The sequence below is a fragment of the Neofelis nebulosa genome, chromosome 10 (assembly GCF_028018385.1).
Source record: "Neofelis nebulosa isolate mNeoNeb1 chromosome 10, mNeoNeb1.pri, whole genome shotgun sequence".
Lineage (NCBI taxonomy): Eukaryota > Metazoa > Chordata > Mammalia > Carnivora > Felidae > Neofelis > Neofelis nebulosa.
Genome location: NC_080791.1, coordinates 908881 through 1040000, shown reverse-complemented (window position 1 = coordinate 1040000; position 131120 = coordinate 908881). Strand labels below are relative to the sequence as shown.

General features: G+C 46.4%; 3 protein-coding genes and 1 long non-coding RNA gene across 4 annotated transcripts in view; all 4 read left to right on the top strand.

Annotated features, from left to right (window-relative positions):
- MMP8 (matrix metallopeptidase 8) overlaps window positions 1-3339 on the top strand; it is a 13767-nt gene extending 10428 nt beyond the window's left edge. Inside the window, exons 8-10 of the mRNA XM_058686481.1 lie at window positions 466-619; window positions 1516-1619; window positions 1774-3339. Of these exons, the coding sequence (XP_058542464.1) occupies window positions 466-619; window positions 1516-1619; window positions 1774-1877 (362 nt within the window). The 3' untranslated portion in view covers window positions 1878-3339. The remainder of the gene's footprint in view (window positions 1-465; window positions 620-1515; window positions 1620-1773) is intronic.
- A 1725-nt stretch (window positions 3340-5064) lies between these two features.
- Window positions 5065-18674, top strand: MMP27 (matrix metallopeptidase 27). Its single transcript, XM_058686479.1, has 10 exons — window positions 5065-7282; window positions 8085-8323; window positions 9421-9569; window positions 9659-9787; window positions 12727-12888; window positions 13064-13184; window positions 14471-14601; window positions 15651-15810; window positions 16813-16916; window positions 18134-18674. The coding sequence occupies exons 1-10, from the start codon at window positions 7181-7183 to the stop codon at window positions 18397-18399; spliced, it is 1563 nt and encodes a 520-aa protein (XP_058542462.1). The 5' UTR covers window positions 5065-7180; the 3' UTR covers window positions 18400-18674.
- An 8223-nt stretch (window positions 18675-26897) lies between these two features.
- Window positions 26898-30851, top strand: LOC131486555 (uncharacterized). Its single transcript, XR_009249395.1, has 2 exons — window positions 26898-27283; window positions 29394-30851. It is a non-coding gene; the product is annotated as an uncharacterized LOC131486555 (long non-coding RNA).
- A 26956-nt stretch (window positions 30852-57807) lies between these two features.
- On the top strand, window positions 57808-109666 carry MMP20 (matrix metallopeptidase 20). The gene is made up of 10 exons (XM_058690364.1): window positions 57808-58034; window positions 66098-66345; window positions 70350-70498; window positions 71914-72039; window positions 72806-72967; window positions 75582-75723; window positions 86760-86896; window positions 88108-88264; window positions 107939-108042; window positions 108952-109666. The coding sequence occupies exons 1-10, from the start codon at window positions 57909-57911 to the stop codon at window positions 109050-109052; spliced, it is 1452 nt and encodes a 483-aa protein (XP_058546347.1). The 5' UTR covers window positions 57808-57908; the 3' UTR covers window positions 109053-109666.
- Window positions 109667-131120: the final 21454 nt, after the last annotated feature.

The following is a 131120-nucleotide window of genomic DNA, read 5'->3' as shown; positions in this document are numbered from 1 at the left end:
ATGACAGCAGGTTATGCTGGCCAGACTTGTATCAGGAGACCCGGGTTGGGTCCAGTTCCTGCCGATAACCACTGTGTGCACTTGAGCAGCTGTTCCCTCCTCAGGCCTCAGTTTCCCCATCGACAAACTGAGGAAACCTTACTAGACCCCCTGAGTGCTCTGTCAGCCCCATCCCCAGTATAATGTTCTCAGAGTCCCCAAGGCTCTAATACAGTCTCTGCATAGGAGTGTCAGGACGTAGGAAAGACCCAGCTGTGAGGCCCTGAATGTCAGGCTGAGATGCTGGAAATTTTGTAGGTGCTGGGGAACCACTGAGGCTATTACAGCCCAATGAACTTGACCACCTTTGTCCATTAAAGACTATTGTTCCCTTGCTGTTTCTATGATGATTTTACACCAAGAGGTGGTATCGATTTTAGAGGAATGGAAGAACCCTATCTAACATAAAACCTGAATCATTGGCAGGCAGCCAGTACTGGGCTCTGAGTGGCTATGACATTAAGCCAGGTTATCCCAAGGACATCTCAAACTACGGCTTCCCAAGCAGTGTCCGCGCAATTGATGCCGCTGTTTACTACAGGGGAGAAATCTTCTTCTTTGTAAACAACCAGTTATGGAGGTAAGGTAAACTATTTTTTTTGGTTAGAGGTTGAAATCTGTATTTACCTTGTCTACAACCACTAACAACCAGCGATCTGAGGGTTTAAAAAAAAACCCAGGTGATCTTTCATAGGCATTTTATTTTCATAAAATCATCAGTGTTGCCATGGCCTTTGAAAATGTCATTTTTATAAAGTCAAAAAGCTTCTCAATGGTATTGAGGATTCTATGTCAGGGAACAGAGCAAACCTTAATATGGTTCCAGGAAGGGATCCAAAGAAAAAGGCTAATTCTGTTATGAGTTAAATTCTAACACACTCAAGAAAATGCTGTTTGGATGGCCTGAAAAATGTGCTGTCCACATTGGACTTATCACCTCACTACTGGGGGGAAGGGGGGAGGAGGAAGAGGAGGAGGGAAGGGAGGAAGGCTGGTTATGCACCAATTAAGTAAATCCACAGGGAATACAAGCTTTTCTTTTTGAAAATCAGGTCGTGATCTCACAGTTTCTGAGTTCGAGCCCCACGTCGGGTGCTGTGCTGACAGCTCAGAGCCTGGAGCCTGCTTCAGATTCTGTGTCTCCCTCTCTCTAGCCCTTCCCCCAGTCACACTCTGTCTGTCTGTCTCTCTTGAAAATAAACAAACATTAAAAAAATAAAAATAAGTAAAAAAGAAAATAACATTGTGCTAGCAATCAAAACCCTGTTTTAGAATTAATGCAACCCACCTATTTCCTAAATAGGAATGTGCCCTTAGGTAGAAAAAAGTTAACCATTCTTAGGCCCAGGAAATAAGACATAACAAAGACTGAATGAGAAAACATGTGTGAAGGCACTTTGTAAAGTATCTGTACTTTAAATAAAACTGTTATCATTATATACTATATTGATACATGGGACATTTTTGTTTCATCAGATACGATAACCAAAGAGAATCCATGCAAACGGGTTATCCCAAAAACATAGCAAGCATCTTTCCAGGAATAGAAAGTAGAGTTGATGCAGTTTTCCAGCAGAATCGTAAGTAGAAAAAAAACCCTGATAATAAATTTGTTTACAGTCGTAAAATAGCACGTTTACGTTTCAATGTTGTATCGGAACAATTTTAATTGAAAATGTCTAAGACCTTCTACAAGCTAATTCAACCCTTGATCTTTTTTTGCTTTTTGGGCAGACGTCTTCCTCTTCTTCATCGGACCCGCATATTATGCGTTTGATCTTAGCGCTCACAGGATTACTAGGGTTCAAAGAAGCAATAGATGGCTTAACTGCAGATAACGCTGAAGCAAAGTCACACGTGTCTGCATCAGTTTCCTGCAAATGGAAGGAAAGTCTAGTTTGCAAATTCATTTTACTGTGTCCTATTTATACTTTTCTCACCCATAAGTAATGTCTGCTGTCACTGTCCTCACTGGGCCTGTCTTCCATGAAAATGCATTTGGAGTAGTCCAGCGTCTACAGGGCTGATTTAGTTCTCACCTATTCCAGCTCAGGAGAAGAGATGAAGCCTTCCTGGTCACCTCATTGCTCACTATGTTGTTACTTATCTGACTTCTAGAATGCTCGTGTATACCTGAGGCTCCTTAAACATGTCTTAATTATATCTGCTATGTACCGTTCAGCACTGGGTTCCAGTGAGACATAGAGCTCATGAACAACGTAAACAGAACCTCTTGCCTTTACTGAAAACGTGGTGCTATTTTCCAGTCTTGGAAAAAAATCCTGTTGACCCATGTGGTGGGTTGAATTGTGTCCCTCCAAGAAAGAGATATTGAAGTCCTAGTCCTAGGTGCCTATGAATGTACCCTGTTTGAAACTAGAGTCTTTGGAGATGCAGTTAGTTAAAATGAAGTTATCCTGGAGCAGGGGGGGTCCCGGAAGAAGAGGGTCCCCGCACACACTGAGGGGGACGGTCACGTGAAGGTAATACAGGGCCTGGAATGATGCATCTACATGCCAACAACGGCCAGCACCCATCACAGGCCAGCAAGAGGCAAGGAAGGATCCTTCTCAGAGCCTTCAGAGAAAAGAATTTTATCCTCCTAACACCTCAATTTTAGACTCGTAGCTTCCAGAACTGTGATAGAATAAACTGTTTTTTAAGCAACCAAGTTTGTGATGCTTCCTTCTGGCAGCCCTAGTCCGTCCAGCAGCCAGGACAGAATATCTGCACTTGAGAAAATGAGTCAACACAAAATGACAAAGTTGATTATTGTCACCTTCCCCCGGAAGGGAGCAAGAAGGGCAGTACCACTTCCTCCTCCGCCTCCTCCCTGCTCTGTCCTTTTAGATTCCAAGCAAAAGGGCTAGTAGTTGGATTTCTTCTTCCCCATTTCTTTTTTTCCAGGGATACTCTGGGGGGCACCTGCTACCAGTAAGTGGGATTTACTGCCCCAACACAACAGTGCTGGGCACAAAATACTGTGAAGCTCACTAAATTAAACTGAGCTTGGATGCATACATTTGATAATGGTTCTTTCCCACCGAGAACTGTAGGACTTCAGGGACCATACTGGCCAACCAAGACATCAAGATCATTATAACACCATATCGGCAGTTGTTAGAACGTAATGCAGATTATCACACAATAAATGAGTGCACTGTAAACTATATTTATTACCAGCACATTCTATTTTCTTATTCTGCTAGTTTTTAAATCCCGCAGGTAATTAGTAGAATTTGGTATCTTATTCTGGTTCAAAAATTATTAAATGCATTTAAAATAAATATATTAAATGACTGACTTGTGATCCATAATTTCTTAAGATGCTACCACATGGTTCATATAAAGTATAAAAAGGAATAGCCGATTTTATATTTGCAGGCACTTACTGTCTTACCAGAATTATTACATTGACATTAATCTTTCAGATACCCTTTTCATTTACAAAATATTTTGTAAAGATCCGATTTTCTTTACAAATTGCCTCAAATATGTCAGCACATTTTTCTCAACTTACTTTCCGAGATGAGAAAACAAACTAGGATGTACTGTCATTCCATTCGTTCATTCATTCATTCATTCAACAGTAAGTAATCGCAGACATGCCCCAGGTACTGTGCTAGGGGAAGTGAGAGAGAGAAGAGTAATTCATTGCGTCAATATAACAAATGCAAAAGAACCTGTAAGAACAGAGTATTTCATTTTTTTTAAAATTTTTTTAAAAGTGTATTTATTAGGGGCGCCTGGGTGGCTCGGTCAGTTGGGCGTCCGACTTTGGCTCAGGTCATGATCTCACAGTCCGTGAGTTCGAGCCCCGCGTCAGGCTCTGTGCTGACAGCTCAGAGCCTGGAGCCTGCTTCGGATTCTGTGTCTCCCTCTCTCTCTGCCCCTCCCCTGCTCATGCTCTGTCTCTCTCTGTCTCAAAAATAAATAAAAACATTTAAAAAAAATTTTAAAGTGTATTTATTAGAGAGCGAGAGCTGGGGAGGGGCAGAGACGAGGGAGAGAGAATCCCAAGCAGGCTCTGTGTTGTCAATGCAGAGCCCGACGCAGGGCTCGACCTCCCAAACTGTGAGATCATGACCTGAGACAAAATGGAGACTCGAGCGCTTAATCAACCGAGTCACCCAGAACAGAGTATTTCATTTTTAACATTAGAGTCCATGTCAGACTATCATATTTCCTAAGACTTCTTACGTCTGTTTTTTCAGGCATGGAGGTAGGAGCTTCCTCTCAGAACACCTGCTTGTTGTGCTAACTAGTTATGAGAGGGTCTTGGCCCACCTATACATTTTTGAGAGCAGAACTGAGTTCCTTGTTATTTCTTTAACCATATTTCACAGAGTCCTAGGAAGTGAACAGCTATAGGAAGTGAAACAAAGAATTCCAAAATTGCTTCTCATTTTATAGTTCTCTTCTGGAAAATATGTGGTATTTTCTGGCTGTTAAACTGAAGTTAACCTAACAGCTGCCAGAATCTGAGCTTAGAACTTAATGAGGTTATTTTTTTATCTCCTTTAAATTTCTTTGAAACCAAAGCCCAAGTCCAGATGTTGCTGCAATTAATTCACTGGGGACATGGTCCCAGGAAGCAAGAGTGGGGAGGCAGGCAGCCTGAGGTGGACGAGAAAAGCCAGTACAAATACATGTGATCAAGTTTCCTACGATGTGCATTCTGGGCTCGATTCCAGCTGGACCCCCCGAGAAGCCAACCCAATCCCTTTTAACTGTTCACATCTCGAAGGGCTGGGAGGCTGGCACACTCCTCCTTCACTTCCCTCCCGCACAGGCGGCTCCTGGATGTCATGTGCCCTGGGAACTAAGCAGAAAGGGTCCCAGAGACATCTCCTACATCTGTTGGTGGGAGCTTAAAACGATGGGAAATTGGAGAAGTCTTCTCTGGAGAGATGTAACAGCCCAAGAAGGAGGCTTTATAGATTGTGACACTGTAGAAATCTCCAGGTGGCACATGTTGCTAACAGCCTACATGACCTTTCTCTGCCTCCTAAGACCCCACTTGGATTGGAGGCAGCAACACATTCAGCTAAAAGACCAGATGCCATGGTCTTTATAGCCACATGGGGCCAGTGTTTCACGTCTTGCCAAAATGCATAAGCAGATTATTGCATGGGCTTCTCGAAAGAGACGGGGACCCTCCTTTCTCTGCCGTCCTCCTTCCTGCTCCCTGTAATGCGGACGCAATGGTCGGAGCCTACGCAGCTGCCTGGACCACAGAGCGCTGCACGGAGAGAGAAGTGTCCTGATGTGGATGCTGCCTGCGTCCTCGGGGTGGGGACTTGTCAGACAGGTCCTGCCCTTCCCAACCCGGACTGCTGCTATGTGAGCAAGAAATAACTTTTATTTTATGAATCATCTGTCACCTTGAGTTCTCGTATGTTCAACCAAATCTTATCCCAACTAATGCATCACACGAAGTGTCTCGAGCACACCCCACCTCCCCGCAGGGAGGGTCATCGGTTCGTAAGTCCTGGCCGTGCTCCCAGAGCCTCCCGGCAGCTCTCTGCTCTCTCGTTCTTGAATAGATGGCACAGCACAAAGGATCCAAACATGGGAGAACATTTTCCAGTGTTAAACACAGACACCCAGAAAGAAACGTTGAAGAAACAGAGGCAATTCTGGGAGTAAAAGAAGATGTCAAAATAAACTTAAAAATACTATAAGTTCTCAAAAGATAAGCCATATTTTACATCCAAACACCACTTAAAAATGTGAGAAAAAGAAAGAGTAAGTAAAATATTCAGAGAACATTGGAAACTAAAAATACAGCTGAAATAAGAAACATAATTGTTGGGCTGGGAAATAATGTTGACAGAAAACAGTAGTAGATATATTAGGAGCAAAGAGATTCAATCCAAGAGGTCCGATAAATATATGGATTCCAGAACGAGGAAGGAAAATCAGGTTGGAAGAAATTATCAAATAACATAGGAAAGTGCCCTTGAGGTTTTCATAATGACAGAACTGCTTACGCCCAGCAATGTTAACGCAAAAAAGAAAAGAGAAAAAAAGAAAAGAAAAAAGGAAAACCACATCAAAAGACATCATTATGAAATTTTAGGATATCTGCATAAAGAGAATATTTCCAACATTTTTCAGAAGCAAAAATATCAAGAATCAGAACAAAAGACTCCCCAGCAACAATAGCACATTCTAGAAAACAAGGGAAGACTACCTTCCACGTTCTACAGAAAATTTATTTCAGCCTGAAATTCTACAGACACACCCTTGATCAAGTGTCAGGATGGAATGAGGGACATTCTGAGGCATGAAAAGATTCCAAACATTCATTTTCCTTGCACTCTTTCTTAGACCAACCACCCCCATCTCGCTTGGCTGTCTACACATATATTTGCTCCCATTGGCCAGATTTCCTGCGCTTCATTTCTGCTGTGCTACCTGCTTCCTATGGCCTCCCTCCACACATCCTCTCTGGGGTTCAAATCCTACCCATTCTTCAAGATGCAGCGGAAGCCCCACCTGCCTGTTGCAGCCAGGACCTCCATTAACAGCGACCCACTCCCCCTACCCTTCTCAAGCTCTGGAATCTTCCCTGTACATTTTGCCACTTGCCTGTGCCTGGCATTCACGTCTGTGTATGTCTGAATTCTCCAATGAGATTGGAACAGTATCTTCTTCATGCTTCCATTTATGGTGACGGGCAAATACAGGTGCCCAACGAAAATGTGAAGTTTGTCCTAGTTAATTAGGGTAATCTGATTCCTGAGTCCCGTGTCCTTTCACGACCCCTTTCTATCCAAGATATTCGGAAGGTTCGTTCAAAAGAAAATTATAAACTCTCAAGAATTTCGAACATAGGAAAACCTCCCAACTTCACAAGGACAAAAGTAACTTGGAGGCCGACTTGGTGTCCTATTCAATTCAGTAACGAGCAATAATTGTGTTTACTAAAAAAAAAAAAAAAAAACAACTGCAGATCATGATTGCAAAATCAAGTCAACCTAAGGGGAAAAAAAAGCATATCATGACACACTTCATGGCAAGTGGTCCTTGCCTGTTACGAATTAAATAACGATACAAGCCAATTCATGCCACGTCTCACTGTTGTTTTCTAAATTCTGTGGCAACAGAGACAGGCTTCAGCTGAAAAGAGAGAGGAATGAAGAGCCTTCTGCTTCTGTTTTTGCTCTGTGTAACATTTTCCTCTGCGTTTCCTACAGCCCGAAAGATGGACCCTGAGGAGAACATGCACCTGGCACAGGTACTGTCTCCATAAATGTTGATGTCGGCTATCTGTAAAAAATGAATTGTACCGATTGTCTTGGAACCTAAAAAGACAGCAAATTCCTCCAAAAGATTCCCGTACTTTCCCCCAGCTCCAAGGACACCAAGTAACTGTGTGCGGGGTGGGATGGGGGTGGGGAAGGAGATTTGCCACCATTTCTCATGACGGTTCCAAGTAAAGACAGAGGGAGGAGCAAGAGGGTGGCCCTGGGAGAAATGGACATCTCTGTACAACCAGGGGGGCCCAGCTCTAACTCTAGACTGCTTACCCCCATATGCATGAAAAAGACATTGCCTTGGACATTACCTCTAAAGATCAGTCCTGTGAATTTGCCATGTTTGGTTAAATTAATTAAATTTGCCAAATGAAAAACCACGTATCTCTTCTAGAATTTGTCCCAAGGAAACAAAATTTATAGGGAGTATAAGTGAAAGTAACAGCAGAAATGGGTAAGATGTGTGGTCATTTACCAAGCAGAAGAAGCTGATCGTCCTCTCTGGGGATTTGGAGCATGACAGGCTGTGTGCTTTGGAAGGTTCTGGTTGCACACAGCTCGGCCACTTCTTGAAAATGGAAAACACAGGGTGACTCTCTCCTTCCTTCCTTTCTTCTTTCCCCGTCTGGCTCCTTCCTTCCCTGGCTCCTTATTTCTTTCTCCCCCCACCCCCCACCACTGCCCAAAAGGGTTTCAGGCAATTTTGTTTTATCCTGAGATACAGATCTGCTGTCTTGTAGTCTGTGCCTTTTTTTTTTTTTTTTTTTTTGTCTCCTTGGCCAGGCATATCTCAACCAGTTCTACTCTCTTGAAATAGAAGGGAGTCATCTTGTTCAAAGCAAGAACAGGACTCTCATAGATGGCAAAATTCGGGAAATGCAAGCATTTTTTGGATTGACAGTGACTGGACAGCTGGACTCAAACACTCTTGCAATCATGAGGACACCCAGGTGTGGCGTGCCTGATGTGGGTCAGTATGGCTACACTCTCCCGGGGTGGAGGAGACACAACCTCACATACAGGTAATGACTCCGCCAACTCACTTCCCCCCTAAGCCAAGACCTTGGGGTATAATCTGCGAGGAACAATAACAATACGAGTTTATTCTACCAAGCACCTGCTAGGTACATGGCCCTTCCCAGATGTCACTTATATCAATTCTCCCCACAAAACTGGGACGTCGGCACCACTCTGAGGACCACCTCAAACAGAGACACTGAAACAGAAGGTTGTTTGCCATAGTCAGTCTTACCAGCAGACTGGCTCTGACAGATTTGCTTTTGTCTCTGGCCTCGGCTGCTTCCTTGGCGGGACCAGAAGCACCGCCATCTGATTGCAGATGGCTGAAGGGGCAGGTGGAGTATGATCAGGAGAGAATGGGAGGAGCCTGGGGCACAGCCAGTTCATGTCACGGACACAGGTGGGTTAGAGCCTTCGGGTCTCAGATGGACCCCGGTGTGAAGTACGGAGTTTGCCCTCAGGCATGTCGAGGAAAGGGGGCTGGTCATTGGCAGGAAGAGGATGAAGCATGCTTCTGACATGAGTCAGTGGCCTTGACTTTGCTCTAGGGCCCTCTTGATAGACCCTAGAGAGGATTAGTTCTTCCTTCACTGTATTGGGTCTTAGGAATTAAAATAAAACTAGGTTTGGCAAGATAGGGAGTATAAACAAGAGGAAAATCTTTTTCTGAGTGAGTAATTCTTTAAGGCTCTCAAGGGAGACTCTTGAGACACATGCTCAAGGCTGATTTCCACAGGCATCTGAGAAAACAAACCTCCAATCTGTTTAAAATGTTTGTGTAATACACCCATGTCCACAGCAAGCACAGACATGACATTAATGCTCTCCCACTTCGGAGGTGATCTTAAGGACGTCATTTAACCTCTCTGAGCCCCATTTGTAAAGTGCTAGAAGGCTAGCTGATCAATAGGGCAGATGGGAGGACTGGGTTGTGTAGCTTTTGTGAAAGTAGAAAAGTATGATTATGATACACGTGCAACAATAGCACAATACTAGAAGTCACTGCGGCATACAATCGATAAGAAATGATTTTCTTTGTGTCTGTGTGTGCCTATGTGCATGTGTAACCACCAATTGGTCTATTTTTGAAATTTTTAAGAATCGTAAACTACACTCCAGATATGTCACGAGCAGACGTGGACAAGGCTATCAGGAATGGCCTAGAAGTGTGGAGCAGGGTTACTCCACTAACATTCACCAAGACTTCCAGGGGGATCGCAGACATCATGATTGCCTTTAGGACCCGAGGTAAGGGTACAGCAGACAGAAAAGTATGCCTATTTTCATCTCTGGAGATTTGAAGAGGCTGACCTTCTCCCCTGTGAATTGTGTCTCAGTCCACGGTCGGTGTCCTCGTTACTTCGACGGCCCCTTGGGGGTCCTCGGCCACGCCTTCCCTCCCGGGCTGGGTCTGGGTGGAGACACTCACTTTGATGAGGATGAAAACTGGACCAAGGATGGAGCAGGTGAGTCCCATCTTCTTCCTGAACAAAAATTTTATCATTCCGCACAATCCCTGGAACGAATAGCTGTGCAATTAGTTGCTTTTTACTTCTCAATTCCACCCCCTCCCACCCCAGTTTCCCATATTCCAAGATGACATTGATGAAAGTATTCAGTATCCTTTCAGACAGTTGTGCTTGTACAGGTCAGGGCCTTATCCACACAACACGCTCCCAAAGTTGCTCATCCTGCTGTGATCAGCGCATTCTTCTTGTGCTCATACATCCATTCATACACCCACAACGCCTGAAGGTCCACTATGTGCCTGGAACTGTGCAAGGCATCGGACGGACCACAAAGTTGTACTAGAAAGTTTCCAGCCCTTCAGAGGTCATGATGTTGTGTGGTGCAAGGCCCAGACCACATAACCACCCCACAAGGCACAGTGTGCTGTGTGTTATACCGATAGTAGAAGTCATCTGTGGCTTCCAGATTGAAGAAGACTCTAGGGAGGTGGTCATCTTGAGTTAGTCATCGAAGGATGGTGCGTGAGTTCATGGCCTGTACAAGGTCTATTTAAAAGCATGAACTTCCTTCCTGCGAAGGAAGTTGACCCTAATCTTTACATTCAAACTATTCCTTCAGAGCAACTGTGTTGGTTTTATTTCTTTAAAACACCTGCCTGGTACTAAAATAAGAAATATTTTATTACTTTTCAAACAAACACTAAAACTTTACTGCAGAAAACGTGCGTGCATCCAACAAAGGAGCAGTTCTCCGTAAACTCTCAGATTCTCCCCGTTGTTTTCTGTCATTGACTCCAGTCGCCTTGGGTCTGGTGTCTGGTTTCCAGGGTCCCAGGAGAGCAAGGCTATGGCTCTCTTTATGTGTGGTATACAAGATCACAGTTCAGTCCTGACCAAGTAACTCCAGATAGTCTGTGGGTCAATTTCATAGTTTGTTCAAATCAGCACGTGATAGATGCTCCACATGTTTGGTAAATGAAGTCAATCAAAAATCCCTTACTCCACACCCACTATGATACAAATGGAGTAAATGTTAGTGTGCAAGACACAGACCCTGCCCTTCAGGGGTTTACAGTCTAGGGGACACACACTGTCAACTGGCAATTAAAATCAGTCTGACCAACACTGAGATAGAAGAAACAATGGCAATGTAGTAGGAGCATGTAAAAGAAATTTGAACCCAAACACAGAGGTCAGGGGAGGAAGTGATACCAAGCCTGCATTGAAGGCTAAGCAGGAACTCAGAAAGCAAAGTGGCATAGAGAGTGTTCTGGACAGAATAACCCAACCAACACATGTACCAGGATTGTGGCAGAAGGCCAGGCTGAAATGGTGAATGGGACACAGACAACATAGTGTCTGAAAAACCAGGAGAAAGGTTTGGAATTCATTGAGATGACCTGAGTGTGAGTTATCTTTTCAATGAGTCACTCGTCCCGTCTTGTCCAAAAGCATACCCAGTGACACTGCCAGCCAGATAAGAGGTGCCAGCAAAGGCCAGAGCACAAAAGCACGAAGAACCATAAGAGAATTCTTGACCGGTCCAGGTTTGTTTTGTGCAAACATCATTGGACAAGGCTCCATCATAGAAAGCTCAGCCTTTTCTTTAGGATCCATAGGCTTGATTGCAAGTCCAAGGACAGTGTTATCTTTAGAACCTTACAGACCAGTGGGAGAGACAGCAGGATAAAAAGGCAATTTCACCATGCATGGCGAGCCCTCTAGTATGGGGAAGTACGGGGGATGGGGGGCGATGCATTGTGCAGGAGCTCATCTAAACATTCTTTCATGCAAACACCTGGAGATCCAGCAACCATGATTAAGCACCTGCTACTGATAGGTAGTTTAGTAACCACCAGTAGTAAAAGGCTGTTAAGACACAGTCCCTGCACTGAAAGTTTGCTTCATGCAGTCCTGTATGTGCTATGACACAATTAAATACTGAGTCTATGGAAACACTGGATAGTAGGTGGAGGGATAAGAGAAACCTCATGAAGGAGATGACTCTAGTGGGGCTTCCTGAGCAACAAGTAGGAGAGCTAGGCAAACAGAGGATGGGGGAGATAATATTCTGGGTAGACAGAATGTAGGTGGTAAAATACAGAGATTAGAAGAAACATGCCCGGGTGGCTCAGTCGGTTAAGCATGTGACTCTGGATTTCAGCTCAGGTCGTGATCTCATGGATCATGATTGAGCCCCGTGGCCCCCCTCCAAGTAAACATTTAAATCACTTTTAAAAATAAGGACTATGGCACAAATGAGACATGCAAATGATTCAGTATGGTTAGCTCATGAAATATGAAATAAAATGTGAGGCTGGAAAAAAGGCAGGGACTAGATCATAAATGGCCATTTAAGATCTTTGGACTTGATCCAACAGCAGCAGGGAACCTCTGAAGGATACAAGTAGGAGATACGTGATCCCATACAGTGTAGCCCAGCAACAAACAAAAACTGGTGGCTTCTGTTTTTTTAAGTTTATTTATTTATTTTGAGACAGAGAGTGTGCGTGTGTGCACATGGTGGGAGGAGAAGAGAGAAGGGTAGGGAGAGAATCTCAAGCAGGTTCCGTACTGTCAATGCGGAGCCCAAGGTGGGTCTTTAACCCAACTGTGAAGTCATGATCTGAGCCGAAATCAAGAGTTAGATGCTTAACTGACTGAGCCACCAGGCGCCCCTCTATTTTCTACATAGGGTCCATTTCTGATACTCCTGCTTCCTGCCATGTACTTGCTCTGGGTCATATCTCTCCATGATATGACTAATACCAATTACTCGTATGGAAACATTCCCCAGATACATCATGGTGCATATGAGAATTATCCCCGCAATGGCAAGCCTTTTCTTCTTTCCCCTCAGTTACTTCCTAGTCTCAGATGTAACCCTTCTCCTTTTGGTTGACCCATATACCTATGTTTTTCCTGTTTTTGTTAAGGATTCAACTTATTTCTTGTGGCGGCTCATGAATTTGGCCACGCACTGGGGCTCTCGCACTCCAATGATCAGACAGCTTTGATGTTCCCAAATTATGTCTCCCTGGATCCTAACCAATACCCGCTTTCTCAGGATGATATCAACGGAATCCAATCCATCTATGGTGAGCAACATCATAAATCTGAATATACGTGAACTAAATAGGAAGCTTTCCAGAAGGGAAGTGAAAAAATCACTTCTTGAAATATCACCATGAAGAAAATACTTGAGTAAGATCCTTCTGTAGGTATTTCCACATGCCTTCTTAATTCACTGTGGTGTTTCTTTTCTCATCAAAGGGAGTCTACCTAAGGCATCTGCTAAGCCAAAGGAACCCACTGTCCCCCATGCCTGTGACCCTGATTTGACTTTTGATGCTATCACCACTTTGCGCAGAGAAGTAATGTTCTTTAAAGGCAGGTAAACCCTTTCCCTTAAACACCTCAACTTCCTGTGAATATTTTTCTTTCCAAGAGATTTGGGGATGAAGAGAGAATCACAGATAGTGAGAACACATTCCTCCTCCTTTACATTTTATAACTGCCCATAGCACTTGAATGTTTTATGATGTGTATTTATCTCTTGCTTGTTTGGTAAGTTAATTTTTAAGTGTTCGTAAGCATTTTTTTTTCATTGCCTTTGTATAAGAAGGTGTGGTAGAGTCACTTCCAGAGACTTCTTAGCTCAAATAGTACACCAGTCTCAGCGGTGCTGAAGCTGACCTATACCATTTCAGGAGCCAATCGTTAAATTTTGGGGACTTTTGCAAACCACTTCACCTCACTTTGGTAGCTTGAAACTGCCCATGGTTAGAGTATTTACCCCCTGGAAATCACCAAATGATAAAAATTAGGTCTTTTTCCTACTTAGGGAGGCAGTTGTTCACACTGTCTGAGTAGACCATTCCTTAATGTTGCCTCAGTGTGGTGGCTATAGTAGGAAATCTCTCTTCTCTTCTCTTCTCTTCTCTTCTCTTCTCTTCTCTTCTCTCTCTCTCTCTCTCGCCATGCTTAACTTACTGGACTTGAATTGCAACACAGTAAGTCAGCTGTGTGTACCGTGACTGTATTTCCAGACCAAGCATTGGGACATAGACCATCTCACAAGGGTATGGGCACAATGACAGAGTATCTGAGATCTGTCAGCCTCCACCCACAACTACACAGCACTCAGATGACATGCTCCTCACAGCAGAAGCTGCAGCCACCTGGGGGTCTCAGGGAGGGATCACCAGTGTGGGAAGGGAAACAGAATGTCAGGGCTTTGTGGGTCTCCTTCGTAGACTCAGAGCTTTACAGCCAGAGGGGAACATCTGAGAAAATACTATAGCATGCACTGATAACATTTCTTCATTCTAGCAAACATCAGACCCATGAGTTCCTCTTAGAATGCTTGGTGTTGCCTTCAAATCTTGAGTATTGCTGCTTTGGCAAAAATGAGGCCATTGATCTGTCAGAATTGACATTTCTGTGGATAGGTTGCTACTCTAAGTACCCAGGAGAGTGGGCACAAAGGCATGTCCTGACCTTGACCGTCCAAAGGGTAGAACTGAGCCCACACCCACCTAAATTTGCCAAGGAAAATTGTGTTCATGCTCTAAATTACCTGATGAGAATGCTAGCCAGTTAAATAAGAGACCAGCCTAGGTTTACAGTGTTTTCACTGCAGTATAGGCTGCATGTGTAAAGTGGTTTTGTTTCACACAGGCACGTATGGAGGATCTATTATGACATCACTGACGTTGAATTTGAACTAATCTCTTCGTTCTGGCCATTGCTGCCAACGGATATTCAAGCTGCATATGAGAACCCCAAAGATAAGATTCTAGTTTTTAAAGGTAATGTTGCCCATCACAGTTTGTGTCTCTGGATGCCTGAACTGGTCAGTGGCTTTTCTGGTACCAGGAACATAATATTCATGCACGGGCCAAAGGGAGAGTGCTTCTGCCGTGACGTTGGGTTCCTGTTGTAAAGAAAAACTACCCAGGGGTTCTCGGTGACTGTGAAGACAAACATCATCCCAATTGCACGGGAGCTAAAAGAAACCTGCATGATAAAAACTAAAAACTATCTTTTTTCTACCAAATGAAGGTAACCCACTTCCCTTTTATATTCCCTTTCCACTACAGTCGCCAGATTTGGCAAATAACAGCACAAGATTACTTGAATTTCAGATAAAACACATAATGTTTTTAGTAGAAGTATGTCCCTTGCAGTATTTTGAATATACTTTTACCAAAAATTAGTCACTGTTTTTTAAAAAAAATTTTTTTAACATTTATTTATTTTTGAGGGACAGAGTGCTAGTTGAGGAGGGGCAGAGAGAGGAGACACAGAATCCGAAACAGGCTCCAGGCGCTGAGCTAGATGTCAGCATAGAGCCCAACACGGGGCTCAAACCCACGAACCATGAGATCCTGACCTGAGCTGAAGTTGGACGCTTAACCGACTGAGCCACCCAGGCGCCCCCAATTAGTCGCTGTTTATTTGCAATTCAAATTTAACTGGAACCTTATATTTAATTCAGCATTGCTACTTTTCATCTGGATTTCATCAGATTACTTGCCTTTGAGAATCCTTGGAGGCTGAAATTTAGGAGAACATGTGCAAACATAGTTGTCAGAGTTAGAGAAATGATCAATACAGTGAAACCAGTTGACATGCACACTCACGTGCATGAACACTATTAACTGTAGATGGATGTTATTTGTGTAAAACTAACGATTAAAGCAGCTCATGAAAGCAGTAAGAATAAATGGAGACATAAGATCACTAAATCTCTAGGCATTGAGCCTGAGAGATGACACATTCATTATTTTCAAACTGCTTTAGACAGCTCTTTTTCCCTCTAGGAAATGGATAAGATAATCACGTTCTCTCTTCCTAGATGACAACTTCTGGATGATCAGAGGATATGCAGTCTTGCCAGATTATCCCAAATCGATCCATACACTTGGCTTCCCAAGACATGTGAAGAAAATCGATGCAGCTGTCTGTGACCACAGCCTAAGAAAAACCTACTTCTTTGTGGGCATCTGGTGCTGGAGGTCAGTTTACAAACAATCAACCCCTTCATTTCATTCTGCAGAAAAATATCCACATAGCCTCACTTTAACACAGTTAGAAATAGAACTCACCTAGAGGCTTCTTAAAGCCAATTATGTGGGTGGATGACATTCACCAAACAAAAGAGTGTGTCAGTGAGTCTGAAGATCTTTCTCCAGCTTAAAAAAAAATAAATAAAGATAAGATGAAATAATAAAGCTTGTGAAGCCAACCAAAGTGCCAATAACACAAACATATCTAGTGAAAACCTGTGAAAGCTCCAAGCTGAGTCCTTATTTGGTTTTTTTGTTTGTTTTTTTTGTTTGTTTTGTTTTAATTCCGGCTTCCACACATCACCCTGTGCACATCACAGCAGGTGCAATCCTTAATCCCCGTCACCTCTTCTCCCATCCCCCACCCACCGCCCCTCCCCTGGTGACCACCAGTGTGTTCTCTGTAGTTATGAGTCTGGTTCTTGTGGGCCCATACTTTGATTTAATAGTTCCCCAGGATAGCATCATTCTGCCTAACGATGTGGCTTTTATCCCTCATCTTTTCTTGTTTTCAAGACAATACAAAAGATTCAGCCAAACATAATTTTTGATATATTTTTAATTATAATTATTTTCAGAAAGAGAGAGAGAGCTGGGGAGGGACAGAGAGAGAGAGAGAGAGAGAGAGAGAGAGAGAGAATCTGAAGCAGTCTCCATCCTCAGCACAGAGCCCGATGTGGGGCTCAATCCCACCACCCTGGCTGGGATCAGGACCTGAGACGAAATCAAGAGTCAGATCCTCAACCACTGAGCCACCCAGGCGCCCCAACATGTTTTTAATTATTTTAATTGTAATTATTTATTGTAATTATTTTAATTATTGACCTGATAGTTTTCCTCTACTAGAGGCTACTTCCTCTCCACGTCCCAATTTGAGTCCAAGCAGTGAAGGATTAAGTCCTCCCCACCAAGCAAAGATCCCCTGTAAACCTTTCAAACCCATGCATCCAGGTTTGATGAAGCGACCCAAACCATGGACAAAGGGTACCCACGGAGGGTGGTGAAGTACTTCCCAGGAATTGGTCTCCGAGTTGATGCCGCCTTCCAGTATAAAGGTAAGCATCAATGCCTAACTTTTAGGATACTTGGAAGACTTTGCTGGCTGTGAAAGAAGGTAGCACAGAAACGTAGGTGTTTCCATTTTAATGTAATTTTACTATTCTTTTTTTAAATTTTTTTAACGTTTATTTATTTTTGAGAGAGAGAGAGAGAGAGAGAGAGAGAGAGATCACAAGTGGGGGAGGGGCAGAGAGAAAGGAAGACACAGAATCCGAAGCAGGCTCTAGGCCCTGAGTTGTCAGCACAGAGCCCGATGCAGGGCTCGAACTCATGAACCATGAAATCGTGACCTAAGCCAAAGTCAGATACCGACCAAGCCCCCCAGGTCCCCTGTAATTTTACTATTCTGGAGCACATGTAATAATAAACTCTAACCAGGCAGACATTCTCACAAACTGAATTAGTAAGTCCTAAATGATATTCTCTATTATACTATTTCAAATCTATGCATAAAGTACCAAAATTAACTTTACTTACCATTGATCCAAGATAGTCGCTAAAAGACACCCCCTGAAGAGTTTGAAAAGCTCTACGTGTTAAAAATGACTAAGCACATGCACTGAACAGTGACTCTCAAACTATTTAGTGCATAGTTTAATGTGCACACTTGGGGTTTGTGTGAGAAACTACAAATTCTTCAGAGTTTCCAAAAAAGATCTAGAATTGCGGGTAAGATCCAGAAATCTACAGTTTTAAATGAACCTTGCACAATTTAATGTACCATTGTAGCTGGTATATCTTCAGACTTTGATGATGAACAATAACCTAGAACGTGGAGTGAGCAGGAGTCTACATTTTTTGAGTGACACCATCTTTTATTGCAGATAAATCTAACATAAAACTTTAATACTTAAAATGGAGCAGAATGACTCGAGGAAAATGAGGATGTAGGGCCCAAGGCCATATCCACAGGATATGTGGCTCACTAAGACACTGTTTTGAAACCTAGTTTGAGAACCTTTGGCATGAACCACAGTCTGGCTAGAAAGGTGGTAACTCCCTTGACATTCATGTTTCATACCTTGGCGTCTTCCTTGGGAAAATAAAAATAACGTTTTTCATGTGACAGCAGTAAAATAAAATATATTTCTATTATTGTAGAAGGTTCTTTTCTCTCCATAATGTCCAATTATTTTATTCTATACCCATTCAATTAAAAAGTGTGGAACCATTATATAGTTGTGCAAGGTAACATATGATCCCCTCTCTCTAGGATTCTTCTATTTCTTCCGTGGATCAAAGCAGTTTGAATATGACCCTAAGGCAAAGAACATTACCAGAATGATGAAAAGCAATACTTGGTTTCAGTGCAAAGAACCATTAAACTCATCATCTGATTTTAGTGTCAGTGAGGAAGAAGTACACTCCGGAGGAGTAGAGATGTTTTATCGTACGAATGTAAACTTGCTTATTTTCAGTATTGTTCATGTGCTAAAAAATATATATATAGTTATCAATAAATTCATAGACCTAAAATAAACCTCAAGAGGTCTTTTCGTCTGAACTCTGCTTCACAGTGGAATAGAACTGTTGTTGAATGTAAGCTGCCCAACCTGGTTCTAAATATCTATTGCATAAAGACTCAACACATACTTTGAGCTGCCTGACTCTTTTTACAGGAAGTTATAATGTATAAGCAAAACTCGCACTGTATCGTAAGCCTACTTTGTGTTTGTGGACTTGGATAAGTAAGCCATGTGTCTTATAATAACTAAATACTACAGACATTTATTAAACCAATCTTTAGCATCCTATTTTGTCTGGACCTTTGCAGTTGGAGAGGCCGCATAAACTGCAACCGTCGTCTGTACCCATGCTCTGAACCCACTGAGAAATAACATTCAATCCTAAGGGCAAAATGGCACCTTTTTTACTGATAGAGCATATGTTAGCAACTGTAACTGCGGGCAAGCTAGCTTTCTAATATCAAATTCTAGAATAAGACATACTTAGACTCAAGTCATGGGAAGAACTGGAAAGAAGCACATCCCCACAAGAATGTGAGCCCTCTAGGGGCGCCTGGGTGGCGCAGTCGGTTAAGCGTCCGACTTCAGCCAGGTCACGATCTCGCGGTCCGTGAGTCCGAGCCCCGCGTCCGGGATCTGGGCTGACGGCTCGGAGCCTGGAGCCTGCTTCCGGTTCTGTGTCTCCCTCTCTCTCTGCCCCTCCCCCGTTCATGCTCTGTCTCTCTCTGTCCCAAAAATAAATAAAAAACGTTGAAAAAAAAAATTAAAAAAAAAAAAAAAGAATGTGAGCCCTCTATAGGCTGCATGGAGCCCAAAGAGAAAGAAAGAGGATGGAGCCACGCGTGCCCAGTTTTTGCCCCCAAATTCACTAATAAATAAGTTATTCCACCTGCCAAAGAGGAGTGATCGCCTAGAGAAACCCAGGAGGTGTTACACAACAGGTGCTCCCCCAACAATTAGGAAACTAGAAGAAGCAGGAAAGTGGTGTTCCAGCCAACCACCCAAGCATAGGCCAATGCATGTAACCATTCCTTAGAGAGCTTAAAATCAGATTTTACACACACTGATCTCATGTACAAGAAATTTAGAGATTTCCTCCCTATGTTGAAAATATATCTGTCACCTGAGCCTAAACCTATAAGTGGAAAGCTCCTGTCCTCTCTGCTACACCACTTATTTGTTGAGTTTCTAAATTCTTAATGCTTAGATTTTACCTTTACACCCTCAGAACTAAATGTTTGAATCAGCTCTTAATGAATTTTCTGACCCAGAAGATGAGAGGATGTCAGTTGAATTTGATTCTGATGAGATGATAGATTAAGCAGATACCAGCTGATAGAAAATATGCAGAGAAAATCTCAGGAATTACTACAACCACATTCCACCCTCCAACTTGAGTTCATTGTTCCCAGGTCCCTATTAGAAAAGGATATAGAAAAGAGCTATCACATGTTCAAAATAGAAAGAAAATTTTAAGAAGTATAGCTTAATACCTAGAATATAGTAGATACGAGGCTAGTCTCGGTGAAAACTAGTGCTAGAATAATCAAATATCCATATATACAGACAAAAAGAATCTCAATCCTTACTTCACACAGTTCACATAAATTAATTCAAAATGAACCACAGATTTCTAGTAGAAACTTAAAGCTTCTAAAACTTCTGGTAGAAATATAAAACTTCTAAAAGAAAAAAGTTTTAAAAAAATTTTTGTGGCCTTAGATTAGGCAGAGATTTTTGGATAGGGCACCAAAGGCATGAGCCATAAAAGAACACATTGATGAATTAAATTTCATCAATATTTAAAACATTTGCTCTTCCAAAAAATATTAAAAGAATGAAAATTCAAGCCACACAGTGGGAGAAAATATTTTCAAAACATGTTTCTGATGAAATACTTGTATCCTGAATATTGAAAGAATTCTTGTAATTCAAAAAGAAGAAGACAAACAGTTCAGTTTTTTAAATGAGCAACATATTTGCTTTATGAGTGGCAAATAGTTCAGTATCTTAATCAGTTAGGAGACACTAATTCAAACCACAGTGAGACATCACTACATACCCAACAGAATGGTTCAAATGAAAAAGGCTGAAAATACCAAGTTCTGACAAGAGATAGAGTGACTGGAACTCTCTTGGAGTTAGAATAAAAAGTTGTATAGCCACTTTGGAAACTAGCTGGGCTAATCCTTATAAAGTTAAACATTCACTTACCATGTGACCTAGAGACCCCACTCCTAAATATTTACCCAAGAAAAATGAAAACACAGTCATATAAATGGAAGTACATGAAGTTCATGATTGCTTTATTTATGAGAGCTAATACTGGAAACAACTCAAGTGTCTATCAATCGGTAAACGGGTAAAGAGTGGTACATCCAGAGAGTGTAAAACTCACATGCAACAACGTGGATGAATCTCAACAGCATTTGGAAAATGAAAGAACCCAGACACAAAAGATTACATATCATATGATTCCTTTTATATGAAAAATTACAAAAGGCAAAACTGAAATGATAGAAGCTGATTGCTGCCTGCAGAGGCTGGAAGTAGAGGAAGGGACTGAACACAAAGGACCATAAATGACAGAGATGTTCCGTGTCATGAATATGGTGATGGTGACACTATGGAGCATATTTTTAGACACTCAGCATAAAATTAGTGAATTTTATTATATGTTAATTCTGCTTCAGTATCACTGATTTAAAAGAGTGGTGCAGGGGCGAGGGGGCTGGCGCCTGGGTGGCTCAGTTGGTTAACCAAGCTTAAGCATCCGACTTCAGCGCAGGTCATGATCTCATGGTTCCCGAGTTTGAGGCCTGCATCAGGTTCTGTGCTGACAGCTGAAAGCCTGGAGACTGTTTCGAATTCTCCCTCTCTCTCTCTCTCTGCCTCTACCCCACTCATGCTCTGTCTCTTCCTTTCTGAAAAATAAATAAAAGTTAAAAAAATTTAAGAATGGTGTGGCATACTGCTTAGTGGAATCTCAGATGTTGGTCAAGCTTGTTTTGTGTCCTTGCACCTATTCTCAGATCAGTGATATATTATTTGTTATATTATATGTGTTGTATATGTTATATATATGTTATATATAGTATAATATTATATATTATATATTACATTATAGATCCCATGATATTATAATTTGGGAATCATCAGATTTGCCTGTAGGCAGTTACTTTCTCCTTGATTTTCAAGAAAAATATTGGTCCACAGGTGAGAACAAGACACAACTATAAAAATAATCCTGTTTTAAACCCAACGGAATATCTAAAAGTACAGTTTTCCAAGGAATATATGTGACTATTAGAATTATATTAAACATTTATAAGAATAACCCAGAGGTCAGATGATATCACTCAGTCTTTGAAATTGAAATAAACTTGACTTCCAAACTCCTATGGGGATTCTAAGACCATGCACCAAGCAACTGGGGAGAAACCATTCTAATTCTTACTGTCCCTTGGCCAAGCCACTTCTGGGCACCCAGCCCCTGCTCCTCTGCCTGACCCCTGCCCTGTTGTGCTCTATGAGGAACCCACAATTCTATTATTTTTTTTTCTTTTAAGATGTAAAGCAGTGAAGCTGTAACTTTGTTTTATTATCTCTTAAAGGTGCCATTAGGGGCTCCCCTTTCTTGGCAAAGCAATTTATCAAGGTATGTTTCTCTCCTAGAGAAGAGCACCAGAATACATGTTCACTTTACTCCATAAAGAAAGCATGTTAATTTCCCTTTGCTAGATTGGAGGCTGGACAAGATTCTGGGCTCTGGAGCCAGAGTGCTTAGGCTCGCGGCTCAGTTCCTCACTTACCAGCTGTGGAACTTGGGGCCAGTTACTGAGCCCTCTGTTCCGCAGTCTCTCCATCTGTGAGATGAAGATAGTAAGAGATCCAGGCTCAGAGTTGTCAAGAGTGTCCACAATTGGTACAGCATGCGGCATCAGGAGTTGAGGCGAATCAAGAGCTTGGTAAGTAGTGTCAGCCATCAGTATTTAGTTAGATGAGTTGAATAATTTATCCCAAACAGTTTGAAAAACAAGAAGCCAATCTCAGAGTTTCTCAAAACTGGAATAAAATATGAACCAATTCTTTCCCAGCTGTGCCATCCGCTTACTGGGAACAAATTAACTGGAACTACAGACTTTGTTCCAGTTTGCTGTGTCCTGACAGTTTTTTCAAGGGTCTGTGATCAGGTCTGGAAACAAACAGCTTAGAAAGCAAGCATGAACAAGACCGTGTTGACAGGGGTACTCGTTTTGGAGATCTCAGCCGCTGACAGGGAACGGACGTGAGTTCACACGGAGAGAACATATTGGAATTTTCTCTTGCCCAGAGACAAAGAGGGAAGTCAACATGACCTTTCCCTTGTTGGCCATGAGCAGACTCTCCTAAGACATTCACCTGAATGAGTCACTTGTTGGAGAAAAATGGGAAGGTTTCGGTTGTGGTTTGCTTAGGTTCTGAAGATACTTTACACACATGATGTGTCTTTAGGCTGAAATTCAGTCCCTTGTTGGTCTTCAGGTACAAAGAATCTTAAAAAGGAAGATTAGTAGGTATATCTATATCTATATCTATCTATATCTTTAACATACTTAAATTGGTCACGGAATCGTAAATTTTAAGTCTATATTCACTCATCCAGACAACATCATCCATCCAAAGTTTCCACAAGGAAATAAAAATCCAGCTTTTCCTGATATGAACCACTTAGAATTCGATCTGTATAAGAGATCAGGAAAATCTGAACAGAAGAGTCAACACTGAATTTAAGACTTCCTTAAAAGTACAGAGTTTCCAGAACAGAGAAATGTTTCTGTCTGACTGCTCTTGAGAGTTTCATGCAGTTTTTATTGCTTCCTTGACCATAAAGCCAGATTTGGTGTTCATCTCAAGACTTAATCAACTATTTTTGTCTGTTTCTGAACTATAGTGTTCAATTTTATTGGTAATAAATAGCATAAGATTTATTTTCAATCTTGCTTATTTTTTTTTATAAACAGTTCAGAGTTTCAGGTTTTCTATTCTATTTTTAAAACTCAAAAGGCAGAAAGAATCACATAGGGAGGGTTTCTGCTGGACAGATATAAGAAGATGAAATAGAAGGTAAAGGAGTCTAGAAGCCCTCTGGAACTGCGATGCCCGAGATTTGAAGGAATCACATATGAAAATGCATCCTAAATTGCAGGGTTCTTATAACGAATGCGATCTTGCCAAGAATCTTGTGTTAGAGAATCTGTTGAGATGGCTTTCAGTGAAGATGGCACCTTGTTATTTTTCACATAACATTTACCTGGTTGTATAATCGTGAATCGTCATTTATTTAGTATAGATTTATTCAGTGCCTGCTGTAGGCCAGATGCAAGTCTGTTGAGGCATATTCTTTCATTCAGCAAACATTTACTGAGTGCCTGCTGGATGCCATGGACTGTTTTAGGAGCCAAGGATATAAAAGTGTGCAAAACAGGGGCGCCTGGGTGGCGCAGTCGGTTAAGCGTCCGACTTCAGCCAGGTCACGATCTCGCGGTCCGTGAGTTCGAGCCCCGCGTCAGGCTCTGGGCCGATGGCTCAGAGCCTGGAGCCTGCTTCCGGTTCTGTGTCTCCCTCTCTCTCTGCCCCTCCCCCGTTCATGCTCTGTCTCTCTCTGTCCCAAAAATAAATTTAAAACGTTGAAAAAAAAAAATTAAAAAAAAAAAAAAAAAGTGTGCAAAACAGCCAAGGCCCTGACTTTGTAGGCCCTGTATTCTGGTCAAAGTGAGAAACCACAAATAAAAACAATTATAAACACGTCAAGCACAATCAACGCTCGGGGCCTCTGTGGGTGGGAACAGGGTGCTGGGCACTTCCCCTGCAGGGTGAGCCCACAGCTGGGTGCCATCATCCAGTGGGGGGCAGGGAGAGGCCAGGACCTGTCTCCCCTCCCTCTCTGCAGTCTCCATCATCTGCTCCAGTGGTACGGCCCCACCTTAACTTCTGGGTTGCTCGTTGTCCCCTCTGGCTTTCTCAGCTTCTCCCATCACTCATACAATTAATTTGCCGCATTAAATCCCTCCTCCCCCCACCCCCCCCCCCACCCCCGCCGTTTCAGATACTCAGTGATTTGTTTTCCCACTGACTCATGACTAATACTTTGAGTGAGCCATGGCACATGTGGGGTGTTTGGAGACAAACTGCCCAGAGCCCTTCGTGAACACCTGAGCCCGAAATCTGAAGGAGCTCAGTAAGCAAACCATGTCTTTGGAAAATAAGGCTCCAGGAAGAATGGTTCAGTGCAAAGGCCCTGAGGCTGAGTTGAATAGTGAAGGGGCTCCTGTGACCAGGGAGAACCTGGGGTCAGAGAAGGAGATTGAGGGAAGGAGACGAAGTTGTAGAAGCACTTATAAGGTCTCATAGGTCACTATAGACTTTTAGAGTCTACAGAGATTTAAGAGGAGAAGCAACATTACTATTATTTGACCTGCATTGGCTGCCCTGTTACAGTAAACTGTAGGAGCCAAAGAGGAGAAGCAGGAGGCAGACTAGGAAGCTCCTGCCTCAGTCGAGGATCTTGGTGGCCGCGAGACATAAGCTGAGGGCGTGTGATTGGAGGGAGGTGATTGCATGGGAGGTGACTGGATGTGTGGTGTGCTATCAACACAGGAGTCACGTATAACCCAACTTCTATTTCCGAACATCTGGAAGAACGGAACGTCCACTCACTGGGGCCACGAAACCCTTGACGAGAAAATCAGATGCTCGGTCTGAAGTTCAGAGGCAAATCAAATCCTGTCTCTGTGTGCAGGCACCGGGTTGGATTAGGTCCCCCGGACAATGACCCACAGAGAGATGAGAAGAAATTGCAAACTGACCCCTGGTCATTAACAGATTAAAGAGAAATGGTGTGGGACATCCCAACCCCCATGGCAATTGCACTTAGCACGTGGGCACATCGGTCCTGCTGGGGGCTCATTCTCCAGGCGGTGTGCCCAGAGCCTGCCTCTCATCCTGCGTGACATACCACGGCTCTCGAGCCCACTGGTGGACTGTCCACGTTAGCATGGGGGCACGTCTGTAGAACAGGGATGAGGACCAGGGCAACACCAGCCCCCAGCTTCCCAGATTTAAACAAAGCAGAACTCTCCAAAGTACACGAAGTCATTTATGTCAACCACGTACATCTTGGTTTTATTTAGTAAATTTATGAAAAGATAAATACATTTTTCATTAATCTGGAAAAATTTGCAAAACGATCAAGCTTCCCTCGTGCCGTGTTGAGGAGAGAACTGTTGTCCGTGCAGTGCAGGACCTCTGTCCCGTGCGTCCTTGATAAACGGTCTGAGAGCCCAAATTCTGGCCCTGGGAGATGACTGAGACTTTAATAACTATTATAAACTTGACTAACACTTTTTCTTTTTCTGTAAGAATGGATTTTTTTTTAAGAAACAGCAAAAAGAATCAATTCAAGACTTTACAATTAGAGGCAACGTTTCTTGAAAAACAAGAAAGCAAAATGAACCTGACTCCGCCGTTTTCCACCCCAGTCTCTGCATTCGAGTTAGAGAAACCACTGGTCTCAGACCCCTGTCCCGAATGGCAAGAACACTGGGTTATGGGAGTCACACACCTGTCGTGCCTGGTCACTCACTCACTCACTGACCATTATCTCTAGCCAGTTCTACAAAGACTAAGTGATCACAATAGTGACCGTTGACCAAACACAACATGCTATTTGCTTTATGGCGTCTCGCTCGTCCTCACAGTCCTGTGAGAGCAGATGTTGTTGTGTTCCACAAATGAAGACATAAGGCTGGGAGGGGTCACCTTTCCCACCCAAGGCCACATGATAAGCATCAGGGTCCAAACCCTGCCCCATGTACTGGCCATCTTCTCCCAGAGTATGAGTGTCCCAGCACCAGGCCTGCCCCATTCCCGAAACAACAGAGTCCCTTACGCACGCTCACCGCGTCCCCTTCAGAACGGGACTGTCCTCTTCGGCCCGCACTTAGCACAGCCCTTGGCAGGGGCTCTCGCAATGGGTTTCCGGGCTTTTCTGCAACACGTTTCACCAAAGTCTGATTTCACGGTTGCTGTGGTTTCTTTTCTCAACGCGTGCAAAGGAAACAGAAGGGGGTACAGGACGTTCCCCATTGAGCAACCCACCAACACACAGGCGAGAAGCGCTAAAAAACTGGGCTCAGCCACACGGGCCCCGAAGACCCGCCTCAGACTGTCAGGGACCGTGGGGACCCCGTCTGTGTCTCAGCTGGCCCGCCTCTCAGCCTGGGCCCCCTTCACAGCAATACAAGGATCTAACTATACTGGTTTGCAAGCTGTTTGCCTAGAACTCTGTAAGCAAAGGATGACCACAGTGACAATCACAAGTTTGTACTTCACTGCCCGCTGTCACGTCCGTGATCTTGTCTGGTTCTCTGGACAACCCCGAGAGGTCAGGGGGAGAGTAGGTCCCTTGCGCGAAGAAGGAAGCTGAGACACCATCGTGTGCTTGGAGGCTTCGCAGGTGGAGTCCCCATCCAGACACCTGGCTGGCACTCCCATGTTCTTCTCCCTGGAACCTTCTTCCCGGCCGTCGGCGCCAGGAGGAGGCCCCCCGCCCCCTGAGGTGCAGCCCCCCGGGGCTGGGCTGGAGGTGAATTCAGAAGGCTTGGCTCCCTTTCACTCCCCGTGTTGGTGTTCCGTTCCCGGCTAGCAGCTCCAGTCCCTTGAGGGCACCTGAAGTGCCAGTGGCTGATGGCACCGTGGACAACACCTGGCCACATCCCCGGGACCCACCCTCCCCACAGAGAGACGTGGCACCAGTCTGCCGAGGAACATCACCTATGCCTCTGACATCTGCGAGGAGGGCACCATCTCCCCTCCCGGAAAACACAGAATGCAGTTCCCGATTTCCGGCTTCGACGGTAATTCCCAACCTTAGACGCTCGCCCCGCTAACGACGACGCTTGACGGACGTGGCGCGTGATCGGCAAACATGGAGGGCTCCCGGTTGTGGGGGCTGGGCGACCAGGGGCCCGCACGGCCGCGTCCCGCTGACAGTTCTCTTCCTGGTCCTGCCTTCGTGTGAGCTTTCGGTTTCTCCAAGGGCAGTAACCCCATCGTCAGGGCGCCTCCCCCATGGCTGGTCTCATCCTAATTACCCCCCAAAGGCCCCACCTCCCAGTACTGTCACACGGGGGTTAGGAGTTCAACACACCAACTGGGGGTGAGAGACACACACATTCAGCCCATAGCAATGCACAACTAGAACCGCCCTGGGAGCTTTGAAAATCGCCAACCGCGAGGCCCCTTTATGCCAGACCGATCTGGAATCTCGGCCAAGGTGGCCTGCGATTCTGCGTTTCCAGCGAGCTCCCGGGTGACGCTGGTCCAGACTGGTTGAGTAGCACTGACTCCCTGACTCAACGGTTCTCGATGTCACTGCTATGGGAATTACCTGGAGGCTGCGTCACAGCACAGGTTGTGGGGTCCCCACCTCCGGACCTGCTGATGCAGCCTGTCCTGCACCGGCCCGACTTCGTCATTTCCAACAAGTTCCCAGGCATTGGATGCACCTGGAGACCACGCTCTGGAAACCAATAGAGTGTGCGTAGGTGGCCCACCCACCCACCTCCCCTCCCACCGCCTCCTGGGCCCTCCCTCCTGTGCTGTCCTGCTAACCCCATGCTGACCACGGCCCTGCCGCCTGACAGCAGAAAGCACAACCATGGGAGGCAGGCAGAGGCCCCCCCCAGGAGCGCTGGCTACCCCGGGGTCCGTCTTGGGCCTCCACCCTGCTTTTGCCCTGCAGTGACCTCGCAGGCCGGAGGTCAGCATAGGCCCCGACCGGGTGTGGGGAGGCCTGTCATGATCGTCCCTAAAGGGTGCACAGCTGGCCCCACTTTACATAACTCGTTGGCTGGCCCTTCACCTAACTACCTGTGACCTCATCACCATGCTCCTCGCCCTATAAAAGCCAGGAAGTAGGACCCTGATCCGGCAGAGGAGAGGGTTGGGGGGGGGGGGGGGGTGTTGCGTTGGGCTACTCTCGTCCGGTCGTGTCATTTTTGGGTTTCGAAGGGCCTTCTCCATCTGGACAGTACTTTTCTGCTCCTCCTCCGCGTCCCAGCAGCTCCTCCCCTTGGTCTGTTCCTGAGTCTGGCTCCATCAGTGCCTCCTCGGGATGAGGGATGAAGGTCCGGGCAGACAGGGATCCTTTGTGCCCCCACGGTCCCTCTGTGGGCGCCCCCAAACAGGAGCCAGATTCACATATACTGGCGCTTCCTAAAGAGACAGCGTTCTGGCCGGCCCTGGGTTTGGGACAAGGGAGCGAGGGAGGAAAGGTGGTTGTGAAGCGTCTTTCCAAGAAAGGACCAACACCCACCTGAACGCTGAGGGCTCAGAAATCTGTTTGGAGCGTCAGGACCCTCGTTCAGTCAATTTGACAACCTTCTTGGAAAGGAAACTTGCTCACAAAAATCGTCTGAGGATAGAGGCAGAACGTTCCTTTCTGACTGGGGCAGGGCAGGGGGGTGATTCCTGATTGATTCTCCTGGCCCAGGGAGCCTGCCAGGGGTCACCCCCTCTGATTTTGCACAGACACATCCCCCCTCCCCCCGCCTGGCTCTGAGTGACAGGGGGAGGGTTCCAGCCCAGCCCAGGGTAACCAGCCAGCAGCCGCTGGCCCTGGCTCGGACTGGGCCCATGCTAGCGAGGGTGATCTTCTCACGTCTCTAGAGCTCGGCTGCAGCCGTCGGGTTCCCCTCCTGTCCACGGGGTCATCGGGAAGAAAAGAGCAGGTGCAGCCAGTGAGGGAAGAAAGCCAGGTGATGGGAACGGGCATCCTGGAACCACTCCTGGGAAGCACAGACCTGCTAGCTCTCTCTGGACCTCGCTCTACCCTCCCCGCTGAGTAACCAGCCCATCACCTTCTGCATTCAAATCTTTGAACCTTCAGCATTATTTGCAAATCCCCATGTGCCACCTAGTGAGAACTTCCGTGAGCTGAAAATGTGCTCTTTCCTCTACCCCCAGGGTTGGGCGCCGGCTGAGTTAAGGGAGAAATGCAAACATGTGTTTCTCCGATTTCAATCTTCGTGGGAACTACGAGGGGAATTTGATAAAATGTGGATTCTGCTGCAAGATGGCCAAGTGTGGGGCCTGCGATTCCTGGAAGAACGCTGCGTGAAAAGGGTCTGTTCTCCAGAACTGGTGTTGTGTGTGACCCTCACAAAGCACCAAGAGCGAACATGGGAGAAGTTTTATAAACATTTTTTCCTCTCTACACAAGACACAAGCCCAGAAATTAAAATGGAAAATCTGAAAATGTGATGAAATACAAATTTAAATTTCTCCAGGGCAACAGGACTATAAACAGGAGACAACAGAAAAAATTTGCATATGTGAAGGGATTGCTTCCTTTATTTAATTCTGAAAGATCTCTTAACATAACTAAGACAAAGACCTCAAGGGGAAAATGGTCCCACGACCCCCCCCCCCAATCCTTTCTGGCCAGTGGAAGGAGGGCTTATGTATGAGCCTTAGCTCAATCTCACTCATAATTAACGAAATAAGAAAAAAAGAGAAAAGCACTGACATACTTTTTTTTCTACCTCTCAGTCGAAATCCTTTGTTTGCTTGTAATACCTTAACATATAATGTTGACAAGAGTATAGGATAAAAGCTGTTCTCATGTCCTGCTAGTACAGATGTAAGCTGTCACAATGTGCTTGATGGGCAATTAAAATAACACATTTTTCTTGGGGTGCCTGGGTGGCTCCGTTGGTTAAGCATCCAACTTCGGCTCAGGTCATGAGTTCGAGCCCCGTTTGGCTCTGTGCTGACAGCTCAGAGCCTGGAGCCTGCTTCAAATTCTCTCTCTCCCTCTCTCTCTCTGCCCCTCCTCCACTCGTGCGCGCGCGCTCTCTCTCTCTCTCTCTCTCTCTCTCAAAAATAAATGATAAACATTAAAATTTAAAAAAAAATCTTTTCCTAAGTGTTGGTCAAGAAACTAATACCAGAGCTGCCCCTGGGCAGGAGAGTTTGGGGGAAATCCAAGAGACAGACACTTTCAAACCGAAAAGAAGGCTCCAGGGACCGCAGGGGCAGAACTGGACAATCAGAGCTCGTGGTCACTAATAGCAAGGACTCAGTAAATGTCGGCTATTGCTGTTTTTTCCTCTTTATTTTTTTATCTTTGTGTGTAAAAAAATGTTTATGGTAATGGGGGACTAAATTATTTGTATTGGCCTTCATACTGAAAATGAATGGATAAACTAGTTTTAAAATGTTGTCAGCCTTTGGGGCGCCTGGGTGGCTCAGCCCATTAAGCATCCAACTACAGCTCAGGTCATGATCTCAGGGTTTGTGAGTTCGGGCCCCGTGTTGGGTTCTGTGCTGACAGTTCAGACCCTGGAGTCTGCTTCAGATTCTGTGTCCCCCTTTCTCTCTGCCCCTCCCTCCCCATGTGCATGCTCTTTCTCTCTCTCTCTCTCTCTCTCTCAAAACTAAGAAAGAAAAAAAATTTTTTAAATGTTGTTTAAAAAAAAAAATTTTTTTTAAATGTTGTTAGCCTGTCAAATACATGATAGGACATCTCTTAAAACACCTGTAAATTACTCCGTGGCCAACAAACCAAATGCTACAAGGCCAGGCAGGTAAGGTAGACATGTGGGTGGGGGCATGTGTATTATTTGGGACATGGGTGACATTGTGAGAAATTGGAAAGAACTCCCGGACGAGGCAAACATTTACGAGACGCAGCATGGGCTCCCAAAAGTAAACTTTGTTCTCCCTTCACAAAGAGATCGAGGTGTTGGCCACTTCTCCTAATTCATATTAAATTCTAAGTGCTCAGAGCTACCAGGCAGGCGACGTAGCTCAAGTTTGTCCTCAGACAAATGAGGGCTCCATGCAAACTCCCAGGTACAAGCTCCCAGACCTTGGAAAAGTGATTCAGTCTTTACATGTATTCACGGTGAAGATCATAAAAACACCCCGTCTGCTGAGCTGCTGTGAAGGTCAATGGTAGAAACCTGTGAAATGCCAATATATGGCAAAGAAATGGTATCTTCTGTCAGAAAACAATGGTAATAGAAGTTATTTGGGGCTACTTTTCATCGTCCTTCCATTTTTGTGACAGTGGAAAATGGGCAAGTCTTCAGAAGGAATTTTGTACCCCAGGAGCCAAGGTGTCACCACCCGGCTTTCCATCCACCAGCTGTGTTAACTCGCTTTGCCACCAGATGGCAGTGGCCTCCCAGAACGTTTGAGCTGGAAGGACGTGAAGTGGTGACTCTGGTGTTACAAATCCAGCCTAGAACCACGCCACATTAACAGGGTGGCACATCCAAGAGAAATCGTTGCCTTACTAGTTAAGAAATACAGGGCCCCTTCCTGAAATTCAAGGCCTGAGGGGATGATGTCCAGAGCAGTTCATGACTTTTTCCATAGAAGTGCTCACTCAAGTGAAGTGAGCTTGCTCCTACCACAGGGCCTTTGCCCTTACAGTCTGTGTTCCCAGATCCTCTCACCCCAGGCGCCGGTGCAGGTGTTCACTAACAGAAGTCCCAGGGGAGAGGGGTTGGCTCTGTCCCTACCGCTTCCCCAACCCCAAGAGCTTTGCCTCTTATACAAGAAACGTTGTCTCGATAAATCGCCTTCAGATGAAAGTTACACAAATACCTGAGTTCTCAAAAGTTGCTCATCCCCCAGCTGAAAACACTTCTGCTTTTCCTCCAGAGAGCAAATCCAAGTGAAGAGAGACTGTCCACCAGCCTGGGGGGGGGGGGGGGGGGGGGGGGGAAGGGGGGAGGGGTTGCTGCAATTGCTCCCCACCCCTTACCTGTGCGAACCACATCTCACCTCCTACCATCCCTTGAGCCCCCAGTGACGATTGCAAGGCTAAACTAACGGGAGATAACGGGGTGAAGTCTTTTTCTCCTTATCAGTAACATGGCCTTTAATGGACTCATCTTGGAGAGAAAGTGGTCACCGAAACCAGATGTCTCCTTCGTGGGGTCTTTTATCTACATCTGGATATCTTCCAGATGCTTCCAGCACAGCTGACTTCACTGTCTTCTTCCAGAAACCGTGCCTGCCTTCAGCACCCCCATGACAGGCCCTCAGGTCACCGCCCTCTTGGGACCTGCTCACTCAGAGTCACCGCCCACCTCAAGCATGTGTCTGTCCTTGTCTCCGCTCTTACCGCCATCACACAGCCTCCTGGCGCCACCGTGTTTCATGTAGACTTCTCCCACAATGTCCAGTCCTCACCGCAGTGAATTCTGAGCCAGCTCCAAGGACCAGAAGGTCCTTGAGGGCCGCACATATCTTACTCCTTTGTAGGGATCTTTTTTATGCCTGGCCCTGAAAAATGGATCTGGAGCATTTTGATGCCATAATTGGTCCCCATTACCTACCAACCAAGTAAATCCCAAGCCGACTTCCCTGTCCTCAAGGTCACCAGCATGTCCCTTAATTACCTGCCTACATGTCCCATCCACTCCCAGCCTGGCTGAACACCCGGGGTGTCTACCTCATGCCCCTGGAGAAAGGCCCTTGAATGATTAATGCATGAGGGTAGATTGTACTTAAAATGTTAGAGTATTAGTTAACAGGAAGGTTCTAGAGCCAGACTGCCTGGGTTCATATCTCCCTCCCTCCACTGTCTCCAAGGCTGTGTGACTTGGGAAAGCATTATTTTACCCTCTCTGTGCCTCAGTTTCCTCACTGGCAAAAAGATGCTAATAATGGCACCTTTCTCTTAGGTTTTCATTTATTTTTGGAGAATTAGGTTAACATGTTAAAGCTCTGGAACAGTCCTGACACACAGTAAGCGTTCAGTTGATTTCTAGGTATTACTGGGTGTGTGCTGTGTGTCAGCGGTGATGCTAGAAACGATGGGTGGTGCATCTAATCCTACAACACCGCGGGAGGGAAGCAGGCCACGTGTTCCCACCTCCCCATGGTCGGGAAGCACGGAGCACGGACTGGAGTCCAGGGCTGGCCCTTTCTGTGACGCTCCCACTTTCCAAACCAGTCCACGGCCACGCGTGAACCACCATCCTATAATTTGGCCCTTTTACCTTTAAGTAATAGCCACATAAATGTAAACCTCATTTGCCTGCCACAAATGAGATCAAAAAGTTGGCCAAGTCTCCTACTTTGTATTAAACTAAATAGAGAATTCTTAAACATTTGTTATCTGCCCTCTAAAAATTCTGACCATTACACAGGACTTGGCAAACAGTATGTGCCACACTGCTTAGCCTGTTTTTTCTTTTAATTTTTTTCAATGTTTATTTATTTTTGAGAGAGAGAGAGAATATGAGCAGGGGATGGGTAGAGAGAGAGGGAGACACAGAATCCGAAGCAGGCTCCAGGCTCCGAGCTGTCGGCACAGAGCCCGACGTGGGGCTCGAACCTGCGAACAGTGAGATCATGACCTGAGCCGAAGTCAGACGCTCAACCGACTGAGCCATCTAGGCGCCCTGGCCTGTTTTTATCCGTATGAGCTTGACCAGAGTAAAGTCATTGGTCTGCTGTGTAACGACAGCGCTGTAACAATGGGCACAGTAGTTAACAATACTGGACACTTAAAAAGTGGTTACGAAGGTGGCTTTCATGTGATGAGATCTTTGCCACACCTAAAACAAGAGTGGCAAAGCAAAATGAAAAAGAATAAAAAGTGCAAAACAATAAAAGTGGGACAGGGGAGGAGGGCGCCAGAACGGTGTGGGTAGGGAACACGGGACTTGGCGCGTCGCACCTGCCTTCTAGTCTTCTGTAGCTTTGCGGATTCACCGAAATCCCTCACCTACGAATAAAGCCACGTGTTCCTCCTCTTCTCCCTCCACAATGGAGGAAGAATAAAATTATCAACTGTGGAGATAAATTGTGAGAAATGGACTCTACACATCAACACTTTAATTACTGTTTGAGGAAATTAATCCTAACTTGCATTCCTATCGGAATCTAATGGTAACAACGCCGGACCCCTCCGAGAAGGTCTGTTGTTCAATTCCAACCCGCTCACTCCTGCCCAGGGACACCGTGCTTCCTCGTAAAACTGCAATTTCCTGGACGGAGTTATTCTCCAGAGAGGCACAGTGTTCCTCGTTTTGTGGGCACATACTTCAGTGCAGAAGCAGTCCGGAAACTCTTCTAGGAATGAAAGGTCGAACGCTTCCTCCTGTGCAGACTAGAAACGAGGGGGGCTTGAGGGAAGGCCAGGCCTCCCCTTGCAGCTTGCAAAGTCCCCTATGCTCGGAGTTTTGGGGTATTCCCAGGGGTCAGCCTGGTCCCACACAAAAACAACGTGTGCTTGTGAGGTGCACGTTGACCGAGACTTCACGCGGGATCAGCGAACGGCCTGCACACAAATACAATCCAGGACCGCAGGCGACAGTTACGTCGGCTGTGAACTCAGGCGTTGACTCACATCCGTGGTGTCTCCTTGCCGAGGAAGGGCATTTGGCACCACTTCTGTCCAGCAAGCTCTGCTTCCCGCTTTGCGTAGCCAAGGTGATCTGGGATGTTTGCGGTGCAAATACCAGGAGGGTTTACAATCTCTGTCCACCTAAGGGAAAGTCAAGCACAGAATACGTTGTATATTTTCTTTGGTCTCCATGTATTTCTCTGTCTCTTCTTTGGTCGCTTCATGGACACTTTCGTTGTTTGGTATCATGCTGTTTAGACTCCGCGTGTTTGTGTTTTTTCCAGCCCTTTTCTTGTGATTTATTTCTAGTTTCATACACTTGTGGCCAGAAGAGAGTCAAGACTCTGGAAAGGCCATTTGCTTCCAGGAAGAAGCCGGGGGAGCCAGGGTGGTCGTCTGGAATGCCCCTGAGGCAGGCCCAAGACAGGAGGCCGTGATGCCCTCTGCCAAGGGCGCAGGAGGCCGGGCCAGGGGACCGGTCACCTGTCTGCCAACCCTCTCAGCTCCTCGGAGCTCATTCCCTGCTAACTCGTCCTTCTCACCACCCTGGCTCCCTTCCGGGAGAACCCAGGCAGCCAGGCTGTCCCCAAGGAACAGAGGACAGAAAATGGAGCAATGGTACCGCAGGAGACACACAGGGGACCAGAGCCATTGGGAAGGCAGCTCGAAGGGCTGCGAGACGCTGTGCGTGTGGGGCGTTCAGGTGCAGAGAGAAAGGACCATCTTTTCTCTTTTTCAGAAAGTGCATAAAGGACCTGCCAGGAGAGCATTAACATGGTAGCCTTAGAAAGCTGTGCAGCACGGCTGGCCGTCGGCTGGCTGGCTTCTAGAAACTTACATTTTGGAAGGATTCCCTCCATTAACGGATAAGAAAGGCCCTCCGGGCTGGAACCGTGCGAACAGCCTGGCTTACGCGGAACACCCGCTTTCCTTCTGGGATTTGAAAGCACGCCTGGCAGAGGCAGGCAGAGGGGGCTCGTCACCCACTCTTCCAGGAGCTTCCCGGGTCGACAACACGGCACGCGTATTGCGAGGAGATTCCAGAGGGTATTATGGGACTCCACCGGGAAGTACCCTGGCAAACGTGCACCTGGCTCCCCCTGGACGTGGCCTTTCCACCTTCCCCTGTGCTGACTTTTCTCTGGAACAAATCACAGCCATGAGTACGACTCCGAGCAGAGCCCCGTCCCTTCCCTGCGACGCGTGGAGCCTGGGGGTGGACACGGGGGTCCTCCGACCGCCTTGCTGTGCTCTGGACACGCAGGGAGGTGCTCATGGCCGTAAAACCAAGTAGATCCGAGCTACGAATCTGCAGCTCAGGTAGAAGGCTTGGACTCCACACATCAGCCAGACAGTTCATCTATGTCCCGGGCATGTGAAGAAACAGGAGGAACGTTTGTAGCAATTGGAGAAGGGGTGTTTTGCCCTTGAAAAGCACCATGTAGTGTATGATCCAGTCTTAGCCTCAAGCAAAGAAAGTTGCTGCATAAGTTAAATGCTAGTTACCAGAAATGATTTTCCCCGAGGTAGAATCAAAACTAGAAATATAAGGTTCCTCCTTGCTTTTGCTTTTTCTTTTCTTTTTTCTTTTTTTTTTTTTTTAGTCCCTGCCTGCCTGTTAAAAGGCATTTAGTAAAACTTGGAGTTAAAAGTGTTCTCAGGGGCCATTAATCTCCTATCCCTATAGTAATACTCTAGAACATTCCTCCCTTACACTCAGGGCTTCTCACATTTTCCCTGAAAGCTCCCTAAGGAAATATTTCTAATTGACAAAGAAGTAGTTACAGATGTCGTACAAATGAGATTTGCGAATATAGATACCTCCAAACAGGCCTGGTTTTGCTTAAAAATTCCTCTGAGTTTGGCTTTTGATTGCATCGTGTGTCTGTTTTTCCTTAACGTAAAAACATTATAGATTCAGGCCTAACCTGGCGCATGTGTGTTGCTGTGGGAGTATTAATAAGCACAGTCTGAAGTAAGATACATTCTTGTAACATTTTTCCTAATTAAAAACTACATCAAAGTACAAAGGAAAAGGAAACAGTCCCACATAAACTCTCCCAGCTCTCGTGGTAACCGCATCTAATATCTAGGTGCCTGTCCTAGAAATTCTTTAAAGAAAAAAAACCAATTATAATATATAGTGATACATTAGGGGCGCCTGGGTGGCTCAGTCGGTAAAGCGTCTGACTTCGCTCAGGTCGTGATCTCGTGCTTTGTGAGCTTGAGCCCCACATGGGGCTCTGTGCTGACACCTCAGAGCCTGGAGCCTGCTTTGGATTCTGTGTCTCCCTCTCTCTCTGCCCCTCCCCTGCTCATTCTCTCTCTCTCTCTCTCTCTCTCAATAATAAATAAATGTTAAAAAAAGTTTTAAATATATAGTGATACATTCTAGTTGTGAAAGAAAGAAAAAGAAAGAGAGGGAGGGAGGAAGGAAGGAGAATTACAATTTCGATGGAAGGAAGGACCTGGAAATCTAACTTTGGAAGACCTCAAGATGGGATAGACAGAAGATTAGATATAATAACCATGTTTCCATTGTAAAACACACCTTTCCAGTAAGGATCCCAGTTCTTTAGCTACAGCATGACAGAGTCTAGAACACTAAGAAGGGATGTCTGCACAGTTATCACCTCGATGCCTTGTTAATGTCAGGTTAGGCGTCCGTATGCTCTTTAGTTAGCCTTACTCAGCGGCTGGCAGCAGTCATCGCACAGGTGAAGAACACAGTTGGAAATTTATTTTCCACTTCTACAAGCAGGTCTTTCCAAGGGACTCGTAAGAAAATAATTGTGCCTGCGAGACTATTCAACTCTGTGGTTGGCCACATAGAAGACCCCGGAGGGTTTCAAGGGCCAGAAAGAAGTGAGGGTTACATACGCACACACACGTGCACATGTGCGTGCATGCACACAGCGAGTAGAACCATGGGGAGGGCGAAAATCCTACTGGACAACAACCTTCCACCAGACATCTGGCTTATGGGCCAGAATTTACTCCAATGCTGGACGCCTGCAGGTAGCAACAGTGCTCAAAAGACACGGAATGTTTGCCACGGAGAGGTCCAAGCTGTACTCGTGGTTCTGGTATTCAGCAACGGGTGAGCGTTTGCAAGCCACCGCTCTAAGCCTGCTTTCCTATCAGGAAACTAGGTATAACAATGCTCACCTAGAAAGACTAAAGTTATATTTTATAATGCCTGGAACATAATAAATACTTAATATATGATCGCTCAGAGGGTTGTTATGCTGGTAAATAAAACAGTATACGTGAAAGCACTTTGTGATCTGCGTAGTTATCTGAGGCTGGGAAGAAGCCACATCTTGCCAGAATGCTAATGTTTAGAACTAAGAATTACATTGGATAAGGTCCTCACTGACTCAGGAAGGCAAACAGATTTCTCCTGGACGAACAACTCCAGTCACTGAGGGGCTGTTTCCTGGAGTGCTGCCTTGTGGAAAAAAATCCTGAAATCATGTCCAGACACAGAAAGAAAGGGTTTTGTGAGAAATCAGTTATGTCTTCCAACAACACAGAAGGGAAGAGACTTACAGCATTCGCGTCCGGCCCTGCAGTGTCAGACCGTCTCGAGGAACATGTTGGACCTGAAGCCTACCGCCGGCGCCCACGGAAAGGCACCTGCCTGCACCCTGGCCCCTGATCTGCAGCTGCTCCACTTTGTGATGCAGAGAAAGTTTTCGTGAACAGAAAACGGCAACCATAAACATCAGATCTGCAAGGTGCATATGCTGCACGAGAAACCCACGATATTGCAACCCTTTCAGGTTTTTCCAAGTGTGTAATCTCCACCCCTTCTTTTCACCCCCTCTCTACTCAGATCCTAATTTTTTTCATTAAATCAACAGTTTACATTTTTTATTATGTAATGATCATCTACTTCCAAGTCAAAATAGTTTAATGTGAGTAACTTTCCATTTACATACAACTTTTGTTCCTAAAAAGGTTTTTTTCTAAAAGTTAGTTGTTGCTTTACTTTTCATTGCTTAGTTTTCTATGTGCCCATTCCAAGTTTTTTCAAATGTGCCAGCCGATTCGATGTGTGCCTATTGACAATTATCCAACTCAAATCTTATCTAACCCTTTAATTTAGCTCTACTTTTCCTCCCTGAGGTTGAAACTGCCCATACTGACCTTAATGGTAGGTCTCTAGCCTTAATGCTCAGCTATTTTTCCCTTCATTTCTCTTCTGAGTTGGCTCCTCTACCTCACAGATACCATTTCTTTCTCTTCCTTTACTCTATCAATTCACTGAACCATATTCTCCTGTAACTTCCTGAGACAGGGAACTCCCTCCCTCTACCATCCTGTCCCCTTTACCAGGCCTTCTCCTTCACATGCTTTAGGGCACCAGACAGCCCCTCCTCCGGGAAATTTCTTGATTCCCACAGCTAGGGTTTCCCCCCACGTTCCACTCCCTTGGCACAGTGACTGGTACTTGTATCATCACATTTATCAAAAGTCTTTCTCAAGACCGGAGGCCAGGAAGTCCACAACCAAGTGATCAGAGTTGGCACAATCTGTGTGCCTTGAGGTGACAACCAGCTCATACATGATGTTGACCTTCAGCATCCTTTGGCCTTGAAGAGTAGACAAAAAGGAACAGCCCTCCTCCACTCTGTCTGAGAAGAGGACAAAATGAGTAAGCATGAAAACCTAGAAACCAGGTGGGAAACAACAGAGCCTTAAAGACAAGAATGATCTGGCAGAGTTTGCAAATGGTGGTGTTGGGCAAATCCCAGGAACCGAGTCACCAGCCCTTCCAACCACCCATGAACGCTACCATTGGGCCTTTTCTCATGCCCTGTCATCAGCTCTGGGTCTACATCCAGATGGGGGATACTGACCTGAGCAGAGGACCAACCAGAGAGGAAACATGAGCATGTCACGGTTCTGGGAAGGAAGCACTATGTCGAAAGAGTGAAGGAGCAGATTCGTTTATATAGAAGAGTGCATGAAAAGGTAATGAGATGAAGAAAAACCTCAGTCGCCAAAATCCCTGTTAGGGAAAGCACTACATTCGTCCTGGAACAAACATCTTCAGCACAGCTGAGACTCACCCTCAACCTGTGGGCACACGTTCCAGAAACAAGAACTGATTGCTTGGTTGCTGTGTATGTAGAGAAGCTAGAGGTTTAAAGTTCCCTTCCAGGCACATGGGTGACGGTTAAACGTCCAACTTCAGCTCAGGTCATGATCTCACCGTGCGTGAGTTCGAGCCCCGCATCGGGCTCTGTGCCGACAGCTCAGAGCCTGGAGCCTGCTTCGGATTCTGTGTCTCCCTCTCTCTCTGCCCCTCCCCTGCTCACGCTCTGTCTCTCTCTCAAAAAAATAAACATTAGAAAAATTTTTTTAAAAAGTCCCCTTCAAAAAAAGATTCAGAGAACTCCCAAAAGGGGCAAGAAAAGGAAGAACTGAGGAGAATCGTATATCAGAGGGTTACACCATAACCAAAAAAGACTTTGATAAAATATTATTTATTCACAACATTATAACTAGACATCTGTACCTCTTAATCCCAGACAGCATAGGGAATATAACCAACAATATTGTACTGATGCTGTTTGGTGACGGATGGGGATGACATTCATCGCAATGAGCCCTGAGCAATGTATAGAATTGTTGGGTCCCTGTGCTGTGCACCCAAAACGAATATAGCATTATATGTTCATTGTACTTGAATTTTTAAAAAGGCAAAAGAAGTGGACCTCTATGTGTCCTCCCTCTTCCTGGGTATTTTAGAAGAAAACTGTAGGGTAAGCAGTTGTTTGCCAAAGTTTAAACTCCTGTCTCCTTAGAGACGTTCTGAGACCTTCTGAGTCCTGTGATCCTCGGCCTTTCGTGGGACCAGGCGCGTGATTACACCTCAAGAACTATAATAACAACAAGCGCGAGACATAATTATAAACCCAAAAGTGGCGGCTTCGTCTCTGCTGCTGGGGCTTATATTCTTCGCCCAAATTGCTTCAAACTGCAAGTTAGCGTTTTAAAAAAGATCCTGGGTTCTCCAGGGGGAAAAAGCAAATATTTCTGGGTTCAGAACACGATTCTGGTTCTAAGGCGATCTTTTGGCTGCTATAGTTGGATAGAATGAGTATTTGCTAAACTGCTCTCTGCATTCATCTTACAGGGGTGGGACAGCAAAGGTGAGTGAAACGTGATTTCTGCTTTCAGAGAACTCATAATCTAGTTTGGGGCTCAGAAATACAATCAATAACCCAAGTAGAATGGAGATAAACGTACTGAAACAGAGTTTTGTGGAAAGGCTACCTGATAAGACACATTTGGAAAAACACGTTCACTGCAAATCTGAAGCCTGTCTCCTGGGTGCTAGTCTATCCTGTTTTCTTCCTATCAAAACACGAGGACCATATCAGCAGGCTTGTGGAGAGAAACAACGTTGACAACAGATGATGACTCCCCAGAGAGGAAGAATAAGGCCGGGACTAAGAGGAGGAGTAGGACTCCATAGAGGCGACCAGCCTGGAGGTCGGATGAATTTGCAGTGGAAGCCAAAGTGTGGCCTCACCCCTGGAGAGGTCACAGGGGGTCGGAAGACACAGCAGACCCCAGAAAGTGTCCCTAAGGAGGCATCTCTCGCCCCCGCCGCCAACATTTCATGCGGGTGAAATCAGGTTCAGATGAACATCAAGGGAAGAGAAAGATGTCATCAAGGGCAAGTTGCCTCTTTCTCGGGCTGTGCGTTGGTGTGATGATGATGGTCCTGGGGACCAACCCGGCAGGGCGCTGTAAACGCAGCCTCCGAGGCCGGAGGTGAGGCGCACACGCCAACAACTTCTTTCCGTCCCCAAGGGCTCCAATTTCTCAGGAATGCACAGCTTCAACCGAGCCAAGGTTCTATTCTTGGTGCTAGAAACACAACAATAGGTCAGCACAGGAAACGTCAAGAAACGAAACCCTCCATGTTTATCCCTCACCTCCAAGGCCAAGTTCAAGCGCTGCCTGGTGTGCTCAAGACTCCCGCCATCAGGCTGCTGGCCTCTTCTGCCCTGCGTCCCGCTGCTCTGCTTGCCCTGTGGCCTCGTGAATTCTGGGTTGTCACGTTCTTGCACCACCTCATTCTGTCCTCTCCTTAGCCTGGTTCCTGCTGCCCGTCCCAACACGCCCAGGAAGGCTTCCCCGACCTCTGCCGACGATCCCACGACAATAACAGCCCGCACCCACCCTTGACTCCGGTTTCGATTGCCCTTTTGCAGGACCACCTGTTGGCCCAGCTCTTGAGCTGCTCCCCTGCAGAGCCAGGTCCTGTTTACCACCTGTGACTGGTGCCAGGCAGGTGGTAGTTAAGTGAATGAGCAACTGGCGTATTTGTAAACTTCAATCAAATATTCTCTCACCCTTCGTTTTGGCTGGCATGAACATCCCGAGCACCAGGGACTGTAGGGACACCCAAGAGAAAAGAAAAAAGAAAAAGCGAGCCCCTATCCTCAAAGAGGATGCTTCTTAATTGTGCCGTGTGGGTGGGCGGAGGCAGGAGAGAGAAATTTAGAGTATGTTTGGTTTTTTTTTCATGTTTATCTTTATTTTTGAGACAGAGAGAGACAGAGCATGAGCGGAGGAGAGGCAGAGAGAGAGGGAGACACAGAATCGGAAGCAGGCTCCAGGCTGTGAGCTGTCCACAAGGAGTCTGACACGGGGCTCGAACCCGTCAACTGCGAGATCATGACCTGAGCCGAAGCCGGACGCTCAGCCGACCGAGCCACCCAGGTGCCAGAAATTTAGGGTATGTTTAAAAGACTGGGAAGGAAAAATGAAGGGGATAAGAGCAGAAAAACAGGGAGTATTCTTGTAAGCACTCATTACGCCCTGCTCGCGTCCTTAGCGGTTCTGAGCATGTGTGAAGGACCCCAGTCAAAAGGGGTGAAATTGGAAGACTTGTGCAGATAAATTAGATCTTATGATTATAGTAATTAGCATCTGTGATATTGAATTATAATTGTACCTTGTAGATGAACATAATGTGCAATGGTGCATAATATGTCCTATATAGTATATGTATCGCTGTGTAATGACAGCAAGCCCCACCCAGAGCTCTCTGCACACCGTCTACACACCCCGTCTCATTCCGTTTGTACAACGTGGAGTGGACTACAATATCCTCAGTCCGTGGTGAAGAAAGTAACGCTCAGAAAGGCTAGCTTTCCCCAAACCAGACAGCTGTGGCACCTGCCTGTCTTGTGTGCATCCAAATAGCCAGAGAAATCAATACCTTCATTAACTGAAACGTGCCATCACTGTGCCTAAACGCACTTGCCCAAGAAGTAGGTGTTCTGGAAAGAGCTTGTGAGGACTACTGTTTTCTTACAAACACGTCGCCCGTGTCTCAGACCAACTAGTCCTTCCCAAAATGGAATGTTGCCCTCAGTTAGAACCTGGTTAATTGTAAGGGAATCAAAACTACTGAAGTGTTTCCTTTGAATCTGTCCCAGATTATTAGGGAAAGGGCTTATAAAACAAAATGAAGACTTTATGTAACCATTCTCTGGGTCTTGAGAAACCATTTACTGACAGAAGCACTTTGGGATTACCGAATGGAGAGAGTTAGGGATCTGTCCTCACAGAGAGTAAAATAAAATTATTTGAGAAGCTGGATGAACACAAAATACATTTGCAATTGCTGTGAACACTGCTCAGGAAAGTCTGAGGTCAGGAATCACTAAGATTATGCGGTTTAGGACAACGAGGCTTTATTTCCATGCACCTCCTTTAAATCACCACCACCCACATTGTGCCTTCTTCACCATTTCCCTTCTTTAAAAATGCAAACCTTCACATTCAGCTACTTGAATCCTATCTCTGGAGATTTTTAAATGACTGCATTTGTAGAATTTCGATATCTGATTTTGTCTATTCTTTGGGCAGAAGCACAAAGCATCATAAAGGCCCCTGGGAACAGGAAGGGTGGGAGTTGAGGTATTCGAAGTCATTATTAGCAGATTCGGTTCACGCTGGGCCCACAGCATGAGTTCCGTGGACTCTGGCCTCTGTCTGCATCCGAAGACCCAGCTCTCCTTCTCCTCCCTGCACAGCTCACTCAGAGGAGGAATTTTCCACCTGGCCCACAGCTCCCAGCCCGGTGCCTTTGTAGCAGGAAGGGGGGGCTCTGTTCTGGCTCCCACGCTGAGGTCAGTGGGGGGCTGGGTGTGTGCCCCTGGCTGGCGGGCCTCCTGCACATACTCCTGCTGCATCCACGGGAGCCTGGGGGTCATGACCACCCCACCCGCACCCCATACACTTGGTACTCATGGGATCCAGGCCCCCCAGATTGCAGAACTCGTAGATGCAGCGCCCACGGGGGCATCTGGATGTCCCTCTGGGGATGTACTGATGTCCCCAGCTGTCATGGGTCCTATGGCAGACGGCCCTCAACGTGGGCTCTGATAGGAAGAGATGTCCCTTTCCAGCCACCCAAGACTGGCCCGTGGGGAGGGCAGATATCGAGGCTCAATGACCACACCCCAACGCGGGTCAGCCCAGAGCTGCCCCCCGGTGCCACCGTGGTGAGACTGCATCACCCCAGCCTCTCTCTCCGCCCAGTCCTGTTCCTTCCCTGCCCCACCCCAGGCGGTGGTCCCACACAACCCCCGGTAACTTCTTGTCCCCTACTGCCCACCGTGGGGTCTACTCCCAGGGGAGCCTGGTCTGTGACAAGGGACAAATCACTCTGACGAGGGCACCACAAAAATCAAATACTTCGATTCAAACCTTATTATGTTTGAACACTTTCTCGAATCTCTAGAAATGACTATGCGATATTCTTCTTACAAACCAAGTCTTCCTGTTTCCCATTGTCCCCAGTGATTCTGTTCATTCGTTCACCAAATGTGTTTTGTTAATTTATTAGACGTCTGGCCATCAACAAACGTATTTCTGGGTGTCAGCCTTCTAAGGAGCAGAGCAGGGTGGAGGGGGACAGCCACCGACCCAGCAGCGTGAGTACTGTTGCAGACACACAGACAGGGGGGCATCCCTGGGCCGCATTAGAGCCCGTGACACAATTCAGGGGCCACACGGGGTTCGTCACGGGTGCAGCAAAGGCCACAGGGAGAGAGAACGGAAAGGCGGCTGGTGAGGCCAGGCAGGGCAGGAATGTCCCACAAACCACGGTGGGTGTTTTCTGAAAGGTCAGTGGAGCCCTTGGAACCTTTACGTACAGGGTGATGTGATTCTACCTTATTTTTTAAATGTTACCTTGGTAACAGAGTTTGAGTCAGAAAGTTGCAAGACTAATAATGCTAGGGGACGGGTCAGGAGGGTGTGTTAGTGACCCAAGGGCAAAACAATGACAGCCAGAGGCAGACCCCGGGAACATTGCAAACACTGGCTTCCAGGTTCTGGTACACCATTTAGAAATGAGGTTTGGGGGTGCCCGGGGGGGCTCAGTCAGTTCAGCATCCAACTTCGGCTCAGGTCATGATCTCACAGTTTCATGAGTTTGAGAGCCCGAATTTCCCTCTATCTCTCCCCCTGCTCGTGCTCTCTCTCTCTCTCTCTCTCTCTCTCTCTCTCTCATGTTGGCTTCTGCTTCATTTTCTCCTACAGCCCCCTGGCATTTCCACCCATGGGTGACAGGGCCACCAGTGACCCCACAATCTCACATCTCCGTTCCCAGAAAGAGCTCAGTCTCTAATCCCAAATCTAGTCATCCTGGAAAACCAGTCTAATCCTGGGAAATGGGTCCCTGATGGCACATTCCTGGACCAATTCGAGGTAACCAGGAAAATGAGAGCCTGTCCTCAGCCCAGCACAGCTCTATGGCTCACGAGGTTGCCTAAAGACCATGCACAGATGAGAATACGTAGGAGTGAACACTCACACAAGATGATTAAAGATGAACCCTGGAGTAAACGAACCAGCATTTCAAGGCCTGAATACAGGAAGGGCGATAGATTAAGGAGATTAAGAAGCAGCCCAGGGACTGGGTTCCACATGTGCACATGGTTAATAGGTTGGGGGTGAGGCCTCAGTAAGCCACCTGGTAAAGGTTCTTCTCTGTACAAATGTGCTTATAATTTCTTGTTTTCACTATGCAACTTGATACAATTTTTGAGATACTTAGAGATTCAGAAAATAAAGAAATCTGTTATTAATAGGATGACTTCTTACATGTACATTTCCAACCATTGTAATTTTTCCTGGGCATCTGCGAGATCGTATAAATCTCCTTCCCCAGTCAAGGCAAGACCAGGGCTATACTAATATTTATCCTGGTGACTTGAGATCCTTTCAAATCCATAATTGTTGAGTACTTCTCCAATTCTTATTAAAAGGAGATCAGAAGAAATGTTTTCTATGAATAAAGATCATATCTTTCATGTATAAAATGAGATTTATCACAGCACTTAAGGAATCACAAAATTCTAACTTATTTGGACATATTTGTAGGTTTTTCCCTTACATAATCAAGCTCAGCTGGAGTATGGTTTTACCGATTGTTTATAATTTTTAACAAGATTTTTTTGGCTCGAGGGTTGTCAAAGCAGCTCCCACTTTCCTTCTCTTTGGTTGATACAACAGTTGAAATTTATAAATAACTTTCTGACTGTCCAGTTAGTTCCTCAGAGCCACCCTGTGAGGTATGCCCCACTGTGTGCATCCGAGTTCTATTTTTCCAGCATAGGAAACTGAGTCTGAACTATTTAGATGACCGTTTTTTATGATTTTTGAAAAATATTTAATTTTCGAGCAGATTCAAACTTAGAGAGGTGGCACGAATAGTAGAAAGACACTCGCCCACGACCTCATCCAAATTCTGTCACTTGTGCCTGTGACGTCCTTTCCAGCAAAGGATTCGTGTGGCACCAGGTTGTCCCGTTCCCTCTGTTTTCTCCAACCTGGGACAGCGCTCGGTCTTTCCTTCACTTTCAGGACCTTGACCTTTTAGTTAAATTACTGCAGTTATTTTACAGAAAGTCTCTCGGTTTGGGTTTGCCTGCTGTATTCTCATGAACAGGCTCAGGTTACGTATTTCTGGCCAGAGTGCTACAGAAACTCTGTTCTTTTCTTTGCAACCTACTGGGCGGCGCGTCATGTCCGTTTATGTCCTTATAGGTGACGGTAGCTTTCCCCTTTCGTAACTGACGCACGTTTTGTGGGACGACGCCTTGGAACTAGGTGAAAACCCCTTGCCTCACCCACTTTTACCCACTGCTCTTAGCCTCCCTTGCTGTTTCTGGCCTTGATCGATCATCACTAAGATGGCTTCCAAATGATTATTTTTCTCAACCGTCATTCCCTTTGCATTTATTTATTAGTGGGCTTTCTACCAGAGGGAAGAGCTTTCTCTTCCCTCCACGGTCTGTTTGTGTGTTTATATCGGTATCGATCACGGGTTCCGATTTCACCCAATGGGCTGCAACCCAGTACTATCATCATGTATTTTGGTGCTGAGTGTCCCAGATTCGGCCAGAGGAGGCTCCAAGAAGCTGCCTTGGGTCCTTCTGACCCACCTCCACCACTACCTGGGCACCTCCTTATTACCGGCACCACAACATGCTCCAGGCCCGTCTCTTCCTTTCCCTCCCTTCGCTCTAGACTCTTGCATTTCCCAGAAGCCCTGCTTCCTTTCTGTGGAGGAGGCTTTGGAAACAAAATCTGGGTGCAAGGTGTGCACGTCGTTACTGATGTGTCCCTGCTCCCTTTCCATGGACACTGATGGGAAATGTACATGGGGGGGGGAGGGGTGTGTGCACCCGCACCCTTGCACACTTAGCTCCACCTTCATTTTTATGTTGTCTGAGTTTACAAGAACACCTGCATTCCCACCCTCTCTGGCTTCATTGAAGCCTCCCTGCATATCTGCACCTCTCTTTTCTGACAGTGAGAAACCTGCCTCCTATTATCTTAGTCCTCCCTATGAGGCCAGTCTTGACCCAGCCAGGCTGTGGCCTCTCACTGTCCCCCTTACGTGTGCCCTGACCCCCGCTCAGGCCTGTCTTTCCCAGCTTACCATCTCCATTTGGCCTTGCTTAATGGCTTTTGGGGAAGGAAGGAAGGAAGGAAGGAAGGAAGGAAGGAAGGAAGGAAGGAGGGAGGGAGGGAGGGAGGGAGGGAGGGAAGGAAGGAAGGAAGGAAGGAAGGAAGGAAGGAAGGAAGGAAGGAAGGAAGGAAGGAAGGGAAGGAAAGGAGGGAGGAAGGAGGGAGAGAGGAGGAAAGAAGAAGCCCAATAAATTATTTTTTTAAGGCAGGGGAAGGGAAGCTCAAGATCCTTCTAGAAAGAGGTGAGTGGATGTCTTGTTTAATGTCAGGGTCAAGGCTGCCTTCCCTCCCTTCTCTGCCTGCTCCCCCCACAAGTGAACTCATCAACGGTTGTGGCTCTGACATCACCTACACCTCATGCCTCCCTCGTTCACGTCTCCAGCCTCGACCTCCCCGACTCTGGGTGTGCGTCCTGCTGTCCACCTGCACTTAGGCGGAGCCCCCAGCGCGGAGCCCCCTGCCCCCGGCTCCCAGCCTCACGCCGTCTGCATCACAGCCACGGTCAGTGCCTCACCCGTCCCCCTCAGCCTGCGTCAGAGGCTGCCTGGATTGGAGGTGGCAGGCAGTCCCCAAGTCTTCCTGAGGGCAGTGCACACCTGGCAGGTATGTGACACAGTCACGTGTGACACGGTCCGCATGCTCCGGAAGATGAATGTCTCAAGAGCAGCCTCGGGGGCCAATGGCTAAACAGCCCAGCTCTCTTGTCCTTCCCGGCACAGTTCTGAAGGACGCTGCATGCAGGGTCCCTGGGTCCTCGGTGAGGCTGAGTCCCAGATGCCCTCAGCGGTAACCTTGTCGTTCACGTACCCCTTTTCCCTGGGAAATGACACAGGAAATCCCCCCTCATGCTTGCAGGGTCACTGCACCCAGATTGAGGTCTCGGGGACACTGGGCCCGGTTCTGAGTGATGTAGTTAGAGTCTGCACCCAGGCCGATGCCCCAAACGGATGCAAAATTGCCGTGATTTACTGCATTCCCTTCACCCCTTGCTGGGACAGACTAGGATTCACGCTCACTCCTCCACAGCTCGTGCCACGTTTTTGCCATCAGCATGGCCCATAGACTCTGTGTGTCCCAGATCGGACAATGGCGTCCCGTTTTAAGCCAGTGGCCCTCATATTTAAGCGCGTGTCAGAATCTCCCGGGGTTGCTGGGCCCCGACCTCCAGGTCCCATTCAGTAGGTCGTTGGGGGAGACAGGAACTTACAAATTCCCAGGTGGTGCCAAGGCAGCTGGTCCAGGGGCCACCCGTCCACAACCACCAGTCTCACGACCACCATCTCTGGCCTGGACACAGAGCAGCCCGCCTGGAGTCCCAGCTACCCCTTGAGGCATGTTAGGTCCTGATGCATCTGCTAGGAAGCCCTCCAGTGTCGCTGCCAGGCGGAGAGCCCGCTGCCGGGGTCCGGGGTTCGAGGCCAGCCCGGACTGATCCCGTTCCGTAATCCCTCACTCACTGTGCCCCAGCTTCTGCCCCACTCCTGGCTCCTCCCCAGACACACCAGACCTTTGCAGCCACCCTTCCCTATGCCTGGAACGTTCTTCCCCCTAAATAGTCACGACCCTGGCCTTTTCGGCACCTTCAGGTGTCTGTTGCAATGCCCTCTTCCCGCTTCCTTGCCCCACGCCCAGCCGTGCCCAGCACACGCGAAGGACGCTCATCAGACATTCTGGGACGTGTGTGACAGGAAATCCAAGAGCGGGAAGTGGTGATGGGGTGGTAGTGCCTTCAAAATGGCCACATGTTTATGTGTAGACGAAAGCAGAGCGGGAAAAGGAGATGTTCAGAGGCACCATGGGCAGAAACCACTGACGCGGGCACTGACGTGCATCTTTGATTCAGCACGCTGGCTCGAGGGCCCCCGGCAGGTGGAGTGCATTCTCATGGGGCTCCTGCCACCCCACCCTTCACACGGGCCATAAACACGGCTCCTTCTCAACCTCAAACGCTGGCCTTGGTGGCCTGGGATTGCACAAGAACACACAAAATGCTAACTCCACGGACACACGTGTCCTTCATGGTTCATGATCTAAGACTTACATGATGTCAGCCCCCTTGGCCGGACGTCCCACACCCTCCTCCTTGACCCCTCCCCCTCCATGCCCGCTCGCCTCCGATCTGGGCCGCGCCTCCCCTCGGGACAGCCTTTCACTAAATGCAAACCCAGTCCTGTGTTCCCGGACAGGAAGCCCTCCAGGATTGCCTGTCACACACCCTTATGTGTGGGTGCCTCAGCCCAGCCACAGTGACCTGCCTGGTGCACCTTTCTCCAGGCCCTTCCAATGAACTCGGCGAGCCCTCAAAGCCTCAGCGGCCCCTGCTCCAGACTTGCTCTGTGACACTCTGCTCACACCTGCCAACCACGTTCGGGCTCTGAGTCCTGGAGCCTCGCTTCGGCCCTGCGCCTCAGACCTTCAGCATGGGTTGGACCCTGGCCTCTGCCTTCCGGCTTCATCATCGGAACTGTGGGTGAGAGGTGTCCTCCAACAGATGGGTCTCTGCCCACCTTTCCTGCCCCATCTCCCCCCGGTCACCTTGTGCGTAAAAACACCTTCAGCGTCCTAGACTAGGTGCTCCTAGACGTCTCCGCCTCCCATCATCCCTCCCCGTTGGCCTCCACCACCCCTCCCTGTCCCCCGACCCACTCCTTTGCCAGTCAGCACTTAACCCCACTCCGTGGACGGCCCACCCTGACCCCTCCCCGCACCCTCTCCCACTCTCAACAGCCCGGACGCAAACAGGTCCTCCCGTCTTCTGCTCTCATTGGACCATCACGTACCCCTCTTATCCCCCTAATTACACGGTAGGATATTTTGAGCTTACACCCAAGTCTTTCTCTGGAGACTCTGAGACCCTGGCAGGCAAGAACAGGTTTCTGTTTACCTTCTGTGCCCCCAGCACGAAGCCTGGTCTGGGCATCGAATGGAACGTGCCCATGCTGGACGGGCAAACACATGCGTCCGTGAAACACCCAGTTCACCGCAGGTCTTCTCTTTCCGCAGATGCACACTAAAACGTACATTGATACAGTCATTCAAAATTCCACTGAGTGTCTTCAAAAATGTGTGATGGCTTTAAAGGAAAACGTACGAGAATGGTTAAATGGAAGGTCTTAAGACCCTGACCCTCGGATTTCGGTACCGTCGGCTCCCTTCCCGCTGTTTGTCTACAACCACATGCTTTTCTTTAGCAAACTAGCCCCAAATTTGCCCAATTTGTAGTTTGCTCTTTTGGTTAAAATTATTCTTTTAATGTTTTGCGCACTGCTATTTTATTTCTAATGACTAAATTATATAATATTGAGTTGCCATAACTTCTGTAACCACTTCCGTATTTTTAGACACTGAGGCAGTTTCCAAGTTTTTGCTCTATAACTAGGCATAAAATAGACATTTTGTTTCTATTCTCGTAAATGGCTTTCTCAGTGGAAATTCTTACGGATGGAATGCGGCCCAAACAGCATAGCCCCCTTTATGGCTCCTAGTATATATACGGCATGGCTGCTTTCCGGAAGGATTCTGCCCACCTCAGTGTGAAGGCACGTGTTTCTCTCACAAAGTCTGTCCATGTTTACCTGGGGTTTGCTCCAAGGTCACTGTCCTACTACAGCAGCCGATCTGGGCTCCTGCCACATACGAACAGTGCCTCACATCCTTGTATTTCCAGTGCCTAAAAAAAGAGACTAATGGTCATGAATTGGGTATGAATTAAATGAAATAAATGGATGTGATTGATGATGAATTTATTGAAAAACTTTATTGAATACATATATTGAACATAGTGAATTGACCTCTATTTTAAATATACTTTCTATTTATGTATATATATTTATAATTGTGTATGTAAATACATACACACAAATTGAAAAAATCATCTAATCTAGCTTCTCCACATACACCCAAGCGACAGGCAGAAGGCCACGTTAACTCAACCCATTGCTGTCCTCAAAGCCTCTCTGTCCTGTACTCCAAGACTCCTGGGGGCAAGTTAACAAACGTCTTCAATAGCTCCTTTGAATGCTAACAATTCCTAGATGTTTCCTTCTCTCCAACCAAACTCCTGTGCAGTTCTCGGCCTCTCCTCCCCTCGCTACCCTCTCCCCTCTCTTCCCTGCCTTTCTTCTCCTGTTCTTGGTGACCCCTCCTCCCTCCCCTCCCTTCCCCTCCCTTCCTCTGTCCTCCCCTCCTCTTCCTTCCCTCCCCTCTCTCCCCTTCTTCTCTTCTTCTTGGTGAACCATCCCCCCTCCCCTCCCCTCCCCTCCCTTCTCTCCTCCCCCTCTCTCTGTTCTCCATGTAGACACATAGGTCAGCTCCCCAGGCCCTCTCTGAGATGTTCATTCTCACAAGTGATGTCAGATTATTTCCCTAATTTTCTGTATGGGATTCTGAGGGTAGTCTTTGATTTCAAATACACTTTCCTAAACACTAAATTTTGGTTTTTATTTTTATTTTTTGATGTTTATTTATTTTTGAGAGAGAGACCGACCACGAGTTGGGGAGGGGCAGAGACAGGGAGGGAGACACAGCACCCAATACAGGCTCCAGGCTCTGAGCTGTCAGCAAAGAGCCCGATGTGGGGCTTGAACTCACAAACCATGAGATCCTGACCTGAGCCGAAGTCGGTGGCTCAACCGACTGAGCCACCCAGGCGCCCCTACATTGTTTTTTAATGTGTATTCATTTTTGAGAGACAGAGACAGAGACTGGAGGGTGGGGGGGGGGGGGCAATGGGAGAGAGAGACCCAGAATTCGAAGCAGGCTCCAGGCTCTGAGCTGTCAGAACAGAGCCCAACGTGGGGCTCGACCTCAGGAACGGTGAGATCATGACCTGAGCCGAAGTTGGAGGCTCAACTGACTGAGCCACCCAGACACCCCTCAAATACACTTTTCTTTCTTCTATTTTTATTCCATCTGATTCTAGAATATTTGCTTACTTAGAAATTCATAATAGCAGTTGTTTTTCTCCATTCTTAATAAAAACTTCTAAACTTCCAAAAGGCAAAATACAACTACAAAATAGAGTATTGTGTGACTTACAAGTTAAATAAGTGAATATTTTCTATAAGTTGGCGTTCAAAGTGGCGTATATTTACTGGAGAGGTCTGGAAGGAAGACCGTGTTGAGCTGGGTGTGGGCTGAGGGGAGGTGGAAGCCGGCCCCACTGGGGGGCATTCTTCCCAGTTGGGACTGAACTCCTTGGACATCCAGAAATTTAATCCAGTAAGCTATGTTACTAGAGATGGAAATACAGAAAGGAGGGTAACGGTGGATCGGTTGCAGGGACAAAGGCTATCGGCGGTCAGGGGGCTGGGCAGTCGGGCTGGCCGTGTTCTGTGAGGCCAGACCCAGGAGTGCCCTGGAGCCACGCAGCCTGCCTGCCAGCCCCAGAGTCCCATGTGCGCCCAGACGCTGCAGGGCCCAGGCACCAGGGCACAGACGCTCCTGTGACTATCAGGGGCACAGGCTCTGAGCTCGAGCAGGTCTCGGTTAAAATCTTGGAGACCACACTGCACTTGAAAAATGAGATGTCTTGGGCCTGGGGGGCTCAGCCGGGTAAGCGACCGACTCTTGATTTCTGCTCAGGTCATGATCTCAGTTCATAAGATTCAGCCCTGCGTTGGGCTCCATGCTGACAGCGCTGAGCCTGAGATTCTAAACAAACAAACAAACAAACAAACAAACACACAAACATAAAAAGGGAAACTGAGATGTCTTGAAGTTGTGTGGAAAACGTACATCGGGCATGATACGGGTTTAGGAACAGTTCTGACACCCTGGGGAAGTGCTACATGCCTGTGTTTGATTTGAAAGTTACCCCTCTGAGGACCATCTTGATTTTCTTACTGGCTTTAGTCAGTCCCTCATCCGCGAGTTCGTACGTGCAGCAACTGTTCATGGCACCACTATTTTGTGCCAGACCCTGTTCTGGGTACCGGGGACACCGCTGTGGACAGAATGACATGATGCTTTATTTGTTCGCACAGCTGGTGTTTTAATCAATGCTCCATCCAGTGAACAATGGTTGCTTCCAACTAAGAAAATATCTCACGTTCATTTTTTTTTTACACTTGATCTTAGCCAAAAGGCCGAGAAGCGATTACGTTCATTTTTTTTTTAATGTTTTTTATTTATTTTTGAGACAGAGAGAGACAGAGCATGAACGGGGGAGGGGCAGAGAGAGAGGGAGACACAGAATCGGAAGCAGGCTCCAGGCTCTGAGCCATCAGCCCAGAGCCTGACGCGGGGCCCGAACTCACGGACCGCGAGATCGTGACCTGAGCCGAAGTCGGATGCTTAACCGACTGAGCCACCCAGGCGCCCCATCACGTTCATTTTTTTATTAACCCATCACAATACTTGTGGGAAATCGCTGTGATTCGTACCAAAAGTAGTTCTGGGGTCTCCCATTTGTGACCCGGCCTGCGCACTAAGCGTCCGTTAGCCGTTTGAATCTTCTCCTCATCCTGTGAGACGCGCCCATGTCACAAGGCGGGAGGCGGTGCCAACAGCCTCCCGGACTGCGGTGGGCATTTTCCGGGTTTGGTTCTGCTTTGTTCTTTGGCCACCTGGCACGAACTTCCTCTCTGGGAGACGTTGCCCTGCACGTATGGCCGGTGGTCTCTCTGGAGCGCGTCCTGCAGCCTGGCTGGATGCCAAGCTATGGGGCCCTCCTGCTTCTTGACTCTGCACATGAGGGTGAGGGCATGTGACCCAGGCCCAACCTACTCACCCAACACTGGAAGACTGGGCACTGAGGGAAAGAGACCGAGGCCATGAGAACCAGGAGCCCGGCAGCGGCCGCCTCCCTGCTCAGCTGACATATCGTCTGGTGACAGGAGCCAAGGGCCCCAGCAACGGGTCCCTCTTTGGCTTTGGTTTCTACGACCCTTTGTCCTGCTGGTTCTTGTGGCCTGGGGCCCCAGCCTTCCTGGAAATTCTGAGATACCAGCTATTTTTTCCTAGAGAAAAAAATTTCTCTTAAATTAGCCAGAACTGGATTTCATAGCTCAAGACACTGACGACTAACACAACTAGAAGGTGGGGAGTCAATGTTTGATTCGAGGTCTGTCTGATACCAAGTCTGTGCCTCTCAACAAGGCAGTCAGCTGTCTGGTCAACAATTATTCATCAACCCATCACATGCAGGACAGACACTGTCTCAGGATGGTGGGTTTGTAAACGTCCAGGATTTGCTAAAACTCCCGTGGAACTGAATTCAGCCAGGATCGGGCAAGAAGCATTCTCTGTAGTGAATTGATTCTGTGATTTAAACCCGTCTCCCTTTGCATTATTGGCACACAGAAACTCCCGTTTAAAGTGCCTGGGAAGTCCGCAGGATCCCCAAAACATGACCCCTGCTCGAAGGCTACCGACCTCCTGTTTCATGTGTATCTTTTTTCCACAGATACTGTGCTCTCCGAGGTTCTCTACGATACGGTCTCTCATTTCATTTCCTTTTACTTCTTGACTGGCTTCAATATGATCTCTTTAGGTTGGAACAGCTTGGATTTAAATCGAGACTTAACACGAGAATGATAGAAAGGAAGCTGACTTTGCTCCCCTGTAATGAGGAGGAAAATCGGGAAAAGGACACACCTAGTGAGAAATTACCAGCCTGTTTGTCATGGTTTTTTGAAAGGTCAAGGATGTTGCCTCGCCCTGGCCTTGCGGTGAGACTTATTCACACTAATGTGTAAATGACTTATAAGAACATAAATTGCGAATCCTCAGCGGTGTTTGCACATTACAACTGAAGACTCCCAGTGGGAACGTAGGGATTGATCGCATTCCTGCATTAGAAGAGAGGATGCTGGAACCTTCTAGAAATACATAGGTCACCCCCTCTTCTTGATCTCAGTCTGCTTCCAAAAGTGGAGTTGAGCAACTCTCTGAGTTCTGTAGGTGAGAATAGCCTCTGTTGACTCATGTTTCTTTACTGTCTTCTGCTCCCTGGCTGCCTTTGCCTCAAGACCATCAGAAGGACTCAAGCAGTGACCTGGGGAGAACGCAAGCCAAGTGGAAAAGAGTTTCCTCTCTAATTTGGGCAGCTGCATGAAGATGTGGGAGAACAGGAAGCCACAAATGCAAGTTTTGACCTCTTTTCCTCTCCTCAGACCAAAAGCGACCAGGAGTATGTGTGGCACATCCTTTCATTCATTTATAAAACGAACTTGATTGTGACTTTTGCATCATTCAGTCTTCGGGGAGCTTACAACTTGTAAGTCGAATGAGTCTCGTAGATCTCTGATTTGCCTTCTGTTACACAACAGAGTGCATTCTCAGGGTGCTCGACAGACAATGTTCACACGTGCGACGGACACTCGTCGAGGACCTGGCTTACTCACGAGACCCCACACACGGGCTGCTCCCTTCTGTGCAGGAGAGAATCTCGGAAGGCAACTGAATGACAGAGAGAAAGCAAAATCACTATGAGAATAACCTTGAATCTAGTGCAAGTGGAAGGCAAACCACTTACACATTTTCAGGGCTTAACAAGTATGAGTAATAAATTAGTTGCAACAAACTTAAAGAATGACGTTCAAATACGAGGTATGTCACCACTAAAAATCACTGCTCTGGATGGCAAGGGCAGTACTGAATACCTTCTGTGACGGGGATATTCTTGGCACTTGTCCTATATTTTTTTCATCCCGTCCCAGACCCCACAATGCTATTTGCTCAACGAATCCAGTGTTTTCCAACTGTAGCGTGCCTCAGAATCACCCAGGGGCTTGTGGAAACACAGACGGCCAGGCCCCGTTCCCAGACTCTCTGATTCAGCAAGGTGGCGTTTCCAGCAAGTTTCCGGGTGACATGGATGCTACTGGCCCAGGAGCCACACTTTGGGAATCACCGATGGAGTCATCCATTCATCCATTTGTTCAAAGCTTCCAGGTGCCTGGCCCCAAAGCAGAGAGATGAGTCAAACATTACTTTGTAGGACCTGATGTCCCCTGGGCACTCGGCAAAGGGCTTTCTCTTGACCTGGTTTACTCTTTTGTGACAATCTAACAAAGTAGATCTCGCCCCTCCCCCCCCCCCCGCCCCAGTTAATAGCTGAAAATGCCACAGAAAGAGATTGAGTAACTTGCTCCAAGTCATGTGGACAGGTGTCAGCCTGGGATTTGGGTCCACGCATCCTGGATGCCAAGTGGCCATCAGACAGCACGCTGTGTGCTGTGCCTCTCCTAGAACACTGAGCTTACACCAGTACTGTCAATCTTCTACAGATGGAAACAAACAAACCAAAGTTCAGAGAGGTTAGACAACATGCCCAAACTCACACAGCTAGGAAGTGTCTCAAGATTGAGTCTCACTTTGATGCCAAAGTGCTTTCTGCACCAGGAAAACCATTTCTCCACGCCATCTCCAGACCAACATCTAAATCAGAGCCGGGAAAGAGAGTACGAGCCCAGGTAACCAGAGTGCACAGAGAACGGGTACTTCTGTCCAGTGTTCCGGTGAGCTAATATAGATCTCCTGCACCAACTTATTCAAGAGTTTTCAAACAGCTCAGTCTACTTTCCAGCCTACGTCAGCACAGTATAATGTAACGTTTCCTTGATGATTCAGGATCCTACATGCCCAGAACCGTCATCATGAACAGAGTTCGTTACTGAGAAATGTGGATGCAGAAGAGGCAGGTGACCGGATCGAGTTTTGAGGGGCGGGGGGCAGAACTACTGAGGACAAATTAAACTGTGTCCGAATCACTGACTTCTTCTGTCATCAGAGTGGAAAAAGGCCCCCCTCGCTGAGGCCCATCAAATGTTTCCATTGAGTTGGGTTAAAATTAATCCAGTTTACCCCAATTTATGTAAGCAGCTGACAAACTTCATTCAATCCGACTGTCTTTCTCCTTTCGCGACTCGGTAAATCACAAAGAACGGAGCTTTCCCCGACTCCCGAGTCCCGGTGTGTTACCCCATCATCAGGGAGAGAAATGAGCTCTATAATTACCTTTTGAGACATGAGTCATCCTCGCTCCGAGGGCCCAGACCCGGTGGACGCTATAAAAGCCGCTCAAGGTCGAAGTGCAAAAGCGCAGTCTGCCTTCCCCAGGACTGATATAACTGCCGAGCCGCCCCAAGGAGATGAAGGTGCTCCCCGCGTCTGGCCTTGCTGTGCTCCTCGTCACGGCTCTGAAGTTCTCCACCGCAGCCCCCTCCCCACCTGCAGCCACCCCCAGGACCTCAAGAAACAACTACCACCTGGCACAGGTTTGTGAGTCTTTGCACGCTTTCCCCTTCCCGCCTCCACCCCGGAAAACCTGAAAGGGTGTAACGAGAAAACAAGGAAAAATCTGTTACTGTTCCGCAATCGTCTTGTGAGTCCAGTAGAGTCTAACGGATACCGCCTCCCATACGACGAAGGTTGCTGTCTAGGGCGCGTTCGGGGTATGTGCTGCAGGGCTAAGCAAAGGGAGAGCTAGGTAGCTGGTGTCCCACAGAAATGAAGCGGCTCGCCAAAACGCATGCGATGCTGAAAGACACGGTGTTTGAGGGAAAACGTAGGAGGAAAACAGGGACAGAAAAATAAAAACCGAGGTGCAAGTTTTGTGCACTAGAGGTAGGTTGTGAACTTAGTGTTGGGTTTCCTGGCAGTCACCTCAAAAAGATTTCTTGTGTCCACATGCTAGAAAACGGCTCTTCCTTCAGGGAAAGCTGGATCAAAATCTAAAGTGAGCCGAGTTTTTCCTGGGTGTCTACTGCTCCTCACTTGCGAGACTTTCCTCTCTAAAGCGTACTCCCCGAGTACCTTATTTACACACGCTTTCTGTATTTTCTTCTTGGAAGACTTCTCTCAACTGGTTGGAGAGGATGCGATACAAGTGATGCACGGTAGAATTTTTGTAATGATCATGTGACTCAAAGTGATTCATGTCTAGTTGCTTCCAAGTGGTTTTTGCATGTAACGGAAGGTGGTGATCTTTAACCTAAAGAAACATCTTAGGGGCACCTAGTCGGTGGGGCGTGTGACTCTTGAACTCGGGGCTGTGGGTTCGAGCCCCACGTTGTGGGTAGAGATTCCTTAAAGATAAAATCTTGGGGGGGAATAATCTGTAAGGATGGGACTCCCAACGTTAGTGACAGGTTTGCAAATGAGACGTGTCTGTGCGAAAGGCGCTCTTTCAACGGTCTGTCAAGTGATAGCACGTCCGGGATTCCCAGCCCTGCCTCCAGGTTGCTTTCCGACCCGCGAGGCTGCACCCCTACACCGTGCTGGTGGGGGCACTAAGGAAATGGTTTGCACACCCGCACCTGCGTGGCCTCACCGACTGTGTGGACCACTCGTGCCTTCTGATTAGTGAGCTAACTAGTCAATATTTTCACTCTCAGCCCTGCTTACGAACACCATCGTGAATGCCAAGCACAGAGCAGTTACATTCAGCTTCGCAAGACGTGAACCCACCGTTACGTAAACTCATTTCAAGAGAACGTGTCTCAGAATTGCAGGGTCTATTTCAAATCATGTTTCACAAGTGCTGGCTGGCTTTGGGTCCCTTCTCCCCACATGTAATGTCCCCTCAGCACTCGTCATGCCACTTTGAGGAACCACAGAGTGTTTGTGGCCTCGGAAGGAGAGTCACGCAGAGGCCAGAATGGATCCGAGGGAGCCAAAGACCGTGATGGTAGCCCTGGTCCCGACAAACGAGGGTCATCAGGCCAAACAGTCCCTGGCCTTCTGTCTGCTTCTCCCCTACTGCTTCTGGACCACAATGGCGAGGTGTGGCAGAACCAAAAACGTTACCCATTGGCCCTTTGCAGAAGAAACCAGCTAACCCTGAGCCATGTATACAGGGAGAAGACCGGAAAGTCTCAGGAAAAGATATGCTTACAGTGGGTCTTGGAGAAGAGTGAAGTGGCCTTGGGATGCTGGGGATCCCTCACTTCTCCCTTTCAGAGGAACTTCAAACTAGGATCAGGGACCCAGTCAGCGCCTTCTTCTCCCTACAGCAGGCCCCGTCACCAACTAGGGGCAGAAACAAACCGTCACTCTTTAGCAGGCTAGAATGATCTGGGCAAGAGTCACCGGGGGGGCTCAGTCAAAGCAGCTGACTCTTGATGTTGGCTCAAGTCATGATCTAGTGGTTCGTGGGTTCAAGCCCTGCATCAAGCTCTGTGCTGATAGCACGGAGCCTGCTTGGGATTCTCTCTCTCTCTCTGCCCCTCCCCTGATCACTCTCTGTATCTTTTTCAAATTAAATAGAAAGAAACTTAAAAAAAAATGATCTGGGCAAACCTTTCAAGTGGATCCCAGTGACTAGAAAGAATTAATCCCCCCCCCCCCCACTTAGAGTTTATAGAAATAGAGCAGTCACTCCTTACTTCTTTGCACGGTTTCAGTTACCCACAGTCATTCATGGTGGGGAAATCGATGATCCTCCTTCTGACATATCAGAAGGTTCATCGGCAGCCTAACACCGCGTCACAGCGCCTACGTGGCTCACCCGCCATGTCACAGCGCCTACGCCATTCACCTCGCTGCATTTCGTCACCTTACATTATCACAAGAGTGTGAGTACAGATCAGTAAGATATTTAGAGAGAGAGAGAGCCCACACTCACATAATTTTTATGGCACTATATCGTTGTAATTGTTCTACGCTGTTATTAGTATCTGTTGTCAATCTGTCACTGTGCCTAATTTATAAATCAAGCTTTCTCATAGGTATGCGCGTGCAGGAAAAAGTGTTTATATAGGGTTCAGATCTACCTGAAGCCTCGGGCCCCCACTGGGGCCCCTGTGGAGAGGGGGGACTTCTACACGTAACAGCTTCGGCAGTCTCACGATACAACAGATGAAATACTACAGAAGCATGCAGTGTAAACTCATCTGTTCAACGATCACTTACTGACAGCTTACTGTGTGCTGTAGGCCAGGGTCTGTTCTGAGCACTTGAGAAACCCCAGTGAACAAAACAAGTCAAATCCTTGGGCCTAGGGCACTTACGTGGGGACAGTGGGGATGGGGGAGGGGAGGGCGCTGGGAGAAGATCAGCAAGTGGTCAGTCAACAAGCACCCAAGGTTATTTCAAAGTGATAAGTGATCCTGAGGGCGGAAGGAGTCTGGATGGTAGTGACTGGGGCAGCGGGGGACATTGTCACTGAGTAGTCCCGGAAGGCTTCTGTGAGGAGGTGGCACTCAAGGTGAACCTGAACTCTAAGAAGGAGCCAGTCACATGACTGTCTGGGGGTGAAGGAGCCTGGCCGCCATGCCAGGCTGGTGGCAGGAGCCGGGAGAGGGCATTTGGCAGGACTGGCCAAGTCCCGTAGCCGGTGGCCAGTGGACCAGGGGGTACCTGTGAACCGGGTCAGGATAATTAGCTTCCACACGGCTCTCTTCTCCCCAGACCACTTGTTCAGAGACAACGGATGGTCTCTTGTGCCCGGAAACACCGGACCAGCAAAATTTCCAAATGCCAGATGCTTCCTGCAAACCCATGAGTCCGATAACCTGCACTTGAAAAAATGAACAAGGGTTTAGGTGACTTACTTGACGCCCTCTCATAACTCTTCAAATTCTGCTTTGCTGATGAGCATAAAGGCTATGAAAATGATGGAATGATAAAATGCTTAGTCTCTTAAACCAAAGTTTTATTGTATTTTTGTTTTTTTTAAAAATCAGTAATATCAATACAACACTTAAAACAACAACAGGTTGTAAGTTGTCCTTAAAAATAATATGTTTCATTATCACATTATTATAAACTCATAATTAAAGAAAATAAAAAATTGAAATTGAAACCTTTCAAATACAGAATGTTAAATTCAGGTGATTTTAATACCACTTTACTTTCTGTGCACGAAGAGATACTCTAATTTTTATATTTGGTTCCTATCTTTATTACTGATTATTGTATCATAAGAAAATTTTTATTTTTATGCTGTTTTCCTAAACATCACCTTCAAGAGTTACACATATTCCAGAATATAAGTGAGTTATAACCTATTTAATTGGGCCCGTAGATTATATGCAACCTAGGAGTCCTCACACAGCATCAGAAGTCCTCACAATTCCTGTTCCATGGCTTAGCCACAACACAGGAAATGCTGAAGAAACCATATCTAGGACTTTTACCTTGTTTTGAAGCACACTTGACTCTGAGTTTTTTAAGTTCTTGATTCTCTAGAAGGATGCCAGGAAAGTGCACTGAACAAAGAGCTGAGGGCAGAGAGTGGACCTGGGCCACTGGCTTGCCAGGACTGACCCTCTAGGCCTCCATTATCTTATTCTTTCAAACACTGAAAGAGAAGCAGAGAGAGACCACCCAAGAGCCAACCTTAAAATTCTATAATTTTAACAACAGGGGAGGGGAAAAGGTGGGGAGCAAATAGGACACTTCCGGGGGTGCCGAAAATCCTTGACCAGGGCCAACCTCACCCAAGGGTTCGGATTAACACAAATGCAATTCTAAGTGCACATCTAAGTGCCTCCCCGAATGTTCTGACTCTGAAAAGATGTTAAACCTTGTCAATAACTTTGACAAGAAAGTTTCCAGAATGATTTAGGCCCTCGGGACATCTGATAATTCTTCAAAGAAGCAAATTTGCATATTTTACCTAGAGAAAAAGAGCCCAAATATTAACTGGACATCTCCTCTGAGCCTAGGACCGTGTCGAGTACTGTTTTAATACTGTTGTTTATGATCGGACTTAAACCTTTTGAGCTAAAGATCTAGCATCTTCTGCGTATTTATAAGAAAAAAAACATTGTATAAATTATGTATGTTCACAGTAGAAAAATTATAAAACGGGGCCACTTGAGTGGCTCTGTTAAGTGTCCGACTCTTGGTTTTGGCTCAGGTCATGATCGCACGATTCGTGGGATCGAGCCCCATGTCAGGCTCTGCACTTACAGCACGCAGCCTGCTTAGGATTCTCTCTCTCCCTCTCCCCTGCTCCCTGGCTCTCTCTCTCTCTCAAAATAAAGAAACAATTTTTAAAAAGCAAAAACAAAAACGAAAGGAAATATTATACAACACAGATAATGAAAAAAGTCAATTCCATCACTAAGATAAAACCACTGCCCACCCCTTCATCTATATTTTTCAACACACTTTGCTGTGACTCAGGGCTGGGATTAGGATGAGCGAACGAGGCAGGATTGGACCTCGTCTTAGTTAAAATATTGATATTTTGTTCCTCATGGATTTTTTGCATTAATTTTGATTTTTAAATGTTGCACTCCGTATTATTTTTCTTGATGACTGAGTTTTTGGCCACCCCTCTCTTCCTCAGCCTAGTCCTGGCTTATGAGGATCTATCTGTGTGTGCACCATTCTGCACACATTTCTCTTCACAAACATGGCTTATCCTGTAAGAGTAGTTCTAAACCTCTTTCCAACTTTTTTTTTTTAGTCTTTATTTATTTTTGAGAGAGAGACAGAATGTGAGCAGGGGAGGAGCAGAAAGAGAGAGGGAGACACAGAATCCGAAGCAGGCCCCAGACTCCAAGCTGTCAGCACAGAGCCCGGTGCGGCACTTGAACCCCCAAACCGTGAGATCATGACATGAGCCGAAGTCGGATGCTCCACCGACTGAGCCACCCAGGCGCCCCATCAACCTCTTTCCAACTTAATCCATCTTCCCTTCTATGACTATATTTTGTAAACCAAAATTAGAACCCAGAGTGTAAGACTCACACATAACCTATCATGGGAACAAAATATTTGAATTCAAAACTGTCTCAGAAAACATAGAGTGTCTGGTCTCCTGCACAGAGCTTACCCCTGGAAGAGCCTAATCTAGACTTAGCGTCGTGTTGTCACAGCATCAACCTGAGCCAAGAGGAATGGCTCAGAGAACCGTTATCTGCCAAAAAGATCAGAAAGGACATAAAATGCTTACTTATGATGGCCTACCCAGAGATGGAAATGAAACAAGATGGTCACACCTTTGTTTCAGGGCTCGCCTGGGCTCCAGGGCTGGGGGCTCCAAGCTAACCCCCTTCTTCTCCTCTTGGGTCTTTGCCTCATTAAGAATCTCACAAGGATGGGGCGCCTGGGTGGCTCCGACTGTTAAGCACCTGACTTCGGCTCAGGTCATGACAATCACAGTTTGTGAGTTCGAGCCCCGCGTCGGGCTCTGTGCCGACAGCTCAGAGCCCGGAGTCTGCTTCGGATTCTGTGTCTCCCTCTCTCTCTGCCCTTCCCCCGCTCATGCTCTGTCTCTCTCTGTCTCTCAAAAATAAATAAACATTAAAAAAAAGAAGAAGAAGAATCTCACAAGGAATCACCACCAGGAAAGACGGGGCGGGAGGTCTGGTCGACCCCACAGAGAGCAGACAGAGCATGTAGCCCAAACAAGTGAGCGTGTCTTACTCGTTTTAATCTTCTCCTTAACAATTACAGTCTGGGGCGCCTGGGTGGCTCAGTTGGTTGAGTGTCCAACTTTGGCTCAGGTCATGATCTCACAGCGCGTGAGTTCGAGCCCCGTGTCGGGCTCTGTGCTGACGGCTCGGAGCCTGGAGCCTGTTTCAGATTCTGTGTCTCCCTCTCTCTCTGACCCTCCCCCACTCATGCTCTGTCTCTCTCTCTCTCAAAAATAAATAAACATTAAAAAAAAAAAAAAACAAGTACAGTCTGCATTCACAGCAGGAAACCTTGGGATATAGGAAAGGATAAAAAATAAGTTGCCACCCTTGGTATTACAACCCAGAGGTAAACAAGATTGATATTCAGATATATTTCTTTCCGTTATTTATGTCACTCGTGCTCATTATAAGTTATATGCATGTAGTAACTATTAATATGTCAATCGATATCAATTTTCAAAGTTAATTTGCACATTAACCTTCTGTTACTATACATATATAACAAACATGAGTATAATATGTACACGTATATATGGTTTGGTTTGTTTGGGGAATTACGATTATAATCTGTATAAAGACTTCACCTAGGTTTTTCTCAGTATATTGTCGTTATACTGAGTGCATTACTCCATGCCACTAAATATTTTCCAAAAATGTGATCTTAGAGGCCTAGTATTGCTTCACATGAATATATAAAAATATAGCCAACAAAACCCCTATTGTTAGACATTAAGGTTGCTTTCAATGTTTTAGTATTCACGTATATAAACGTGTAGATAGAGGAGAAATCATATACATAATTTACACGGAATCTAAAGTAACGCGATACGTAAATATTCATAGGCAGTAAATAAATACCTCATGCCTAAAATGTAAATATAAAATTTTGCATCTAATGCAGCACACACTGAAATCTTCAGCTGCTCGGGGTCTCCCTGCAACAAGGTGGGTCGTTGAAATCCTGGACCAGCATCCAACTCCGGTCCCGCATTTACATGATGCCATCTCACTCCACCCAGGAGTTCTAGAAGAGTTTTGAATGATAAATGTAGAGGTTTTAAGCTTTAATGTGCAAATAAAATACTTTAAGGCTAATTTTACTTGCGGGGGGTGGGGGGGAGGGAGGGCGGGGAGCGGCGGCGGCGGTGGGGGGTGCTGGTGGTGTGGGAGACAGAGACAGTCCTGGAAGCCTGGCCCCGGAGAACAGGTTCACGGACCTAACAATGAAAAGCCACCGGAGAAACAGATTGTCTGACGTTGTGTAGGATGTCAGGTTGGACTGCAAGGCCTCTGTGTGTAGAAACACACTGATCGTGCATAATGTTTGATGAAAACATGACACCAATAGCCACCTCCCAGAGAAAAGTCTTGGTTTTTGCAAATTGGGTGGGGATTTCAATGACAAACGATCCCTGGGGGAAATGTTCACATTATTTCCTTCTATTGTTGTTTCCTCTTGAAGTTTATTTATTTATCTTGAGAGAGAGCATGAGTCCAGGAGGGGCAGAGACAGAGGGAGAGAGAGGAGAGAGAGAGAGAAAGAGAGAGAGAGAGAACCCCAAGCAGGTTCCACACTATTAGTGCAAAACCTAATGGGGGGCTCGAACTCAGGAACTGTGAGATCATGACCTGAGCAAAGATCAAGAGTCGGACGCTTAATGGACTGAGCCACCCAGGAGCCTCTATGTTTTCCTCTTAAAATAATTAGTCCTTATAGGAAAAGTATGAAAGATAAGTGGGTAAAAGGAGAAAATCTCCAATCCCAGCTACGCAAACGTAATTAATATTAGTAATGCGGCATATGTCCATCAAAGCTTTATCCATGAGAATGTACCTAATTCTTTTCAAGGCGGGAGTACGCCCTCCACACTGCATGTCGCTTGTGGAGAAACGGTCCCCTCCTAACCTGAGCACGAGTCTCTCCCGGAGACGGTGCACAGACGTGTCCGCCTGCCTGTCTGTTCCAGGCCTATCTTGACAAGTATTACACCAGGAAGGGAGGCCACCAGCTCGGTGAGATGGCCGCTCGAGGAGCCAGTTCCCTGGTCAAGAAGATCAAGGAGCTGCAAGCCTTCTTCGGCCTCCGAGTCACGGGCAAGTTGGACCGGTCCACGATGGACGTGATCAAGAGGCCCCGCTGCGGAGTTCCCGACGTGGCAAACTACCGCCTCTTCCCAGGTGAACCCAAGTGGAAAAAAAATACTTTGACCTACAGGTAATGAGATGGAGTCCTTCCAGGTCAGAGAGAAGCACCCCTCTTCTCCTGTCTGTGCTTTCTGTCTTTTCTTTCCTTTCCTTTTCCTTTTCCTTTATTTTTTCTTTCCTTTCCTTTCCTTTTCTCTTGCCTTTTCCTTTCCTTTCCTTTTCCTTTTCTTTTTTTCTTTTCCTTTCTTTTTCTTTCCTTTCCTTTTCTTTCCTTTTCTTTTCCTTTCTTTTCTTTCCTTTTCTCTTTTCTTTTTTCTTCCCTTTTCTTTTCTCTTTTCTTTCCTTTTCTCTTTTCTTTTCTTTCCTCTTGTTTTCTTTCCTTTTATTTTTTTCATTCCTTTCTTTTCCCTTTTCTTTTCTTTTCCTTTCTTTCTTTTCCTTTTCTTTTTTCTTTTCCTTTTCTTTCCCTTTTCTTTCCTTTTATTTCCTTTTATTTTTTTCTTTTCCTTTTCTTTTCTCTTTTCTTCCCTTTCCTTTTCTCTTTTCTTTTCCTTTCCTTTTCTCTTTTCTTTTCCTTTTCCTTCCCTTCTCTTCCCTTCTCTTCTCTTCTCATTTTGAAACATCTTCCTTCTGATCTGTATAAAATCGTGGCTCATCACAATCCTAAGGAAGACTTTTTAGGGCTGATCTTAGTCACAGTGAAGGATTTACTATAAAATATGACCTCAGGATTATCGTGATGACTGGCCATTTTAGACATTACAATAATTTTATCGGTAAGAGACAACACACTTGTCTTTGAAGAAGAATAATCTAATCTAGGATTAATAACCTGATGGTACCAACCAGTTTTCTTAAAACAGTTTCCTCAATCAGAGGGAAGCAATAAAATTCACCTATTAAAAAGTAACTTTTTATCAACTGCAAAAATAATTTATTGATGGTTTACTAAGTGCCTACTATAGGCATTCAGTTTTGGAGATACAGAGATGACTAGACCACCTTCCCGACCTCAGGGAACTCACAGTCCTTTGGGGGAGACACAAAAACAAACAGACCATTGTGGCTGCAGGTCTAGCAGAGAACTCTGGGAGCAGCTGCTGGGAGCACAGGGACCCAGGTCGGGGAGACAGCAGACCTCCTTCCTGGGGGGCCCCTCCACCCTAGGGTGGCTCAGAGGCAGGCAGATACCGCTGCCCACCTGGGCCCGCACCTGCCAGACAGAGGGGGGATCTGGGCCCTCACCTGCATTTTTGCCCAGGCCTCACCAACGGTGAGGATTTCCCAAGTGCTAGAGGAGTCGTGACAGACAGGGCCACGCAGTGGGGCGGCCCGGTGGGCAGATGCCCAGGGCAGCAGAGAGCCGGGCCCAGCTTGGAGCCAGACTTTGTTCTTAGGACCAGCACATTTAGTCGATGCCTGGGGATGGGGCAAGGCCAGACTGTTAAAACAGTCCCCACAGGGCTCACAGAAGCCCCTGACGCTCTGAGGAGTTTTACACCCTGTAAGCCAGGTGCTAAACACAGCGATTTTTTTTAAGTTTATTTATTTATTTATTTTGAGAGAGAGAGAGAGAGAGAGAAAGAGAGAGAGAGAGAGAGAGAGAGAGAGAGAGAGAGAATCCCAAGCAAACTCCACACCATCAGTATGGAGCCCGATGTGGGACTCAAATTCATGGAACCATGAGATCATGACCTGAACCAAAATCAAGAGTCAGACACTTAACTGACTGAGCCACCCAGGTGCCCCAAAACACAGCCATTACTAAAAAGTAAGCCCTACAGGGGCACCTGAGTAGCTCATTCAATTGAATGTCTGACTTCGGCTCAGGTCATGATTTCACCAGTCATGGGTTCAAGCCCTGTGTCGGACTCTGTGCTGACAGCTCAGAGCCTGGAGCCTGCTTCACATTCTGTCTCTCTCTCTCTCTCTCTCTCTCTCTCTCTCAAAAATAAATAAACATTAAAAAAAAGTAAGCCCTACAAACCTGCAATTCAATTATATTTATGCACAAATTATTATATGTTACTTTGTGTATATTATATGGAAAAAGCCAAGGTGACCAAAACATTGGTTTCTGATCATGACACCTTCCTACTCTCTGTGCTCACGCGGTCATTCACGTTTTTATCCGAAGGGCTGCTGCTCATCTCTCCCCAAGGACACATGTGAGGGCGGCCAGTGGGTGGCTTGTAACTGCCACACCCAGTCCCCGGGTCCCTAGGGTCAAGGGAGGACCTGTACCCACGAGCACAGAGGCTCCTCTGGGCCACCTGTTGGCGGCTGGGAGACTGAGTCCATAAGGTGACACTCTGAACACAAATGTTCCCCTGCCACGGTCCAGGAAAGCCTCAAAATCCAAACACGAGGGCAAGAACTCCCAAGTGTGTGTGGGGCGGCGGGGGGGGGGGGGGGGGGGGTGGTATGGGGGGCAAGATGGGAAAAATGTGTATAAACCCAGGAAGTCTTTCCAACATTTAGCTGTGTCACCGAACTGTGACTAAGCATGGCCAAGACACCGGGAATCAATGCTAACTGGAAGCTGCGAGACGTAGAATATTGTGATAATATTCCTCGGACAGCCACGCCCCCCCCCCCAAAGGAGAGCAAGAGAAGGAGGGAAGGAAGAGAAAGCATAGAGGCATCTCAGTACTCTACGTAGCCACTGGATCTCAGAATAACTGCTAGTAACCCACGGGGTTAAAACAGGAAACATAGCTTAGTGCTTATGTGTGTACGTCTTGGAGCCAGACTGGGCTCGGATCCCGACTGATCACACGATGTGGATCCTCATCCTTATCTCCGCAGGTTGTTGTGAAGGTCAGGTAGGCTCAGGGCCGTGGCCCGCACAAAGCAGGTGCTCGCAGAGTCTGACCGTGACCTCTACTGCCTCAGCGGTCTTCAGGTGCGGACTCTTGTCAGGGCGCCTCTGTCCATCCCTGCAAGAGGGCTCCATGCTCCCGCCTCTCCAGGGCGGATGGCCACCTGCATGCGGGCTCCCTGTGGGACCCCGCCCCTTCCCTTTGGACCCCCAGGATCGGCCCCGCTGCTTTCTGGCTGGGACGGCCCCACCCGCCTCAGAACACCCAGGATACTCGTCGAAATGGGCGTTTATGCTCACAGCTGTGTATCTCTTGACCCAGCCTCTCAGGTGGTTATCACAGGTGCTAACATTTGACCACCACCCAGAAGCCCTTGAAAACCACTAGCTTTGACTCAGCACTTCCTGAGCTTACCAAGTATTTGTTGGGCTCCGACTGTGAGCACGGGACTGGACAAGGAACCAGAGAATGGAAGCAGGGGTGAGGTCCGCTCCCCAGGGTGGCTGTCGCCGGGGCATCTCCTCACTCTGTGCCCCTGGCTCCCTCCGAGGTCCCAGGGGGCACCTCCTTCCTCCTCCCCTTCCTCTGCTTGCTGTCGGAAGCCCCAGCCCCCGCGTCCCGGAGGCCCGCCAACGGCTCCACTGTTTGTCCCAAATGCCCTCCACTTCTCTGCCTCCAGAAGTCACTGTCGCAGCAGCATTTAATGAAAGACTGCAGCCTCTTTCAGTCTACGTGAGCACCCTTGCTTAAAGCTGGTGTTTCCTCTTTGAGATAGCGTATTATTTCAAGAGAAAAACCTTCCCCCCAAAGGGGGAAATCCCAGTGGCCTTTGAATACGAATTTGCTCCATGTTTTTACTTGTCACGATTGAAAATGTTCAGTCCAGTTGGGGGAAAAAGCCCTGCTCAACTAAAACCATTTTAGGGGAAAATGGGCTTCTGACTCCCTGTGAAATTCACCAGGTTCTGATCTTTAAAATCAAGGGTGACGTGATCACAGTGAAAGCCAGCCTGTCTCAGCACCACAGGATCTCAACCATCATCCCCCTTCAACTTTTCCTAATTGTCCACCCGTCCTAGTAATGTAACAAAGGTGGAAGCAAAGTAAGAAATGTTTGGGAGAAAAATTCCCAAATTGTAGATTCGTGTTCGGCCTCTCGATCCTCAGCCCCACCTCGACCTCAACATAATGGTCACCCTTCTTCACCAGGAGCATCTACTGAAAGGAAGGCCCGTTCCTTGTGTCTTCACAGGATATCCAAGTACACACCATCCATGGCGGCCGCTGACGTGGACAAGGCAGTGGAGATGGCCTTGCAGGCCTGGGGCAGCGCTGTCCCCCTAACCTTTGTCAGGGTGACTTCAGGAGAAGCGGACATCATGATATCTTTTGAAAGCGGAGGTACCGTGGGGGTCCCTGGGCTCTGCCTGCGAAGCCAGCTGTTTCCTCCTACAACCCTCAGTGCAAGGGTGGGCACCGTCCTCTCTTGCACAGGGGGAGACGGGCGGAGGCCGAGGTCATGGCAGAGTGATGATGGCCATCAGGCAGAGACTAGAACCAGGGGGTCCCGGCGAGGGCTCATCATCCTGGCCTGGACCGTTCGGCAAACTCAGCCCAACCGGCTTCCGCTGTGCTGTGGCCACATCAGAGACAAAGTCTGTCCCATCTGGCTTCCCTGTTGGCCTGGGGGGGCCACCTGACCTCACCCCACCCCCTGACGGTGTCTGCTACACACCAGGAATCTGCACCTTGAATCCTCACTGAAGGACACACACGCCCCGTGACCCTGACCGCTTCTTCCCTGCAGCAATGGTCGGGCATGGTGGGGGAGGGGGTTTGCTGCTGTCCCGTCCACACGTTATGGGGTCCCCAGGCCTCCACCCTGCTCACCCCAGTAAGGAGTGGACGCATAACCTTGCACGGGGAGCCCTGTCCAGAGCCGCGTGTCTAGTGGGCAGATTAAGGAAAGGCCGCGAAATTCCTTCCCTTTGTTGGCTTCCAAGCAGCAGAGGGGACCAAGTGTCCTGCCCTTTCTAAGGGTCCCTGAGACTTCAAGTCTCCATCTGAAGTTTAACCTGCTGTCCTGGGGTGGGCGCGCCCAGAAGCCAGGAGAGAGGAGGTCAGCAGGCCCCGGTGTGAGCCCTCCGAGGTGGCCCTGGGTGTGGCCGGGTGCGTGGTGGCTCCCATTCCTCCTGGACAGCAGGGCCACCATGGCCACGTGGCTCAGGCCAGCTTTGGAGACCGCTTCTCTCTTGATCGTGCAAGCCTGCGCTCTTTCCCGTGAAACACAGGCTGGGTGGGGGCCGTGCTGCCATGTAACAGGGTCCTCGGAGCTCACAGTCTGAGGTCCCCGCACTGTGCTGAGCCCCTCGAACGGCACACCAGAGCTTTGTTTTGTTGGATTTTAACAAAACAAGGTATTCCCGCTAAAATCCTCAAAACCCATGAACGTAGCTTTACAACATTGCCTCATTTTGTTCTTCCTCCTTTTTAAATTAAAAACTGTCAGTGAGGGGCGCCTGGGCACCTCAGTTGGTTAAGTATCTGACTTCGGCTCAGGTCATGATGTCACGGCTCGTGAGTTTGAGCCCCACATCAGGCTCTGTGCTGACAGTTCAGAGCATGGAGCCTGCTTTGGATTCTCTGTCTCCCTCTCTCTCTGCCCCTCCCCTGCTCATGCTCTGTCTCTCTCTAAATAAATAAATAAACTTTAAAAATCTGTAAAAAAAGTATTGTCTGTTCCCTGTAATGTGAAATATGCTTCGAAAATCGTCCGCAGGACTAACTTCTGTTGACCTCTCTCCCCAACTGTCTAGACCACGGGGACTCCTATCCGTTCGATGGGCCTCGAGGGACCCTAGCCCATGCATTTGCACCTGGAGAAGGTCTGGGAGGGGACACGCATTTCGACAATGCCGAGAAGTGGACTATGGGAATGAATGGTATATATGCACAATTGACCATAACCTGGAAACTATTGTACCTTCTTCTGGGCCTCCACCATGAAACCTTGAGGTCAACGTCCCAGGCCACCCTTAAAGTAGGGGGGCTGGCTAGGAAAAACAAGTAAGCCAAAAATCCACAAGGGAACACCATAAGGGGAACGCCCCACCCCCAAGTGTGCCGTAGACTCTCCCGAGCCCTGCTCAAAGCGAGGGGTGTCGAGGACACTCAACCCTCCCTCCGCAGCATTCTTTGCACAGAACTTACAGTCTCTCACTCGTGCTGGCAAGCAGGCTGTGCTCAGAAAGGACCTGAGGGTCGTACTCTCCTAACAAGTGTGCTGGGGATGGGTGGAAAGGTTCCAGAATGTGATGCCTGTCATTGGAAGTCTTCCTCGGGAAGTGTGTGTGGATGACAAGGGGTGGAGGCTGTCACAGCAGGGAACTTACCCCGAAGTCGTGGCCAAATCTAGATCTCATTGCCGCCATGAGCTCTAACTGGGCCCTTCTCCACCCATCGACTGAGTGTCGCTGACAAGGAGCCAAATGGACCGAATCGCATTTCCACCGTTTCCCAGTTCGAAGCCCCATCCAGCTGAGGGGGAAACATAGGTAACGTCAGCAAAGCTCAGCACCAGAATAACCTGGTTATGAAAGGCAAATGGTTTCCTACTAGGATTTGGGTATAAATTCTCCTATAAAGACAGAAGGCCCTAACAATAAATCCCCACATTGATGCTGTATTTTTCTGTCTCGCACTGTGTAGGTTTCAACTTATTCACCGTAGCTGCTCACGAATTTGGCCACGCGCTGGGCCTGGCGCATTCCACAGACCCATCGGCACTGATGTACCCAACCTATAAGTACCAGCATCCCTACGGATTCCACCTGCCCAAGGACGATGTGAAAGGGATCCAGGCACTGTATGGTACAGTCACTACACTTCTCTACTAACCCTGAGAGTCACAGGCTTTCAGCCTCCAACTTAGAGAAAGTGTATTTTGCCAGGAGTTACCTGCAGGGGTAAAGATCAAGCGGGGGACCACAGCCCCCACTGTGGCCTTTTATGAGGAGCTTATCTACCAGATAAGAACATGGCTTTCTTTTCTAAGATGTGTAATTAAATTCTACACCTTTCCTCCAGGGCACTTTGTCCCTCAACAGCCATAGAAAATATAATCAATTGTCTTTTGGCTGGGGAGGTTTTGGGAGGGTGAGGGTCAGAATTTAGATATTGGGAGAGGATGGGTATATTTTATAGTTTCCTATATATGGTTCTGACCCATCTGCAGATAATTGTTCTGATCTTCCTAAAAATGTCAGGGAGGATGACGACTGCTTTCCTAGTGGTGTAGATAACCCACAGGCTCACGTCGCTCCTCCTATCACCCCATCCTCATGACCAGCCTGCTTAGAGTGTTAAGTGTTTTCCTCACTGGACAGCTGAGAAAGTGGAGGCTCAAGACAGTAGGTACCCCGAGATAATCAAAATTATCCCATGGCTTACCATTCTTTCAAAGGTAATAAGGAATTATTAAAAACTCTAGACCTAGTCTTCCTTAAGAGAAAGATCCACAAGGCCCTGAGAAGGAATCTTGGAAGTCTTAGACCTTGACACTTTTGCTTTCATGTTTTATCCCAGAAAACTCTGGGCCACTGACTGTCCCCTAAACCCGGAGGGTGGTTTGTCCGCCGTAAATTGCCAAAGCCTGTCTGCATCCTCCCAGCCTAGAAAAGGGCCCGGAGAGCCCAGATCCCTCTTGCAAGGTGTTGGCCAAGCCACCCGGCAGTTCAGACAGGAGCACACTCTTTCGCAGTCAGATGGCATCTGACTCTTGGGAGACCGATCTTCTCCAAAGAAGTGCTCAGTCCGCTCTGCCCGCTGCTCCTCCTGGGAGAGATAGGAACTAATAGCGTGAACGTCTCCACTGTACAAACTTGGCTGCAGAGCACCGAGTGCAGGGCTCCAAAGTGAAGCGACCCCCCCTGGGCCACTGAGCCCAACGATTTGCCTGCCCTCTACAGATCCTTCCGTACTGGAAGGTCACCACCATTCTGATGGCCGTGGTCCCTGGGCCAGGGGCTGAGGCATGTATTTGGACATGGTCAGTCCTGCACAGGTGAACAAAATATAAAAGCATGGTTTTATATCTCTTGGCGCATACACATCACCCAGCCCTGACTACCTGTCACCTCCCACCCCTCCCAGGGTGCTTGGCTCACAGTACCTGTTTATTAGCTCATTTCTGACCTGACCACTTTCCAGTTTCTAATAGTTTCCCAAAGCCTCACCCAGCCCCGATCTTCACCCCATCGCTGACCCTACACCTTAGATCTTACCCATCTCTTTCTCTCATGGGTCCTCTGTCTCTGACCCTCACCTCTGTTGACCACGGGGCTCGATCAGGAGCAGGCACCTGCCAGGGCCAGTGAGTGGCCCAGGCAGCCCCTGCTCATTTCCTGTAGATAGCAGACAGCCCTTGGGAGCACAGAGGGGGAGTGAAAACTCACCAGCAGGCCTCCCAAGGAGCAGGATCCACCAGAAGCTGCCTTTAAGTAGTGCCCACCTCAGTGTAGTGTGTTGGCACTGGAATTCAGTCTTTCCTGGGTGCCTGCCAAAGGCTTATGCACAGCAAGATGCCCAGAAGCAGATGTGCACGACCTGAAAACACACAAGAAAATGACCATGTCTCTTAGAACAAAGAATTTAATTACAAAGAAATAATCAGGGGCGCTTGGGGGGCTCAGTCAGTTAAGAATTCAACTCTTGATTTCGGCTCAGGTCATGATCTCACAGTTCGTGAATTCAAGCTCCATGTCGGGCTCCACTCTGATAGTGCAGAGCCTACATGGGATTCTCTCTCTCTCCCTCTCTCTCTCTCTCTCTCTGCCCCTCCCCCGCTTGCTCTCTCTTTCTCCAAATAAATAAACTTAATTAAAAAAAAAAAAGTGGGGTGCCTGGGTGGCTCAGTCGGTTAAGCGGCCGACTTTGGCTCAGGTCATGATCTCGCGGTCCGTGAGTTCGAGCCCCGCGTCAGGCTCTGTGCTGACAGCTCAGAACCTGGAGCCTATTTCAGATTCTGTGTCTCCCTCTCTGTGACCCTCCCCCGTTCATGCTCTGTCTCTATCTCAAAAATAAATAAACATTAAAAATAAATAAATAAATTAATTTAAAAAAAAAAAAGAATCAGTGGCAACTTTTAAAAGACACCTCTAATCTGGGACTCCTGCAGCTGCGATCCCTCTAACACTTACTATGCGCCAATGTGTCAGGTGCTTTACAGATATTCCTTCTCACAAAACCCTCTGCTCCCTCCCATTTCACTAACGAAAGAACAGAGGCGTGGAGGGGTTAAGTGATAGGAATGATTTTCACACAACTCAGCAATTAGCACAGCCGGGATTCAAACCCGGGTCTGCCCGCCACCAGCAGCCATGCACCTCCTCACCTCGTCCTGTACCAACAAAGAGCGTCTCTGGAGTGCGAGTGGACAGACTCTAGATTCCTGGTACCGTGCTGACCAAGTCACTTTGAATCCTAGGACCCCGGAAAACATTCCCGGGAAAGCCCACCGTGCCACACGCCCCACCTCAAAGTCCATCCACCCCCGACCTCTGTGACTCCAGCTCGTCCTTTGATGCCGTGACGATGCTTGGGAAGGAGCTCCTGTTCTTCAGGGACCGGTAAGCCCCAGACGTGCCACCAAGTCCTCCCAGGCCTCAGCTCCACGCGTCAGTCACTCTAGAAGTGCTCATTGCCGCCACGAGGGAGGACCGTGCAGAGATGCCGTCCTATGTGGCGGTAGGGTGGGAGGGGGGGGTCTCCGGGGAGATTGAGAACTGCCAAAGCACCATTTGTGCAGCACCCACCATGCTCTTGGTGCTGGGCGCAGAGTTTTCCATATACGTAAGGTACTTCTGACCGTCTTCGTGGCGAAGTAGAGATTAGAAGCCCCAATTTACAGATGAAGAAAGAAACTCAAAGAGAACGAGGCACTTTTCTGAGCTAACAGTTTCACTAAGTGTCTGAATTAGAGCACCAGCCCAGATTGATCTGATGTCTCTTCTGTCTATCATGTATCCCTAGTGAGAGCACATAGGATATGCTCAAAAAATATTCAGTAATGGGGGCGGATAGATAGCCAGGTGGACAGACAAGTGGATGGACAGACAGGTGGGTGGGTGGGTGGATGGAAGGATGATCAGAGGGATGGGTAGACGGGTGGGAAAACTGCAAAGACGGCCCTCTTGTGAAAACCCTCTTTCTCGGCACCCCTTGACTTTTCCACTGTCAACTAGAGGTCAGACAGTGTAGAGAAGGCAGGAATATTGATGGATTTTAGCTACACCACAGCTGTTGCTCCTGAAGAACACCCTGAGGTTTGAGTTTCTAGTACTCTTGCCTTAGGACTGTTTCGTTTGGACTTATTAGTAGAAGCGTTTGCAGTTCTGTGAGTTGTAAAGGATGGTGAGGCCGAGCTGGTATTTAAATGCGATGGCGTGGGAGTAATTTATGATATAATTTATGATGCTGGAGAAGCTGGCATTGTTAGTGTGGACGCTGTAGGGATCGCTGCCTTTACAGCTGTGGGAGGTGATAGTGGGGGTTCTGGTTGGTCTTTATTTATTAGTGTTTTTATTGGCATGGACATCACTCAGGGAACTTAAATAGAGTAAATTTAAGATTTGTATAATAAGGAAAGAGGAAATAAAATTTGAAAACAATGATACTCAAAAATTCAAAGCTGTTGGGTTTGAAACTCATGTAGAAGTTTTACTAGAAGACAGGAAATGGTTGGTGGTAATATTTTTTCTACTTAAAGTACATCTAATAATATCGTTGTGAGTTTTCTGTTGGTTGAAAGAGTGATGAATGGTGAGAGGCAGTGGTTATCCTCGGGGAAAAAACGCAAGGAAGTTGGCAAACGTATGCAGGGTGAAGGAGAATTAAGTTTCCCATTTTGTGTTACAAGGTCATATTCAAGTGCCAGAATGAAAGCTGGGGCGGTTCTGCCAAGGACTGTCCATTCCAGTAGGCGTTGGTGGCGTTCACATAGGAGATGACAATTCTGGTCATCGGTTCTGATGCGGGGGATTTTCCCCACCACCCAGCAATTCTCTGACACCAGCTGTGTGTCCTACAATTCAACTCCATTCTGACACCATCTACCTGGAAATAACATCGGATGAGTCCACAGGTTGAGGGCTCTGTCCACTTCAGATGCCACTTCTGCCCCACCGGCTGTGAATCACGGGTTCCTGTGACCCTCCTTGAGTGTGGCTGCCGTACTAGAGCAGCTTTACTCTACTAGACTAAGTTTATCATAAAAGGATAGAACTCAGGAACGGCCGGAGGGAGAGGTGCCGAGACCAGTGTATGGGGAAAGAGTGCAGACCTTCCCTGCCCTCCCTGGATGCACCACTCTCCCCACAGCTGCACATCTACATGTTCACCAGCCCAGAAAATCTCCAAAACCCCCTCCTTTGGGGGGTTTTATGGAGGCTTTAATCACAGAGGCATGACTGATTAAATCGCTAGCCATTGGCCACAGATCCAAGGCCCATCCCTCCCCCCACCCCAAGATGGGGGTGAGGTGGGTGTTGGGATTGAAAGCTCTAATCCTCTAATTGCCTGGCCATTTCCTCAGGCAACTAGCCCCCATCCAGAGGTGAGGTCCAAAAGTCACCTCGTTAACATAACAAAAGACACCTTCATTGCTCTCCTCACTGGAAATTCCAAAGCAGCACGGTGCCAGGAACCAGGAGGGAGACCAAATACATACTTGCTATTATAAATCACAAAATCACGGATGTATTAGTGGTTTTGATCATTCTTCTGTGGCCGAGAAGTCTGTAAGGAAAGGCATACCTGTGGGGTTAGTCTTCAAATAACAAGGAGGTTGTAGAAAGGGGTCAAGCTTCAAGCCACCTACTTTTTGGACATCCTTGTTCGTTGTTTAACTGATCAATAGTAGACCCACAGCATATAAATAACATGCAGTTGAAAAATGCATGTGTGCAGATGTGAAGGAACATCTGTGAAGACTGTGTCTGATGGTTAATATCAATAATGACCATGATTAAGCCTAACCGGCTTGAGGTAATTTGGGGTGTCATTTCTAATGTCATTTTGGGTGAAAGCCCAGATTGCCGTAAACAGCGTGGTGATAGCAGCTAGACAGAGTGCTCATGTTTGAAGAGCTGTATCATTTTCTGCCGTTGGGTAGAAGCGAATTAATAAAAAGAGACCCGTTCGAACGAAGTAAAGCTGAGACGGCGTTAGGTCTTTCGTGACTGAGGGAGGCCAGGGGTGGAGGCCAAATTGGACTCACCAGTTGCAGTCGAACAAAGTGCACTTAGTGGAATCCGATCATGACTAAGGTGAAATATACAAATTTGCTGGAAATATCCTAAGTTTACGTTAGGTGGTCCCTTTTGTCCTGGGGCTCTGGCCTCACAGGGAGCTGGGGGACTTGTGTCCGTGACGCTGATTACTGTGGTCGCTTCTTTTCTTGGAGGGAAAGAGAGACCCACCAATGCTCACCCCGCTCCCCGCTTTACCGGGGACAGAATCCATTCACACCGGAACAGGCAGAGGTAGCTGAGGCATATGCATGTCTGAATACCTTTTTATTCCTTTTCTTCACTGAAAAAGTGTTCATGGAGCCCTTATGGGGGCCCAGGCACCACTGTAGTGGCTGGAGGTATGAAGAAAGATAAGTACTCGCCCTGCCTTTGCACACCTTGGTTCCATAAGGGAGAAAGACATTCACAAACACTGCCATCATCCTCCGTGCTCACACAACCTCTCTGTGCACGTTAGGAGAGACCACAAGCTCTCTGGGGTCTAGTTTTATAAGGGTACCAGTCACGTCAGACTAGGGCTCCACCCTCAGGGGCTCGTCTAACCCGGTCACCCCTGACGTGTCCCGTTTGGTGGTTATCACCGCACCATCACACTGGGGGCTATGCTTCAATATATCAATTTGGGGGTAGGGAGCGGGACACATTCAGCCCATAACAGAGTAATCACATTTTTAAACATGTTGTATATCCTTCCAGATTTTTTTCCAGATAGAGAGAGAGAGAGAGAGAGAGAGAGAGAGATACTAAATATGGGAGGGAATCAGGGATGTCCACAAAGATGGGATTTTATTAGATGATCTAATCTATAAACCTTTTGTACTCAACAGTATCTCATTTTTCCATGCCACTGAGTTTTGTCATCTTTTTTATATATATACAAACACTACTCCAGTGAAGAGACACATCATCATGTATTTAACCAATCCCATACTTAGAAACATCTCAATTCTTTCTCACTTTTAAAAATTAGCAACCGCCTGAACTCAGTCTTCCACAGTAGGTGGGCGTCAGGGGCAGATTGGAGCAGAGCCCAAGTTTTAGTGGCTGGCGGACTTGGTATAGATTCTGGCAGTGTCTCTTACTGCTCAGGTAACCTCGATCAGAAAGAGCACCAACACCACGGGCAGTCAGTAATGACAGATGATATATTTCGGAAGGGGAATCTGAAAATCTGTGTCGTGGATTAAGGCTTAGGAACAACTTGAAGGCTTTTTATTATTATTAGCTTTTAATGATTTTTATCGATACTTATTGATTATAGACTTTTTATTATGACCAAAAAGTAAAGCAAAACAGAATTGGTGGGCTTTGAGCCAGGAGGGCCAGGCGTGTGGCGGGAGGGGCCTGGGTGTGGGGAGGGGCGGGGCTGTGCTGGTGGGGTCAGACAAGGGCAGGTGGCCCTGGGCCCCCCGAGGAAGAGATGAGATGCTGGTTGTACGAGATGCTGAAGTCAAAGACATTATGCCCTTAGGTACAATTGTAAGTGTTTTCTTTAAAAAAGCAAAAACGTGTTTCAAAACCCTCAATTGATCAAACCATGAGTGTTTAGCAATTGCTAACAACTATTTGATAGAGTGTCATCATAAATCCTGGGAGTGGTAACAGAATGCGAAGGGAGGCCTGGGTGCAGGAGACACAGAAATGGGGGGGGGGGGTCAGGGGACAGGAATGCTTAGTCACCACCCCCCTCGTGTCCTCCCATTCCACTGGGTTGTGGGGGCGGGGCCGGCAAGCCCAAAGGTTGAGGAAGTACCCGAGGCAGGGAGTAGGAGTGGTCCCTTTCCAAGCTGTCTGGGGGCCCTGAACCTCTCCTCCTCCTCTTTGGGACGGGTCGCTCGGACATCACAGGACATCACAGGGACCCCCATGAGTGCGGCACTTACAGTGATGAGCACTCTGTTATCAGGTCCTTAAGATGGCCAGTGAGGTATGAATGATGGTTCCCTTTTCACAAGACTCTGAAAAGCCACAAGAGCACAGAGCCGGGGACCGGCCACCTTGTGAGCAGCCAGAGCCCTCACCCCCACCGCTGACTCCCTGCCTCCCTAGGTGCCATCTGGAGCTCAAATCCCATGGCTGCAGCTCTGATCCCCTCCTGGTTGTCACCTAAAGTCCCTAAGTGCTTGCTAAGCTTGGACAAAGAACAGAGAATTCTTTCAAGGCACGGCAGGCCATTGTTCTCCCCCAGCCCAGGGTTCCCCAATAATCCATGGAGGAGACAATTCAAACCGTGGACGTCATAACCACACAGTGTGCAATGCACAGCTTTTCACGGTCACCGTGAGACGGTTGCACACTCTCGCGGTATCTACAGGTCCATTGGAACATTCCAGCGTTCTGTTTGAAGAGACTGGGCTTCGACTATACTAAGGTGAACGTCATAAATACATACGACTTACATACAAGTGTATGCCCATGTTTAATTCACACACGTTTATTCTTTATGGTGGACGGCAGAATATTAAGGCTTTCCCACATCTCCTCAGGCAATTAGGGAAGAGAAGGGGCCAAAATTGTAGTTGTGTCTCTCAGACTGTTGCAGGTTTTATCCAATTTAATGTTACCGATAAAACCAAGACTATCCCAGCTGGCAATAGACCTCACAAGAGGAATAGCATTTTGCTTATGGAATAAGCCTGAGGCTTGACTGTGTCCACATCCTTCATGTTGGAGGTGAGAAAAGTGGGCCCTGTCTGTCTGGCAGCCCAGCAGACCCTCCTGCCAGCCGGGTCTTCTCACTCCTGGTCCAGAGTCCATCTTGTCCCTCACACAGAAAACTGGCCATGCAGGGGACCTCCCAAGGGAAGCACTCGACGTGAATGCCGTCTAGCCTTCTGACCCAAATGTGCTGGAGTGTGCAGGGAAAGGGCGTGAGGGCCTTCATCTACCGCAAGGAGAAGAAAGTCCTTAGACCATGCAGGTATGTGGAAAATGTTTGAGGGGCTTGTCTGCATTCTGTTTTATTCTCAAAACACAATTCTTTATTAAGGATATCCGTCCCTCACTAATGGCTGCCTCCTGAACGATGTTACGCATCTTAGATCATCACGCAGAGGAAAACATTCCCATCAGGCTACACAAGGAAATGCAGACGATGAATGAAGGGGCGTCCTGAAGGGAGTCGCCTGCATGACCTGGCTCATTCAGTGAGGAGATAGTGGAAGAGAAGAGTCAAAGACAGCAGACAGGAAAACCACAATCTGTGAGAAACACTCGGTGTTAGATGTCCACAGTGATGGTGATGGTGATCTAGTTTTACAGAAGCTGGTGCTCAGGGGAGCACTCACAGTGGCCCCGTGGGTCCTCCCATGTGGACGAGGCAGCGGAGGATCTGGAAATGAACCCTAATAATAACATCTGACGTTCCATGATCACCTACACCGTGCTGTGCTAAGCATTTTCCAGACGCTTACTCATGTATGCACAGTGTTCTTTTCCCCAGCTGGAATTTTAAACCTACTTGACATCAGAGACAGAAGCCCTTCATGGAACCTCAAATAAATGAAGGAAAAGAGGATTCCCCGCCACCCTGGCCCCCCACCAAACGTGATCAATGGTGGAAAAGAATGCCGAGCCCATCAGACTGAGGACTGAAGAAAAGAGATAGGCTGGCCAGGATGAGGGGTGTCATTTCAGGGGGGGAGTGAGGAAGGAATCCAGGTCCTGGGGAGCAAAAGAACAAAAGTTGGGGGGCATGTGGAAACGGTAGATACGGGTCGTTCACCTGAGAGTCTTGTTGGTAGCAGAGAGAGGTAAATTAATGGCTGGATCAGGCAGCAGGGTCCAATGTGGGAAAATAACCAGACATGGTAGAAGGCATGACAAGGAGCCAGTGGAGAAACGTAAGTGCGAAGCTCCTGGGGAAGGAGGGACAATAAACTAGAACTTTCTATGTCTGGCATCCCCCAGGACTCCATGGCTTTGAGCCCAGCCTGCACACCTGAAGGCTCCCTGGCAATGTGTTTTTTCTGGGTATGAGATTGCATCATGGAAAGGGAGCGGGAGGCAGTGTACTTACTTGGACTGATTCTCCATTGTGTATTCAAGAATTCCAACAAAGGGGCAGAAGGTAGACTAGGAGCCCGGACTCCTTGTCCCTTCCGAACACCCTCCTGGCTGAGGATGAGCCTTGACAGCTTCACAGGTTCTGGCTGATAAATATGGACACCCAGGCTCCTCAGAGGCGTATAAACAAGCTAAGGACCCCACGCTCTGCTCTGGCCGTTTTTAAGCACTGTCTACATACGGGTCTTCAATTTTATAAGCTGTGTCTTCCTTGGGCTCCAGGAGATGAGCGACGACTGTTTTATTTCTTGGCGTCTATCTGGTTAGTGGAACCCCCAAAATGAGTGTCCTGTCAGCCAATGATGTGATAGTTTGGACTTCAGAGCTTCCAATGACAAAAATTTCACATCGGCGAGACAGATTTAGAAAGAAACTTAGCTCTACTAACTTCAAGGTTACCTATCACCAATCAGTACGTTTGCAGGGTGGAAACATGTCTTCCTACGGTATCTACAAATTATTGTAAGAGTAGTCGAGAGCTTCTAAAACACTTCTCTGTGCATTATCTCAATCGATCCTCTGAAGTATCAGCACAGATAGCATGATATCTCACTTTTATTTGACAGGAAATTGAGTCTCAAAAAATTGAGTGACACACATGAGGTCACACATATCCCCAAGCTCCCTTGCTCCTGTCACAAGGCCACACAGCCCCATCTCCATGGGACATAAGCAGAAATTACACCAAAAGCATCAAAAACATAGAAAAAAGATCCTTCTTCCCCCTGAAACTAGGGAGCAGGATTAGAGAGAAGAACGCTCAAGGAGGACAGAGGGTCGAAGTCAAGGAAAAGTAAAGGTCCCCATTCTGCTCATGCTGAGTTACTCTGACAGTCGGACAGTGAGGAGGTGGAGGCCTCTCCTGAGATGAGAGGTGAGAGACAGAGAGACGGACAGGCTCAGCCCACACTAGTGGGGAGTGAAGACGGTTGGTACAACCAAGAAAGAACAAAATTTCAGCAAATGTGGAGCAAGTGCCCTGGTGTTCGGGGGCTAGAAAGATGGATAAGCCATGACCCGGCCCCAGGTGAACGCCAGGTGAAGGTTGTGGGTAAACGAATCTCAAACTTGGTGAATTAGCTGCTGTTCTTTAGGAAAAGGGAATAAAAATTTCAGAGACTATGAAAGTTGGTGATCACTTTAGCGCCTCTCCATCCCTGGCACTGATTTATGAAGTCAGCAAATATTTACTGAGCCCTGACCATGTGCCAGGCACGGCACTGGCTCCAGGGAACCAAGAGATAAACAGTGCAGCTAAATGTATGATCAGCAGATCTATCCTGTCAATAAGTCCCATTGTCCTGCCCCTCTTATCAAAGATCAGATTACAGACTATCGATAGGGTGTTTACCTATTTCCACTGCCAGTTCCAATACATCCTCCAGCTGGCCTTGTCCAAGAAGTACGTGGATTGTCTTTCTTTTTGCTTAGATTTTAAACCCATTGACAGATGAATCAGGAGATTATTTGCTGTACTCGGTGGGAGAGCGTTGTCAATTTTCATTCATTTATTATTGTCATCAATAGCTCCAACTTTGTGGATCCTCTGAGTATGGGTTCTGTTGCTTCACTACCCACCATTAGCATCCTGAAAATGTTCATGATTACAGATTATTCTGGAACTCGCGCTGTTTTACGTGACGGATAGTATTTATTTCTACCTTATGTGTCCAGTTTACGCATTACAATACGTTGTGACAGTGTTTCAACCAGGATTTCGTAACTTGGGCGCTACTGATGTTTGACCAGGTAGCTCTTGGTTGGCTGGGCTGTCGATGGATGGTTGGATGTTTAGTGGCATCCGTGGTCTCCACCCATTACACCCCAATAGTACTGACCGTCCCCAGGTACAACAAGCAAACTTGTCCCCAAGCATTGCCAAATGTCTCCGGGGGCGTAAGATCGTTCTTGATTTAGAATGCCGACTTTCCTTCGATCTGGTCCTCACAATACCTGCAGTATCTGAAGTCAAGGTGTTTTTACAAAGGAATTTTAGATTCTACCACGTGTGACAAGTTCTGACAGTACGTTTTCTCCTGATCACTACATTTTCCTCCCTCTCCTCCTGAGTCATTCGGGACATCTGTGTCCCTACTGCACCTGAGAATGAGGCTTAAGTTTGCCGAAAGTCACCTGTTGACTTTTAAATGAAAATGAATGGAAATATTTCCCAGCTTTATAGTGCCAAGGAGAAAGAGGTAGGAATTTGTCTGAGCCTCGTCAGAGACCTGATGCAGGTGGTGACTCATCCCCAAAGGATATGTCTGCTCCTCTCTGCCCACTCTCCTCACCTCCTCTTCCCCAGCATTCTCATCCCTGCAGCGCATGCTCACTCGGTGCCTCGGTCAGCATCTAGCACCGTGACATGAACAGTCAGCATTTCAGAACTACATATTGAATTAAGTGAAAAACACTTGATTTTTTGGATTTCTCATCAGGTTTTTATTAACAAAAGTCAGACGACAGACTATGAACTTGACCTTTTTGTTTTCATTACCCAAATCTTCTGGGTTCCCAAACCTGCCCTCCTGTCCTGGTGGTGGAGAGAGAGAAGGGAAGGGGGTCCCTCTTGCCTTCAGACAAGGATAGCTCTGATTGGACGAGGACCAGGTTATGAACAGAGGAAACCTGAGATCTGGGGCTGGGAGTGATCATGTGGAGGAGATCAGTGTGAGATGAAAATCAAGACAGCTCTGTCTGCCGCTAACCACCAGATGATCTCTGGGCCCACCAGCCTTCCTGGGTCTTGGTGTTTCATCTGTTAATACATGTTCTAGGTAAGACTGTGATGTGCAGGGCGTGGACGGCGGGGGGGGGGGGGGCGCCCTACGTGGATGCCTGCCACCCTGGGGTGCCCAATTGGTGGGTGGGTAGCAACTAGGCAAATAATAATTTTTAGGATGGACAGTATCTAGCTGTTTGGCACTTTACAGTTGGTAATACACTTTCCAATCACTATCTCGTTACCCTCGTAACGACCTCATGGGACAGGCCAGGTATCAGTAGTTGTATCTAAGAGATGACAGGACTGAGCTTAGAGGTGCCGGTCAGAGTTAGAACCCAAGCCCATGTTTTAGAAAACACGATGTGCTTTCCCTTCTGCATCATGATGCTACTTAGGAAACATGAACACATGTCTCTTGTAATAAAGCTCTTTTAAATTTCAACATCAGCTTACACCACCTCCCCTGGGACACTTTCACCACAACGCTGAATGTGACGGAACTTCCATCCTGTGGGGCACGCGCTGTGCTCCCAGGGCATCCTGAACTTGACTCTGCAGCACAACTACCCGGTTGTAATTATGGTCATAACCGCCTAATCACTTACCTGTCTGAATTATACTTGCCTAGTTACATACCCGTCTGGAGAACTGTAGCGCCTTGTGGGCTAGGCCTGGGTCTGTTCAGTGCTTCTTCTTTGGTATCTACCACAGTCCCTGCCGATAGGCGCTCGCTGTATCTGTTAAATTAACTGAACACAAAAACCCAACGTAAGATTGAGGAGTTCCTACTCTAACTACCCAGAAAATTAAATGTCAAAACTTTATCACAGTTTCACTCTCGGTAAATAATTTTATGTATAGATTCTAGTTTCTACAGAGTCAAGTAAGCTCTTCATATTTTGTAAAAATGACTTTCACCTCCAAAATTCAAAATGGACCACATTTATATTGACAGTTTCAGCCCAATGCCCTTGTGGTACTACCATGGTTTTATGGAAACAGTATTGGAAGAGTTGTTAAACCTCACATTAACTTGTGCGTGCCAGATTTTCTGTTAACAAGCCATCAGCTTCAAGGATATGAACACTTTGAATAGCTAAGTATATCAGCAGTATAATTGATCGCGGTTAGTGTTCTTGCTGGCTAATGGTTCTGGCGGGAATAATTCGCATCTCCTAACCACAAAGTTTTGGTTCATTTGTAATATTCATAATGTTAACCTGGATTGAATTTTCTTTTTGTGAGATCTTCATTTTTAAAAGATCAGAGTAGGAAAGGGACATGTGTACCAAGAGATAGTTCCGACGGAAGGTGCACAGCTTAAATGTGTAAATCACCAGTAAAAGGGGATTGAAGCGAAGCTAAAAGAACAAAAGGGAACAAAAAAGAACAAAAAGGGAGAAGAGCTATTTACCAAGGTCAAAAAACGGATGTTCTCTTTGCAAACAAGGCAAGGGTGAGAGGCATTTAGAAATGGCCTCTGATGTGTGGCTGGCAGTACGTTTCAGTCCGAGTCCCATTTAAGATCAACCTCAACCTTGATGTCTTGTCCATTGGCCAACAGGATTTTCTGGCGTCGTCAGGTGCACATGATGGCAGGGATCCGGCCCAGCACCATTACCAGCTCCTTCCCCCAGCTTATGTCCAACGTGGACGCAGCTTATGAAGTGGCCGAGAGGGGCACCGCCTACTTCTTCAAAGGTACTCGACAGACCCCCGAAGGGAAGACACGGCAGGGGGCAGGGCCCGGAATGCTGGGACATCTGGTGCGGTCAGCCTCTGTCTCGTGATCATGGAGCGTGTTCCAGTCACACCTCCTCAGGTTGGGTGGGAGATGCCACTCTGCCATTACAACAATGGCAAGAATGGCAGTGACTGTCAGAGCCAGTACTTTACCCGAGACAGGCACCGTGCTAAGTGACAGCACCCCCGGGGGCTACAGACCTGGCTCCTGCCCCGCAGAGTGGCACATCCCACTGAGATCCTCCAGTGAACAGAAGCCAACACAGAACCCCGCGTGAGGACAGCACCCTTGCTATGTGCCCTGCGGGAGGCAGCTGGGCATGGAAGGACCCCTGTGGTTTTAGGAGGTGGGCATGCACAGTGTCACTCCCTGACTCCAGCCCTTTCCTGTTTGCGTGACTCTGGCCAATTCTCTTCATGATTCGCTTCGCACAGTGATTATAGTAACACCGACCTTGGAGATGTGACAATGGCTAGCCAGTAGACGTTACCCAGTTAAGGACAACTGTCACTTTTAGCTCCTTTTTCTTGATGCCGAGGTTAGGTAAAGATGGAAGGCTGGTGCCACCTTAAGAATCACAGCACTGGCACGTCCCACACCCATCCTCTCCCATGCATGCGTATGAGACCCAAATGAGATTGTACACATGGAAAGTGTCTTGAAAAAATTAATATGTTAAATGTAAGACACAATTGTATCAACGTTATTGCTTTCTTAAGGCATCACTTGAGATTTTTGCCTCAAGAGTAGTTTTAATTGAATAAAATCTTATATATTGGGTAATAGCCACCGTGACTATCCCATAAACCACTCCCATCGTGACCATGCATAGAAATCCTCATGAATGAAATGCCTTACTGAGTGGCACAGAATTTTTGTAAACTTTTTTCATATATAAATTTTTTAAGGTTTGGTTTTTTGTTTGTTTGTTTGTTTGTTTGTTTGTTTGTTTGTTTGTTTTTGATAGAGCGCACAAGCAGAGAGGGGCGGGCAGAGAAAAGGAGAGAGAATCCCAAACATGCTCTGCACCATCAGCACAGAGCCCCATTTGGGGGTCAGACTCACCAACTGTGAGATCATGACCTGAGCCAAGCTCAAGAGTCAGACGCTCAATCGACTGTGCCATTCAGGCGCCCAGAGTTTTTATAAACTTAATTTCTGTTTTCAGGCCCCCACTACTGGGTAACAAGAGGATTCCAGATGCAAGGTCCTCCTCGCACTATTTATGACTTTGGCTTCCCAAGGTATGTACAGCGAATAGATGCTGCCGTCTACCTCAAGGATGTGCAGAAGACCCTTTTCTTTGTCGGAGACGAATACTACAGGTATGGCTCTTCTCCTTTTGATTTTCCAGATGCATTCAATGAGAAGGGAAAATCCTTCAGCAGAAAAGAATGCAAAGCAAGTTAGCAAAAGGCCGTGGGCTCCTCTTGGCCCCTGGGGTGCCATTTACTCATGGTGGACACTGTCTCAGAGATACAAACTATCCAAATGAGTGAAACATTCATTCAGTAATCCCATTACGTGTTCTCCAGCACATGAAACACCCTCATGTTTCAATGCGCTGGATCTCCAGTGGGTGCAGCTTCCCCAAATACATGGCTACCCGCAGGGAGTGCCTGGGGGTAGAACTGACTCCCTGGATGTGGGTACCAGTGTATCCCAGAATACTCTGTGATTTTGTGCAGAATGGATGTGGCCATGACTGTGGGGCTCTTCGAAGGAAAGTTCCGCTGAAAGGAAAAGCACTATTGCTAAGTTCTTTCATGCAACCCAGACCATGAAGGCTCTTCCTATCCGTAGTGGATCACATAGGATAGCCCTGTCCCACCTGCAGGGGTCTTTATAAGCAGACTGAGCAAGGCGCCATCTGTCGACCAATCCCTGCACATGGGGCCACACCTCTTCCCACCTGCTGGGTTCCTGTCCTTAACTGACTGGAGTTGAAGGCAGAGCACACTCTGCCTCTACTCCCCACTCTCAGTTCCGAATTGCCTGTTCATCCAAACTTCAGAAGAGGGAACTGAGAAAACCAGATTCTAAGCAGTTGACTGTGCTAAATACATCAGGTCCATGAAGGATCTGTTGGTAAGTGGGAGAGTACCCAACTTGGGCCCAAGGGTTTTCATCTTTATGTCACTTAACTATTTTTAGGTTTTTATTTTAACTCCTGTTGGTTAACGTACAGTGTGATATTAGTTTCGTGTGTAGACTATAGTGATTCCACACGTCACCGGGGCTCATTACAACAGGTGCCCTCCTTAACCCCCATCATCTATTTCCCCCGTTCCCCACCTACCTCCCCTCTGTAACCATCATTGTGTTCTCTAGTTAAGAGTCTGTTTCTTGCTTTGTCTCTATTTATTTTTCCCCTTTGGCCCTATGTTTCTCAAATTACACATACAAATGAAATCATATGGTATTTGTTTTTCTCTGATTTATTTCACTTCATTTCTCTAGCTCCACCCACGTTCTTGCAAATGTAAAGATTTCATTCTTTTTGATGGTTGAGTAATATACCATTCTATATATACACCAGTTTCTTGATCCATTTATCAGTCACTGGACATAAGGGCTCTCTCCACAGTTTGGGTGTTGATGATAATGCTGCTAGAGACATGGCGGGGGTGGGGCCTGTATCCCTTCAAATTAGTATTTTTGTATCCCTTGGATAAATATCTAGTAGTGCAATTGCTGGGGCGTAGGGTATTCTATTTTTAACTTTTTGAGGAACATCCATACTGTTTTTGCAGGGTGGCGGCCCCAGTTTGCATTCCCACCAGCAGCGCAAAAGGGATCCCTTTTCTACACATCCTCACCAACATCCATTGTGTCCCGAGTTGTTAATTTTAGCCATTCTGACAGGTGTGAAGTGGTATCTCATTGTAGTTTTGACTTACATTTCCCTGATTATCAGTGATGTTGAGCATCTTTTCATATGTCTGTTGGCCATCTGTGTATCTTTTTGGAAAAAATGCCTATTCAAGTCTTCTGCCCATTTTTAATTGGATATCTGTTTTGGGGGTATTGAGTTTTATAAGTTATTTACAGATTTTGGAGACTAACCTTTTATCAGATATGTCATTGGCAAATATCTTCTCCCATTCTGTATGTTACCTTTTAGTTTTGTGGATTGTTTCCTTCACTGTGCAGAAGGCTTTCATCTTGGTGAGGTCCCAATAGTTCGTTTTTGCTTTTGTTTCCTTTGCCTTTGACAACATGTCTAGTAAGAAGTTGCCATGGCAGATGTCAAAGAAGTTACTACCTGTGTTCTCCTCTAGGATTTTGGTAGTTTCTTGTCTTACACTTAGGTATTTCATCCATTTTGAATTTATTTTTGTGTATGGTGTAAGAAAGTGGTCCAGATTAATTCTTCTGCACACTGCTGCCCAGTTTTCCCAGTACCGCTTGTCAAAGAGACTTTTTTCCATTAGATATTCTTTTCTGCTTTGTTAAAGACTAGTTGAGCATATAGTTGTGGGTTCATTTCTGTGTTTTCTATTCTGTTCTATTGATCTATGTGTCTGGTTTTGTGCCAGTACCATACTGTCTTGATGACTGTAGCTTTGTAATATAGCTTGAAGTCCGGAATTATGATGCCTCTAGTTTTGCTTTAACTTTTTTCGAGGTTGCTTTGGCTATGCAGGATCTTTGTGGTTCCATACAAATTTAGGATAGTTTGTTCTACTTCTGTAAAACATGCTCTTGGTATTTGGATAGGGATTGCATTAAATGGGTAGATTTCTTTGGGTAGTATAGACATTTTAACAATATTTGTTCTTCTAATCCATGATCATGGAATGTCTTTCCATTTCTTTGTGGCCTCTTCAGTTTCTTTCATCAATGTTCATAGTTTGCAGAGGACAGATTTTTCACCTTTTTAGTAAATTTCTTCCTAGGTATCTTATTGTTTTGGATGCTGTTGTAAATGGGATTGATGCCTTAATTTCTTTTTCTGCAGGTTTATGATGACTGTATAGAAATGTAACAGATTACTGTTGATTTTATATCCAGCTACTTTTCTGAATTCATTTATCATTTCTAGCAGTTTTTTGGTGGAGTCTTTCAGATTTTCTTTTTTTTTTTTTTTAATTTAAATTCAAGTTAGTTGACATACAGTATAGTCTTAGCTTCAGGAGTAGAACCCAGTGATTCATCTCTTACATATGATACCCAGTGCTCATCCCCAAAAGTGCCCTCCTTAATGCCCATCATTCATCTAACCCATCCCCCCACCAACCTCCCTCCATCAACCCTCAGTTTGTTCTCTGTACTTAAGTGACTCTTATGGTCTGCCTCCCTCTCTCTTTTCATCTTATTTTTCCTTCCCTTCCCCTATGTTCCTCTGTTGCATTTAACAAATTCTGCATGTGAGTGAAATCATATGATATTTATCTTTCTCTGACTTACTTTACTTAGCATGATACACTCTAGTTGCATCCACATTGTTGCAAATGGCAAGATTTCATTATTTTTCACCTCTCAGTAGTATTCCATTGTATATATATACCACATCTTCTTTATTCATTCATCAGTCCATGGGCATTTGGGCTCTTTCCATAATTTGGCTATTGTGAAAAGTGCTGCTATAAACATTGGGGTGTGTGTGCCCCTTCGAATGAGCATTTTTGTATCTATTGGATACATTTATCTTTTGGATAAATTCCTTATAATGCAATTTCTGGGTCATAGGGTGGTTCTATTTTTAATTTTTTGAGGAAACCTCCCTACTGTTTTCCACAGTGACAGGACCAGTTTGCATTCCCACCAACAGTGCCAAAGGGTTTCCCTTTCTCTGAAACCTCACCAACATCTGTTGTTTCCAGAGTTGTTAACTTTAGCCATTCTGATAGGTGAGAGGTAGTATCTCATTGTGGTTTTGATTTGTGTTTAACTGATGATGAATGATGTTGAGCATCTTTTCATGTGTCTGTTAGCCATCTGGATGTCTTCTTTGGAAAAGTGTCTATTCATGTCTTCTGCCCATTTGTTCCTTGGCTTATTTGTTTTTTGGGTGTTGAATTTGGTAAGTTCTTTATAGATTTTGGATACTAACCCTTTATCCAACAAGTCATTTGCAAATATCTATTCCCATTCTGTTGATTGCCTTTTAGTTTAGTTTATTGTTTCCTTTGCAGTGCAGAAGCTTTTTATCTTGATGAGGTCCCAATAGTTCATTTTTGCTTTTGTTTCCCTTGCCTCTGGAAACATATCAAGTAAGAAGCTGCTGCAGCCAAGGTCAAAGGGGTTGCTGTCTGTGTTCCCCTCTAGGATTTTGACGGTTTCCTGTCTCACATTTAGGTCGGGTTTTCTATATAGAGTATCAGATAATCTGCAAATAGTGAAAGTTTGACTTCTTCCTTGCCTATCTGGATGCCTTTTATTTTTTTGTTGATAAATTGCTGTGGCTAAGACGTCCAGTACTATGTTAAATAACAGTGGTAAGAGTGGACATCCCTATCTTTTTTTTTTAATGTATTCATTTATTGTTTCTGAGAAAGAGAGTCACAGAGAGTGAGCACATAGAAGTGGGGAGGTGCCAAGACAGAGAGGGAGACACAGAATCAGAAGCAGACTCCAGGCTCTGAGCTGTCAGCACAGAGCCCAACATGAGACTCAAACTCACAAACGATGAGATCATGACCCAAGCTGAAATTGGATGCTTAACCAACTGAGTCACCCAGGCATCCCATCTATCTTCCTGACTGTAGAGGAAAAGCTCTTAGTTTTTCCCCACTGAGGATGACATTAGCTGTGGGTTTTTATATATGTCCTTTATTATGCTGAGCTCTGTTCCTTCTATATCTACTTTGTGGAAGGTTTTTATCGTGAATGAATGTTGTACTTTTTCAAGTGCTTTTTCTGCATCTATGGAAATGATCATATTGTTCTTATCCTTTCTTTTATTAATGTGATGTATCACATTGATTGATTTGTGAATATTGAACCACTCTTACAACTTGGAAATAAATCCCATCTGATCATGGTGAATGATTTTTTTTTAATGTATTATTGGATTCGATTTCCTAGTATCTTGTTGAGAATGTTTACATCCATGTTCATCAGGGATATTGGGCTGTAGTTCTCTTTTTTAGTGGAGTCTTGTCTGGTTTTGGTGTCAGGGTAATGCTGGCCACATAGAATTAATTTGGAAGTTTTCCTTCCTCTTCTACTTTTTGGAATAATTTGAGAAGAATAGGTATTAACTGTTCTTTAAATGTTTGGTAGAATTGGCCTGTAAAGCCATCTGATTCTGGACTTTTATTTGTTGAGACTGTTTTGATTACTCATTCAATTTCTTCACTGCTTTTTGGTCTTTTCACGTTTTCTATTTCTTCCTGTTTTAGTTTTGTATGTTTCTAGGAATTTATCCATTTCTTCCAGGTTGTCCAATTTGTTGGCATATAGTTTTTCATAATATTCTAAAATTGTAGTTGTTTGTATTTCTGTGGTGTTGGTTGTTAGTTTTCCTCTGTCATTTGTGATTTTATTTATTTATTCTTTCTCTCTCTCTCTCTCAATAAGTGTGGCTAGGAGGTTTATCAAATTTCATTAATATTTTCAAAGAACCAGCTCCTGGTTTCATTGATCTGTTCTGTTGTCATTTGTTTATTTGTTTCTATCTCATTTATTTCTCCTCTAATTTTTATTATTTGCTTCCTTCTACTGGTTTCAGGTTTTGTTTATTGTTCTCTTTCTAGCTCCTTTAGGTGTAAGGTTAGGTTGTGTATTTCAGATTTTTCTTGCTTCTTGAGATGGGCCTGTAAACTTCCCTTTCACTTTTGCTGTATCCCAAAGGTTTTGGACCATTGTGTTTTCATTTTTATTTGTTTCCATGTATTTTTTTATTTCTTCTTTTGATTTCCTGGTTGACTTACTCATTGCTTAACAGTATGTTATTTAACCTCCATATATTTGTGGTGTTTGCAAATTTTTTTCTTGTGATTGACTTCTAGCTTCAGAGCAGTGTTGTCAGAAAGGTGCATGGTATGACTTAAATCTTCTTGTATTTGTTGAAGTCTGTTTTGTGACTTAATATGTGATCTATTGTGGAGAATGCTCCATGTGCACTCAAAAAGAATCTGTATTCTGCTGTTTCAGGATGGAATGTTCTGAATATATCTGTTAAGTCCATCTGGTCCAGTGTGTCATTCAAGGCCATTGTTTCCTTCTTGGTTTTCTGTTTAGATGATCTGTCCATTGGTGTAAGTGGGGTGTTGAAGTCCCCTACTATTGTGGTATTGTTATCAATGAGTTTCTTTATGTTTGTTACTGTTTTATATGCGTGGGTTCTCCTATGTTGGGTGCATAAATATTTACAATTATTAGATCTTTTTGTTGGATAGACCCCGTAATAATGATATAATGCCCTTCTTCGACTCTTGTTCCAGTCTTTGTTTTAAAGTCTAATTTGTCTGATGTAAGTATTATGACCCTGACTTTCTTTTGGATCCATTAGCATGATAGATGATTCTCCATCTCCTCACTTTCAGTCTGCAGATGCCTTTATGACTAAATGAGTTTGTTGTAGGCAGAAGGGTCTTGTTTTTTTCTCCATTCTGACACCCAATGCCTTTTGATTGGAGCATTTAGTCCATTTACATTCAAGGTAATTATTGATAAATATGACTTTATTGTCATTTTATTACTTGTTTTGTGCTTGTTTCTGGAGCTTTTCTCTGGTGTTTTCTTGTCTTTGTCACTTCCATGTGTTGCTGATTTTCTTTAACAATATATTTCAGTTTCATTCTCTGTCTTCTTATGTGCTTATTAGTGACTTTTGAGCCATGGTTACTATTAGGTATGTATATGACATCCTCTGCAAATAGCATTTCTGTACTAGGTTGCTGGTCACTTGAGTTTGAACCCATTCTTCACTCGTCTCCTCCCCATGGTTTAGATGTATGTTTTTGTATTTTCTACCCTTTCTTTGTGAGTTCCTTGGCTGATTTTTTAACAGAAATATTTTTACTGCTTTTGTGTTTTCTGCCTTTATACTGTCACTTTTGGTGTCTCCTTTCCACCCAAAGTGTCCCCTTTAATATTTCTTACAGGGCAGGTGAAGTGGTCGTGAGTTCCTTTAGTTTTTGTTTGTCTGAGAAACTCTTCAGCTCTCCTTCCATTCTGAATCATAGCTGTGCTGGCATATCACCCACTCTTAATAACCATTTCTAGGCATAAAGGAAATTTATAAATACGTTTTTGGCTTCTTCCATCTGGCTGGTAGCTTCTCCAAATTGGAGCCGAGAAAGTAATATAACTGGAGAACAGATCTGTCTTGTGAGAAGGGAATTGTATTTTAGAAAAGAGTGCCAAGCAAATGTAGACCTGCTGACTCCAGGCCACTGAGAGCCCTGGGATCACTGCTCAGAGCATCATGCGTTGTCCTGACCCATCGCTTCCAGTCCAGTGATTAAACCAAGAAGCCAGAGATCTTTCTTTCGGAACTTCCTTTCTGAAATCCTGATCGTAATTCATTTATTAAGCCCCTGGTACCTGCCGGGCAGATTCCCCCAGGTCCTCATTTAAAATAAAGTGGCTGTAGTCACAGTGCTGACATACTGGAAGATAGATATTGAGAAACCCAACTCCCATTGCAGATTTTCCAAGAATGAGATTGGAAATGCATGTAGAAGACTGGGTGTGGGAGTGTGAGGGCATTTGTGTTAATTCAGTTAATTTCTCAAAGATTGCTCACAGCCCGAATCTCACTTGGGAGATTATCCACTCTTCCATTATTTCAATTCTCCATTCATTGCCTAGTCTTTGAACTAATCTACCATCTACCGGCAAAGCATGCACCTCCAGCCAGGCGGAACTGAGGTTTAACAGCTAACACAAGAGGCTTGCTGAGAGGTTTTTAATTCTCTGAGAATGTAAGGTTGGTGAGGAAGGGTGTCTCTGATTATAATGATGCCTGATTCCCCCCTGAGGAAAGCACAGTGCACCTTTCCAACTAGGCTTCTGTGAGTGTCTGTTAAGGAAAAGTCTTAGTAATCTGGATAAAACAGATTCATTAAAAAGTTGGTCTAGGGGTTTAACTCAAATGTCAAAGACCCATTTTGGTATTATGGGAAGGAAACCCAGCAGGCACTTTTAAAATTAACTTTCCAAGGCTGGGGCACCTGGGTGGCTCAGTCGGTTAAGCGTCTGACTCGTGATTTCGGCTCAGGCCATGATCTCGCGGTTCCTGAGATCAAGATGCACAGTGGGCTGTGCGCTGACAGTGAGGAGCCTGGTTGGGATTCTTTCTCTCCCTCTCTCTTTGCCCCTCCCCTGCATGCAGTCTCTCCTCTCTCGCAAAATAGATAGTTAAAAAACAATAATACAAGAAAATTACCCTTCCGAGGTTATCTAGAGTATCAAGTGAACAGTGCATGGAGACACCTAGACCGAGCCTGGCACATAGTAGCTGTTCAAATAGAGTAACTTTTCAGTAACTGTAGGAACTTACATGGTACCTAACAACTGCTTAAAAACTTGTGATGATTAACAAATGATTGTTGAAACCTCAGCAGTTCTCTGAGCAGCACTCCAATCAGAGAGCTGGTCACAGGGAAGTTCCTTTCACCAATGAGAGTCTTCTGTGTCACATGCTCCAACACACCTGGTTTCTGCACCAAAGAACAAGACAAACAACCTGGACTTACAGCTCAGAAGTCAAGCAAAGGCTGTCGTTAGCTACTCCATTAACAAACTCTCCCACCCTGAACTCCTCACCCCTGGTTTAGCAGAGCCTCAGATGTATGACATCTTATTGTCATATGAAGCCATGCGTTGGTTAGAAATTATGTTCAGCTGCGAGTGAGAGACACCTAGAAATAACTGTAGCTGAAACACGTAAAGGTCTGTTTTTCTCATGTACATAATGTGTCAGGAGTTTAAGAGACTTAGAATGAATCCATGGTCACCAGGGACCCAAGTTCCTTCTAACACTTTGCTCTGCTATTAACATGTAGACGCCACTCTTGTGGTTGCCCCAAGACTCAAGGAAGCCTCGGTCACTACATCTTGTTCCAAACAGGAAAGGCAGGAGGGGCAGCTGGGTGGCTCAGTTGGTTAAGCCTCCGAATCTTGACTTTGGTTCAGGTCATGATATCATGGTTTGTGGGTTTGAGCCCCACATCAATGTGGGGATTGGGATTCTCTCTCCCTCTCTCTGCTTCTCTCTCTCTCTCTCAAAATAAATAAATAAACAAACTTAAAAAAAATAAACAGGAAAGGGGGGAAAGACCAAAGGAGACAAATGTTCTATCAGTAAAGCACATGACCATACTCAAAAACACAGAAGGCCGCAGCCTCAAGTTATAGACCAAGAATTTGTTTGATGTGTTATGACTTACTTTCTTTAGCCACTCATCAGGTTCTTCTTCGGTCGTCATGCTGGTTCAGTCTGTGACATAAATGATGTACCAAGGGAAGAGAAGTCTCTGGATAGGCTTAATGTCAGGGAGATTCTCCATGACGTCCGAGGGCTGGGACCCGTTTCAGTGACTGATGTGCCATGAGACAACTATGGAAGAACATCCCCCACTGAGGATTGACAGTTAGCCTGGGGCCAGGTTGGTTTAGGCTCTAAGAGTGAGAGCCCACATGTCACTGTAGTAGTAATTCACAGGGAGCAGCCGCAGAGAACTACAAGTTGAAATCCAAAAGGGAGCTCTATCATGCTGACGCCACCCCGTGCCCCACCCCGTGCTCACAACACCACAGGCTACATGATGTGTTGCTTAAACGTAACAACAAAGGCTTCCTCCCCATACATCCATTTGCTTTCACTCCTTCCTTTCCTCTTCCTGGCGGGCCCCAATGGTCCAGCCACTTTTTCTTCCTTTACGTTATTTCCGTCACCTTTGGCTAATTTCTCCCTGTAAATGTTCTCTTTTGCTTACCAACAGCAGAGGAGTGGCTACACCAGGGAGTTCCTGGGGACTGGGGGTGCCCTCAGATCCATCATTCTTTGAGGTAGTCAAAGAATTTTGTGTACAGTAACCTGCACATCTGCAGGCCCCACCCCTTTCCATCCCTAGGGCACTCTTCTATGCAGACAGACTGGAGGCGTGATTGATGCAAAGTAGGACACATTCTCCCCTTCATGATGCCCCAAGTATACTGAAGTCACCATAGAGAAATAAGTGATAAAAACCAGAAAGATGGGTAGAGTTCAAAATCTTGCTTTTTAATCTTAAATTTGTTAAATGGCATTACCCAGCTACCGCTTCCAGTCTACACATGTTGGGTACGTTTCTGCACCAGGCTCTGTACTAGGACCCTGACACTCAAGAGAGAGCTCAGAGTTTGTGGACTGAGAGTGCAGGCAGGACTAAGAGAGTGTTCATCTCAGCAGTCCTTGGGCAACAGGGATGGCCTTTCTGTTTTGGTTTCATCATCGTCCAAAGGGAGGCAGAAATAGTATCTGCTTCACAGGGCTGTGGGTGTGAGTGAGAAGGATGTGAAATGACTGTCCCATAATAAATCCTGAGCTCCCATGGGGCGCCGCCCAGGCCCTCAGCAAGGCGCACAGTTGAGAGTACATGTATGGATAAAGATTTAAGAGCAATCCAAGTGTCACGGGTGCCCCCGTAGAAGACTGGATGGGGATCACTGGGGCAAAACAAATAGGAAATGGCCAGCTCTAGTTAAGGTGTCGAAGAAGGAACTCTTAGAGGAAGTTTAGGTGTCGAAGAAGGAACATCTTGAGAAGAAAGTAGGAGTTTCCCAGGAGGGAGGCGGGGCAGGGGGGCGTGGCTTCCAGACAAAGCAGAGGCACTGATGATGCAAAACAGCCTGTGCGCCTGGGGACAACGGCAGGCAGCTCCAAGGGTCATAATGCAGCTAGAACGAGAGACGGGGCCCAAGGAGAAGGAGGTGTAGATGACAGGGGGCCTGCACCTTTCCAGAGAGATGAGTGTGAAGTTATAAAAAAAGAAGGATATCTTAAAGTGTCCTGAGGAAGGGAGTCACCCGGTAAGATTCATGTGGTAAAAATCTCACTCTGGCAGCAGTGTGACTGGAGCAGAGCAGACAAGATGGCAGGTTGGCTAAACCAGGCAGGCCAGGATGTGCTGGGAAACGTCTTCAAAGAGCTCAAAGAAAAAAACTCTCGACCAAGAATCCTGCATTTGGCTAAACTATCTCAAAAATGGAGACCAAATACGACATTCCCAGATAAACAAAACTGAGAGAATGTGTTGCTAGCATATCTGCCTTACGAGAAATACTAGAGCAAGTTCTTCAGGCTGAAGGCAAGTGACGCTGGACAGTACTTTGAATCCACATTAAAACAACAAAGAGCACCAGTAAATGTAATTATGTAATTAAGATAGAATAAAGGTATATATCCTCCCTTTCCTTCTCTTAACTGATTTTATATTTTTTAACGTTTATTTATTTTTGAGAGAGAGAGGGAGAGATAGAGAGTGAGCAGGGGAGGGGCAGAGAGAGAGGGAGACAGAGAATCTGAAGCAGGCTCCAGGCTCTGAGCTGTCAGCACAGAGCCCAACGTGGGGCTCGAACTCATGAACCGTCAGCCAAAGATCATGACTGGAGCCAAAGTCAGACTCTTAACCAACTGAGCCACCACCCAGGCACCCCCAATTTTAAAATTAACTGTTTAAAACTGCACGTATATATGTTTATTATTTATATGTATAAAATTGTATCGTTGGGCCTATAATATTCAGAAACATGATATATTTGTCAACAAGAGCATCAAAGAAGTGGGTGTAAGGAAAATTGTATTAAGCTGGGGAAATGATATCAAATGATATCAAATCTGTAATGCAGATTCACAAGAACAACAAAAGAAAGGAGAAATGATAAAAAAAAAAAAGGCTAATATATCAAAAACTGTAAACATATACTTTCTCTCCTCTCAGCTTATCAAGAAGACATTAAATTATCTAAAATAGTAATTAGAACAACGTATTTTGGGGGTTCATAACATATACAGATGTAATAAGTATAACAATACCACCACCAAAAGGAAGACCAAAGAATGGATTTTATGGGAATAATGTTTCTGAATCTCAGTGAAATTAAGTTAGTATAAATCCAACGGTTTGTGGTAAAGTAAGGTATATATGATATGGTCTACAGCAACCACTAAGGAAATAACTTTTTTAAATGTAGTGAAAAAGTCATGGAAGAAATTAAAATGGTACACTGGAAAATCTTCACTAATGCAAAAGAAAGCATTAAGGAGGAAAAAGGGAACCAAAAAGACATGAGACGTGTACAAAGCAAAGTGGTGGAGTCAGATCCAATTACATCAATAATATTAAATGTAAATGGATTAAACAGTGTAATCAAATGACAGAGATTATTAGACTGGATGGAAAAAAAAAAAAAACAAGACCCAGCTCTATGCTGAAGGAGACACACCTTCATATTCAAAGATACAAATAGACTAAAAGTAAAAGGACGGGGAAAATATCTATCATACAAACAGCAATCATAACAAAGCCAGAACGACTATGCTAATATCAGGCAAAACAGACTTTAAAATAAAAAGCATTACTAGGGATTCAGAGGGACATTTTTTAGTGATCAACCAAGGGTTGTTGATCAAAACAAGGGTTGATCAAAAGGGTCAATCAACCAAGAAGATAAAACAACCCAACAACAGACCCCCAAAATTCAGGAACCCCCCCAAAAAAAGACTTGACAAAAATGAAGGGAGGAAACAACTGAATAATTATAATTGAAGGCTTCATTACTTCACTTCAGTAATGAACGGAGCAAACACACAACAAGATCTATAAGACACAGAAACTGTGAACAGCGCCGCAAACCAATGAGCCCTAACGGTGATCTAAAAACTAAATCACGTTCTTTTCAAGTGCTTATTGCCCAGGATAGGTGACATGTTAGGACGCCACACACGTCTCAACTGAATCATACCAAAGATCTTTTTTGATCATAATGAAACTAAGCTAGAAATCAATATCAGAAGGAAAACTGGATAATTTACAAATATGTGAAAGTGAACAACCGGTGTGTCAAAGAGGAAATCACAAGAGAAGTTAGAAAATACTTAAAAGAAGAATGAAAACAAAAACACTGCATTTGAGAACGTATGGATTCAGTGACAGCAGTACCCAAAGGGAAATGCACAGCTCTAAATGCCCTTTAAAAAAAGACCTCAAGTCCATAACCTAAACTTCCACCTAAGACCCTGGGTAAAAGTTGCAGATGAAACCTAAAGCCAGCAGAAAGAAGTAAATAATGAAGATTATGGTGGAAATAAATGAAGTAGAGAATACATAAGCAATTTGAGAAAAATCAACAAAACTAAATTTGGTTCTTTGAAAAGATCAACAAAATAGATACGTTTCTCACGAGTTGACCTAATTAAAAAGAGAAGATTCAGGGTGCCTGTATGGCTCAGTCAGTTGAGCATCCAGCTCTTGATTTTGGCTCAGGTCATGACCTCAAGGCTCGTGGGAATAAGCCCCACATCACGCTCTATGCTGACAGCCCGCTTGGGATTCTCTTTCTCTCTCCCTCTCTCTCTGCCCCTCCCCCACTTGCACACACTCATTCTCTCTCTCAAAATAAATAAACTTTAAAAAAATGAAAAGAGAAGACTCAAATTACTAAAATCAGAAATGAAAACGGGAACACTACTACCAACCTTACGGAAATTAAATGGATTATAAAGGAGTGCTATGAATAACTGTATGTGAACAAATTTGATAAAAGACCTGAAATGGACAAATTCCTAGAAATAAATAAAAGAGTGAAGCTGATTCAAGAAGAAATAGCCTGAAGCAACCTATAAAAAGTGAAGGCATTTAATTCATAACCAAAAAATGATCCATGAAGAAAAACCCAGGACTACGTGCTTCAGTAATGAATTCTACCAAAACATTTAAAGAGGAATTAATGCCAGTTTTTCACAAACTCCTGTAAAAAATAGAAGAGGAGGGGCCATTTCCCAACTCATTATATGAGGGCAATATTACCCTGATACCAAAACCAGACCAAGGCATCAGAAGAAAATAAAACTTCAGAGCAATAGCTTTTGTGAATATGGATGCAAAAATCACTCAAAAATACTTCTGAAAATCAATTAACGTAATACACCATATTGATAGGTTAAGAAACAAAAGCCATGTGATCATCTCAAATGCAGAAAAAGCATTTGACAAAATCCCACACAGTTGCAAAATAAAAACTACTAAACAAACTAGGAACAGAAGGACATCTGGGAAAAGGCATCTATGAAAACCCACAGCTGACCTCATACTCAGAGGTGAAAGCCTTGATGCTTTCCCCCTAAAATGAGGAACAAGACAAAAATTTTCACTATCACCACTTCTATTCATCACTGTAATGGAGGCTCTGGGCAAGGCAATTAAGCAAGAATGAATAAAATAAAAGGCATTCAGATTGGAAAAAAAGTAAAACTGTTTAGATCTCATGACCTTTTATATAGAAAAGCCTAAGGAATTCTCAAAAAAAAAAAAAAAAAACCTGGTAGAACTGATAAGTAAGTTCAGCATATTTGCAGAATGTGAGTTCATTTTGCAAAAATCAATTGTATTTCTATACACTTCAACAAATAATCCAAAAATGAAGGTTAAAAAAAAACAATTCCAGTTAAATAATACCAAAAAGAAAAATAATATTTAGAAATCAATTTAATAGAAGTGGAAAACTTACAACCTGAAAATTACAAAACACTGTTGAGAGGAAGTAAACAAGACCTTAATGGAAAGATATCTCATGTTCATGGACTGGATGCCTTAATATTTTTTAAATGACCATACTCCCCAAATTGATCTACAGGACTCAGCACGATCCCTATCAGAATACCACTGGATTCCTTTGTAGAAATGGACAAGCTGATCTTAAAATTCATATGGAAAATCACAGGACCCAGGAAAACCAAAATATCTTGAAAAAGAAGAACACAGTGGAGGACTCAGCCTTCCCAATTTTAAAACTTAACTACAAAGCAAGAGTAATCAAGACAGTGAGATAGGAACATGAGGGTAGACGTAGAGATCAATGGAATAAAATCGACAGTCCAGAAATACACCCATATGGTCAGCTGATTTCTGGCAAAGATGCTAAGGCCATTCAGTGGGGGAAAGAATACAATTAAGTACAGCAGAAATAAAGGAATAAACAGGAGTTCCATTTTGTACATGTGGCGTTTGGCATCTTGGTGAAACCCAAGAATGGAAATGTCCAGAAGACAGTTCTCTATACAGGTTTTGAGCTCAGAGAATTCAGGCTGGCAATGGCAATTTAAATGTCATCATACAATCAGGTGGAAATGGAGGCCATCAATATTTTTCCACATTGTTACAGAGTCTTTGTTCCAAAATCTTCCCACAGCCCTTCCCATCAAAGGCAGGGTTCCTAACCCCGACGTGGGATGGTCTCCTCCCTTCTTCCCACTCCTGACCACTCTCCTCCTAGACCACTTGTAGAGAGTGGTCTACACTCTGCACAAGGCCCTTCCTCCCCCAAAAAGCCATTAATTCCTAGCTTGAAGTAGATTATGAACTTCAAAGGGGATTCCAGGTTTTCATCTCACTAGAAAGGTCTCCTTGAAGAAACTTCCTGAAAACATGGAACTTAGATACCTTATCACTGAATTACCCATTTTTCCCTCCTTTCTCACATTTTCCTTAAGCAGACACAGCTCTCTTTCAGTGCTTCAAAGCAGGCAGAATGGGGTCAGTTTTTGCTACTGGCACATGCTAGAAATCATCATAATCGACACACCAGAATTCCTACCCAATCTAAATTCAAAGCATTAAGTTAAACCACATGCTGGCACTTTACCAAAATAGTCCCCCAAGCCCTTCGATTACCAAGGTGGAGAGTAAGATAACATATCTGAAAAAAAACACCTCACATTTACAGCGCTATGATATCGCCAGTAAAGTTTAACTGCCAGTCGTGATTTCTTTAATATCTATTTCCATTAACCAATATTAAATGATGAAACAGAAGCTCATAGAGGAAATAAACATGGTTACGGGTCAATCATTTTTAGTTGGCGTTCAGGTTTTACAAACAAGATAAGACATTGCAGGCAGTGATTTTAGGAGGTACTTGGTACATGACAGATGCACAATAAAAATGCATTTCTTTCCTGAACATTCTCATTCAGCTAGTTTTTGGATGGCTTATGTGTTAGGAATCATGGTGAGTATTTCCTCATATTCTTTCATTTCCCCTCTGCCTTCTCAACAACCTTGAGAAGTAGGTGCTCCTATCTCCACTTAACAGCTAAAACATTGCCTCTCAGAGAGCTTACATCACTAGTTCCAGGCCACCTCGCTACAAAGTGGTCCATCTGAGGCTGGATTTCATGCCCTGTGAGTCCAAACCCAGAGGTCCTCGCCATCCTCCGCACAGTCATTCTTCGTGACCTTTTCCCCATTCATGTTCCATCGTCAAACTACGCACACCCGTGGCTCTCATCCTGTCTTACAACTTCCTTTTATCCTCAGCAGAATCCGAAACATAACAGTAGACCTTCTGAATCGTAATCGCATCTCCGCTGCGTTCTCTGGCCTACCTCCGCATTCTGTAGTCCTCCTTTCTCCACCTCTTCTCACCCTTGCATCTACTGCAAAATGTTACCCGGATGAAGTGTGCTTGAAGATTAGGTAAAGATTAAGCTCGGGGCGCCTGGGTGGCGCAGTCGGTTAAGCGTCCGACTTCAGCCAGGTCACGATCTCGCGGTCTGTGAGTTCGAGCCCCGCGTCAGGCTCTGGGCTGACGGCTCGGAGCCTGGAGCCTGTTTCCGATTCTGTGTCTCCCTCTCTCTCTGCCCCTCCCCCGTTCATGCTCTGTCTCTCTCTGTCCCAAAAATAAATAAAAAATGTTGGAAAAAAAAAATTTTTAAATAAAAAAAAAAGATTAAGCTCCTGGATGACTTAAGGGCCCAGGTCAAATCACCAAGTTTACTCAACCCCATACTAGCAGGTCAGTTAATGGTTCTTGGTGTCTACATATGCCAGGAACGTGTGTATGTGTGTGTGTGTGTGTGTGTGTGTGTGTGTGTAAATTGTCTTTCATCCTCATGACCACTCTTTTCCAAATAAGAAAACCAGAGCTCAGAGCTCTTTCCCCTGATCTTAGAGCCTGGAGGTGACAGAGTCAGCTCACACCCAGAGCCATCTGATAGCACACAGTATGCTTTTTGCTCTGTAGCAGAAATCCTCAAAATCTGCCCACAAACCAAGGACTAGATTATCACAGACTTTGCATCAACCCACAGCAAAATAGGAACAGAACAACTTTATAAATGTAGGGGCACAGTCCATGTCAGTATAAAGACACATTGTTGGCAAGAACCGTCTTTTATGCTGAGATTATGTCCTTTCTGCCTTTTTGGTGTTAAGGTCTCTTTTCTTTCTGAAATGATCATGAAAATAAGTGGTAATTCTTTTCGATGGTTTGATGGTAATGCTCTTCCTGTTTCTCCCGAAACATTTTTTTTTTTAATTTTTTTTTTTTTTAATTTTTTTTTCAACATTTTTTATTTTATTTTTGGGACAGAGAGAGACAGAGCATGAACGGGGGAGGGGCAGAGAGAGAGGGAGACACAGAATCGGAAACAGGCTCCAGGCTCCGAGCCATCAGCCCAGAGCCTGACGCGGGGCTCGAACTCACGGACCGCGAGATCGTGACCTGGCTGAAGTCGGACGCTTAACCGACTGCGCCACCCAGGCGCCCCTCTCCCGAAACATTTTTATGTATGTTATTACCTCTGTTATCCTCTGAAGAGTTATGTATAAGATCTTAGGTATTACTGCCACCCCTCTTTGTGAATAAGCAGACAGATAAAAGAGAAAGATCTTTCCTCCATACCTTCCTATTGGGTTGATAATCAGTATTCTCTCTTTAAAATGTATTCCTGCCTTTAAACTGTTTTTCTGTTCTCAAGAACAACAGGTATTTGCTCTGTCCTTTCCCCAGCCCTCCCCATCCACTGTGATATAACACCCACCCACTGTAACATAACACCCATCCACTTTAATATAACACCCATCCACTGTAATGTAACACCCATTGACTGTAATATACCACCCACCCACTGTAATAAGAAGCATGCAATGCCTGTAACAAGCAGACCCCCACTTGTAAGTGGTTTCCCTGCAGGCGTTCTTTCATCAGTCACTTGTTTGGATGGAGAACACATTTTGCCGCAAAACAGTATAAATGGCGATTATGTTTTCAAGGTCCCTCCTAAATGTTTGGTTAACATGCACAAACCTGAGGCACAGCCTGGTGTACAAAGTGCAGCCTCGAGGGCTCCATTCTGAGCAGGTGAAAGAGAATACAGACACGAAAGTCCTTCCACCACTCCCTGAGCACGGGGCTGGCTTCAGACAAAGAATTTGAGGAAGGCAGGTGCACCACCCTCCCACCACCTCCCTCTCCGCCTGCAGACCCTCCCCTCGCCCTCCCCTCTGCACTCACTCCCCAAGTATTCTAGGCTTTAGATCTCTCTTCCTCAAAGCTTCCATTTCCTCCATACAACTGTGTCAGGGAAGCAAGAAGACACAGCCTAGTGAACAAAGATTAATAAGCAAAGGACTTTGAATGAACGACTGCAGATTTTTCACAGCCTGGAAGGGAGTGAACAAAAGAAATGTAGGAGCCAATGTGCCTAGGCCGTTCCTATTTTTTCCTCCAGCTTTGCCCTGACTGCTCTCCTGAGACATTGCAGTCGCTCCCAACACCCAGGTGCCCCGTCCCCACACACGGTATCAACACTTCTGGTGACACAGTAAATGCTTCCCACTTTTATCTGTGTGCAGTGACTCCCGAAAAGGGAGTTGGGGACACTCGGCATCCACTCCTGTCCACACCACTCCACCAAGCACCTCAACCCACTAGTCACTTTGGCCCACTACTTCTTTCCTGGTGTGGGGTCCCTCCCAGTGTCCAGACATGTCTGTCCCCAGCCCACAGCCTGCACTCAGAGCCACCCGCCAGGCGCACTGGGCAGGCAGCTGTCGTCTGTGGCAGCAGGAAACTACCCCACACTCCAGGCACCAGCAGGAACTGGCTGACCTCTCGGGGCAGGGGCAGGAGGGGGCGGGTGGTGTCCACTCTGGGAATGTGCCCACAGGGGGCTCCGTGCCGACAAAGAAGGAACTTTCTCACACTTGAGACCAAGTCTGCCTAACTGCCTACATGCCGAACCGTACGAGTCACGCTGATTCATACAAGTCAGTCTCTTTCACAAGGGGCAACGCAGATCACAAAGAGATGTATTAAACAGTCTTCTGAGTTATCACTGCGTGGTGGTTGCTGATCCAGAAAAAGAAAGTTAATCTACTATTCGGTCAGTCGTATAATCTTTCCAGGAAACAAAAGCGATTTAATTCAGTTCAACTGATTTAAAAGCAGAGGCTCAGTTATCCGAGATTTTCTTGTTTCTGATCTTTATCTATTGACTGTTCACATCTGTGTTTATTCGCTCTGCATTGTTTGTTTGATCCTTCCTCCACGGCTGCGAAGCAAGAAGCCCATGACTAAAAAGTCCCCATGAAGGGCTTTCAACTGATTCTTGGATGAGAATCTAAGCCCACAGATTTATGCGTGGAGGGGGGCGGGGGGTCATTGAAACAGTTAATAAAGCACCAAAAATATATGTAGAGTTTCTTTCAAGAGGCAGCGTGTCTTTTTTTTAATTATAGGAACATGTTGCTATAACGCATAGAATAACTCTAAGAATTAATGACTAATTAATAACTCCAAGAATAATTCTAAGAATATATCTGTTTAGACTGGAGCAAATGATTGCCAAATTAGTGGTCCTAGAATCCCAGGAACTTGGAAGAGAAGCGATAGAGTGTGTGTGTGCATGCGTGTGTGTGCACATGTGTGTGAAGAGACACACACACGTGCATGTAAAGCCACAAATCAGCCCTGGCTAAATATGCCGGAGTAGCACCATGTCACCTGCAATCGATAAGAACCTCTTATTAACATCATTCATGAAATAACACTTCTTCCAGCTATGACGAACGAAAAGGGAAAATGGAAAAAGACTACCCAAAGAATACTGAAGAGGAATTTTCAGGAGTTAATGGCCAGATAGATGCTGCTGTGGAATTAAATGGTGAGTGTTTCCACCAAAAACTTTCTTTGTGGAAACTGTGGCAAGAAATCTGGGCTGTGCGTTCACATGGCAGAAAACAGGTTTCCAAATGGGAGTTCTTGTTCTTAATGTCAGTCCTGAGTCCCTTATAAATTTAGCGAACCACGTCGCTAGAAAGAGTATAAAATGTCTGCCATCCAGAATCTCTCTTTGCAAATAGAAAAGTTTTAAAAGTACAGCTTCAGTCCATCAGTCGGGTACATCTTAAAGCCCATCCAGTAAAAACTGCCCTTTTCATCCTGAAAATGTGCATATTCTTGGCCCTCCCAGGGCCTTTCCCTTTCCCATCACTCAACTCCTGAAATCTATCATGTAGCCGGGAAAGTTGAATTGAACTGAACCAAGTGGAATAAATGCGATTGGTTCTGGTGGACCAGTCTACACATTCTTCTTGAGTATATAGCACAGAGCTGGACTCTGTTCAGAAATTCAGAGACCCTTCCTGATACATTCTCTGCTCTTGGGGAGAGGCTAACAACAGTCAGAAATGCCCCTCCATCCAACATAGATAAGATTACTAGAAAACAAGACAGTCTGTAATTTCGTACTGAGTTGTGTGGCCATCTTCACAACAACTGCAGTAGGTGATCTAAGAAAGAAAAGATGAGAACCAACATTCCCAGTTGGAGACTTCACGGTGGGACTTCAGCTGAGGTTTACAGAATGGCCAGCGGTTTGCTAGGGAGAGACGGGGGAGGGGATTTCCTGGAGGGTATACCCCAGCAGAAGGTGAGGGATGAGCGACAAGTCAGAGGTCCTGTGCTCCAGCTGACAAATCCCCAATTCGCCTCCAGGACGACCTCCAAATCCTCCATTTACGGATTTTTAGGTCATCTTCAGTAACCACATTTTCAACTTTGTCTCTTCTAGGCTACATTTACTTCTTTTCAGGACCCAAAGCATACAAGTATGACACAGAGAAGGAAGATGTGGTCAGTGTGCTGAAATCTAGCTCCTGGATTGGCTGCTAGACAGGAAGGTCTCGTGTTTTCTAGGGAACGAACGCGAGCGCAAGCAGCTGGTCCCTGGACGTAAGGACCAAGGCAGAATGTAGGATGGGGGTTCTTCCCGTGGCCTTCAATCCTAAGGGCAATTTCCAGTTCATCAAAAATAATTACGCTTCTACATTTCTTCACGGTTGTGAATTCATAATTTTAATCAAAATGGGAAATTTCTATAGATGGTCAACTTCACATAAAATCGGAATCAACACAATGCTCTCCTCTGTGAGACACCCACTGCTGTTGTTTCTTGCCCAACATACTGAAGCAAATTGAGAAATTTGGGTTTTTATTTCTGAGAAAAAGTCTATTTGTGGATTCCCTGACATGTATTATAATTCTTTTAAAAGGACATGTCATTGCCGTGCAAATTTTAACTACTCTTCACAGTAGTGGCTTTTGCTGCCTTTACATGTGTTGTGACGAGTATAAATTTGTCCCTCTGTGCTTTGAACATCTCACAAACAAAATACCATATAAGTTTTATTTCTCGTTTGTTTGTTTAACTGTGCTCACTGTCTTTGAAGCAGGTCGCGGTGGGCAAGCCCACTCAAATGAAATTTCGGACTAGGCAAGAGAGGGAAACTTTGCAACAGGAAAACTTTTAACAACAGCCAATAAAAATGCTGTATGAGAACCATCGCTCATTTCTCTCCTCAGTCAGTATCTACTAGCTTCTATCACACATTCTTTGGCAACAGACTCCATGAACCTAGAGAAAACTCAAAACTGGAGATAGTTCATACGCAGACACAGGAGAAATGGCAGATATTCAGTCCATTTCCTGCCTCCTGACAATAAAACACCTACAGTGACACTGTCTCTAACCACGCATGTGAGTCTCTTCAGAGTAGTTTTCCATGTAGGGGAGTTGGTCTGTTTAGTTTTTCTTACTTCAAGTTAAACCTTTTCTCTTTCTTACCTGCTCATCAGTACAGAAAAAACACAGGGGTTTGTCATTCTTGTGATTTTTTTTTAATCTGACCCTCTAGAATGTAAGGAGTCAAAAAATGAAGTGATCCTAACGTTAGATGATAAATACATTTAGTAGACTTCCCAGGCTGCCCAGGATGGCCACAGTGTCACCCTGTCAGCTGTTACTGTTGTGTCCTTTACTGAATTCCTTCCTAGTGTTGAGAAGGGACAGGGCCGGGTGCCTGGGTGGCTCAGTAGGTTGAGCATCTGACTCTCGATTTCATCTCAGGTCATGATCTCACAGTTCGTGAGTTTGAGCCCCAAGTTGGGCTCTGCGCTGACAGTGTGGAGCCTTCTTGGGATTCTCTCTCCCTCTCTCTCTCTCTCTGCCCCTCCCCACCTTGTTCTCACTCACTCTCTCAAAATAAATAAATAAACTTAAGGAAAAAAAGAAGGGCGGGGCCCTCACTGGAGGGTTGACTCTCAACCCTCCCCTTGGCTTCTGTTACTGAAAGTGGCTATTGATGGCCAACCAGATGTCGAATCTTTGACGGTTGAAGACACATTCGAGTATGTGTGCTTTCCAGAAGAAAAGTCACTTTTGCAGAAGCAGCTAGCTGAGGAGAACTACTTAATAGCAATGAGCAATGAGGAAAAGTGGTCTGGCGGGTCCTCGAGAGGCTAAAACCAGAGTTTCCATGTAACCATCCCACCACTTTCCAATGTCTGCCTGCGAGCCAGGAAGACACATCCACACAAAAATGTGCACAAAACGTGCCCAAAAACCTTCATGGCAGCGTTATTCAAAATAGCCAAAAAGTGCAAATGTGCTCGTAAAATGACGAATGGAGTTTGTTTATTGTGGTAAATCCATACAATGGAATATTATTGGGCAATAAAAAAAAAAAAGAGCCACCGCGTGGAACAGCACAGATGGAGCTTGAAAACGGTGCACTGAGAGACCAGATACAAGAGGCCACAAAATCTAGGATTCTGTTTATGTGAAATGTTCAAATAAGAAAATCCAGAGGCGGAAGGCTGATGTGCACTTGCCAGGCGTCGTGGAGGGGCACTGGAAGGTGACGGCTAAGGGGTGGGGGCTTTCTTTGTGGGGCGATGGAAATGTTGCCCAAGTGATGACGGTGAGGGTTGCACAGCTCTGCAAATATACTACAAGCCATTGGACTGTACGTCTTAAGTGGATAAATTGTATGGTGTGTGAATTACATCTCAATAAATCTGTCATCTTCAAAAATGACAATAAACCAGGAGATCAAGGTGGTGTGACGATCTCTGCGGGCCGAGCGGTCTGGCCAGCTCGGACACGGAGTCCATGGCAATGAAGCTGTGGCCTGAAGACATGTGGAGCTGAGCACGACCAGCCAGATGTCCCCCCGGGCGCCCGCTGCTAGCCTAGTGGTGTGCACATTATAGACCCTTCACTGGAAGCAAAACAGCTTGTGCTCTGAGGTCTGACGGGCTTAAACCCCAGATCTGTTATTTTTAGCTGTACAGTGTTGGTCGGTTCCTTATTCTCAGTCTCAGTTTCTTCCTTTATATATCAGAATAGGGAGAGTTCTTACCTCCCAGAGATACTTAGAGGCTTAAATATACAAGTCACAATACACAACGCTCTTAGACGGTCTACAATTGGCGTTGTGAGACATCTCAGAGAACGTGTCTGCCTCCTCTGGGATAGCTGAGGATATGACAGCTCTCCAGCACCCCGAGGGTTGATAACCAGTGACCTGAGATTTTCCTTTTCCAAACTGCAAATGAAATCAGTACACGAGTAATATGCTGACTGTTGTTAACTCCCATCCCCCTGAAATAAATCTTACAAATTATTACTCCTTTGTTGAGTAAGAGAACTTCTGTCTCCTAGACAGAGTTGGACATATTTTGGAAAGACTCAACAGTGTCTCTCAAGCACAAAAAACAGTAACCGTGTTTGTGTCAAAACTCCATCGGCATATTTATCGGTTCCCCTGAGACAAGACTTTGTGCAGAAATAATTTATAACATGTATTCGTCACTCGGCTCCAGAGCGAGTGTGACAATGTTTTGTGAAATAGTTTTGAGCCCAGTGTGGCTCGACCGTTCCTCTGAGAAAGGAAGGAGTGAGCAGAACAGTTTTCTTTCTGACGACCCGTGTGCATTGTCCTGCTGACCTCAGTGATCGTCACTTGACGGGTGGCCCAGGAGCTCTTGGAAAGCACCAGAGGGGCTGCTGAAGGACAGGTGGATCCACCCCGGTGGGGAGCTCCCCTACCAGCTCTGCACTGACTTTCCCGCAGTGAGGACCACGTAGCCTGGAGAGAAATGGAGACCCAGCTCGATCGTCGGGTCCTCTGTTCTTTTCCAGATGGTCATTCAGAAACACCTCAGACCTCCCTTTTACGTAGATGCCGAACTATGCGGTTTCTTTTTTTGGGGTTCTGTTTGACATATTTTTAAACCATCACCTTCAAGTGCTCTCGTTTATGAATTGTCCATGTGTACTCTACTTAATCCTGCTTCTAGTCATTTCCTTCTATGATATTGCAGGTTTTTTGGTGACTATTCATCGCTAAAATTACCCAGTGAAGTGCCATTTGAGAAGAAATGCATAAAGCTGGCCAATGGCGTGGAGATTTTGACTCCGTCACGGAGCATAGGAAAGTCAAAGCCACAGGTTTCCTGTATTTGTCCCCTGTAGGCGCCAGTAGAAGGGAGAAGGAATATCCTCTGATCGTGCCATCTGTGGAGCTGTCCTTGGTGCCACCACCCCAAGGGGCACACAACGTGACCAGACTAAAGCACATCCTGTTGTACCCCAAATGCCCCAATCCCTGCCCCACTCCCACCACCGGGGCTCCCGTAATCCCAATAAGAGCAGAACTGGGATCTGCTGGTAAATATGCTGTAGCAGGAAGTTTGTGAATGACTCTGGGTTCCAGAAGAGAATTCTTGTAAGGCACATGTCCTGACTCTCTCCTCCATTAACCTTAATCCATCATACTTTCCTTTAATTCGGTGTAGCATTTTAAATGGCGGGGGACAGAATCAAACTTTCGTTGTACAATGCAGCCTGCTGTCCTGACGAGAGTGTGAGGGGACACCAGAAGAGAGAAGGAGGGACGGACTCAATGAGAAAACATTTGCAAAGACAAGTTGAGAAATGAGCCATAGAAATTCATTTTAGATCATCTGCAGTGGGAAGGAAACGGAAAAAAAGCATGTCTATGTGAGTAGCCAGAAAACGCCAGCCTGTACAGCAATGAAAAATAATGAGAGCTTTAGAGGTTGGGTCGTAGACATGTTTACAGCTGCCTCTGCAGAGGGTGGAACAGAAGTCCTGCTAGGGCCCGGCCTCCAGAACCCCGGGTGCCCAGTGCTTGCAGGGTGCCCCTTCTCCAAACTCCAGACTTACATCCATGATGTGCTGGAAGTTTCCGGAAGTTGGTAATTTTATCAGCAGTTGCTTTTGAAACATTTCATCTCTTCGCTACACTATTGTGTCATCCCCAGAAATACTCACTTCGGCCTGTTCGAGGGACCCAGCTGCCCTGCCATCGCCCACCCACCCTCTGTGTTCGTGGAGTCCACGCACAAATATTCACGAAGCACAGACCTTACGTTGACATGACCTAGGCTCAGCGGCTTTGCAGTGAAACTCTTGCGCCCGAGGAACATACATTCTGATGGGAGAGACATTCCACATTCAAATGAACAAACAGATGCAGACGTAGTGAAAGACACTGAACATGCTTTGAAGACGGTCAGTAAGGTGGGGGAGAGGCTAATGCGTGTGCCGTGCCATTTTACAAAAGCATGTTGGGGGAGAGGACTTTCTGAGGTGGGGCCGTTTATGCAGAGATGTGAGTAAAGGGAGGGCCAAGGAAGCAGTAAGTGCGAGGCCTGGAGGCAGGAAGATCAGGGAGGCTGGAGGCAGGGAGGGAGAGACAAGGAGAAAGACTGAGATCAGAAAGGAAGGATCCCCTAACTGCGGGAGCCTTGCTGGCCACCAAGGAAGGGCAGCGTTGCACTGACTAGACAACAAGGTTCTGAGCAGGTGCATAAGGTGTTCTCCGTTATGTTCTGGAGAAGCACTGTGGCTGCTGGGTGGCCAACATGTGTAAGAGCAGGGGAGGTGGGGACACCAGATCGTGGATTTCTTCCAGGGTAGAGACGGTGACATGCCAAACAAGGAAGCGGCAGTGAAGGCACAAAGATTGGTCCGATGCAGGGAAATTCTCCAGCAAAAGCCGACGGGAATTGCTCCTACCGTGTGTGTGTGCTGGGATTAAGAAAAGGAGGAGAGTAGAGAATGAGTCCAGGTTTGGGGCAACGCGAGCCAGAGAACGGCGGGAAATCGGGAAGATCCAGGGTTGAACCCCAGCTGCGATAGTAAATTAGTCGGGTTTGTCTGCCCCCCGGATGTGCCAGGGTCGAGGCCCACCTGGGTAGGCAGATGTAGACGCCCAAGTCAAGAAGGAGGTGGGAGCCCCCACACCCACCGACCACCATGGAACTTGGGGCAGAAGTGCCTTCTACAGGAGTAGGAAGGCAGATAAAAATAGTCTCAAGTGTTTTTTAATCACATCCAGTGCCCAGTCTACTAAGCCACGCTCCCTCCCTTCTTCAGGAACATGGTTTAATTCTCAACCAGAGGCTTGGGTTTTCTTTTTTCTTCATTTTTATGTTTCCTGGTACAAATATCCAAGCACAAATCACAAAAAGAAAACACAAAATCTTGGGATTGCTCTCCCAGGAGAAAGCTGTTGGTCGCCTAAGAACCCGAACTGAACAGAGTAAAAGAACATTCAAGATTTTTTTTTTTAATCCATCTTTTCTTACAGTGAAAACACCTGTGTAATCTCACCAAGCCTTAGAAGGAGACGGGCAAGGTCTCCACCACATGCTCCCGTGTTTGCCTGAAAACCACAGTCTCTGTGTCTTTACCACATTTCCTGGTCCTGAAATCACTGTTTGATTCCACATTTTTCCCCGGAACTTCTGTCCAGCCATCCAGGGGGGCGTGTATGGAAAGGGCCAGTCTGGCTCGCCAGTGGGCCAGTGCACTGAGGTCCAGGGCGAATCCCAGACTCGAATCCCTTTCACCCCTTGGCTGGTGCCAGAATTACATTCAACACTATAGTTTTTCAAGCATCTCTGCATACCTAATCTGCTTTGAGACCCACAGTAACCCTGACAGTTGTGACTTCATGGTCACACAGGTAAGACTAGAAATGGCCATGAGCACGTACAGAGAGGAAAATCCATGCCAACTGCCAAGTGAGTGGCATGGACCAAACGCGCTACAGGAACCACAATAAATTAAAAGTGGCAAGAGGGGGGGCGCCTGGGTGGCGCAGTCGGTTAAGCGTCCGACTTCAGCCAGGTCACGATCTCGCGGTCCGTGAGTTCGAGCCCCGCGTCAGGCTCTGGGCTGATGGCTCGGAGCCTGGAGCCTGTTTCCGATTCTGTGTCTCCCTCTCTCTCTGCCCCTGCCCCGTTCATGCTCTGTCTCTCTCTGTCCCAAAAATAAATAAAAAACGTTGAAAAAAAAAAATAAAAAAAAAAAAAAATAAAAGTGGCAAGAGGGAAGGAAAGAGAAAAGATGGCTTGGATTTTCCTCCCTCCAAACGAACTGGAAGGTCAATTCTGTTGTTTTCAAAACAATACTCTAGTGGTTAGGCTTTGCTGACAGGACTTTGACCTTTTCAGAAGAGCTAAAGCCACATTATCAAGCTCTCTCAATCTCTCTGTCTCTCTCCTCCCTTTTCTTTCTTTGTTAATCACAAGTTAGTCACAGAAATATCTGGATAAGTTTCCACCAGCTCAAATTTGTTTCGAGAGCTTAAAACCTACGTAGGTTATGTGCGTACGAAGGAATGGAAGTTTCACCCATTGAGAGCAGGTTGAGGACTTGTCTTCCATCATCAGGAGCAGGTGTGGAATTTTGTTGAGTGACTGTCTACATATTGAAATGGCGAAATAGGTTTCTTTAGTTTTTGTTTTTTATCGTAAGTAAAGTGATTTTTCAAATGTTCAACTGACCTTGCTCTATTTCTGGAATAAGCCCCCCTTAGTCATGACGTGTTATCCTCTTTCTATACTGAGGGATTGGATTTGCTGACACTTGTTTAAAATCCTTGCATCTGTGGACGTGAAGGATATCAGCCTCAGATTTTCTTCTCTTGTGTTTGTTTGATTTTGATATTTGGTTTACGCTGTCTCACGAAATGAGTTGGCAAGTATATCTTCTCCACCGTTACACGAAAGAGTTTGTCTGTGGTAAGTATTTTTTTTTCTTCAATGTTTACTAGAATTTATTGGTGAAGCCGCCAAGGCCTGGAGTTTTCTTTGTGGGAGGGTTTTAATTACAAATTCAATTTCTTTAATATATCTAAGGCTATTCAAATTTTCCAGTTTCCCTGTGTCCATTTTAGAAAGTACGTGTTTCAAAGAAACTGTCCAAACAAGCCGCCGTCTGACTTCATACGTGGTCAAATGTGTGTAAATGCTCCCCGTGTGCTCAGATACAGGTTTTCAGGGTGCGAACTGTTCTCGGACACCCTGCTCTCCTCAGATGTGTCACTCGCTTCCTCTGTGAGCTCGCATTTCCATGGGATTATCAGCTTCCCTGGCTAGGGGAAGGGGGAAGGCCCCCATCTGGGTTTTGGGCTCCTTGCTGGTTTAGAACCTGGGAAGGAATTGAGGCACCTTGGGGCAGGTGCTCTGTGATGGGAGTCTGGGCTCAACGACGCTCGTGTCTCATCCTTGTCAGCCCAGGGTCCCTGAGCGTCATCTCAGAAATCCAGCCTCAGGCTCTGCGGATCTCTCGGGTCTGCTGATCTGCCTGTACTGTGCGTAGGGTCCGTTCCAGAGTGGAGGGACAGAGGAGATTTGTCAGGAGCTGGCCAGGCCGACTATACGTCCTGTCAGTGACTTCTCATCTCTGCCGCCATCCAGCATCAACGACATTTGTCGAGTATCTACGTGACGCAGGATTATGTCCACAAACCAAACGAAAACCGCTGTCCTTTGGGAGCCTCCCCTGGACCCAAGGAAGACAGGTGCCCAGTAGACATAACGAGTGGTTAAACTATGCGGTAGTTAGAAGGTGATGGGAAAAATAATTGAGGAGCCGGGTCAGTCGATTGTGACTGTGGGCTGGGGGCATAGTTCACAATTTTGAGTCTGGGAAGCAGGAGAGCCCCCCTGAGAAGGTACAAATTAACTAGTATTTTCATGAGAAAACAAACGAATGTCTTATTTAAAAAATGCATAAAGTGTATTATACTTAATGGTGAAAAATCAGAGAAAAAACAACTTTTTTCTTAAAACCAACATGATTAAGCCATTCTGATTGGTCCAAGACTTACAGTTATGATGTGAACATAAATTCTTAAGATGTTTCTGAGTAAACAGCCTCTGTTAAAAAAGGGTTTTTTACAAATTAGTGCATTTCCCACATTAAAACTTCACTTTTCTTATTTTCTGTGAATTACAGGAATCTGACAATTACATAAGGGCGTATTTACCGCTACAAAAAAGAAAAAAAATCCAAACAGAGCCTCTTTAATTTAAAAGACATTATAATCCGACTCCTTAATGCCCTCCAGTGTTAACAGCTTCCAGAAGTTGTGCAGAACTTCCCACTCTCACAACTGAAGGTGCAGCCCCTTTTAGTTCAGACACGAACACGCACAGACCAGAACACACAGGGCTTGTGGCTTCCCTCTCACACTTCAGCCAGGGGTCAAGAAGAAACACAGAGACACAAAAACGCACTGGTTTAGATCTCAGGCTATGCTCCTTCCCCGCGGGCACAACATTCTGAACTGATTCGAGCTCACAAGCTGATGAACAGACAGCCGAAAAAGACTCATCCACCGGAGTCTATGCTGTTTCTCACCCAACAGAGAATTCGCCTCCACCGTCTCGTTGACCACATGGTTATGCTATAACCCAAATTCCCGGTCACCGGTGCAACCAACTGAAAATAAATTCTTGACCTGGGGCAAATCAGAAAGACAAACAAAACACAAGACCAGGAGGGAGGGAGGGAGAGAGAGGAAAAAACCAGAGAATAAGAGAGTAAGCAAAGCTAAGAGCTCTATTGTCACTCAGAACTCTCGCTGGAAACCAGACAGGGTGTGGCCCGTTCAGCCACAGGGACCCAAGGACTCAGGACAGCGTCCTTGCCCTTCTCGGTGGAGCCGCCAATGTTGCTAAAGTAGGATTTCCTGAAATTAGGTTAAAAACCATGGCTCTCAAACAGACATAAAATGAAGATGCGTCAAAGAATTTGGAGATTTGGGAGACTGTGTATGTACGCAATTAGAGCTGATGGGATTGTGCTAATAAACGCAAAACTGGTTAATATCCTATAGCTCAGTAAAATACGAATGTTGCGTCTTAGCGTTTTATCTCTGTGGTACAATATGCCTCTGCCTTCCTGTGGACAGGATTGTTTGTGTTACTGGGGTGCCTTGTGGCTCAGTTAAGCGTCCGACTTCGGCTCAGGTCGTGATCTCGCGGTCTATGGGTTCAAGCCCCACGTTGGGCTCTGTGCTGACAGCTCAGAACCTGCAGCCTGCTTCGGATTCTGTGTCTCCCTCTGTCTCTGCCCCGCCCCTGCTTATTCACTCCCTGTCTCTCTCTCTCTCAAAAATAAGCATTAAAAATTTTTTTCAAAAAGTAAGTGTTTAAAAAAAGATGGTTTGTGTTACTATGAACAGGAAAAGCTTGCATGGTTACTAGCGTTCTGCAAGTGAGTGTTCATCCCTGCTGAGCTGTAAAGCAGCCTGGTTGGTCAGAGACAGCGAAATAATGAAACAGAACCGAATCGTCCTGGAGATTCAGCAAGACCACACTCAGGACAACTTCACTGGAAGAACTCTTAGTACTCTCTCTTTTTCACCCACTTCAAAGTCTGATAACTGTTCCTAAAACATACAATAAATAACAAAAATGAGATTTCCCACATTAGTTTACTCAGTCCTATGTAATTAGTTCTTTGTCCGGCAGGATCTTGGGCCAGCGGTCTGCTTCCCTAGGCCCATCTGGGCTGAGGAAAATCAGCACTAGTCTGTTATAAGCAAAGTTAATTCTAATATTCATTCTTAATATTATGGTGGACCTTTGTATTTTATTTTTATTTCTTTTTCTTTTAGTTTCTTAAATGTTTATTCTTGAGAGAGCGAGAGCATGAGCAGGGGAGGGGCAGAGAGAGAGGGAGAGACAGAATCTGAAGCAGGCTCCAGGCTCTGAGCTGTCAGCACAGAGCCGGACGTGGGGCTTGAACCCAGGAACCGCAAGATCACGATCTGAGCTGAAGTCGGACTCTCAACCAGCTGAGCCACCCAGGCGCCCCATTTTTATTTCTTTCTGAAGTTATTTTTCCAAGTAAAACCAACATATTTAAGGTGAAAATTAATTAAACAGCAGTTTCTTCTCCCATTGTTCCAGGCACAGTTCTTTGGAGGGTTGATCGGAGGGCAAGCTGCTGGAAGGTAGGACCCTGTCTGCCCCAGGGTCACAGGGGATGGCGGACGAGGTCACGAGGGCCATCTGAACACCTGACCCGGGGAAACGCAACAGGCCCATGGCCTCCAGGGAAGGACCAGCATTGACTCAGCTTTCAACCCCACACCTGACAGGTGACTGGAGAGAAGTCTGCACTGAGGCAGCTCGATACCAAATAACAGGGTAAGTGAAAACTTTTCCATCAAGTATTTTTAGGTACAGCCAGTTTTGTCAAAAGGATAAGAAGCCCCACCGCGCCCCCACCTCCCCACCCCCGCATTTGAGGTTTTCACCCTCAAGGTTTCAGTTCTTTACAAGCACAGAATGTCCCAGGACTCGGGGTTGCCATTTTGTTAAAGCACTTGCCTCCCAGGGGTGGTGGGTGCAAAGGAACCCATGGGCCGCGGGTCCTGCTGGCCCCCGGACACCTGCACGGCAGCACGGCTGGCCAACACCCGTCACTGCTATTCAAACCACCTACCACACACCCCATGCTGCCGGGAGCAGAAAACACAAACATCACGGGGGGAATCTTCCTTGCTGTCAAAGAACATTCATTTTCGTTAGAGAGAGAGCTCGCACAAATCAGATGACCAACAACAGCAGAGACACCATAGCCTGGAGCTGGAGGAAAAGCTAAGGGCCCATGAATAATTATGGAAGAGGGGTCATTTGAATCCCATCCTGAAAGAAATACAGGATCGGGGCCGACGGGAAAGCAAGAGTGGGCATTCCCAAAAAAAGGAAGAAAAATAATACCAGAACTAGTGTAGACAAGGAAGGAAAGAAAAGGACTCGTGCAGAATGTGCACAACGCAGAACGTGGCAAGGAACATCCCTTTGGTGGCCGGACCAGATTGAATAAAAAGCAAAAGTTTTCATAGGAGAAAACAGCAGAGTAACACTGAGTGTGTTATACATCATGCCGGGCATTTTTGCCCCATTATGCCACACAATCTTTGAAGAAAAACAAGCCTTTGTGAGGAAAAGGCCACTATCATCCCATTTCACAGACAAGGACACAGTGAGACTCCAGAAGTAAAGCGAGATTTGCACCCAAATCTTCCGACTCTGCCGACAGCAGTTGTGCAGGGGACATGGGGACAGAGATGGACTGCCAGGAACACGGAGGCAGGGACAGACCATGAAGGACACAGGGACAGGGACAAACCACAGGGGATACGGGGACAGGGACAAGCCAGAGGGGACATGGGGGCAGGGACAGACCACAGGGGACACGGGGACAGGGACAAACCACAGGGGACACGGGGACAGGGACAAACCACAGGGGACACGGGGACAGGGACAAGCCACAGGGGACATGGGGGCAGGGACAGACCACCGGGGACACGGGGACAGGGATGGACCACAGGGGACACGGGGACAGGGACAGGCCACAGGGGATATGGGGGCAGGGACAGACCACCGGGGACACGGGGACAGGGATGGACCACAGGGGACACGGGGACAGGGACAGGCCACAGGGGATATGGGGGCAGGGACAGACCACAGGGAACACAGAAGCAGGGACAGACCATGGAGGACACAGGGACAAAGACAGACCACACAGGACATGGGGACAAAGATGGACTACAGGGAACATGGAGGCCGGGATAGACCACGGAGGACACAGGGATAGGGACGAACCACTGGGGACACAGGGACAGGGATGGACCACAGAGGACATGGGGACAGGGACAGACCACCAGGGACAAAGGGACAGGGACAAACCACAGGGGACATGAGGGCGGGGACAGACCACAGAGGACATGGGGACAGCGATGGACCACAGGGGACATGGGGCAGGGACAGACCACAGGGGACACAGGGGCAAGGGTGGATCACAGGGAACACGGAGGCAAGGATAGACCACGGAGGCCACGGGGGCAGGGACGGACCACAGGCAGAGGCAGCCACCCCAGGCCTGCAGGCTGCGGTTCACAAGGACACTCACTGGCAGGCTTGTCCTGGGTGCTGCACGGCCGGCCTGTGCGCACCTGCTGGCAGGATCTTGGGCTCAGTCCTGTGTCCTATACAGGTGGTCTCAGCTCCACGCGCTCAAGGCTCTGGGCTTGCACATGGCTCAGCAGGGGGGATGGTGGGATGGACCCCTCCGGGTGGGGCAGGGGTGAGGAGCCTCAGAGTGTCCGGGAGGAGCTTGGGGGTCACTGGGGGTCACGTCCTCTCCATGACCCTTCCCACAATGGTTTAAACTATGTTACCATTGCCTTAACAGAGAGCAACAATAATGCCAGCCTCTGGTGTGGAAACAGCTGGCTTCTGCATCCAGAGGTGGAGGGGGAGGGGGAGGAGGGGAGGGGGAGGAGGGGAGGAAGAGGGGGAGAAGGAGAAGAAGAATGGGGGAGGAGGACGGGGAGGAGGAGGAGAAGAGAAGAGAAGGAGAAGAGGGAAAAGGAGGGGGGAGGAGGAGGAGAAGGAGGAGAGGGAGGAGGAGGGGGGAGGGGGAGAGGAAACATGGCAAATCCCTTGCTTCTCTTCAGAAGACATTGTTGCAGATTCAACAGAGCAAACTTACTCTGAGAAGTTGCTTCTGAAAGAGTGTAAACGCCCACCCTGGAGTTCTGTAGCTGGTGCCAACACGGCCGAGGAGCCCGCAGGGTCCAGCTGGTGCTCCGTGGACCAGAGTTTGGGTCGCCCTGACCCACGGGACACAGCCGTTCATGCGCACGATGTGCCTCGGGTTCAAACTTGTTATCCTGTGAACAGAATCATTCGCCAGGTTTCGGAACTAAAGATTGCGTGACTAATATATAATAGATACACTGTAACGTGTGTGTATATTATACTCACATCTGTGCATTCATCCCACATACATTTATGTGCGTATTTGCACCTATCTTGTTTACCTTCATATGTTACATACTCATATACAGTGTCTAAAAACAGATGATGGGCAAGATCATCTTACACGCACATGACATATCTAAAAACAGGGGCGATATGAAGAAAGAAGGGGAGGAAGAAGTGACACTGGCCGACAACTTCATAATTACACCAAAAACTATTTCAACAAGGCCTTACTCCTTAAACACTGAAATCACCAGTAAAAAGTCTACCAAGGGGAGAATAAAAGACCGTTGAGTTCAATTTCACCGAAGAGCGGGTTAATTGTGACACAGGTGAAGAATGTCCTTGACGATGCAAAGTGGTAAAGAATTTTAGAGTCGTCCCCGTCATACCCAGAAACCGTGCCTGGTGGCTGGTGTCAGGGGACCCGCCCTCGGCCACTCGGGGATCTCAGCCAACTCCCCCCGCCCCAAGATTTTATTACCCTTCTAATGGCACAGCCCCCAATTTCAAAACAGGACTGCATGACTAAGCTGACCACGCTGTGGCAAGGACCATACAGCAGCAAAGCTCTAGAATGTGAGCACCAGACCACAGAATTCTTAAAGTGTGGTACCGACAGCCCCAAGTTACAAGCGGGGTGCCTTTCCAAGCTTTGTCAGCTGGCTCTTCAGAACTCAGAACCTACTTCCCACGGTGGGGACCTCACCAAGTAGCAGCGCCTGGGGCGCTGTGCCCCCACGAGTACAGCTGTGGGGTCAGCGACCGTGCACGCATCCGGCTCGGACCCACCACACGCCGGACCCCGAAGGCCGCTGGGCCCCGAGGAGCGTGGGAGGCCATGCGGGGATTTGCAAGGAGGGGAGATGGCACGGGGGGGGGGGGGGGGGGGGGGGGGCAGGTGGGCGGCTCGCCCGTGAGGGCCGGAGCTGGGATTTGGCGAGGGCGAGTTGGCTGGGGTTCTGGCGCCCTGCCCGGGGTGCCGTGGCCCCGGGGCCACGAGTGCAGGCGCACATCCACACGGCCCGGCCTTTCCCTGGGGAGATGACTGGACTCCGCCCGTGGCTCCGTGGCTCCGTGGCTCCATCTGCGGTTTCTTCCTCATCCCCTCGCCGCCCGGGTGGGGCTCGCTCTCTGCTGCCCAGCCTGCGGCGTGAACCCGGGCAGGGCGCCCCGAGCCTCCTCCAGCCTGCAGTTGGAGGTGTCTGCGGACGTCATCCAGTCCCTCCCGCGGCTCCTGCGTCCCCGGAGGGCCACAGCCTGGGACGCTGCCTGCCTCCTGGAGACCCTGCCCGGCCCCGCTCTCTGTGTGGGCGATCCCCGGGCTGTGACCTAGCTCAGGTGTCTCCAAACTCCCAACCGTGAGGTAACACTGATTTCTAACTCCGAATACAAAAATGCCAGCCCCGTTCTGCATCCCCGTCCCCCCGCACCTGCCCAAACGTGCCACCACTCGGGGCCCTCTCCTACTTGTCCCGGTATCTCTCCTCCACGCTCCTTCTCCAGCTCCCCAGGGGTGTGCCTGCCCTGTCACCCTCCAGGCCGCCGTCCCATCCAGCAGGGACGCAGCTCTGGGGAATCACGGCCGCAGGGCTGGTGTGAGGGGCACAGGCCCGTATGGCAAGGTTAGAGGGAGGATAGGAGCTTGGCTTCACCAAGTCCCTCCACCCCCTCCCATGCCAGCATCCTCTCCCGCTGCCTCTCTTCTTGGGCCCCAGCCTCCTGGCTGCCGTGACCTCTCCTGCCCCTTTGTCCGCTTCCCCAAGTTCACAGGCCCTTGAACACGTTTGGGGAACCCCCGGGAAAACCAGGAATCTCGGATCACTTCATCACACAGAGCAGTTTAGCCTCCTTTCCCTCTCTTCCCGTTTCCTGGACCTTGACTTGCACCATCAAAATGTCATACGTGATATTCTCCCAGGAAAACCATCCACACCAGGCATCTGTCCTCAGCAGTAGCTCTGATCTCCTAAGTCTCCCGTTCAGGTTTTATTAGTTCCGGGGGAGTCTAGAAGGAGTCTGCGGGCCTGAGGGCACAATCTGGTCCCCACTCACCGGGTCACCTGTAAGAGCTGCAGTGGGTGGGGGGCGGTTCATCCTCTTTCACGGGTCAACATACTCCTCACAGCTGCCGTGTCCTGGACAGGAATCATGTCTCCTGCATCAGGCAAGAGCTGGGTTTAAGGACTGGACATAGCAAAGAATGCAGAAGGTTCCTCTCCCTTCTTCCCCCCAGGAAAAAACAAGACACCCCTGGTTGATGATGGGGTCAACACAACAGGCAGCAAACACACCGAGTTAAACACAAAAGAATATTCCAGATCTCACACATTTCTAACTTCATGATGCATGATGTTTACACAAGAGATGTTGGGGTCCTGCCTCCTGTGGTGAAAGAAGAAAGAAGCTGTTTCTTCTCCTCCTCCAGGACTTTACTTCCCCAAATACCAGTCCTAAATACTTTGTTTCTGTGTGTTCTAAACAGACGCCTAGGTTGGAGTTGAATCATGTACCTGCAGGCTTCCAGTTAGCAGGTTTTCATTATCTACCTTTAACGAACACGGTGTCCCGCATCAGAGTGAATTTGGAGATGTTCTAGCTGAACAGTGAGCCCTGGACGAGGGCTCAGCTGCCGTCGAAACTCCTGCCTTGTGCGCACATGGGCGAAACTCGTTTCTCCCATGTCCGTGGTCCTACCCCTGCCTGCGTTTGAACGCAAGATTCAGAGTAAGTAGCGGGAAGATGGGATTCTAAAGACAGGAAAACAGGACCTGAGCTCCGTCGTTAGGGTCATGCCCTGTGACCACGCGGAGGTTTGATTTGTACATAAATGTTTTTCAACTGTAGACATGTAGGAAAGATGCTCAAATTGATCCCAAAGAAACAGACATAGATAATTTCTGGAATTGTTGTGAAATTGGGATTTTTTTACGGCTCTGACAGATGTATTCGTAAGCTCAAGACTTTTCCTAAGCATGTGTATATTGCTTGTTCCGTGTGAAAGAAATTTCTCGACATTAAAATTGGCAAAAAGTGATCTTCAGTTAACTGAGTGGAGACAGGTTGACAGATGTTCACACGGGTCAAAAACAAAACCTGTAACATTATTCATTACTGATAGGTTATTACAGGGTTTTTTTTTTCCTTTTTTCAACATTAATATAATTTTCCCTTTCGAACTTGAATTTTTGTGTTTTTTTAAGATATCTGGAAAATCCCCAAATATTTTATAAAGATTTTATTATTTTTAAGTAATCTCTACACCCAACGTGGGACCCAAACCCACGACAGGCTCTACTGACTGCCGGACAGGCGCTCCTGTGTTTTATTTTTGTATTTGTTTTCCTGGCATGGTTATATATAAACTGTTCAGGAACTGAAACTTTCACTTTCTGCCTTTCTCTTCCAGTCAGTATTCTTACTCGTTTCATTTCCTGATTGGGACTGAAAATGACTTGGTCTATCGAGAAAGACGGTGTTAAAACATGAATCACTCCGTGGACCATACACGCAAGGCTGGCTTCTATCACCGGCCACTAGAGGTGAGGGCTGGGCTGGTTTCTGAGCTGGAAACGGGGGTTCCGGGGCTGAAATCAGACCCCAGGAGGTGTTCTGTCTGAACTGCATGGTGTTGGGCCACATGATATCGCCATTCATTCATTCATTCATTCAAATTAGCTGAGACTTTAAAAATCAGGACTTTCAGTGTAGTGTTAAATAAACATTTCTGGGATCTCTGGGAAAACCTGAAAATCTGGGAACCGTTGGCGATGGCTGCCCAGAACACTGGCTGGGCAGTGACTCTCCAGTGCGGCCACCAGTTCTTCCTGTCACCGCCCTGGCCCTGAAGCTGGGCTGTGGCTACAAATTAGCACTGGTTTGCAATGACCTGCATGTTGAAAGTGCCCTCAACCAGTATAATCTGTAACATATGCTACCTCTTCACTTGAGGATCAGAGACACTAAGTGACCCCCCCCCTCCCCCGGTTACGGAACAAGGGCATCAGTGTGCTTCTCCTGATCACATTCTGGGCCATATGCCCCGTCTCCTTTCCTCAGCCACGCTTTACGTCTGTAGCTGCACTCACTGAGCACCTGTGATTTACCAGGCACTGCCCGCTCACTATTATTCATCCCCCCAGATCTCTGCACTCAAATTGTCTCAACCCCATGGTTCCCAAACTTCACGCCGACATACCTCAAGGCACACAGGTGAACTCATGAGACGGAAATACAATTCTAGACACTTGTTGGACACTGCACAAGTCGGCAGCTCAAGGTTGTCCATGTTTTCAATACTAGATTCCTTTAAATGTCGTCAAACTGCAAAACTGGATTTTCCACTGTTGCTATAATGAAAAGCAAATACTGTACGAAAACCAATGTAGGTTGATCTTATTCCAAGAATCAGATCCCATTAGTAACAAATTGTAGTTGAGAATGAAATAAAAATAATTTTTCTTTCATTTATGTATATTCTTTGTTCGAATAGTTTCTAAGTTTTTAGAACAAAAATAATTTTTAAGTTGATTTGGACCTACTTCATAAACAGGACTCTTGGACATTTCTTTTGGCCTAAAGGCACTTCAAAAAAAAATCGCTAAGATCCAGGAAACCAGAAACAAGAAAGTTTTAAAACTTTTATATTAACCCATTTTAGAGATGAGAAAACAGGCCCAGAGAAGTTGAGTAACCTGTCTAAGAGGATAAAACTGAGATTTGAATCAATGAGTATCTGACTCCAAAGTCCATGTTCCTTTTACAGACCAGCTCTGTCCACCCAAATGAACCCAGGATCAGACGTGGCCTCTGCCTCAATGGACTCAGAACCGTAACCATTCTGTGGTGAGTGCTTTACTAACCCTTCCAGCATTGCGTTACGCACCCCCAGTATTTATAACTTTCCAGGAACTTCCATTCTGTTTCCCAGTTGATAGTCTCTGTCTGGCTCACAGCATACACCAAACTCAGGTCCCTAGGGGAAGGGATGATTTCCCCTTGTATCCAGTAACCCTGCTCGTAACATATGGAGACATGATGTCAACTCGGGCCGGTCTGTGACCATACGTGGGATGTGGGAAACGCAGAACGAGAGGGCCCCGTGAATCTGAATTTGAAGCCCACGGTCGGGTTACCCAGTAACCGAGGGAATCTTTCTGGTTTGGGAGATTCTCAGACTGGAACGACCAGCATAAGGCACGATGTTAGAAGTACTTCCAAGGGAGATGGTAAACATCAGACAAGTCTTTCCTTCACCACAAACAAATGCAACATATTCAAAACAAACACAGAGCCAGAAGAAAATCCTGACAACAAAAACAGTGAACATATTACCAGATGCCACACACACACACAAGTAGTGCTATGGTGTATGATTGAATCAAGATTTACATGGCCAAAAATAATGAAATGCAAATTATCAAAAAACACCACCTTTTCACCTTGAGGGAAGATTGGGGACTTTCACACGCCTTGCTGTCTTCCCCAAGGCTTTCTCGTCTGTAGGTGCTTAACAACTGTGAGTGGGTTGCATTGAATCAAATTATTGGACACTAAGAGTGAATCTGAGAATTCTACCATGAGGTAAAACAAAACTCTCTAAAACTCTTCTTTAAAAAGAAAAAAAAAGGGATGCCTGGGTGGCTCAGTCGGTTAAGCGTCCAACTTCAGCTCGGGTCGTGATTTCACGGTTTGTGAGTTTGAGCCCTACGTCAGGCTCTGTGCTAACAGCTCAGAGCCTGGAGCCTGCTTCGGATTCTGTGTCTCCCTCTCTCTCTGCCCCTCCCCCGTTCATGCTCTGTCTCTCTCTGTCTCAAAACTAAATAAACATTAAAAAAATTAAAAAAAAAAAAAAAGACCACCATTGACAGGTACATTTTATGGTATGTAAATTATAGCTCAATAAAGCTGTTTAAAAAACAACAACAACACTCTACAAGGCTTTCTTAAAAATCACACAGATGATAGTTAAAATTTCTCCATCACGTAGAAAATAACTTACTTTCCATTCACATTTCTTATGACAGTTTTAAGTTTCTCCAAGACTTGTGAGTGACGTGTTCATTTGTAAGCAGGCTCGCAAAACCCTCAATAATGCAGGAGAAGTGAGAAGACACAGCTTTGGTGTCAGGCTGGGTCTAAAGCTTGGCCCTATCACTTACTCACGAGTCACATACAACCTTTGGGCCTCACTTTCCTCATCTGTAAAATGGAATGGTGAGGACCCTAACAATAAGAGCGGTTTCATCAGGGTCAAGGGCTGTTCTAATGAGCCATGTGAGGGCAGGGGAGGCGTTGTCCCCTGTCCGCAGGGGAGGTGTTCTGAGACCCCCAGTGCCTGCCTGAGACCACAGACGGTACCGAACCCTATGTGTACCGAGTTTCTCTGTGCGTACTTGCCCTCAATAACATTTACTCTGTAAGTTAGGCACAGGAGATTAACAACAATAAGTAATAATAAAATAGGGCGACGATAACACACTGGCTGAGGCCACTGTTGACTCTCTGCCCACATGGCGGGGGAAGGTCACCCACTTCTGGACTGCGGTTGACCACACATGACAAGCCATGGAGAGCTTAGCCACAGTTAAGGGGACTACTGTGTATCTCATTTAACTCTTGCAAAAACCCCACTACTTAGGGACCACTTTTATTTACATTTTGCAGATGAGGAAACTGAGGCACAGAGGATTTAAGTAATGAGTTTTACAGTGACAGTCACACAGCTGGCCCGTTTGTCAGCTAAGGTTTGAACTCTGGAATCTCAAAGCTTTAGAACAGGGCCTGAAACAGGCAATCAGTGTGAGCTTTTATTATTATGAGGCAAAGGGTGAAAATTTCCCTTTATCTGTATCCCACTGCCCTCCCCTCCCTGAAAGAAACCACCATTACACACATATTTTATATTTGAACATATATTTATTTATGTAAATGGAACGTCTGTAAATATTAACCATATTGTTCAGCCACATGCTTTTAACTTGTATATTTGGAGACATTTATATGACAGGGCATAAAGATGATTTAATTTAGGGTAAAGATGATGGTTTGATTCAGTGGGAGAGGGGAGTTACTTAATTAAAGGTGTTAGTACAACAGATTATCTTTTCTACCCTATGGTTCTGTTCACCGTAGGTTGGGTGCGGTGTCCTGGGCCACACAAAATACCCTCTCGGGTGATGGACAAGCTGCTGAGTCTTCTGCCCCCGATACTAAGACATAAGAACAACAATCTTTACATTTTTGAGATAGCAGGTATCGTTCTGACCTATTTATTGGAAGGATAACAATGTTACCAGATTTAAATAGGGCCAGATTTAAATAGAGGGATGATTTCATTACAGGTTCGAGCTGTGAGACCTAACAAGCCCCCAGAAAGACAGTCACAGTGCAGAGCCCGGGATCTGGGGGCAAGAGTAGCAGATACCTGTTCCCTGAGGGGAAAACGCGTTGTGACAGCCCAGCCTAGCCTGGGACACGGACAGACGGCCAGAACTCCTACAGCCCGTGCAGCCTTTAAACCAACGCCTTTCCCCAGCTCGTACTCCTAACCTTGTGGGCTTCTCTGTGACAACCGCAGAGGCAGAAAGAAATCTTCCTGTGTCCTCTGGGTTCTGCCGCCGGGGGGCCTGTAAATTAGACTAACAAAAGACAGATTAATGAGAAAAAAACAGAAGTTTATTGACAGGTGCATGAAGCATACACATGGGCACCCCGACTGATGAGTCAGGAGTGGTTAGAACTTGGGCTAATATGACACCATAACAGAAACATACCTTTTCAGAGAAGGAACAGGAGAAGGAAAAGAAATCTGAGTGTGCGGGGGCAGCACATTGTGGGGAAGTAAGGATACACAGGAACCAGTGGAGGACAGGATCTAGTTAGTAGAGTTTAGTCCTCGGTGCCGCTCTGGGTAGGTGAGGGTCTAGATTTGTCCCCGTGTCTCCCTCTCCCTTTGCCCCTCTCCCACTCGCACTCCGTCTCTGTCTCTGTCTCTCTCTCTCTCTCAAAATAAACATTAAAAAAGAAAGAAAAATACATCCACAAAGAAAGAGTTACCACAACGTTTTAGGAAGCAATCCTAGCTGGTTTGGGAAAAGTCCCCTCCCTGTTGCCCCTTGCCCTCACCGATATTCACCTAGTCTGGGTGACACTCCTTTTTAAAGCAAATCATAGAAGCTGTGGCCCCAGATCAATGAGAGCAGGTGCATTCCGTTGGCAAAGCAATGGTCTAGACCAGGTGCAGTGACCCGGCAACTCTGGACCATGCCGTAATTCTGGGCGCGGTTCTGTATCCCTGCCAAGTCACCACATCGTGGGAGCAGCAAAACGATAGTTCGACTGAAACAGCGTCCAAAATAATGAAGCAAATAGCAAAATACTGAGGACATGTTTGAGAAGAACTGAATGACTTCAGAAGAAAGAAAAAATGAAGGAAACCTGCTGAACAAGAAAAGGGGGTGCGTGACCCCACTCCCACGGCGGGGGCGGGGGGCGCTCATCTTGTGAACGTCTAGAAGAGAAATAGCAGTGGTCAGCGGGACACTTTCCCCCTTCCTGTCTTCCACAGAACCTCACGGCTCAGGCATGCCTAATTAATTACAAGGAAATCCTTGGTCAGATACGTTGGGGAAATACAAAAAAGGAATCTAAGATCACAGATGCAGATACAGATTTGCATGTTGGAGTCGCCAGGGAACCCTCCAGTAAGCAAAACGCCGATGTCTTCTTTCCCAGAGTGCCTTTGCCACACTGTGTTTCCTGGTCACATCAGTGCGAGTCCTGCACTTTTCTGTTCTT

Excerpts from the sequence above, each read along its gene's own strand:
- MMP27 (XM_058686479.1), top strand. The coding sequence starts at position 7,181 with ATGAAGAGCCTTCTGCTTCTGTTTTTGCTCTGTGTAACATTTTCCTCT. Across the intron at positions 8,324-9,420 it reads AGACACAACCTCACATACAG|AATCGTAAACTACACTCCAG; the intron begins GTAATGACTCCG and ends GAAATTTTTAAG. Across the intron at positions 15,811-16,812 it reads GTGGGCATCTGGTGCTGGAG|GTTTGATGAAGCGACCCAAA; the intron begins GTCAGTTTACAA and ends CCATGCATCCAG.
- MMP20 (XM_058690364.1), top strand. The coding sequence starts at position 57,909 with ATGAAGGTGCTCCCCGCGTCTGGCCTTGCTGTGCTCCTCGTCACGGCT. Across the intron at positions 66,346-70,349 it reads AAAAATACTTTGACCTACAG|GATATCCAAGTACACACCAT; the intron begins GTAATGAGATGG and ends GTGTCTTCACAG. Across the intron at positions 108,043-108,951 it reads TGCTGCTGTGGAATTAAATG|GCTACATTTACTTCTTTTCA; the intron begins GTGAGTGTTTCC and ends TGTCTCTTCTAG.